The following is a 135130-nucleotide window of genomic DNA, read 5'->3' on the forward strand; positions in this document are numbered from 1 at the left end:
GACAGACGCGCGTTTCAACTCCATAAGACTCACCAGTGACGCTCATATTAAGATATTTATCAAGCCAAACAAGTACAAAGTTGAAGAGCATTGAGAACCCAAATTTCCAAAAAGTTATGCCAAATACGGCTAAGGTAATCTATGCCTGGGATAAGCAAAATCCTAAGTTTTCCTAAACATTTTAAGTTTTGTAATCAGGAATTTTAGAAAAATTACCAAATGTAGATATTCATGTCAACACCGAAGTGTTGACTACTAGGCTGGTGATTCCCTCGGGGACGAAACATTCACCAGCAGTGGCATCGACACAGTGGTGTAAATAGTTATCAAAGGTACCAGGATTATATGTTAGTAAGCCAGATGCGCGTTCCGTCTACATAAGACTCATCAGTGACGCTCATATCAAAATATTTATACAGTCAAACAAGTTCAAAGTTGAAGAGCATTGAGGACCCAAATATCCAAAAAGTTGTGCAAAATAGGGCTTAGGTTAAATATGCCTGGGATAAGAAAATCATTAGTTATCCGAAAAAATCAAAGTTTTGTAAACAGGAAATTTATAAAAATTACCACATAATTGATATTCTTGTCAACACCGAAGTGTACACGAACTTCCACTGAATCAATGAAACATATTTTTTATTTTACTTATTAATCATTGCCAATGCCGAAATTGTGACTACTAGGAAAGATATTGAAAATAAAAGATTACATAACTTGAGTACTTTTTATTTGTTTAAGTAATATACATGTATAGTACGTACCTTTTGTAGCGTTCTTCTTGATTGTTTACCTAATAGGATGATGTGTGTGTGTGTGTGTGTGTGTGTGATTGTTTACTTTATAGGATGATGTGTGTGTGTGTGTGTGTGTGTGTGTGTGTGTGTGATTGTTTACTTTATAGGATAATGCGTTTGTGGTTGTGTGAGTCTGATATGAACCATAATTTCATAAATAAGTGACATTTCAGCTTCACAAAATTAACTTATCCTCGTATAAAAAAAATACCCTTTAAACCTACAGAAACCTTTTCGGACAGTACATAAACTCAGTTTATTAAATTTTTTGAACTATTGACTATTGTCTTACTAAAGATTAAATAGTCCTTCCATTACTGCCGTCGTTGTCTACTAAAAAAGGTTTAAGATGCCAAGTTTTTCCTATCTCGAAAGTTAAACTTCCGATTTTGATTAAATTTAGATTGATTTGCTTAATAAACCCATTTGATAAACGTTGAACTGTCTTGAGATGCAAAATATCTTGGCACAGTTAAATAAGATGGAGCGTATATATATGCTTTTAACAAATCGGTTGGCGGTATTATTTCCTTAAAACGGTATGTTTTTGTAGATTGCAAAATTAGTTCAACGAATGTATATAATATACTAATGCTAGTTATGAAAGTGGTATAAAAATACAATTCAATTACAGAAAAAAGCCTTCTTTATTTTTCAAATTTGAAACAATAAAGGAGAAAGCGGAAGTTTCGACCGGTTTTCTGGTTGAAGCAAATAAAAAAAATTTGAGAACTACCTCAAGTGTTGTCATTATACAAGGGTGCATATAACTTTGAAATAAGAATGAATAAGACAGGTTTACAATATTATATTAAAAGAAAATTAAGAAAAAAAATCAGATTATGCAGGTTATACAATAAAATAATCTCAGATAAGCCTAATTTTGACTATTCACATAAATCAACAAATGTAAAGTTTTTATTGTTAGATGCTTAGACTGCTCCATGAAAGTTGTTATTTTTTAAGAGAAATCACAAAATCTTACAAATTTTGATAATTTCATCAATGATGGTTACTCTTCAAATGTAAACAATAATTATACGTCATGTTTTGGCAAGACTGTAAATTTTAACTTTGCACGAAATATTGGTCCAAGTACGTAAATTCTTGTTCCTACATCTTCCTGTGTCATGTCTTTATTCCATTTCCATTGATTTTTCATGTTTGCCTCCAGTTTTTGTACTAAATTGTGTATGTCTTGCGCTAGCTATATGCTTTATTATCTTTGTTGTTGTTTTGGTTGGTGCTTACATAGTATTTTTAAGTTCTGCTGTTTTCACAGCTTGCATTAATGAATTTGATGGTTATAAAATTTCATAATCATTCTTATTTTCTGCAAAAACATAGACAAGACCATTTAATCAATTACATCCCGTATACACGACCTTTGAAGAGTAACAGACTGACTTTACCTAAGGTTGGAACACCTTCGTATGTACTATAATTGATAAGTATTGAAAAAGGACAGGTCAACAACCACCACATATTATTAGGATGTCTGTTAGGCTGTTCAAGATAAAAGGTGGATTAAACATAAAAAATGAGTTAAGAGCCACTATTTCGATACGTACGACATGCAAAGATTAGAATTTTATGCACATTTTTGTCGTTAGAGATGTGGCAAAATCAGACATTTTAGCAGTCAGCAGGGTTTGATTACACTTAGGCGTCCGACCCTCTTGTTACAAATGTGTGTGAAAATCACATCTGCACATTTTCTATCTTATTTGTAATAAGTACTAAGTACATTAAGGGTATTTTCAAAGTTGCGGCAAACAATTTGTTACTAATAAGAAACCATATTTTATATCTCTGGACAGATAAAACTGACAATTCCAAAGGGTTATCAAGAACTAGATTATGGTCTTTTGTCTTGGGTTCCCTTGGAACTGTTTCACACATGATCATGAGCTGAGAACTCGAAAGCGATCGAAACTTTTGGTATTTAAATACGAAAGACTTAGTTTAAAAAGGAAATAGAATATTTTATTTGCCAAGACTATATCCATAAACCGAAATATTATTCAGATTAACATAGCTTTTTAAAAAGAGTCATTTCTAAACAATATTGTAATATTACCATCGAACGACTTTCTGTTAACAATGAGTTCGTTGTAGCCAACAGACAAAAGCTCTACTGCAGAAAGAATAATGTTTTGGTTACGATCTCCTTTTTATTCAGTTTGGATAAATCCCATAAGTTTGGCATAAGTCATCAACATTGTTATTCTTATCCATTTGTAGACATTGCTTATATGTTTTAGAATTGCCAATGTGACATCTATCCACTAGAATCCAAAAATGACGTAAATGTAAGATACTGTAGGCCTTCAATACTGATTCAAATCCATTTCCTTGTAATCACTTTTTTTTATAAACACTTTAAAAAACATTTAAAAAGTTTGCCTTGGTGTGGATTATTTTAAGAGGAAATGTACCATTTGTCTTTAGCAAGTATGTGTTGTAAACCCTTCAAGCGTTTCTCTGTGTCTGTTCATTTTGTTTTCCCATTACGAGTAGGAACTATTTACTCGTCATTATCAACAACAACATTATTATAAAAAGAGACGGAAGATAAAAAGAGCATCATAAAATGGAAATAAATAACGGTGTTTGAATCCTCTAAATAATTAGAGCAATATCTGTTAAAATTGCCTGTAATCAGTTTTATTTCACATAAACTAAACATAGATTCCTAATTATATAACTAATACAAGATATCCTACTTCGGAGTGGTTTAATGTGTAAATTGGGACTACAGAAAAGCAAAATAAAATTAAATAAATCTATAGAGTCACATTTATATATCAGAGTGCGACATGGTATAGTACTTTATATGAAGCGTAACGTTAGTTGTACTCGTATTATCTCGTATAACAGCATCGGCAGCTCTGTGAAGACGTCCAAAGGGATCAATCCATCACCGAAGACAACGCTAATTTATCCCAGACATCGAGATGCATCAGATTATACAATTCTCTGACAGCTTTCAGGTTTTACGATCAAAGTGCAAACAATGTGAAACATTTGTAAGAGTATTTCCAGTTAACTTTTAACTAACTTTCTTCTCATCAATTACCACGGTTATCATCGAATATCTCTCCTGATTAATTTCATTTTCTAACTCTAGTAAAACTGTTAATTTTCTTGATTGTATTTTTACTTTCGTATTTACCCAGCCGACAATATCGACAGAGCAATGAACTATTAAAATACATGTTAATTAAACGAAAAAACAAATGAAACCCTCCATGATAATGGAAACATCATCTAGATTGTCAAACGTGCAGCACCAAATTAAAACTGACTTGTAATTTTAACGGTCACAGTAATTCATCGTGTTCAATATTTGAACGAAACTAATTGTGTCAACAAATATCTATATCCCATCTTGTTTCCGGATTAAGTCGAAGTATATGAAACAACTTAAATGCTATTTGGCAATCCTTGGAAATAAATGATAACTATCCGATTCTTGTCGACATCTGTTTTAGATATAACATCTTTTTAAAAAAGAGAGGTATTTTATGATTGCCAATAAGACAACTATCCACCACAAACTAAATTATATAGATGTAAGCAACTACAGGTCATCGTACGGCATCCAACAATGTGTGGTTTGCATAACGCTCATTCCACTATACACCGAAGCCCATTCATACAAACATTTATGACAGTTGTCCATTCGTTTGATATGTTTTATCATTTGATTTTGCCAATTGATTAGGAACTTTCCGTTTTGAATTTACCTCGGAGTTCTATGTTGGTGACTTTACCTTTTCATTTGAACATTTTCCGTGAATATTAGAAGTTCTTATAGTTTCACAATATCACTATGCTTAAATATTATGCCGACTGATTTCACCTCTTACAAACTGGAATACATATGGTAGGACATTCCTTAATTCGAAGGTTGTTAATATGAAACTGGTGTAGTACTAGAAAAAATGTTTAACCGCCTAATTCCAAAATGCAAAAGCTTGTAAATATACAGGAAAAGATAACTCGCGTTCGGTTACAAGGGTTTTGGTTTTGTTATAAACACATTGGAGATTTGTCTGTTTTGCACTCATATCACATCTTCTTATATCTATCTACAAACTAGAAACTACCTACCAAATTAAACGGTTTTCGGCAAAGAATTAAAGTGTTGGGAAATACAAGTCAGTTAATTAGTTCGTCAAAACAAGTATCTTGACACAATTAAAAAGACGTTAATTGAAAACAGAGGACGACGACTTTAATGATGAAGGCACTTATATTACACCGAAGTGATATATACTGCGTTTACGTGATCTTCTGTACATTGATTGATAGCTAATAATGGAAAATAAATAGCAAGAGAGAGGGAAAATTACGACAAAACCTGTGCTACACTTAGTCATGATGATTTCTATACCAATTATACCCTTTTCCTCACATCCTCGCGTTATTTAGATAATAAGGAAATCATTTTATGCTATTAAAAAGCGGCTACATAATTCTGTAAATTGAACAGAAGATACTAGTAAGTGCAGTTTTTCTTTTCGGTGTACTAATGTTATTTCGAAACAAGGTACATTCAAATTGTATAATAATCATCGTTCAATAAAGAAAAAAGAACTCCAATCAGTGAACTATTTCAAATTAAAAGTTCAAGCCAAATAAAAGTCAAAGACAATTTTTACCGATGGAAGTAGGTTCTTTATACCAACGATATTGGAGACTTGATCACCAGTTTGATAGACAAATATTCGATATACCAAATGTTAGATAGTCGGTAAGATAAATTTGTTACACTTCGATCTCACCCTATATGGAATTTTCTGACCCCATGTATATTGTAATAGGTCATTAGCGCACTATGTTCCTATAACATTGTAGTTTAAATGTATTCTCATATATTATAGTTTACAGATAAAGTATTGTTTCTAAATTATGAACGGAAAAAAGATTTTCAAAGAAGCAAATTCTTTCTTTTAATCATCAAATCATTTTTTGCTAATAAGCTGGTCAGTTCCAGTCAGAAGGTTCTTAATAAAAACAAAATAATTGTCAAACATACAGCAACTCAATTTGTCCAATACTGCCACTGTCAATATTCCAATGTTACAATCTAACGTTTGTTGACATTGCACGCATATACCTAGTTAAAATATGTAAACATAACGTGCTAAGTGACGGATTCATTTCGATATGAAACCCGGAAACAATTGTATGCTAAAAAAATCCAATTTTTAATAGTAATCAATAATCTTGTATTCGTTACTTATCCTCAAACTCTGTAACCAAAATTCACCGTTCGTTCAGTATATTCGATGTTCTGGGTCTGTTTTGGTAGTGTTGTCCTTCTATTTCAATTCCCTTTAGCAATTTTTACCTCAGATGGATTTGGCTATCATTTTATGTCATTTATGTTCCCCTATTCTAATCCAGAAAAAAACTTCTTACACGTGGAATTTGTAAAGTATTTTCCTTATTTACAACACTTGGTCGATACCGCTGCTGGTGGCGATGTCATCCGCTAATAGTCCGTACTTCGGTACTGACATGAGTTTTACAAACATTTCTAAAGAAAATAAGCTTCAACTCCGTCAGGGAAAAAAGAAAGGATTTGACTATTAGTTTACGTTCTCTATGTTAATGTAGCTCTTCAACTTTTGCGCTGGGTTCTTATACATCATTGGATTTCATATATTCGGTTTTGAAAGTTGTTGATGAAGTTTAAAGGTGCTTAGAAAGCTTGCCATTCTTTAATTTGTCTTTATGAAAATATCTTTTACTGTTAAGTCTGTGCTAAATGCCTTTCTGTGTTTCTTTGTTACATATGACGTGGCTCTGTACATCTAGTCATTGTGTTTTTCTTCTATGGTAATTTTTGCATTCTTGTCTTTTCTTTTTTCTCATATACTTTGTCAATATGCCTTTTTGTGTTTTTTTTTTACATATAATGTGGTGCTATACATATACATTCCGTTATTATGCTATTGCTCTATGGTGATTTGTGTATCATTTCTGTTAATAAACATCATCTGTATGCTTTTAAGTGTTTCTTTAATACATATGAAGTGGTTCTGTACTTTAACATCCCGTCATTGTTTTACTGTGGTATTTGTTTGTTTTCATATTTGTTTGTTTTATGGTTATTAAGATAAAACCACAATATTGACTGCTGTGCCCCTATTTTGACATTTTCGCCTGTCTGTTTTGTTCTCACATCGTTGTCAATAGAGTGAATCGTTATCCTGCTGTCAAACAAGTGAAATGTTTAGCTATTTATTAAACCAGGATTAATCCACTGTTTTCCACTTAGAAATAGCCTGTACCAAGTTAGGAATATGACAGTTGTTGTCCACTTGTTTGATGTTTGATCTATTGATTATGCCATTTGATATGGGATTTTTCTCTTTTGTTTTTTTCTTTGAGTTCAGTATTTTTGTGATTTTTCTTTTCTTTCCTCTCATTTTCTGCAATTACTGTCATTTTACTCATTCCTTACTTACTGCATAAGAGTTATCCACCAATTTTTTTCATGTTAAAGTGATAATACAATTCTCATATTAAATTTTAAAGAAACACATTACTAGTATATTGTTCATGACGTAATCCAAATGTTAATTTTGTGAAGACTAGACTTTTAAAACCACGCGGACAAGTCGATGCATTTATGAAATAAATAACAAATAAAAAAGAATTACGTATACACAATCGACAAAAATAATAAATCTTCTCTCACATTAAATACACCAAAGGTTGACATTTAAGTATAAATCGCCAATGGTCCCATCTGAAATGTTAAACACAATAAAGTGACAAGGATTACATTAATAAGTACAAAAAGATAACTTTAAAATTACTAATTTATTTTTGTCATTTTTTATTTACCTTTTTTTTTATTCACAATCAGATAACATGATTTCATTTTTGCTATGGTAGGCAGTTGATTCAAAATTATAGATAAGCAGATAAAAGTTATGAAAGGTACCAGGATTATAATTTAGTACGCCAGACAAATATTTATAAAGCCAAACAAGTACAAAGTTGAAGAGCATTGAGGATTCAAAATTTCGAAACAAATGTGACAAATACGGCTGAGGTAATTTATGCCTGGGATAAGGAAATCCTTAGTTTTTCGATACATTCAAAGTTTTGTAAACAGGAAATTTATAAAAATGACCACATTATTGATATTCATGTCAACACAGAAGTATTGACTACTTGGCTTGTGATACCCTGTGGGACGAAACGTCCACCAGCAGGGGACCCAATGATGTAAATTGTTATCAAAGATACCAGGATTATAATTTAGTACGCCATACCTGCGTTTCGTCTGCATAAGACTCACCAGTGACGCTCATATCAAAGATAAAACTTACAAAACTGTATTAGAATAACGGCAATGTATTGACCTGATTTAGTGAAACAAATTCATGGTACTATTGGTGCCACCTTTTTGGATCAAACAATGGAAGCAGCATGTGGAAATAAAAAAAAACCAGTAACGATACTAACTTTACAACACTAGATGCATGTTTTGAAAAAACTGTATTTTTCGGTAATGCTTGAGGCCAAATTATTTGAAACATTAAAGGGGCACTAGCTACGAGATATATAAAAAAAAATAGTAAGATTTTTTTGTTTAATCAATGAGAAAAGTGAAATAGTATAATAATAATTCGCTTTTAGCAACCAAAATGGTTCAATTTTGTCAAATTAAGCGAAGAAACATTGATAATTACTCATTCGCTTGCAAGTGAAATAGCCGACCTCTTAAAATCCGTATTCATTTGAACTTCAATTTAACCCCTACCTAGAGATTGACAACGCATGCATTATACGTGTACAGGTTTTTTTTTTAAAGAAAAAGAATGTCAACAATGAAAGTGAAACTCTGGTAAATCATTTGATTACTGATTCGTTCTATATAAAATCATTCTTATACGGTTAAAAACAATAATAAACATACATTTTTATTCTATAAGATAAAATCAAACATACCTATTATATCTTATTGCACGTGTTGGTTTAATCTATTCATATCGTTATTTATGTTTACATCGCTTATATGGTCATCTGAGGTCAAATTAATAGTTAATAAGATGGCGTCTGGGCTAACATACACACGAAACGAATCTACATATTATCTACACCATCCTGTGTATACTGTTTATTTTAGACTTTTTGGTACTTTGGATAAATGTTTTACATTGTTAAAATCAAATATGAGAATTTGAGTCAAATCGGTGACCATGAATTTGACAGCTAGTGCGCCTTTAAAACTAAAAAGATAATTGTAAGATTTAAATGTGCATGCTTAAGCCATAAAGGACCTTTTAAAAGTATAAATCAAAATAAAACGCGGAAAGAACTTCAAGATATGCATAAAAAGTAAAATCACAAAAATACTGAACCCAGAGGAAAATTTAATCGGAAAGTCCATAAACACATGGCAAAATCAAATGACAAAACACATCAAACAGGCATTTTCAAATGTAGAAAAAGGTTGATTAAACCTGGATTTAAAGCGCTAAACCTCCCACAATTTGATGACAGTCTCATTAAATTTCGTTATATTTACAATGATGCGTAAACTAAACAGACATAGTAAATAAAATAGACAAAATATGGGTACAGCAGTCGTCATCGTGTAACAATTTTAAAAGGAACAATTTAACAGAACACAAAAACATCTATCTTCAAACACATTCATTGATTCGCGCGTCAGAAAATTTGCATGCTACAGAGCCTGAGGGATACATTATTCATTGGAAATTAGAACAAAATTTATAACAAAAGACAATACAGTATCTGAGTACCACTACCAACTACTGACCTACGGGCAGGTGATACCCATAGAGTTAAGTAGTATATATAAAAAGGTATCGACACAGCAATAGTTGATACATCTTATTGTGTCAATTTTTTGATATTCTCCAGTGATAAGTAATTACGAAGAAAAAAGGTTGAAATGGCCTTAAGTAAGGTTTGCCGTAGGTAGATTTGTTAATCATTTAAGATTCCCTTTTGTCACATAGATCCATTTATGTAAACATCAATGGCGTACAATGGTGTCCAATATGCTTTCTCGTTCTAGTCAGCTGGTCTTAATTTGAGCCTATTTAAACCATTACTGTTCTTTATTTCCAACCTGCATTGGTTAATCTTATGAGCGGTAAAGCAAGCTTTAATCCACAGTTTTCCATACAAGAAAATGCCTGTACAAAGTCAGGAATATGAAAGTTGTTATTCATATGTTTGAGCTTTTGATTTTGCTAATGGACTTTTCGTTTAGATTTTTTTTGTTACTATGTATTAAACTATTTCAATTTTCCAATATAACTTTTGTTGACATTGCACTCATGTTCCATGTTTGAGTTTCTTATTGTTGCGTGTAAGTCACAGATGTATTTCGATCTGAAACCCAGAAACATTTCAATTCTTATTTTCCATTGATGTTTTGCTACTTAGCATTGTAATTTTAAAGTTAAAAGGTGTTTGACTACGTCGTTTGCTATAAATGTTTTACTTTACCGAACTGATTGAAATCGAACATATATCATTATATTGGTTATGTATATATCGGTTGGGTCATATTATGTTTGTAAAAGAAAGAGGAAAGATACCAGAGGGACAGTCAAACTCATAAATAATAAATAAATTGACAACGCAATGGCTAAAAATGAAAAAGACAAACAGACAAACAATAGTACAAATGACACAACATAGAAAACTTAGAAATAAGCAACACGAACCCCAAAGTAACATTGGAAATCATATGCGAAGTTCTTTTTTGTGCAAACATGTATTTCTTTTTGTCGTTAAATACATATCCTTATCGCATACGAGTTATCCACTGAAAAGTCTTGTTTCATTCTAAAGTGACAATACTAGTATCGTACTAAATTTCAAAAAAATCTATTATATTTCTCATTACGTAATCCAAAGTGTACATTTTTCTTCATTCTTGACATTTAAACCCCAAATGGACTAGTTTATGCAATTATGAAAAGGATAACAAATGGCGTTTCTTCAAAAGATATAGAATTACACAATTGAGAATAAAATGGAATATTGGTACGCTCCTTTTAAATAATATGTCATAGGTTGACATTTTTTTTTACTCCCTCAATTGTCCTTATTCCTGTTGATAGGTTTTTATCATTTCTAACGTTTCTACATTGTGTTAGATGACACTAATTTTATCAAGTATATTTATTTTACAAGATAAGTTTACCATTCCATTACGAAAGTAAAAAAAAAGGAGTTACCATAATGAGCGATTTATCATTTCATTGCCATAAACGTGTGGGTGGTGTTACCTAAACAAAAAGCATGAACAACACTATACTGAAAAATACAATGGACAACACACATCTGTTTTGTTATGTATAGTGATAAGGACCAATATTAACACAATGAAAAACCGTTTTACCACACACACACATAGACACGCACACACGACGACAACTAGTTTCGTGAGTACCAAATTTCAAATAGATTAAATCTGTTTTCGTGAAATTTTATTTTAGCCAAATAGATATAGGAAGATGTGGTGTGAGTGCCAATGAGACAACTCTCCATCCAAATAACAATTTAAAAAGTAAACCATTATAGGTTAAAGTACGGCCTTCAACACGGAGCCTTGGCTCACACCGAACAACAAGCTATAAAGGGCCCCAAAATTACTAGTGTAAAACCATTTTAACGGGAAAACCAACGGTCTAATCTATATAAAGCCCACTTTGAGAAGAGTTTTAACAGAAACCAATTGAAAAGTAAGTATACAAGAAATTAGTGAGTAGAAATAATTGATAAATTTAGAAATTATTCAGAAACAAATTTCCAACTCCCTCAGGCAATGTCGTCCTCAGTCCTATTTGCCAGCTCTGTGTAGGTACTCTTTTGTCATAAGCATTTCATATATTCAACAGAAGTTATACATCACTGGCTTTCATATCTTTTGATATGAGAATTATTAAAAACTCTTGTATTTAATGCGTTTCCCTCAGTTTCAGTTTGTAACCTGGATTTGTTTTTTTCTGTCGATTAATGAGTTTCTAACAGCGATATACTACTGTTACTGCCTTTATTTGGCAAATGAAAGCTTAAAAGCGATGACGAACATTATTGTATCTATTTTAAGTAGCTTTCAAAAGGCAAAGAAATTACGTGTATTCGAATAGGTCAAGTAATTCAGGGAAATTCGTTAAAATACGTTCTCTTCTTGTGATACTTGTTAAGAATTAATGATGGTAAATGATGTATAAGTGTATAATTGAAATGTTATGAAGTCCACAAAATGACCCGGTCACAGGAAACATATTTATATTCTCATACATTTATAGCAATTAGTTTAATATTTACAAATGGAAAGATCTGAAATAAAATCACCAGAAATAATAAACTTTGTGTTAAGATATTTGAAAAATGTCACGGATTTTCAAAGATCTTATACTCGTCCATAATTCTCGTATCACGATATATCATCACTATGTCTGTCTCAGGACAAGATATAACTGACGTCAAAATGTGTGAGAAACATAATCAAGTTTACTTTCGTCAAGCGTTAAAATGTCTACGACCTGTACGGTAGGCGGAAAAGGCCAATAATAGAGAATTGTACATAATATCGAGTTTTCTACGATCAGATATAAATACAATGTACAGCTATTTTAAACCAGGTTTATAAAAAAAGAAGATATGGTATAATTGCCAATGAGACAACTCCCCACAAGAGACCATATGACACAGACATAATTAAATATAGGTCTGCGTATGGCCTTCAACAATTCAAACGAAAAAAAGAATGGACTAATTTATGTAAAAAGTGAACGAAAAACAAATACTGTAAACCAACTTATTTTTGCGAGCGATTCATTTTCGCGACTTTCGTTTATAGAAAAAAATCGTCGCGAATATGTAAAACTTGGATTTTTGTTTACTTAATAACATTAAGTCGCCGCGAAATGGGTTGAAAGGGCTAAATGCGAAATAAGTATCCGCGAAAATAAGTTGGTTTACAGTATGTAACACACCAACAAATGACAACAGGAAAACGAACGATAAAAATCAGTTGTAAAAGGCATAATTTAATTCATCAGATGGATACAAATAGAAATACTACACAACGTGGACGTGGCCAGGTACTTGTATATTCCAAAAACAAAAAGATATTACGTACCGATATGAGAGTACTCGCAGTTACTGACAGCTGGTTCAAGCCACTAAAAATGATAAAAACATGCATCTAAGACTCCATCAATTTCTACCTAAGAAAATGCCTGTACCAAGTCAGGAATAAAACGGTTTCGATTCAACCGTTTGATGTGCCTGAACTTTTGATTGTGGTAATTTAATTGCGGATTTCTGATCTGAGTTGTCCTTTATTTTTATTATTTTACTTTATTTAGCCAAACAGAACGATCAAAAGTATCCTCTTAAATGTGTTTGCTTTTGTAACAAATACCATAAAAATGGGTTTTTATAATATTTCAAAATTATTTATTGATTTTTTTTACCAGTTTACGAAATTGTTCTTCCAACTACTTTGGGCCATCATTCATAAGATGGAATTGTAACATCAGTTCCGTGTCCTAACATCGATGTATATGTTCTTTATTTTTTCATCTTCTAAACAAGGTTGTCAGTGTATAACTTTAAAGAAATTGTATTCCTGAACCATTCTTCGTAGTTCCATAATAAGTAAATTGAAAATTAGAAAATGAATTACCAGTTTGAATTATGGTATTCAGAGAAAGATAATTCTAGTCTTTTATAGTTTAAAAACTGTCCAGCACAATGGAAGATTTACCGACTTAATGCACCCGTATAGTAAGAATTCAGATGTTTAAAAAAAACCACCTGAAATTTGGAAAGCAATAATTTGATTTTCCTTTTTAGATACGTTTATCATTGGATAGTTATCATATTCCCTCGCTGAAAATGTGAATTAGATCTGATCTTTAGACGAATATGAAAAGGGAATTATTTTCTATGACATGCAACTGCTTGACTTTCAGTAAACACGTTTACAAAAATAATTGTTTTCGTCAAAATGCAATCATTATATAATACATGCAGATAGTAGGATTTAAAACTGTCTGAAAACTTAAGTGTCCCTTACAATGACTCGGGAAATATATTTTTTTAAATCCTCAAGGATTTACCTGTAAATGGCTGTTTTAAAAAAGCATGCTCACTGTTATCAGTGTCATTTATTTGCATTAAATGTAATGTCTGACATGACATATTTGCTACAGAAACAATTTACCAAATTACCACAAAAAATTGTATAATTATTTGTTGCATTTATAGCAGGTGATTGCATAGTGTGCTAGTCTTTTTGGTGAGATATGCATGATAAATTGACACTGAAAATAAATTTCACCGATTATATCTAATGTGAAACGCTCTCGTTTCTCAAACTTAAAAAAGGATTGAAAGCCAAGTTAGATTAAGGGTGATTGATTATACACAAACGATGATATTTATGAAATTTATAGAATGTGTAAATGTCAAGATTGGAAACGTCAGTGGAATTTTCATACAGCGACACATTGCAATAAAAGACACTATGAGATCAAGATACAACCTTGAAGAATAAACCAGAGTAAATGCAATGTATTAAGTTAGTAACAGTCTCCCGTATAGACGAGAAGAGAATATATTCACAATAGAGAAGAACTTTTTTCTTAAACTGGAAGATGTAAAACTATGAATGCTCATATTTTGTGTGTTTCTGTTATATTTCCGATATTTGTTTCAAATAAGGAAACACGAAAAATTTGTTCTAAAGATCTAAAACCTTAAAGAATAAAAATACTCGTAGGTCAAATAGAATTCAGTGTGACTAACAATCAATTTTAATCGTAAGATTGTTTGTGAAACGAGTCCCACGTATTTAATATAGGAAAACAAATGCCTGGTTCAGAAACGTCTTTCTCGTTTTCACAAGACCTTAGAAAACACATTTTGTCAGGACACAACTTTTTTTAAAAATACAAAGAAAGGAAACAATCTAATATGCATTGTTTGCACTCTCAAAAGCCTTGTATATATAGGTTCTAAAATTGTCTGGTAGTCAAGACGCGAATGTTCGTTAAATCCTTTTATTGTCGTCTGAAGAAACATGTCCGTTACAGACACAATTTACCAAATTACATTCTGTATTAGATGTTTGTTGCGTGTCAAAACAAGTATCTCTAATGTCTGCTAGTTAAATAAAGTAAAGTAAGGGATCTTCTGGGAGTAAATATTGAGAATTCTTTCAAGCATCAAGATTAAACGACCCTGGAACTAAATTACACCTATTATTTGAAATGAATTCTGGTCTGGATGTTGACGCTAAAATTCGATTGAAAATAAGATTAAAGATTTAAGATAATGATGTAAACATTCAGAAACACACCAATAAATACCTCTAAATGGGAGATTGTCATCATGGGAAATTAGCTGGGTCATATACCTTAATACTAAAAATACGTAAGAAAATAAATATAATATTCTTTCTTTCAATACGGAGATATATTATATAACATCTTACATCATTGTCACAAAAAGAGGGCGAAATATACCAGAGGCACATTCAACTATAACTAAAAGGGATTAAGACAGATAGACATACAGAAGTACACAACACACAACATAGAAAACAAACTAACGACTAAGCAACACGAACCCCACCAAAACTCATGCAAGGAAGGAAGATCCTGCTCTTAATGTGGTACCCGTCAACTAGGCATGTGTGTCACATTTCCCTTTCTGTTAAAAAAAAAATATTTAAGCGTTGACCAAGTTAATTAACATGTCAAGAATTCATTTTTTTTTATTATATTGAAGCAGCGTGATAAAAACAATGCTTATGTTTGATGGTTTCAAGTATGTGTTGAAACCCAAAATTGTTTTGTTGTCTGATCATTGCGACTGGAATCATATACTTGTGAAGAACTGCTTGCCTTCCGGAGCATAATAAGTTCGCCTAAGTGTGTCTAGTGTTTATGTTGCACAATCTAAGTTTTCTGTACAATGGGTTGTTATTTTGGTTTGTTTGTCGTTTTTTCCTTTAGTCATGATGTCTGTTGTATTAGACCTATTGATTTTGGTTGTCAATTGACCTCTTCTATTTCAAAGCTTCTATTTGAATCATACAATTTAACAGACCTGTTGAAAAAAATCAAGAATATAATTGCACAGTTATACAACATTTCGTATATAATTAGAAGGTCTATTTTCTCATCACATGTTTTTCAAATATCAACCGTGATTTACGCTATCTGATAGATACTTTACGGATTGATAAGTAAAATCCAAACTATTTTCCCATTGTGCGTGTGTACTTTATACTCTTATGGAAATTAAAAAAGTGAAAATTTATATAATACTTATTTATACCATTATCACACTGTAAATGTACTTTTAGAATCTGTAAAATAATGTATATTATATAACTTTAGAAAGATGAGATGAGTGCAAATGATATATAAACTTAGCTATTGGTAAAACATTGCAAAAAGTCTTTTGTCCAAGTGATAATAAACCATCATCTGACTAACATATATATAGTACAACATGATGCTAATTTGCTTCCTTATTTCTTATTATGAAGAGAACCAAACAGACAAGGAACTTGTTGGATATCTATTATAGGCTGTTATTAAACCAAGTGTTGCACTGGTGGTCACACACGTCTGAATTTTAGTACGAAAAGGAATCATTTGGTTTAAGACTTTCATTTGATATATGATCAACATATTTATGAATATGAAAATTCTGACGTGCTTAATAGCAGCCTTTATAAATGTGGATACATTTATTACAAACGGTATCCGTATCTTATTATAATTTATGAGTTTGACTGTCCCTCTGCTATCGTTCGTCCCTCTTTTACATCGGTCGGATCAAGTCAAGAGAGCAATTTCCATCTTCTCAATCTACAATTTAGGTCCTAAAATTCACTCATCCATACATAGCAAAGCTAGAAAATAAAACACACTCAAAAGTCGCTTGAAAAATATTATATGCATGACCACGCATTAAATTTAGAAATAGGTTGTGTAAACGATTTATATGAGAGAACACATTATGATTTACACTACTGACAAGTATGATAAACTTACTTTACAAATAACTGTTCGGTGTCTTCTGGCGATAATTATGTGTGATTATATTTCACGACTTTGCAATTTAAAGAAAAAAAATCATATGAAGATTATAATTTAAAAAAAACCAACAACCAGAAAGCAATTTGATATAAGTAAAGATTTATATTATATGTGGCTTGAAAGTTATAGATATATATTTTCAGTTGTCTGTCCTCGATCATAAAAGTATAATTATAGAGTGGATATTCACTAGTCGAATAAATGTAGGTTCATCAAATTTTTAACTGCTATGAAAGAAGGACATATTATGTATACGCCTCTGAAATATCAACATCACAACAGAAAATTAGATCCAATAACAGCAATATAGGAATCAACGTACAATCTACATCAATACAAACGTGTCTTCTTCAAATGAAACACTCTTAATCGTCTAAAGTCTAGACAATTTGTGAATTCTTTCTAACTGGGACATATATTGGTTCAGTTTATTTTGCAAAATCAGTATTTTTATATGGTAAACCGGCATTGTTTGGAATTTGTAATTCCAGAAAATGTAATTATTAAAATGAGAAAAGTTTCCAAACAAAGATTGAAGCCATTTTTATCAATATTGCCCAGTTCTTTTCGCACCTGAACTTGGTCGCGGCAATCATAAAAATGCAAGCCAGACGTACCTACGTTTGCAGTAAGTTGGACATATGAAATGCCTGTTCTTGGTCTAGAACACAAAAATCGTTTTCTATTCGTCTGAAGTCTAGAGCATTTGATGTTGCCATTTGATAAAGGACTTTTTGTTTTGAATATTGAGTTTTTTATTTTTGATATTTTAGTTTTTGTATGTATAGTTGTGCAAAGTTATTGCCTTTATGAAGTAGTTTTATTTAGGCATATCCCTAAAACGTCTGGAGTTTACTATAAAATCAGCAGCGACATTTGTTTTTCAAATTACCCAATACAGATCAATATTTGGAAATGTGTTTCTAGAAGCGAAGTTATAGAGGTCAAAATGATGAGGTACCATTATTAATTTACAATTTATTTATTTTCAATAATTTTTGGGCAGATACCAACGATGAACAATGATGAATAAGGGACATAGATATTGTGCTCAGGTCCTGTTTTAATTCTCGTCTTTCATTTTTGCTGACGTGCTTTGTCTATAGAGTGTCTACATGCCATTTCATATTTTCTTTTATAGTGATTAAGATTATAAAATAATGCTGAGAGCTATTTTTCAATTTTTGACTTGTTTGCCTTTTGTATCTGTTTGTTTTGCTAAATATTGTTGTCAATATAACTTAATTATATACGACTGTCAGAAAAGTGAGATGCTTATATAGCTATAAAACCAGGTTAAATGAACTAAGTTCACACAAGAAAACAAACCTGCACTAAATCAAGAATATCCTTAAATACATTTAGAAAAAAACAAAGTTAAAATTACTTCATGAAACTGAGAGAATCACATTAACTCAAAAGAGACAGGATACGTCGACAGGATAATTATGTCATGTTATGCAAATCCACTGCGTCAAAATGTCACAACTGGGAACAGAGCAGAGTCTGTAAGCAGATTGGACAAATTTTGTGGTACATAAAGATCTAAGACTGCATTTATGAGTCGACAGTGAGTTTGAAACAGTCGCATCCTTTCAGGGATCCAATTTGTTAAGATGAACGTTACACTTGTGTTCATCTTGTAACTATGTAAGAATAGTTGTTGTTTCAGGAGAACATCACGTTATTGAGGTAAAGCGTATAATGTAATGCTGATCGACCGTATTCAAAGATCATCTTGTGCTGAAACTGTAAAAAATATTTCTCTTGTAATTCACAGCAAAAAAATAAAACAACATATAAGGGCTGTACAAGAATTATTTAAAACATAAATCGACAAATGTTAGTTAATACTTTTATTAGGCTTAAATATTAAAATTTTGTGCCATTAAGTTGTCTTTCAAAACTTAAAATAGATACTGATAATAAATAAAATTTAAACAGCATTTTAGATCTAAATTATCAAGACGAGGTAATTTCCGGTATTACGTAGTAATCGAAAAAAAAGATTAAGATGAGCAGTTGTCAATTAGTCTTTTTATTTCTATTATTTCAAAACAGTTATAACAGTAGGATATATCAAACTGTTTCCTTTGCACTTTGTCTATTCGATCATTTGACATTTATAAGTTTACATTGACTGGCAAAAGACAGAAAAGGCGCGTACTTAATGAACTTCAGCTGGTTCAGTACATGCACTCTTCTATCAGTAGATTTATTTTGCATTCATTGGAGACACAAAGAATGCGTCAATTATTTATAGTTTTATATAGTGTCGCTTCCTTCCTTATCTGTACACTGTAATGCCTCGTTTTTGTATTAATATACATTATATTCACATTAAGACGCCAGGTTAACCTGTCTAGAATACAAACCAATCTGTCATAGGTTAAATGCAAGCAAACCAAGACTGTCTCCTTATATAGCTATACATTGACCTATAATGGTTTACTTTTTTTAAAATTGTTATTTGGATAGAGAGTTGTCTCATTGGCACTCACACCACATCTTCCTATAGCTATAATACATACAGAATAGAAATATTTCAATACTGCGAATTTGAATTGAAGAATTTCAAGCCTGTAAACCATAACTCATAACTTTTTCTTTTCTTCAAATATATTGGCCCCGAGCATTATCAAGATACTTTTATTATCAAAACTCGCATTTGGTTACGTAAAATGAGTACTGTTAAAGTTATAACAGTGCGAAAGTTCAAAAGAAATATATTCAACTTCGGTTTACGTGTTGCAAAAATTAATATGTCATGCGCCAAATCTGTAACTGAGTGAACTATTGGTAAAAGCCTTTAAAATATGGGAAAATTAATATTTTCTGTCCAATTCCGACATGTCGGCAATCTCTTCATTGACATCAAATTTTCATTAAATCAATAAGTTGACTTTTAATGAAAATATCCCAAAATTTGCAATAAGTTTAACGTCGGTTTCTGTAAAGCCATCAACAACCTTTGTCATCGATTTTCCCTACGAACACATCAGTATGATTGACAATACTTAAATTCAAAACCGTTATACTTATGATTATTAATTAAGATCTGTAAATTGCGATATGGAGACTTTAAATACTTATGATAATGTGCGTTCCTTTGATTATCATCTATTCTGTACAAATTTCATAAAAATATTTTAAGATAAAATTGTTACATATTTTCATCCATCATATTTTCGTAGTTTGAAAGGTCGGTGAGTTACAGATAACGCAGAATGTTTTTCGTGTCGTAGAACACACCGAGGGGGTGTCAGGATTATAATTTATTACGCCAGACGCGCGTTTCGTCTACATAAGACTCATCAGTGACGCTCATATCAAATATTTATAAAGCCAAAACAAGTACCTAGTTGAAGAGCATAGAGGATCCAAAAAGTTGTGCCAAATACGGCTAAGGTAATCTATGCCTGTGAAAATACATATGTAATGGTCAATTAACTTTTATTTAACCTTCATTCGGCTATCGTTGCTGCCATAAACATGCAATACACTAGGGACCTAAATAACATGCTCATTTGATGTGATTGACGGGTTTTATATCTTAACCGATTCCAATTTTATTGCACCAGATTTGCATTTCAACTTCCTACTGTTACCTGTTACGTATGATTTAAATGTAGAAAGATGGAACTTTGCATTAACTCAGAAAATCTCTTTACTAAATCAACGATAAAGAAAAGTCGTGCTGAATGTAATGGAAAACTATATGCATAATACAACTATTCATGCAAATTAAGTATAGAACATAAACAGTTTTAATTCAAAAAGGGTTTATAGTGTAAGAATACATAAACCTGTTGCTATGATCAGTCAAATATCCTTTTTGTTTAATTTCTTTTGCTTTCTAAAAAAAACCCACATATTTTGTTATAACTTCCTCTTGCACATGTACATGATGTCTCAAAATAAAATTATTGAAAGACATAGGATATAATGTTTGAAACCTTTATTGATTTTTTTCTATAGTACATAGAATGATAGAAAAAATACAACTCTTTTTAGAAATGGACAACATTAGTACGCGATTTACAAATCCAGAATTGTGAATATTTAGCATTTTTAATCGATGTTGCATGTTTCATCTTACTAAGATATTTTTTTTGTTTATAAAATAGATGCTTTGTAATGTCGTCAAATTAGTTTCAATATCAGACTATCCGATTGTATACCAATGTACTTGTTAACACGCATTGTTTACTTTGACTTAAAAGCTGCTTCTCGATTTAGATTTAAAAAGGCCTAATACTACTAATGTTTAAATATAAATTCCAATTAACTATCAGACATGACGAATTCAAATAGCTAATATATTTCTATCCGTTCTAAACATAAATGTTAAATGTAATATGACTTAAATTGAATTCAAATCATACAAGGTGATATATTATTCTCTGTCATGAAGATAATAAAAACTTATCAAAGATCAAATAAACGTCAATGCGTATAACCCATGTTTCGGATATCTGGAGCCCTAATCTGAGGGAGAATATACTCCACATGATGTTTCAGATTTTCAGGCATAAAAGCGCATCTCATGCCCAACTTTCATGATAACCAAACCATCAATTAATATCCAAAACAATAAAAAAAAAAGTCCTTATAAAAATGCTGCAGACCTCTACATGTAAACAGAACAGTGCTATCATAGAGATAATTCAAATTTAAATTCAGAATTGAAAAGTTTACCACTATGCAGTTATTTTCTTTTTTGTGTGTGATTGCCCTGCATTACAACAAGAGAGCAAGTGTCATTGATGAAAAAGGAAGCTGAACTGCTAACTATATGTATTTAGGAGCTATATAGGTTACTCCAGTTGTTGTTTTTGTGTGGGGAATGTACAGTTTTAAAGACTGTTGTTTGAAATTTTTCTCTTTGGTCAGGGTGTGTTATCTGATTACTATTGGTATATTTCTCTATTTTGTTTTGTTCGTAGTTAAAACATAATATAGTAAAACATATTTGTTGGTATGTCTTAGATATAAATGAAAGAATCCAGGGTTCGAAAGAAATACTCTGACATGAATGTTATCGACATTATTGATTTTTGTTTAAAAGCATTTATCCAAAAAGTATATTTGCAACATATTTTTAATATCATTTTAACATTAAACAGTCTATCGAGAGTCAGCTTTTGCTTGCTACCTTAATTTGTTTGAACAGTGGTAAACTACTATCGCCTTTATTAACTTGACGTTGTTATACAGATTCATAAACTTGCTTACAATCAACTTGTCATTTTTCGCTTCGCTTTTGGAGAGCCAACACATTAAAACTTATTCAAATTGCAATGAAGCAACATACATAGATAGAAGAAATATTTCACTATTTTCTTAGCCTTTTGAAGAACATTGTCACGCATTATATAACTTTATCTTGAATCCAATTAAAATCAAGTTGATGTATTACTGATTACCATTAAGAGCATTTATGATGAATGACTCACCTGACCTTTTCATTTCTAGATTGCAATATACATAGATTTGTATAACCCAAGAACATACACACTTTTGGTATTTCAGGTTCTACGTAATGCAGTACTTTTATAAATATCTTCTTGGGTATACACCAAAAGGAAATTTTATTAAAATCTTGTTTTGGAAAGTGATTCATTGGTTTTATCCTAATTAAATTTATTTTTATTTTAAATCAGACAATTTTGTTTATATAGATTAGACCGTTGGTTTTCCCGTTTGAATGGTTTTACACTAGTTATTTTGGGGCCCTTTATAGCTTGTTGTTCGGTGTGAGCCAAGGCTCCGTGTTGAAGGCCGTACTTTAACCTATAATGGTTTAATTTTTGAATTGTTGTTTGGATGGAGAGTTGTCTCATTGGCACTCACACCACATCTTCCTATATCTAAATAATGCAAACAAATGTAACAACAGTGTATAATGTCAGTCATATTGCTCACTTAATTTGGGTTTTTCGGTGATCTTATCTCCTCAAAAGCATTTAAATATGGATATTTATATTTCCTTATAAGTACTTAACAAAATCACAAAAACATCCTTAAACAAAATCGGCTGCATATATGCATTAAACAATGGAATTTAAAGACAAAGCAAATGTAGCAGTACTATTCACTTGATAGGCCTTCATATTGGGACTGTCTTAGAAGAATGTAACGGACCAGTCTGAGTACTTAAATGTCGCCTTTTAAATCGTGATCGATGAACATTTGGTTGTAGCTGATAACTGAAAATGACGGCGTTACATTTCTCAGTTAATATATTACATTCGTCTAAGGTCTTTTACCTAAGTGTAAATTTTTGACAGTTTAAATTCGTATGCGAAGTTAACGTTCCTTTTAAAGTCTAAATCAGTTATTTTCTTTACCTTGATTTGTCTCTTTTTGTAATCAATGCACGAGATTTGAACACCGGTAAACTGCTATTGTGTCATGAGCACCCCGACGAGTACTACTATATAAAGACGGAACTGTGTTTGATGTAACCCTGGTTATAATATTGAATTGGTTTGAGTTACGTTACTTAAGTTTTAGTAAATTTGATGTGAACTTTGCTTATCTTCTTGTCCTTGGTTTAGGATATGCTGCTGTCTGCTGTTGATATATATGTTTTTCCTTTTATTAAAGTTATGTTAAGCTGGCCATATGTTTATATAAGACATAACAGATTATCGAATAGAAACCATCACAAAAACATACATTAAAACATGAAAGTTGAATATATAAATTACCATGGCACGTCGTATAGAAATGCAAATTCACACTCGGTATAACAGCCATGTTCGGGAACATGCCAATGATAATATTAAAAGGCAATTTTATAATCATTTAAACATAATAATCCCGCCACACTTTGTAAGTGCTTGTTATAAGTCAGGAGCCTGTCATGGTACAAAACCCAGGTCGTCAAGTTTTACATTTGTCAGGTTTTTTTGTAAAGTTTAATATATGGAGAATGGGGTTTGCTCATTGATGAATGCCATCCGGTGACATACACATTGTCGCTGGTGGTGAGTTGCATCATTGGCAATAATACCACATCTTATTTTTTACGAAGTGCACTGATACTATTTGTTTGCAATTCTTGTATAGAAACGGATTACACAGATTACCACGTGTAAATGACCTCTAAGAACTATTTTCAACTTGTTATAGAGTCAGAATTTTGTTAAGTCACAATGACACTTTTTAAAACTAACAGACCATCTGCCTGTTTCATAACATTTATCTCAATGTTTTCTAAGTAGTACCATTAATTGCTCAATATCGATTGCTGTTTACAATTTCATTATAAAGTTTCAATCTTTTTCTACATTAAGCATATTAACAGCAATGATTTACGGAAGTGTGTGACTACTTGAGCGCTTTTATCTATATTGATAGACTGCTGTTCTACCACTGATACTTTACTCTACCAGTCAATTACTGACGACTAATTAGTTTTATATCGCTGTAGGCTACGTGGGTTTGAATTGTAACAAACCACTTAAACAAAACTTCAAATAGCTGCAGATTGCACAAATTTCTTGTAAGTTTATCTAACCATACCGTATCTGATCATAATTCCAGCATTATTAATGGACATTTCATATCGCATTTTATTCATCGGTACCTACTCACAATTTGATAAATTAAGATTAAACTTTGTGTTGTACATGATATTCAAGATATATAACGATAGAAAAAATTATTAATGAAATTGAATAGATTTTGACTAGTCATTATTGAAATAAGATAATAGTCTATATGGTCAAAATATTCAGCAAATATAAAACATCGGTCTTTTTTTTTATATAACAATACTATTGAAATAATGGATACATAATAATATATTGTGTAGTTTAAGAATGAATATGAATAACAAGTACAAATTAATTATATTCAATCATATATTTCTAATGCTTAACAAAGACGGAGTACGGTCATGGTATTTATGGTAAAACAAAGATTAATCATCAAGCAACGAATTTGGGACAAAATTTTTGAAAAGTGGTTACAATAGACTTTATACCAAACTCTTGGCACGTTATTGTGGAAGCTTGGGTCATTATGAATGTTAACCAATCAAATGAATGTAATATAATAAAACATGCATGTAATGTAATGTAATTATTTAATAATGATTAGTCGATATAAAGATTTGTTATTACTAGTATTTTTCCTGGGAATAAAATAACAAAATCGAATGAATACACAATTTAAATCCTTTGTGAGTATTTTAGTTTGAGTGCAATGTGAACTAAGTCTAAGGTCTTAAAAAAAATTGGGTTGCTAGTTAACTAGGTGAGATGAATTAAATATTTTCCTCTTGTCGCTCTTGTGATCTTAAACACAGACACCATAACGACGATAATTATCTAAAGCAACATAAGAAAAAAAACGAAAATATGTATGATAACAGAGAAGAAATCAGTGAAAAGGAACTCAAACCAAAACTGTATATCTAATACAGAATTTGCACCAACAAGATGTGTTTTGTATGAAATGACCGTAAGCGCCCATGACCACATTAATTTAGGTTAAGTATGTATCACATCATGATTGCAAATGATCATGAATATAAATGAGAATATTTGATATAATTTTCTCAGTTATCAGATTCAATTGTATGAATATAATACAGACACATAATCTTTCAGTGTTCTTCGTTTCTTCTTTTTGTCTGTGATGGCGTACTTCATTTGTATACATTCATCCTTCATTTTTATCTGCTGCTTAAATTATAAACGTTACTTACGTTACTTACATGGATAGTCACCATGTACGACATAATTTTCGTATTTCAAAATGTCATCCCAATAGAAACCAAAAAGAACTTATTAAAGATGAGGACGTTTTAAACTGAGTTTAACTATTTTTATATATTAGAACGTCAATGGTAGATTACAAATATTATCATGGTTTTATTATAACTTTATTTCTATACACTGATTTGATGCAAGGATTGGTAGTTGTGTGTCGTTTTTACTGTTTATATTAATAATTGACAACTTGGCACTAATTTGCTGAAATAATTATAATTTTATACGCCAGACGCGCGTTTCGTCTACATAAGACTCATCAGTGACGCTCAGATTAAAATAGTTAAAAAGCCAAATAAATACAAAGGTGAAGAGCATTCAGCATCCAAAATTCCAAAAAATTTGTGCCAAATACGGCTAAGGAAATCTACTCCTGGGGTAAGAAAATCCTTAGTTTTTCGAAAAATTCAAAGTTTTGTAAACAGAAAATTTATAAAAATGACCATATAATTGAGATTCATGTCAACACCGAAGTGCAGACTACTGGGCTGGTGATACTCCGGGGACGAAACGTCCACCAGCAGTGGCATCGACCCAGTGGTGTAAATAGTTATCAAAAGTACCAGGATTATAATTTTGTACGCCAGACGCGCGTTTCGTCTACATAAGACTCATCAGTGACGCTCAGATCAAAATAGTTAAAAAAAACAAATAAATACAAAGGTGAAGAGCATTCAGGATCCAAAATTCCAAAAAAGTTGTGCCAAATACGGCTAAGGTAATCTACTCCTGGGGTAAGAGAATCCTTAGTTTTTCGAAAAATTCACTTTTGTAAACAGAAAATTTATAAAAATCACCATATAACTGAGATTCATGTTAACATCGAAGTGCTGAATACTGGGCTAAAAGTTTGCATCTATATTTTCTCGCTCAACAGTACTCAAGACATTGTAACATATAGCGCCTATTAAAATCATTTAAACATTACAAAAAACTTACAGCAAAGAAACATAATGTACATTTTGTCATACTTAGTATCCCTCACTCTTATTTCAAAGGATCAAAAACAAAGTAGTAAGTGTCTGAAAAATCCGACGAGGGCACAAACGTTACAACGCGACAATGGTTAGCCTTTGTGATCAAATAGAAAATTGTACGGTTTAAGACAAAAATAGTATACTCATTCTACATATCAAAAAATAAAAAGTATCGGAAGTAAGAAGTAGGAATCATACATTACCAGTCATTGCTATTAAACTGCCGATCTAATATGAAGTAATTAAATCAAGAAATTTCTGAGAAAATATTTCTTGAACGGACGAACAGACAAGGTGATTGCAATAAAGACCCCACCTCTAGACTTGGATATAATTATTACTTGACCCTTTCATTTAAGGCAATACCATCCCATTATCAATTATACTAAATATCCACATTCAAAATAATTAAAGACGTCTGGTTATACAATGTTAGTATAATTGCCGTATTGTTAGATCGTGACAGGGCATCTTTTTCTTTCTCGTAATTACAGAGGGTGTAAAATTGGGTTTGTTTACTTTATTTCACTAGATGTTTGTCTATTATCGCCTTTGAATTATTGTCTTCGTAAACCCTTGGAATAATCCTGAAGATGTCTGTGTCTAACAATAAAAAAATAACTATACAGAATCCCGCAAAATAAGACAAGACAAGGAATTATCTTTGGTATATATAATTATCACCCAGGAAAATAAATTACAAGCGATAGTTAATCAATATTCATATTAGTTGTATAAAGCAAAGGAAGAATTGGACACACACTAAACGTTGATATATTCAGTTTGCTAGTTTGTGGGGATGTTGGTTTCTAGATATAGGAAGATGTGGTGTGAGTGCCAATGAGACAACTCTCCATCCAAATAACAATTTAAAAAAAAAATCATTATAGGTTAAAGTTCGGCCTTCAACACGGAGCCTTGGCTCACACCGAACAACAAGCTATAAAGTTCTGTTTATTTTTGATTTGATGATTGATTTTTCAACCCTGTAAACCACTATTCCTCATGTGAAATTGAGAAATTATCCACAGTGCCTTTTAACATAAAAATGGTAGCATACGCTATCAATTTATTACTTTGGGATATCAAATTTAAAAGGCATCTTTTGTTAAAAGTGTACAAAAGGGTAAAACATGCCATACAGAAGAACAAGTGATCAGGGGCCTGTTTATCGAAGTTCTCTTTGAATTAGGACGTGTCCTAAGACCAACTTAGGACATATCTTAGTCCTAAGTGGGTTTATCGAACATGTCGTAACTTAGGAAAATCCTAGCGTTTGTCCTAACTTTAGGATATCAATTTAGGTATTTTAAGATGTTCTTCGGATGGTTCTAACTGTAGGATATATTTAGAACAGTTTTTCTTTAAACAAATATGGCGTGTACATGTATCACCAGCCCAGTAGCCAGTACTTCGGTACTTGTGTTATTAAAATTTGCTGTTATAAAATACTAGAAATTATTATAAATTAAGGAATGTATCTCCCTCATGCAAAGCTCTGATTCCTTTTATGGATTTGGCTATACTTTTTGGACCTTTTGGATTATAGCTCTTCATCTTTTATATAAGCTTTGGATTTCAAATATTTTGGCCGCGAGCATCACTGAAGAGACATGTATTGTCGAAATGCGCATCTGGTGCAAGAAAATTGGTACCGTTAATTTTATTTCATTTCATTTTTATTGACAGATAGGATAGGATAAAAAATATTGCCATGCTTTCTTTTGAATGTAGTATTTGTCCTTCCTGTTAATTTTATACCCTAACCCTATTCGGTCCTGCCTTTTTTATTAGTTTATCCTGACTGTTTTGACATAAATTGTCATCCGCCTAATGGTTTAGCAAAGTTGCTTTTCTTGTTTTTTTTTTATTTCAAACTGTTGTCCTGCCTTTTTCCAAATTTCATCCTAGCCCCCCCTCCCCAAACACACACACACACACACACACTAAAAAATCAAATAGTAGCTCCTTTACATGATGCATATTAGATCCACCCTTCCCTATTCAGCATCATTGGTTGCATTATTTGACAATTTGACAAAAAGGCAAAGATTGACTCTTTTTCCACGTCATCCAGAAGAGTCATCGGTTAAATTCGAATGTCGTCTCTTGCTCATATACACACGTAATTAAATAGTTGAAGTTCTCAATATTTATGTGAGAGATGCACGAGATTTACCTTTGAACTTTTAAGTGTGAAACCGCGACACTTCGAATTCAGCTCTCTATATGCATATAGTGATGACATAACCAATTAAATATTTAGTTGTAACTATTTACAATTATTTTGTTGAATTCTTATATAATATGTTATTACATTTTTTTGTTATATGTCTTGCTTCATAGATTTCTAATGTACAATTATAATATAAAAACTATTTATTACCTTTTATTTTAAACAAAAATCATAGTAATTGGTTTTATTTGATATAAAATTTAAATGTTATTTTTTTATTTGCTATTTTCTTTTACGCCAATACTCAGGACAGCGGTTAGAACATCATAGCTAAGATAATCCTAAGATAGCTTCGATGTGCATGCTGAGACGTGTCTTAAGTCGGTCTTTTAAACTATATCCTAACTACTGCCCTAAGAAATTCTTAGGACCGATCTTAGGACAGTTTCAATTAAAAAAACCAGTATGTTGAAGTTTCTTATCGACCACATATTTGTTTAATTTGGAGGAGGACTTTTTTAACAAATTGTCGGCATTCCAATTGGAATGAACTGTGCGTCTTTCATTGCCGACTGCTTTTTATTTTCATATGAATTCCTTCAGACACTTGTCAAAAACACGAAGATCAAATAAACCAGATTATTTAATTTCACTTTCAAGTATATGGATGATGTTTTTTTCCATTAGCAATCCGAACTTTTCTGATTGGGTTCCATTAATATATCCCAAAGAACTAGAAATTAAAGAAACAACAGACACGACTTCCTCCGTCTCATTTTAGACTTATATCTCGAATTTGACATACGCAGTCATCTCAGTACCAGAATCTATGACAAACGAGACGATTTTAATTTAGAAATTAGAAATTTCCCCGAACCTTAGTAGTGATATACCAACTTTACCTGCATATGGGATATACATTTCCCAACTTATTCGATAATCAAGAGCTTGCATCTCCTACTCAGACTTTGTAAAACGTCACCAGTGTCTGAAGTAGAAAGTTTATGAACCAGGGGTATGTCAAAGAACGTCTCGTCCTTTTCGTATAAAAGTTCAACGGAAGGTACAAAGACTTCCCAAATAATACATGGTGGTCTTGATGTACAAAATCGGCATACTGACATTGTTTATCATCTAAACAACGTGTTATATTGATCTTTCATTTGTCATTGTTCTATTATTAATATTACTTTTACTGTTTGGTTTGTTTTCGTATTATCTTTCACTTTTGCACGTGTGTTGTGTATATGAGACTTTTTGTGTTTTTTTGTTTCTCATAACGTGATTCCGTCATTATGTAATTGTTCTATTATATGTCATTATATCAGTAAATGATTGTTTGTTTTAAGATTGTAACACAGTGATGACTGTTGTAACCATATTTTGACAATTCTATTTATAATGTCTGTTTTGTTCACGTATCGTTGTAAATATAACGGAATTTGATGAGTCTGCCGTACAAGTGAGAGGTTAATCGCTATCACACCAGGTTCAATCCACCATGTTCTACATGAGAAACTGCCTGTACCAAGTCAGAAATCTGACAGCTGTTATTCATTCATTTGATGTGTTTTAGCTTATGATTTTGACTTATGTCTAGATATTTACTAAGAGGGTCGGTCGAAAACAAAACATTATGACAAAAGAGAATTTACGGATGTCTTCACAAGTTGGTTGACCATTGTGAAATATCCTGTATACAGATGATATCGGCTAATATCCTTATGTAGCAGCTACAATCCCATTCTCTCTTAACGATTATGACCTACCGAATTATACTATTTATCGACTTTGTACTAACAAGAGCAACACGACGGATGCCAAATGTGGAGCAGCATTTGAAATCCCCCCCTCCCCCCCAAAGTTTTTGATGGGGTTCGTGTTGTTGTTGTGCCTCTATATGTGACATATTGTGCACGCATGTTTGTCAATATAATGGAATTTGAAGCTACTGTCGTACAAGTGAGAGGTTTGGCGTTATAAAACCATTTTCAATCCACTATTTTCCATATTTTAAAATGACTGTACAAATTCGTCTATTCGTTTGATGTGTTTTGTCATTTTATTTTGCCACGTGATTATGGACTTTCCGATTGAATTTTCCTCGGAGTTCAGTACTTTGTGATTTGACTTTTTTCTTGTTGATTAATCATTTTTCTTGTGTTTTTTTTTTTTATCAAAAGGGGAATCGGGTTATCTATCCACAACTCATCATAAAAGTAAAAACACAAAAATACTGAACTCCGAGGAAAATTCAAAAAGGAAAATCCAAAATCAAAAGGCAAAATCAAAAGTCCAAACACATCAAACGAACGGATAACAACTGTCATATTCCTGACTTGGTACATGTATATTTTCTTATGTAGAAAATGGTGGATTGAATCTGGTTATCCTACTGATTGGATTTCACCGAAATTTTCATATTTTCTATCCTTCATGTCAGAATTCTTCTGTTGAACTTTTTTATTCGAAAATTTTATTTGTTGTTAAGTATATTTTACAAAAAGGCTATACAAATCAAGTAAGTCTTTGTCGTCAACATTTATTTACTGAATGTTATTATTCTAAAACAAATAAATTTTGTTTTTATATAATTGAATAAAAATATCACTATGCCGAATAGATAAATATTCCTATAATTCTATTTTAATTTTTCTCTTGTTGGGGATAGTGTGTTCAAATTTCGGGGTGACAAAATTAGTTGTATTTGTTTACGCTAAGAATTACGAAGTATAGTTAAACAAGCGAAACTAAAAATGCAATGCAACCGTTCCAGAATTTTTCTCTACCACATGGTCCACTTTATTGGAAATATGATTTTACAGTAAACTTATTGCTTTTTCTACTTTATTCATTGATTTGTTACTACTTTTACGAAAATGGTAATCCAGGGCAAACAGAAATTCAATGTGAAATGTGAAATGGATTTTTGATATAACAAAAAAAATCAGACTTTATTATACCATGCATTATGCTGTCCGCTAATTCAATTAATGCTAAAAGTCCGACTATTCAACGTTATGTGAAGGAATAATATATAACAAACGAACTGCAAGGTAAATTCAAAAAGGAAGGAAGTTCACAAAAACGGACAAAATCAAATGTGAGACTTAATAAACTAACGGAACGAATGTAAAAAACATCATATTCGTTTTTTGTTACAGGCATTTTTCACGAAAATAGTCGGTGAAACCTTATTTCATAGCTAAAAAAAATAAAATCCCCAAAAAACTGAACTCCGATGAAAATTTCAATCGGAAAATCCCTAATCTAATGGTAAAATCAAATGATAAATCGCACCAAACGAAGGTTCAACAAATGTCATATTCCTAACTTGGTACAGACATTTTAAAATGTAGAAAATGGTGGGTTGAACCTGGTTTTATAGCAAAAACTCACACTTATATACGATTGATAGACAGAAATGTCAATCTTTCTAAAAACATAACACGTAATTAAATATACAATCAGTCAAATGACTCATGGCAGCCGAGTAAAATGTAGCAATTTAAAAATCTGTGGTCGAACCGATATATATTGTAAAAACTGATCTACAATGAATGAATTTGTGACAAAGTGAAACTGGTAGTTTTCAAAACTAAGGTTCAAACCTCCTCAAGCATAGATGATCTAAGATTGATTTGGCTATCCTTTCCCCCACACACTTATTCATATAGCACTTAGTGTATTCAATTACCTATATACCTTTGGCGTGATTTTTGTCGGGTGGAGTCTTTGCTCTCTTTCAGTTCAGAAAAAAGGGCTTTTGTAACAGAACTTCATATTATATTTCTTTTTTAGGGGAGGGAATGAAAAAAAAAAACCCCAACTATTCAACATATTGCACCATCACTGAAGATTGTATCAAGTTATATGTAATGTTATTTCTGATGAGAATTATGTAGACAAAACGGGCGTCTGACGTCTTAAATCATCAGCCCGGTACCTTTCGATGGCTGTTTACATCTGGGTCGATAGGTTACTGCTGGTGAAAGTTTCGTCCCTGAGGGTATCACCAGCCCAGTAGTCAGCGCTTCTATGTTTGTTCGTCAATGCTCTTCAACTTTATACCTGTTTTGCTGTTTTGATCTGATCGTCATTGGTGAGTCTGATGTAGACATAACGCGCGTCTGGCGTATAAAATTATATGCTGATACATTTGATAATTATTCTGTATCGATTTCTAAGGTAAATGCTATCAAAGCTTTTTATTCCTTGTTCGTCTCACCCACCCTCACTTGATATTTAACCGATTTTTTGACAACATATTTTTAGTATAAATTGATATATGTTCCGATTTTTTTACAATATATGTTAAGTACAGATTGATATATGTTCCGTTTATGGTTGATGACATAATAATTATTTCCTTAATTAGGGCTGTTAACGCATGCATTCACTGCAAGTGGTAGGAGATGCCAGAATATTCGTTGTTTGTTTTAACAATTAACTTTCGTTAGTTAAAGGGCTCATCCCAGACTACGGTTTCTAGTTAACCGTACTCTCCTCTTCCGTTGTAACTGATATCTCAAATATGGTGCTATTGTTATGATGATATGATCTACATTGGAAGATATTTACTTGTAAAATCATCCTGAAATCGAGGCTCTAACAATGTATAGTTAAACGTTTCGTGTCAATGATTTGTTGCTTGATCGCATTGCTGACATGTTATAATAACAAAGAATTTCTATTTTGATCGTTTTACTTTCTTATCAAATGATTTCAAACCTGTTAAAGCAACAAAAACATTGAAGAAATAAGTAGAATATTTTCCCGATAAATTAGTTCTAGTTTGGCATTATCAACCCTGAATAGTTTGTCATGCCATGAACATGTAATCATATCATGGAATAATCAGACATGTACTGAATTCATAATATACAACAACAAAATGATATTCATATTTCATGTTTCTTTTTGTGAAAAAATACACTTGCACAACGTACTTAAATATTTCTAAATTGTACTCATAGCAGTTATGGACTTATGATACAGTCCCATTAAATATATCAATACATATAAAGCTCGAATGTGATCTAAATACAAACGGTCAAGATACGTTATTGTAGAGTCTTCGGAAGAAGTTTGCTGAATTATTCTGAAGGCTCATCTTTAAAACCAAATGTAGTGATTGTTGATGAATACCAACAGCCAGCAACTGTTGTTATATATAAGAGCTACACAATTGTCAGTTTTTTCTCTAGTAATATGAACTGTTTTCTTATTTAGTTATCGTTTTTAAAAATGATGTACACATTTCTGGATTTAGGATGTATTTTGTTTTAGAATAAAGAGTTTATACATTCTTTAATATTATTAGGTTCCAAAACGTGTTATATTTGACTTTTAAGGATATGTCAACAATAAACTACATGTAGCTGTAGACGTAGACAGATAAAGACCAGATTTTGTAACATAAACATGAAATTGTATTTATACCATATTCTATCCTTACAATTCTACATGCAATGCCTACACTGACGTTGGTCCTCCATTGCCGTTAAGGTACACCAAAGGAACGTTAGCAGTGTCTTTTGTATCACCGGAAGAACAATGATTAAAATTATACGAGTCAAATTGAGACTTCATTTTTAACAGTCTTTTAAAAGCTTGCCTAAATTCTCGATTATAATAAGCATATATAATTGGATTCAAGCAAGAATTAGAATATCCTATCCAAAAAAGAATTTTTCCAAGTATTGGTGGGTATGGACAAAAGTCTTTACACATACTTGTAATTAAATACCATGAGAAAAACGGGAAAAAGCATAAAATGAAAACGCCCATTATTATTCCAAGCGTTTTTGCAGCTTTATGCTCCCTTTTCATAGTCTTCCGGTCAGAAATATCACGAGAGTTTCTACCTGGATATAAGGCATTTGATTTGTTTGAGCAAACACTAGCTGACCGGATATGTTTCTCTTGCTTCCTCGCTTCGATAAAAATCCTTATGTAAACAAACACCATTATAGTACATGGTATCCAAAATGAAACACTGGACGATATTATAGCATATAAACGATTCACAACAAAAGTGCAAGCATTTGGGTTATTTTTCAACACAAGCGCATTCTCGTGTGTTGTATAGAGTTGCGAATGAATTGGTATATATGAAATCAAGAGTGAAGCTATCCATGTAATGGCAATCATTGACAAAGCTCGGAATTTTGTCATTTTTCTTTCATATTTTAAAGGTTTCATGATAGCTATATACCGATCCATACTTATACAACATATATGTAAAATAGAACTTGTGCTGAATAAAACATCATTCGAATTAAATATGTCACACATGAATGAACCAAATATCCATTTCTCACTTATTTCCATACTAGCATTGAATGGCATCACTAGCACGGCAACTAAAATATCAGCAAAGGCCAAAGATACGATGAAGTAATTTGTCACACGTGACCTAAGACGTTCGAATTTAACAACACTTCCAATTACTAAAAGGTTCCCTGCTACAGCAGTGCACATGATAAGTGTCATCACTGTTGATTTTAGCACCAATAAAAACACATGTAAAGATGTATGTGTTGTTTCGTGTACAACAAAACTGTTATTTGTTGCGTTGTCATGTAATCTTAGCATCATCTCTGGCGATTGCAGTGACATCTGTGATTTTAACATCGTTCATTTCCAAATATCATGAAATCATAAAAGACAAACCAAGAAAGGTTAATTCAAAACGTCATACTTTTACAGTTCTCCACGTTTTTTCCTCAATAATCTGCTTACATAATCTGAAATTAGAAAAAGGTAAAATAAAAATCATTTGTCAGAAGTAGTTTCGAATGGATTGATAAATCTGAAGAATAACTTTGCGTATGCTATTTAAAAAGCAATAGGTTGAAAATCAAAATCAGACCAACCAAAAAAGATAAACAATTGTTATATAGCGATATACCTCTTTGCTGAGCTGTTAAATCCTGAGTTTTTAGCAGAATTATTAAAGATGTCTTGTTTAGTCAAGGATTCCTATTTAGATAATAAATGTCCAGCATGAAGTCAAATTGTTAAATATATGAGGACTAGCAATAAACACAATATACAAAAACAAAACTCAAGAAATTTGACTTCGCTTAAGAACGATGATCTACTAAGATCCAAAAATAGAAACTTTTAGAAAGCATGATCATTATCAGTTAAACAAACAAAAACCATCGAATGACGAACGATACACTACTCCTACACTGTTTGTCAATGCATGTGTTATTGTAAACATGTCTGTCATATTAACTCTTAAGCAGGAGGATAACACCAACCAATTAGTTCTAACAATAACTGATTAATATAATGTAATCCAATTAAGTTATAAAATTGTATCTCCTCATACGTCATATATAAATTACTCTACCTAAATTGCATCTCCATGTTGCTTTTGACTAAAAATAGATTTTTTTTTGAAAAAAGGGAGAAAACAATTTGCAGCAAGTTTTTGAGTACAATATTGTATCTTGCATTTTTCGAAATAAATAAAATGATTAGGTACTTATCTCTTAAGCTTATAAAACAATATATCAGATGTATCAATTGAATATTTAAAATGATTCATTTTATGATGTTATAACTTATGTCTTTTTCAGATTTCGATTCCATTATCTGACCTGCAATTATGTATATGTAAATATAAAAGGACATATTGGGTCTACTGACAGACATGCAAAGTGTTTGTACATGGAGTAGTTAGGTCAAATTATAAACAAATTAATAGTTACCATTTGCTTATTAATTTTGATCTAAAACGGTCATTTAAATCTGAACAAATCTAAATGGACAAAACAATAAATTGTTATGCAATTTTCAGTCAATCAGTCAATTGTCAAATTTCAACTTTTTAAATTTAATTTGTCAACTCGTTATTATTTACCTGTAAAATATAAATAGCATACTGACTTGTCTGAAAAGGTATTGAACAGTGCTAAATTTACTGCAAGCAAATTGTCCGAACAGGACTGAATTTACCACAGTGGATACGTCTGAAAATTGACTGAAAAACTGAACATTACTTCAAATAATTGTTATGACTTTACAGATAATGTTATGATAAACATGACCTTTTTCAGACTAATATTCTTTCACAGTATTTGAAATGTGATTAAGAGTAGTTGATGAATAAGGACTGACAAAATTAACACAACCATTATTGTTATACTTGAACTTCGTACAAAGTATTCTGAACCACATTAGTTTCGTTTCCAAGTGGTACTTGTATCAATGTGCATCCATAATACTTACTATATTACTTGAAAATATATTTTTACAAAATATTCATTCTGTGTGTTGTTAATATCAAAAGCATTCCGTAAATTAATACAGACCTTAAGATTACAAATGTGTCAAGAAAGACACTTTGAAATCAAAATAATGTTACACTTTACAAGAACAAATATTTCTTTTCACTTGTTTAGTTTACTTTGTGTGCATCTAAATATTTTTAACAATAGGAAACTTAGCAATGTTATGGTTAACAAATTTCATATCTTAATGTTTTTAAAGTTGACAAAATCTTGAAGGAATGCACAGATATTTTTGTTTTCATTCCCAAACTCTCAGCTTCTATATATATTTTGAATCTGTTCAAAACATCTACAAAAAGAAGTGTGTACGCTGTACCGACGAGATAAAGTAAGAATCTAAAACAAGATAATGATCCTGATATCTCTATTGAATTTTATTCGTTTGACACAAAATTTTGTGTGTTGGTTTTTTATTGCATCAGTTAACCAGCAAAAACAAACAGATTCTATTATGCAACTTATGTACGGAACTGTGAAATGTGATCTGTCAAGAATATGAACATGATCAATTGTTTGTGTTTTTTTCTATGTCAAAACCTGGAAGCTCTGTCTTCTATAAATGCAATTATTACTCTTTTGATAAGGTTATCTCAATTAAGGCATCTGTATATCATTATTTTCAATTTAATCATACTTAAAATGAAATAACAAGTATAATAAACAGTCAATAGATAAAAGAGATCACTACACGATGTTAGTCTTTGAAATTCTCTGCAAGTGATGCCGTTATTTTCAAAATGATAAAATATCGGTAAATCAGTCTAATATCCATTACAATCAAATGAAATAATAAAACATATTTTGTAGTTCATAGAAGAGGAGGAATTCAAAGCACCTAACGTTATGCAGTTTATTAGTTTTTTGTTGATCAATCACATACAATAGCACGTGTTTCTCGGGAGATCTGCGATATCAAAATATTTCTGTAGAAAAGTAAACAATAAAATATGAAACAGAACTGATTTCTTTAAATAGTGTTAAGGAACAAAAAAAAGAAAATGCATTATATTGTAAATTTTTTAATTAAAAATAAACTAAACTCGTCATCGTTCTTAGGCCTAATTTTTTTTATTATTATTTATGTTTTCATCGATGGCTAAGCTGACTGCATATCAATGAAAAAAAATTGTTACAAAATACATATAGAACAACTGTAATTTTTCCATTAATAAAATTACGAATAAGTGGAATAAAAGATATTCATTCACAAACGTTTTGGCATGTTTAATTGTTTTCCTTAGGGAATGTGGGAGGAGAGTGTCAACTTACAGTCAATGGATTGTGTCACAGATTTTTGTAGGATTGTGAAATCAACTTGTGCATTAAAATAACATCAAATAAATAAGGCGCGCCCAAAGCACGTTTCTGTCGAATGCTCAAACCCGAAAAATAAAACCTAGGATGTATAAATACATAGATAAATAGATAGCTATACGACCAAGAGGATCTAAAAGGAAAACTAGAAGTCAGTTTTATTTAAGAATAAAATAAATCGACATTTGAAGCCAAATAATTTCTAAAATCAAAGGAGAATTGTTTACATGTTTTGGACTTGTTGAATAATGACTTAAAATTTAAGTAATTCTCAAAAATAGATATGCTGTTGATAGATAAATTTCAATGTTTTTGATGTAAGTTTTCACATTATGTTCACTGTTCTGTTTGTATATGGTATTTATCAGTCAAACTAATGGTCTTTATTACGAAATACCACAAAAAGTCTAAATAAGTGAAAAATATTTTTTCGTTTCTTTTTTTTTTTGCAACTACTAGTAACAAAGTAAGAGATTGTTCAGTACGTGTGGGTGACCCTAAATTGATTTTGAATGATAAAATACGTGTTTACCGATTTTACGAATGCACATGTATCTTTTTTAATATTATCATACTTCAGAAAATGTTAACATGAAGAAGTTGTATGCAAACCTAATATAAATCTGTTAAGTTACGCTTATCTTACATAGAAAAACATAATCAGAAGTCAATTTGAAAATGCCATATATTCTTTTTTGCAAATCTTTTAACATATGATTTGGTGGAAGCTTAAGAAAAACGCGTCGGACATTTGATGAGATAACAACTCGATTTGCATGGCAAAAGCAATAGATCGCCTGTGCTTTTGTTTTTAATGTTTCGAGACAGTATCACAAAGTCTAAAATTACATGACATATGTACAATAAGCATGAGAGATAGACAAATGTAATTTTTAACCGGAGTTTTGTGACAAAAATGTCAGTTATTGATTTGGGGATGCTCGGTGGCGGCCGGGCGGTCGGTCGGGCGGGCGGGCAGCAATCAAATGTTGTCCGTGCATTAACTCATGAACCGTTCAACCAAAGCTTTTAAAATTTTAATATGTTGTTACTGACAACTAAATGAAAGTCAAGTTTAATAATGGCGATTTTGACTTTTACCGTTCAGGAGTTATGGTTCTTTAAAGATTGAAAAATGGAGTTTCCAGTTGTGTCCGTGCATTTACGCATGAACTGTTCCACCAAAGCTTCCTGAATTTTAATATGTTGTAACTGGTGACAAAATGTAGGTCAAGTTCATTAATGACGATTTTGACTTTTACCGTTCAGGAGTTATGGTTCTTGAAAGATTGAAAAATGGTGTTTCTAGTCGTGTCCGTGCATTTTCTTATGAACCATTCAACCAAAGCTTTTCAAATTCTAATATGTTGTTACTGATGACAAACTAGAGGTCAAGTTCAATAATGACGATTTTGACTTTTACCGTTCAGAAGTTATGGTTCTTGAAAGATCGTAAAATGGCGTTTCCAGTCGTGTCCATGCATTCACGCATGAACTGTTCTACCAAAGCTTCCCAAATTTTAATATGTTGTTACTTATGACAAAATAGAGGTCAAGTTCATTAATGACGATTTTGACTTTTATCGTTCAGTAGTTATGGTTCTTGAAAGATCGTAAAATGGCGTTTCCAGTCGTGTCCATGCATTCACGCATGAACTGTTCTACCAAAGCTTCCCAAATTCTAATATGTTGTTACTGATGACAAATAGAGGTCAAGTTCAATAATGACGATTTTGACTTTTACCGTTCAGGAGTTATGGTTCTTGAAAGATCGTAAAATGGTGTTTCCATTCACGTTGTTGCATTTACTCACAAACCATTCAATCTAAGCTTTTCAAATTTTAATATGTTGATACTGATGACAAAATGGAGGTCAAATTTGATATTGACGATTTTCACTTTCACCAATCATCAGTAATGGTTGTTGTGATATTGCCAGGACACAAAAAAATGTTAATAAATCCGGTTTGCTGTCATTGTTACAGCCTCTTGTTAATCTTTAAATGTAGTATGCTCGGTAAGAAATGTCATTGTGACAGCCTCTTGTTAATCTTTTAAATGTAGTATGCTCGGTAAGAAAAGGTGAGTTTTTAATATTATACCGATTCTAATCGTTGCATAACCACAATCAATTTATAAAGTCGGATAACAGATTACATCTATTTATAAATGAATTGTACAGAGAAATATGTCTTTGGTACTAAAATACCACAGTCAAGAATAAAGGTGTTTTGATTAAGATATAATGGTTTAAGAATATAAAAAAATCTTTAATTATTGTTCCAGGGGCTCTTTTATGTCAAACTATAACTCTGAATTGATAATTTCCTGTAAATAGACAACTTAATTGTTTGAATTAAATCCAACATAATAATCCCGCAGACTACATAATCTTAATCAAATGTACATGTCGTTATTTTGTCAAATATCCCTGTATATTTATGATTTACAAAACAATTTATGACGGTTGAAATTAATTTTACATTGGCTTCAATTATAGCTAAAATTGTAATGGAATTTCATAACCTACAAGCGCTTTAAGATAAGACGATACATTGAATTCCCACTTATAACGCTTTGATCGTGCGATGATGTAGTTATATCGTTTATGTGTTTCTCTCATTTCCTCAAAATTTAACAAGAGATTTTAATCAACAAATAAAACATTATATATTATCAGATGTCTATCATAATTTTCAAATAAACATTACGCCAAAAAAAATAGACAAATGATAATTTTAGAGTAAGTATTATGTCTTACTCTTCATCTGTTCTGTCTAAGCTTACATAGATTTGAAAGCTATCGTTTTCGTTCTTACCCTGTCAGACTACATCAAAATAATTGCACTGTTCTTTCTTATGCCTGGTTGTCACCATCAAAGTTTACTTGGTCAAAGTTTCCTTTGATACATAGTGACATCGGACCTATGTATCAAAGAAAAATCGGACCTTTACGTCATCATGAACGATATCATCTAATTACCAAATAGTACATTATATAAGGCATGTTTTCTAAGATAGACCGATTCATATAACTGCATATCAGTGTAAACACTGGGCCTCTTAATCAATCGGAATTCCTTGATTTTGATTGCTCTTTCTTCAAATTAAATTATGATTGTCACTTTTTAATAAAATGTTGAAGCTTTAACGCGTCTGACGTATCAAATTATAAGCCTCGTACCTTTGAAAACTATGAACACCACTATGTCAATACCACTGCTTGTGGACGTCTCGTCCCCAAGGCTATCACCAGCCAAGTAGTGAGCACTTTGGTGTTGGCATGATTGTCAACTATATGGCCATTTGTATACATTTATTGTTTTCAAAAATATTAATTCTTCGAATTACTGAAAGTAAAATCACAAAAATACTGAACTCCGAGGTTAATTCAATCGGAAAGTCCCTAATCACATGGCATAATCAAATGACAAAACACATCAAAGAACAAATGGACAACAACTCTCATATTCCTGACTTGGTACAGCCATTTTCAAATGTAGAAAGTTGTAGATTGAAACTTTTTTAAAAGCGCTAAGGATTTTCTTATCGCTGGCACAGTTTACCTTAGACATATTTGGCCAAACTTTTTTGTGAATTTTAGGTCCTCAGTGCTGTTCAACTATGGAATTTTTTAGCTTTCTATTTATTTTTATCTGATTGTCACTGATGAATCTCATTAAGTCGAAACGTGCGTCTGGCTTATTAAATTATAAGCCTAGTACTTTTTTTCATAAAATGATGTGTTTAAGAAACACAAAATAACGTTGTTACCTTTTAAATATGAGTAGTATACTTTGATTACCGCAGTTGCGATCCCATATCAGAACTGGTTCAATACGGTTCAGATAAAATATGACTGATTATGATTTAATTTTATGAAAGCTGAAGGCACGGGAAAAAAAGTTGCATTATTTTTTTCGTGCTGAAACATTGTAATTACCAGACTGAGACTGTCTTATTGCAGTATTTTGCAATATTATAATAGATAACCAAAAATTTTAAAACATATTCTTATACTTAATTTCTGACATTATAAATTTTCTTTTTTTTGAGATAAGGAAATTACTTAAATGATATACACATTGAGGTCTCTGAATTTATATTTTACTGATTTCTGTTCTCCTTTCTATAATTTATGTATATCAGCTATGTAAACCAGAAATTGACAGCCTGTCAATGAATTTATGTATATCAACTATGTAAACCAGAAATTGACAGCCTGTTATTGAATTTATGATAAAGATACAATCTACTTGATATTATTCTTGTATTTTGCTCTTATCAATATTAGTATCATTGTTCCGTCATTATTATCGACTTAAGTATGACCCATTTCTTTTTACCAATTCCATTATATTATAAAGTGGATCTTCGCTGATATAGAATATATTTAATTGGTTTTAAGTCTATCCGACGTTTCTTTAAATCGCTCCGGAAATTATTATGACATAGTTTGTCACTACTGTCCTATTTATTGTTTTATGCAACAAGAATTTTTTGTTTGATGAAATATCGTGATAACAGGAAATCACAAGCGTAGTTTTTACTCGAGAGATGACACATATATTCGTGCGGTGTTTTATACTACGGCAACCTAGAATCGATGATGAAATTCAATGTGACAAACCGGTAGTGCTACAAATACAGTATATCAGCCACGACATTTTCTTTAATAATGCTTGGACGTTTAAGTTGAAATACACAAGCTGTTTTTATTGTTTGTAATTTAAGTTTTCTAGATTGTTCAATTGTCTTGAATTCTGTATTATCATTTATCCTAAATATAGAAACAAACTTGGGTCAAATTGATTTTGCATGCATCTTTTCGTTACATGTTTCCGGATTTGTTTAGCTGTAATGATAACAACAGCTCTTTTAACAGATGGTAAACAAACATAATTGATATTCATGATCAACTAGAAAACAATGACACTGAACTTCATTGTTCTTTTTACGCACATTAACATGGAGTGTAGACGTACTGAAGCAAGTTCAAATTATATTGTATCTTATTGCAATGTGATCAGTTGATGATTGCTACTTGCTTAAGTAAAGTGGCAAATATTTCACGCAGATTCGGGAAAAAAACCAAATGCAACAAATACTACGTGATATATCTGTTCTGAAAGGTATTTAGACCGGGATGAAATGTGTAAAACGAGGACAAGACGGTTACGGACGTCATTTGTGCTTTTCAAACGGCCACTTTTGGACCTCTCACAAAGTTGCAAGTGTTCTTAAACGAACAAATAGAGTGTCACACACCTTACAATAAGCATTGGATATAACGTTATGTATCTACCGGAGGAGGCTGTATGTTCATACACATCGCACAGCCGTTCGGTCGACATCGTTTAACAGGTGTTGTTTTTTTGCCTGACAATGGTTACTCCAGGGACGACCATGTTTCCATGTCCCAGTGGAAACACGACACTAAACATATTCATATCAATAGCATGTGTTTTTGCTTGATATAAATCAAGGAAAACAATTGTAAGCAAACACCAACAAGATATACTCGTATATAACTTGTTTCTGTGTCTTCAAAGTTGACACAACATCATCTTTTTAACACATTATTCTATTATACCCTTACTTCTGATTTTGCAAGTAGCAGTCATTAAAAATCATTACAGCCAGTTGCTACGTAGAAAAATGCCAAAAATGCTTTAAATTTAAATTTCGATTCATTTTCAAATTGAACTTTATTGTAGCGGTCGAATTTTAAAAACTCACTAAGTTAAGTAATACCTGTTTTTTAATCAACTATTTTCATGAAAATACAAATAATATAAAGAATTTGCTGTTTTTCAAAATTCAAAATTTAACACAAGAAATAGAGCTTTGTGGTATGGGTTGAAAAATAAACTTCATTATGTATTATTTTGTATTGCAATGGCAAAACATATTGTACGGTAACAATTTGTCTACACCAAATGTGCATCTCGAAAGTAAAAGTCTTTTAAGTAATATCCGAGGATAATAAAAAATATTTTAAGTTTAAAACTGCGCAATAGGGATAGTAAAATGTCCAGATTGTTAATCATTTCCATCGGAAATTTCACTCCATTTATGCTATTGGATCGGTACTCAGTATATAAAATTAATCATGATCTCAGTTGAACTACATGTCCTCATCACAATATATAAGGAAACACGGATTTGTTGTTTATTGGTGATTTATGTATGATCAAAGGTTTCTAAGTATCTTATGTATTTATTAGAAGCATGCTTCCAGCTAGGAATTATAAAGAAGACAGTGAGAGTTAATTGTGAAAATTCAAATGTCAAGGGTCTATAAAAAGCCTAGGTTTAAAACCACGCCAAATATCTACAGAGTAAATACCAGAGAAACCCAGGATCTTAGATATTCTGATATTACCAGTTTTAAATCCAATACATTCATATTGCCAATTTCTTAGTGCAGATATGTAAGTATTCTCGTCATGTAATGTTGTAATTTTAGCGGTATACTTAACATTGCCATGAAGCGCGGAGGTTTGGATAGACACAAAACCTGGTTCAACCCTCCATTTTTTCTTAAAGTGTACAGTACCAAGTCAGGAATATGGCAGTTGTATCTCATAGGTCGTTCCCATGTATTTTGCATTGTTGTCTGTTTTTTGTTCCACTTCTGTGTTTTGTTATTTTGTTGTTGTCCCATTAAAGTTGATGTATTTCCATCGGTTTTAGATTGTATCTCCGACTTGTTTTCTCTTAATCGAGTTCTTTATTTTGAACAGTGGTATACTACTGGTGCCTTGCAAATGACATTTGAAACAAAAATATTTGTCTAACAAAAACATTAACGGTACCAATTAGTCTACACATCGCGACAGTAATACTAGTAGTCTCTTCAGTGATATTAGAGGTAAAAACATATATAAAATTCAAATCTTTTTTAAACACAAAGAGCTTATAAATAAAAAAAAGACAAAAGGTATAGCCATAGCCGTGCAAATTATCATAGCTTTAATTTCCGATAATTTGTAAAACATCATTATGCAAATGTCAACACTGATTTGAGTATGATTAGTATACCTTACCGTGACCTTCATTGTTTATGGATATCGCAATCAACAAAAACATTATTAGAGAAAGAGTGAACTGTCACTCTGTTTATAAGTGGTTCCTATCTGGTTATAACAACGATATCATCTAGATATATTGCCTGGAATAAATAGCATCACAATCGGCAAAATATATAAAAGTAATGAGAGATGTGGTATGATCGACATGCAACATCTATCTGCCAGTGTCTTAAAGGCCGAGGACAAAAATTATTATTGTTCTTCACGAGTCGAGTGCGTCATGTTTTATAACATAATTTGAACACGGATGAATGGATGGAATAATTAGTGTACGACGTTCAGTGGCACCTATTACATGTACATTAGATAGAGAAAATGTTAATATAAGATGAAAATGAACCTTAATCTGTACTAAAGAGACATACTGTGCAGGATTATTTAATTGTCTTCTTTAATGCAGTCAATGTGCTTATTTGTTTCAGGTAACAATTTACGGAAAGACATGACAAACTACCAGACTATTATTCTGATATTTCGAGCAGATCAGTCATTGCTTTTATTAAAAAAAATGGCAATAATTATTGGAGAAGCAGCAGATACCAATTTGAAATTCTATGATGTAACTCGACATTGTATCGACCACAAAACCGTCCACATTCAAGGAGCCTTTTCAAAAAGAATATCCTCTTTAAAATTCAATAACCACCAAAATATATGTTTATAATGTTTTGTCTAAATATAGCTACCTTTCAAGTAATGATTGCCCCTTTTATCAATTTTTGGTCTAAACTTGAATAAGATTTAACAAGTTTACCGTGACAGATATGCACAATATTGCTTGACATCTCTAGTTCAAATATATATAACCGTCTTCATCAAGTGAATTAATTAAGGATTTAACATAAATGTAAATTAGGCTAATCCTCTTTAGTATGACAGATCGACAGGCGTAAACGAGCAATAATTAATGTATGGTTTCACCATTTCCTATTTCTTAAATAAATTCTCTGTTGCAATTAAAATAAACCTGAAATCAACCACTTATTGAATAAATAGAGCGATAAATTATATAAATCTCGCAGTGGTAATATTTTCATCTCGCTAATCAAATGAAAATTATGCAATTCCTGAAGATCTCGTGCATAGGAATCGGCAATTAATCAAATTACAAGTTATAAATGATTTTTCAGATAACCAGAGATCACACATTGGGATACTATGACGTATGAACAAAAATGCAATTTGAAGTATTTTGAAAAAAAGCCTGAAAGCCACATTATATGAAATAAATGATTAAACACAGAAGTTTCCTTGTTTTTTAGCATTTCAAGTGTTTATACGAACGTAAAATTTTGTCATGACGGGGCCTTTTAAAGATTCCTATAAAGTACATTGAGGTTTTTTTTTTAAGGTTAAAAAATAATTTGTTTGATGTGTTTGGACTTTTGATTTTGCTCTTTTAATTTTCCTCGGAGTTTAGTATTTTTGTGTTTTTACTTTTGTTTATCATATTATTTTACATCTCGTTCTTTGGTCCCATGTAGATACTTATCTTATTACCTATTCACACGATATCCTCATTCTATTGAATATCAATTAAATTGACATCATCTCTTCGTCGATTTTCTGTATTTGACATTCCGTTTTATACTTTAAAAGCAATGTCATCAGCTCTCTTACATATTTGTAATTACCACACTTTTACAGTTTATTATAGGAGTTTATAATTATTTTAAGAAGTTGGACCAGTTGTGAATACAATCAAATAAAAAATTATGATTTCGGCTTAATTCCACTTTGTGCGGTACATTTGGGATATATTTAAAGAATATCAGTACTGTATTTGACGAGCTCCTACTGCAAAACTCACAATTGACGGTTGCAATTCTTTGAATATAGTACTGTTATTTTCATCAATATGAAATATGCTTAAAATGATCAAAATAAAGCATTTGAAGGATCCTAGAAACGTTGACTGTGAGTACGCTACGTAATACCGTCAACCTTAGAATTATCGGCAGTCGTCATCCAATCATAGATAGCGTTACATATTCTATATATTATTACGTCTAATGTAGATACAACATACTGAAAACAAATGGTAAGTATTCAAATACCGGAAAAATATCTAATATAAAGGATAGCTGTGACCACAAAAAGCAATAGTATATAAACTGTTGGTGTCGTGATTTGCAGAAACAAGTAAACAAATAATTTTGTTTTATATGAATATATGCCTATCGGCATGCACAGTTTTTCCGACCCGTTTCATTGACGATGTTTACATTAACTGCAGTAGTGTGACATTAAGGTCTGACAATAATGTTGTAATGAGAAACATCAATCGTTAATCTCTGATTTGTATTCATTAATTGTGTGTAATAATGGAGGTCTTCCATTTGTTTCAAAACAGAAAAACGTCAATAATCTATAAAATATAACCATAAAAAAGAACAATTTATTAATATTCATTATGCCAAAGTTATTAAAAAATTAAAAAAGAAACACAACAGTTCTGAATGATAATGACCGTGTGATATATTAGAAAATTCGATGTATTCATTTGTCTTTTAATGTGTTGTTAGGTAGGAACCTCGACAATGATTACCCTGTATACTCTTATCTTTTCGTTCATCCATTTTCAAGTATGCGTTTTGAATCTAAACCCAACTTATGATGGCTCACCATTACAACGAGTGTTCAATTGGTAAAAAAGTAACTGTTGCAGTAACTCTTTATATATAGTTATCAAAGGTAACAGGATGTTAATTTAGTCTTCATAAGACTCATCAGTGACGCTCATATCAAAATATTTATAAAGCCAACCAAGTACGAAGTTGTAAAGTATTGAGGATTCAAAATTCCAAAAGGTTGTGCCAAATACGACTAAGGTAATCTATTCCTGGAATAAGAAAATCCTAAGTTTTTCGAAAATTCAAAGTTTTTTATTCAGGAAATTTATAAAAAATGACCACATAATTGATATTCATGTCAACACCGAAGTGCTGACTTCTGGGCTAGTGATATATAGCTACGAATTAAGCCATAATGTGATGCAATTTATTCAAAGAGAATGTGAACAGGGTGGATGAAAATATGAAAGCTTCTTACCTCCGTTTCTGTTTATTGTATCACAATTATGAATTACTTATTCGTGAATTCGTTTGCTGTATATATAATAACAGGTCTATGTGTGTTTATCTATTTTTAAAACTGTCCAAACCGTAAAGTTATTCGTAAACTCAAAATTATTGTTCGCAAACACGCACTGAACATCCTGACATAATTGAGACTTGAAAAAATGTGCTATCCCCTAATTTTTCAATGAAAAATCAAAATTGAAACTAAACTTAAAAAGAATTTTACTTAAATCCACTAGAATAAATTAATTTTGTGATTTCTTTATTGCCTTTAACATTAGCAAACTCTACAAAATTTTCAAGCTGCAATATTTGTGTTACTGGCAAATCAAATCAATTGTCTACTATGACTTACTCGACCAGTCGTTATATATATGTAATTTCTCAATAGCAGGATTCAATCTGGAAATAGAATGATGGAAAAGAAGTTACTATAATCATGACTGAATGAAGTAGATCCTCAACTTTAATGTTTAAGTATTAATTATTAAGAAATTAAAGTGTATCCGCATACCATTTTTAGCATTTCAATATCCTGTTGGTTTACATTTGGAACATTATTATGTGAATAACGACAAATTTATTCTGTCAGGTGCTTTAGTGTCTGTTTTGAAAAACGGAAATGAAATTTTCGAATGATAATTTGACAAGAATAGATACAGACGATACACGTTATATTAGGGACTATGGGTTGATTTAAACATTATAGTGAAAATAACTCGATATGATACCTATTCAAAGATGCCAAGCTTATAATTTGAAACACCAGACTTTCGTTTTGTCTACATAATCCTTATCGTATGGATCGTATTCACTTGATACTTCCGATGCGCTTTTATTAATTTACTTTAGGCAATAACGTTCAACCCCAATGGTGACTCAGTATTACTAGACTCCCAAAGATACAGTATTAGAAATTTTGGTAAGAAATAATTCTTTTAGAATTGCACACCATTTTTTAAAACACCCAATCAAACAAAGATAAAAAAAAATATGATAATAATGATGATAAATAAAAAATGATGATATAAGTCAGCAATTCTGTGCTGACACGACTTATCATTGGTCATAATCATAAAAGTGTTTACATAACTCTGAATTTTGATTTTACCCGAGGAATTGACTACCTTGTGTAAAAACTTTCGGAATTTTCTTCACCGTTCTATAACTCCGTATTTCATCTGGTTTATTATCGTTACCCTAGTTGATATAATCAGTTGATATAAAAGGAATGAACCCTTTTGATTAAATAAAGGGATCAATATTCATAATAACTCATATCTACGTTTTTGTAATATATTGTCTCTAAGAAGGAAATAAAAACTGAAGTACATCTAAATTTAGAAGACTCTGGCAACGTATGATGACAGGATATTGTGATGCAACACGATTGTGTGGTAAATCTATACATTGTGTGACAAGATGGTGTGGTAAATCATCCTATTATGTGACAATATCAAATTAAGATGGTGTGGTAGATGTGCTGCCAATAAAAGTTCAAAGGATCAAAGATTTGAAGCCATAATTAGTTCCTTGTTTTGATATATTTAGAATTCCAATAATGTGTGACCATTAAAATTGATTGACAGATTGTTGTTTTTCTAAAACGTGCAGTGACAACTTTTTCAGGCTCATTTATCAATATAAATTATATTAAATTTGTTTTTTCAATTAGAAAAAGAGGATATGATTAAAAATGACTAATATTAAGGTTTACAAAAAGACCCTAGATTTCTGAACCAAAAGAAAAAATAAATATTGGACATGATCATTTGATGCTTCAAACAATTTAGATAACATATTCATTCAATTTTTATAATCTTGGACTGTATCGTATTTCTTCGGGCAAAATGCCAAACAGTTGAAATATAAGAAAAGAAAAAATTGCAAAAAATTCTTTTGTGTATTCAAGGCTATGTTTTTATGCTATGAAGGATACGACATTAAGCAGTCGAGATGACGATATTCTTGTCATTTCAGTGACAATCAGCAAGAGTTTTTTGTACTGCGACACGTATATAAGACGTAACGTTTCTACACGAGATCAGAGCATACAGAGGACACGTGCATACGAACTGACGTGCATAGACCAATTGTAACTGTGTATTTTATATACATCGTATTTGGTTCAAAATATGCAATTTAGTGCAGTAGATAGATAAGGGTATAGAAAATAGCAACTTCATGGACACGTTCAAGTCAGATTCAAAATCTCTGCGAAAGAGAGGTTTCCGTTTCGATACTGTGGCTGGAAGTTAAACCGCAACATCCAGTCAGAGACTCTAAATTTGATGCATCTGCACGGAGAGTACAACGATCTTAACTTGTGGATGAATTCTTAAGACAATTATTTTACGCGTCCATAGGTTGTATTGTTCAATGTAAAGTATAAATCAATTTCTACCATACCGTCTCTGCTAGTGGCTATTTATCTATCAAACACTTCATCTCGGTCTTTGAAGGTATATTTGACCTTGTCCTATGTAAACATGAAAATATTATCAGCTGCATGATATAAATTCAACAATCGAAATATGTGTGAATAGCAAATTTATTCCATAGTTAAGGAACTCCAAAAGCTGGATTCAAACCCTTATGAAAAGACCCATTGCATTTTAATATTGTTGAACAATCCATCCAATAGAAAGAAAAAGCCAACTCAATACCAGTTTATAGATTGAATTGTTTTACTTTGTCATATCAGGGCCTTTTATCACACACTATGCTGTATGATTGTAGCTCATTGCATTTGTTAAAGGCCTTTATGTGACATTTAGTTGATTACTTTGACGTCATTGAGTCTCTAGAAGAAAATTGTCTCATTGGGAACAATACCTACTGGGAACAATACCAATATTCTTATTTTCATCAGACTTAAAAAAAAAAGCAAGCGTACAATATATTTTCAAATTTTTATAAAGAATAGAAAAAACAAAATGCAGAACCCCATTACACAAAAATATCACTTCAAAATATCTAAAATATTCTTTGATTGTAATGTCAACATAGAATGTAAATCATGTACGATTACATGAATACTTCCAGGAAGTCAACTACATGCAGTATATTATATTATATCTTGTAACATTATATGTTTCACTGAACACCTGTATACTTTTAAAGTGTCTGCATTCTTTTGAGATATATTAAAAACATATAGGTATAATTTTTATATATACGGAAACTGTGTTGATTAATGAATTGATTTACAACGATTTTATAGTTTATGAATGAAGTGATATTTAGGCTAGTTTTCATTTTTAGTAATTTATGTTTATTTTATGTAAATAATTAATAACAATCAATTAAAGTGTAATAGTTATGATTGCAAGTGCCCTTATAATGCAGGCATGCATATATATGCCTGCAATTTTATTTTATATATATGTATAAAATATTATCCCCTGAGAGTAATTTCAAGTACCAAGTCTTGAATATATCCATTCGTTTGATGTGTTTGAACTATGATTTTGCCATTTGATTAGATACTTTCCGGTTTGAATTTTCCTCGGAGTTCATTATTTTTGTTATTTTAATTTTTCCCATGTCAAACAACTCCACTACTGGGTTATTCAAAGTACAAAGTAACGATATTCGTTCTGATTTCACGCACAAATGAATTTGGACTTATATGAATAAACATCATGCATTTAATACCGTATAAATTTCAAACGGCTACTTGCCGAGCATATCACTCATTCATAGCTACATATATGCATTGCTTCTTTAAACAGTTTTGAAACACTTTTTCAAATGATTTGTAGAATTTAACACGAAAGGACACTTTTACCAAAATGAGTTAAGTTGTATCCCAAGGAAGATATTTCTTATCCAATAAATTTAGAGAAACTTGGTCTTACCTCTTTGAATTCTGAATGATATGTAAATCACCAAAATCAAAATCAGATAATGAAATGATTAACACACAATTATCACATGCTGTACATTTCACCGTTATCATTGAATAAGAAACTCTAGGCACAGCCTTTTAAATATCATGTTGTTGTTCCCACAAAACTTGCAATAATTGAGTATTATTTTTTTTCTCGATTTACAAAATCAGTATTTTCTTGTCATTATTTATACTACCTGCTCTTTTAAAATGTTTTTGTTTGTAAGGAAATAGAAATGACACTAACATGAATTTAACAGTTAGTCTTTTTCTTTAAACATGATTTAATAATATGGTGTTGTACATAATTTATTATTTATATTTGGTGTAAAGCTGTCATATGCACTTAGATTTAACAATAAATATCGCATATGGTTCTTCTTTACATTTCAGGCCTTCAGAGTTTTGTTTCAAATTCTAAATAAATACGGAAATTCTAACATTTAATTTTTTCACCTACATGGGTTAACCTTTGGCTTTTTTGCATAATAAGTACATGCGGTATCAATAATATTCACTCAAATGACGACAAATTACAAAAGTGTAATTTTCTTTTAATTCTCTCCTTGTATGAGGTAAGATGGTATGAACGAGAAATATAATACCAAAAACACAACACACAATTAGAACAGTATTTTGTGTATTTATTGTTCTGTATCGTTTGGTTACTCACAGGGCTTCAAATCCAAGATAAAGAATGCATTTTATAGCAAGATCAATAAAAACTTACTAATGTCGACGTCAACAATAATTGTTAAGATAACACTCGTAATACCATTAACGGTACAAATTATACTGCACTAGATGCACAGTTCAACAACTGATGTCTCTTCAGTGATGCTCGAGGCCAAAATATTTAACAATCGAAAACTCAAAGTGTCGATAAATAAAAAAGCTAAAAAGTATAGTAAAAATGGACGATTTATCAGAGCTTTGAATTAGGGAGATATATTCCTAAATTCATAATAATTTCCAAAATTTTGTAACAACTAATTTCAATAAAACTATATTTGTATTTTCAAGCAAGTACTGCAGTTCTGAGTACTGGGATAGTGATGCCAATGACGACCAACAGTCCTTCACTAAAAGGTATTGACCCAGTGGAAGTCATAACATTGGCTGTACTAATTTTAAAGCACCAGATTCGCATCTTGACATTCATTGTTCGTTAGTAACGCTTGAGGCCAAAATATTGGAAAATATTTGGGATCAATATTTAAAGAGTTGATAAAACCCTTAGGGACGACACTTTAGCCAAAGTCAGGCAAGAAATCAAAGCTTGACACGAGGGAGATATATTCAAATATTTAAAAATGATTTCCACAATTCTTCAACATGAAGTTTCAATAACATAATATCCGTATTTCTATGCCAGTACCAAAGTACTAGCGACAGGTCTGGTGATAGCATCAGGAAAAGCAAGGTTCCTAAAGGAACACAGACAGAGTTTCAGTTAAAATTGAAAAAAACTGCCCGGTTAGTACATATCAAAAAAATATATCTTATAAAAGGATTGAAAATTTAGTTATTGAAATATGGGATTTTATTGAAATTTTTATCAGTTGAATAAATGCCTTTAAATTATTTGGAAAAAAATGTCTTCTTTAAATGAATTCTGATGAAGCAATAAAATCAGGACTCTAACTCATCACACGAACTGTCAATCATTTTAAAATATATAAACTTTAATATCAATAACTATTTTACAGTAACAATTTATATAAAAAATTACTCCAATACTGTGTCTCTAGGGATTTGTAAATTAGACCCTCAGTAGTGTTTAATAACGGAATTTGAATCACAGACCTGATTTCACTGTCATATGCGTTAACTGCTTCACCAATTAGCCGTATCATGGACAAATGGTCATATAAAGAAATTCCTTAATTAAGATGCATCCGATGGTGATTGGGAATCCAGTATTAGCGAACATTAACCTTAATGAAGAATAGTTAATCGATTCTGGACATTAGATAAAGAACTTGGTTCAAGATTATCTTTGCATCGTATAGTTTAAAAAAACAAGATTCAGATCACTTCCGGATTAAAATACTTACCCAAACGTTTCATATTTACAATAGATACATCAAATGTAATTCAATTGTTAAATAACTCTAGAAATTCGTTGAATATTTGTAACGTAAGATAGCTGTAATTTTAGCGTGTGCTTCCCATCTTTCATTAATCGTAGTTTTGAAATCCGGTTTCACTCAAACAGATTTAAATACAACTGTTATTTTTCAATTTAGTTTAAATTTTCGTATTATAAATTACTCCTTATAACAATATTTTAAAACCAATTTAAAAAAAAACATGTAAACATATGCATTTAACAATTCGTTGTGTTTAAAATAAATTCAATGCCTCCTTTATGACACTCAACAATATTTTGTCAAAAAGTGTAAAAACAGAACTTTTTCTCAATTTACTTCAAATAATTACCTTAATTACTGGAAAACAAATAATAACAATGTTAAATAGTCTTACCTATTAATTATTGGTTCCATTAATGAATTTAGACAACAGTATTGACATCCGACTTCTATGTTCTTAATCAGCACTTTAACGTAAAGCCAATCTACAACACTGCAATATAGCCAAGTCGATTTCACAAAGCTTATCAAGTCATTCGTTTACTGCTGCAAAATTATAGTTGCTAATTGATTCTGTTTTAATTTCAAAACGAAATATTTTACGAATTAAAAAAACATAAGATTAAAGAGACCACTTCGAATCAATGTTATATCATGAATATATAATATCTGAAATTATTGTCCAAGTAAATGATCTCGTAATTTCCAGATGAAGTAAAGACTGAATGAATGCGAATATATTTGACGTAAATGATTGAATGAAATGGACCGTGCGAGATACAGATTTACATCTGTGACAACTTGTCAATTTCTTGTCTTATATCTGAAGAAACTCGATCGAAAGAATTATTCTTTTATTGGAATAAAACTGATGATCGTTATGAAATTGGTTATCTGCACTCTGTTGCAGCATCTATCGTAAAATTCTCCACGTGGAATTCACACTCCAATATTTTCACTTTGATCAGTAAGATAACCAAACGTTGAGATATGTCAAGATTTGATAATTTTTAAGATAATTCTTCGCTTTCTTATGACATCGCAACTGGATATTATTTTCATTACAAAGGATCTTACTGTGTGATGAAAAGTAAAAAAGGCGAAACAGTTGTACGGAATCTATAGGCGGGTATGGCAAACTATATAAAAAAATGTTGTGATGTGTGAAATTAACAAGTAATATATAGAGCAATTAATTATGCACTGAGTAAAATTTGACGTGTTATACACAGATTTAGTAATAACAATTTATTACCCTTCAAATGATCCATAAAAAATAAGGAAGGCCATTTTACTTTGATATACTTATTTAACCATTAAAATGGCATTCACCTTTTATCAAGACTAGTACTAAAATATCCAATCTTCGACTATTAAAACACAAATATAGATTTTTATTTCTGTATTTTCATTTAACAAATAAATATTTGTATAAATATTTGATCAAGACATTTATATAAAACTTTGCTAGTAAATATCTAGAATATTTGTCCGGTTTCATCGGAACGAATCCTTGAGTTACAGTCAAAACAGGAACTAAATGACTTAAGAAGGAAAAACATTTTGATTTGTGGTACCTTCGGAAGTCGAGGTACGTTATCCTTTATAGCAATTGACTTATAATTACAGACACTTTGAAAAGGAATTTTATCTAAGTACATTAAGTTGCTTTTTTTCGCTGGATGATGTAACTGTACGTTTTAAATCTTTCAGAATGATTCAAAACTGAATATTTAAGACAAAAATAATTATCCATATTGACGAGAATATTCTGACTATAAGAGTGTATATAAATGAGTGTTAGTCATAAGCAAAAGTACTTAACCGGGGTTCAAATCTCATCAATTCGTTAAGAAGTTTAACTCAGTGCAATTTTAAACCTGTAGTAACCAAAATTCGAGAGAAAATGGCATTAATTCCAAACGGAGCGAGTGCTGGTGCATCTACAAGGAACCCATGGTATTATACATGCATCAACTTCTATGCGAATTCACACTCGGACAAATAAAATTAACGGTACTAATTTTTCAGCATTAAATGCGCATTTCGGCAATTAATGAAAATAAGGGATGCCCGAGGCCAACCTATTCTAATAATAAAGCTTTCAGGACATAATTGGTAAATGTTTATATCGGATGCATATTCTCGTATCAAAATATTTAAGACGGTATGAAAAAGGCACACTTGTGAGTTGGGACACATCGTATCTTCAATCAAATTGTAATGGTGAACGTTAGAATTAAAAGATCATAATTAAAAAAAAATCTTTATTTTGAAAATCACAACGATAGGAACATGTATGAAAGATTTCAAAAGAACCTTCAAAAGTCAAAAAATAAAATGACAATGTAATGCCAAAAAAATGGTAAACAACAAAAGACAAACAACAACATACAAAACAGATCATAGAAAACTAAAGACTTTATGGTAACAATCTTGTCTTTCTTATGTCATGACAAATGCAATTATCACGTTTATTCAAATTCAAATTTCAAGGGAAAGAAAATTTAGTTGAGCGAGGGTTTATCAATTTGGTGATGTCTAAGGGTTAGATAAAAGTTTTTACCGAACGGATATGATGTGATGCCTAATTACTTATCAACTCATTAACGTTTTCTTATAGAAGTTACAAACGGATGTCCCATGTTGATCAAGATTTGCTTACTCTCTGCTCCATCGGAGACAATGTCCTGTTTTTAATGGTTTCCCGTTACCTTCTAAAAAAATTGTTGCCAAACATAAATATGGACTTGACATTTTGGTGTTTGAGTAAAACCTATCTATGATACGTGAAATAAAATGTAGTACGACAGCGGCGCGTTTCGTTCGCATATGACTCATGAGTGAGGTGTGTTATTGTTTTTTTTTTCTATGTTGCTATTGATCATGGATTATTTCCTAAATCCTTTTGATTTGACAGCATCATACTGTATATAACCATATTCAAATTCATATTGTAACATAAAATGTGTCAAGGCAGTTTATTTTACCACCGTAATTCGTATGTCAAAGATTTATAAGAGGGTAGGTGTAGTCCCTATGGTTAAAATGTACACACAAGAGAGAGAGGTAGAGTTCATTTACTATAAAACAAAATAGAATATGTTCTTTGTTACAACTGGTACAAATGACTTGCATTATCATTCGTGTTAGAATTTGTAAACGGTGTCGTAGTTTTTGTTTGTTTTGCATTATATCCATGCTCAAAATAGTTTGCTCTCATTAATAATTCATTAAATTGGATACGTCTTAAATGTTCAATACTGGGATGACAATGTTTACACAATTGTATTCTTAAACACAAATTAAATTATCAATCCGGATGTACTTTTGTCCTGAATATCTAATATTTTAATGTTCATGACGTTCATTTGTAAATATTGATAACATTTTGAGTTAGTTTCCCTCTAAGCTAACGTGCTGTTAACTAGATATAGATTTGTTTTAGCAAATACTATACTTACGATGAAAACAAGATTTAAAAATCGGTGTAAATTATATATATTCCTATAAAACAACTTTTGGTGAACATAGTTTGTTGCTTTTTATACTATTGTGGCATAAATCAATTATATGAATGAGTCCGATGATACAATAGGGACAATACAAAATCACGAAAACCACAATACCATATGGCAAAAGCAAAAATCGACAAAATGATTAATAACAATATTCAACCGATATCTGAAAACATCAAGCAACGCGTACCGTTGACCCCATAAGGATGTTTTTGGAAGTGATAAATTCGTTATACATTCGGTTACAAAGGGTTTAATAAAAATATACTTCAAGCTTTTTTTAAATCAAAATCACCAGTAAAACAGTTTGATTCATTCACTTTGTTCACAATCTTGACCCAACTACCAATATGTTCACTTTCAGTCGAAAGTTCAGTATGGGTTTTCATTCATTTTACATGTAAAGAACATTTAGTGACCTAAAGTTGCTTGCATTCGTGTCATTTTGATATTTGTAGCTTTAACAACTACAAGACAGTGATCTCTTTATATAAACCAACTATGTATATTCATAACATTTATGTCTTCTACAACAGCACTGAATTCGAAAAGCATCACATTAACAGAAAGTACAATGATTGATAGACACATTTAATCTTCACATACAAAAACGTTTGATGTGACATTAGTTTCATGCTGAACGAACTTTTTGGTCACTATATCCATCGTTAAGGGAGTTATTCAGTCTGCAATCATGCTAACTTATACATGATATTAATCCGTAAAAATCTCTGATGTATTAGATAATAACACAACTTGCTCATGAGTGTTATGATTAAAAGAGAATATGAGATTCAGTGCTATTTTAATACTGTATTATTGAATTTGTATTGATTTTGGCAGTCTACTTATTACAATTGTCACACAATCACAATTTCAGTAGGGTACCAGGATATGATAGAGTTCCTACGGTATGTCAACTACTTCAGAAATCGTTTAAGGGCATACAGTACAGTTACAGGAGAGGTAATGGCGTTTCAAACAGGTAAAACATCGCCTATATGTGAATGTTCATCCAAATTTCATCATTGGATAGAAGGCCCCTAATTTAACAGATGAAGCATCGCCGTTGTATCTTAAAAAGGAACAGTGTCCATTTGAGCGCATCATAAGTAAACTTTGGGTGACTTTAGGAAAACTATGCTGATAATTGTTGATTTAAAGTCCTATAGATTAAGGCAACATAAGTATAAACCTGTTCAAAAGCCAAAAGATTGATTGAGGGAAAACAATTACTGGTTACACACTAAAACAGAGGGGAACACATTAACCTTTAAAGACAAACAACACGAAAAAACAAATATTTCATCTTGAATTTACGTACCAATATATTGATGATAGGATGATTAAAAAGAATGCATTGGTGAATTCAAATGCAGAGAACAAACGCAATGAATTATTAAAACGGCTAACTTAACTCTTTCAGAACAAAGAGTAAAAAAGAGTTAAAACAAGTATTTTAACCAGCTTCAACTGCAACATGCACAACATAAATTTAGGTGAAAGTAGATTGTTCAAGTCTAAAGTAGAAGATGTTGTATTTTCATTTCATGGACTCACAAAAATTACAATATAAGACATTGTTTTGTCGTCATTTTACTCATAAAATAGCACACGAAGGTATATTCTATATTTTTGATTTTTGATTTTAGGTCTAAAGTAGGAGATATTTTGTTTTCATTTAATGGGCTCACAGAAAATATATTATAATATAAGACATTATTTAAACAACACCAATAATCAAGTTTACGTACATGGTCAATGTATGTATATTAGAAAAAAAAGAAAAGAAATCGACTTATTTTGTTTTCCTGTGACATCATTCTATCGATTCACCATATGGATGAAGTATATGTAGTAAGGATCAGGGCCGATATGTTTAAAACCAACTTAGTTAATAGATATACAATCGTAATACTAATTTATCATAGGACATTTAGAAAATCTTTCTGTTTGAAATAAATCTTAACTTAAGTAGTTTTATGCATATCAGCCTACGTTCCTGAAGTGTTGATATAATTTGATCTTACATTCCAATTGTTTTATATCAATATATACAGGTCATTGTATATTCTCTGAACAAACTAACGTTTTTTTCTTCTAAATAAAAAAAATTCTAAAAGTAAGGCAAGCAAAATATACAAGAAAATTGAAGCATAACAATTTGAAAGCGCTCATAATTTGGGAAAGATAATGCATAGATGACAAATGAGGAATTCTATTATTTTGTAACTATGTTTCTTTAAATAACTAAAATAACATTTCCGTAATGATGAATTGCAAAAATGCTGAATTTTAATGTACCTTGTAATTATGCTACTAATGAGTTGTCATATGTTCATGTTTTTACTCTACATTGATTGATATCCATTGGCTAATGTGTTTGAAGGACTGTAAATTACATACACGTACTATACATATTTACATCTTATCGTACCTGATATACATGTACTATTTACCTCTGAACATTAAGCAGACGAAAATCAGGCAATCAATCAGATTGCAAAACTAAAAACACTTGTAAGGGAGCTACCAATTGATTTTTAGGGGGGGGGGGTAGGATGAAACATTTTGTCCTGCATTTTTTTTTAGTTGTAATCTCTGTCCTGCCTTTTTATTTTTCACTCTGTTCGGTCCGGCATTTTTTTTTAGTTTATCCTGACTTTTTTTTTTACCTAAATTGTCGTCCTGACTTTTTTTTTGGAAAGTGTCTCATCCTGCCTTTTTATTACTCAAAACTCCTGTCCTGCATATTTTTTTCAAATTTCATCCTAGCCCCATAAAAATCAAATGGTAGCTCCCTAAGGTCAAATCTAGATTGTGTCGACAAAATTATCCTCTTATGATCTTTACTACAAACAACATTTCGATGCAATAATTTGTGATGATTAACCTTCTGATAAAAAGTCTCAGATCTGTTAAACACATCAATTTCATGCATCAACAATTTTAATCAAAATTTCATTCTTAGTTCAAATTCTCGTTTGTAAATGTTTAGATAATAAAGTTAAATGTAATCCAGGAAGTAATTTAGTAAGACTGACATACTATCATTAATTGAGAATTTACCGAGGTATATCCACTAAGCTTACGTCAAGAATTGACAGAATTAATACTAAAACTAACCGAGAAGGAATAGTTCAGTAGTGTTTTATTTCGAAACCGTGATTATATTAGTAGGAACACTGCTATTGTTCGCATGTGAATACTTGACTATACAATAACATTTTTGGTTAAAAAATCAAAGATTAAATACGACAAATTCTATTTGAGTTGATAACAGTACTTTACAAATATACCCTTAAAAACTTGAATTTGAGGGTAGAGTATGTTTTGCCATTTGATTACGGACATTCCGTTTTGAATTTTCCTCGGAGTTTGGAATTTTTGTGATATTAATTTTTAAATGAAGGTAGTTTTGAGGGGAGAATTTGGTCAGATAAATATATGCAACAACCTGATATGCTACAATAAAATTGTTCGCCTTGTCTAACTGTTTCATCGTGTATTGATTTTGTTAACCATCTGGATTTAGCCAACTATGCATTTTCTAGTAGAAGTATATTACAATAGTCAAATCTTCTTTGATAGTATTACAATTATAAAATCGGTCAGCCTTTTTTCCTAAAACATAACGTACAACAAATCCACCTACAATTTTTCAGGCCAAAATACAATATATGTAAGCTACTGTTATTAACCTGCAAATTATGTACAATATTTAAAAACAAATAATCACTGAACAACTTTTTTGGACGAAAATGTTAAATATATATTACCTTCATTATACTAAACAGTCCATTAAAATGTGTCAAACAATTTTAAAAAGCCGGTCCTCATTTATCATCAAGAAAATACACATCTTATACAACAATCAAGGGCCACAACTCGGAAATGGCAAAAGTTAAAACGAAAATTAGACGTTTTCTAAATGTGGTCTAAAATACTTCTTTCAAAACCATTACATTTTATAAAGAGATTCTCCATGAATAATTCAAAAACCCCAGTTTTCCTAAATTACCAAGTACCATAACTTTGGAACAATTGAATAAAAACAAAGAAAATCAAATGTATCCTGTGTTTATTGGTCCAAAATATTCTATTTACAATAAAAAATTTCAATAAATTTCAGAGAGGGGCTCTCCATTTATTATCTGGAAACCACGAAATATTTAAATCTAATAAATTAAGTGTTAACAAAGCTTTGAATTCTTCAAATACTAAGGTTTTTTCTACCTCAGGAATAGATGACATTACTTGTATTTGGCAACGCTACTGGAAATGTTCGGTCCTCAATGCTTTTTAACTTCGTTCTGTTCTTTAATTGGTCCTTTAATATTGTTTGACTCAAGTGTCCCCGATGAGTCTCGTGTACACGTAACGCGAGTTTGGCGCAAATATAAAATTTCAATCCTGGTATATATGATGAGTTTATGTATTGCTAACATGTAAGTACCCCTACTGCAATGATAAAAGTGCAAAATACCTTATTAACTATTTTATTCGTAATTTTTATGAAAAGATATTTAACCGTCATTACATAAAGTCATGTTGATCAGACAGTTTAAAAATAGTTTGAAAAGGCATTGGATCATACCTTAATATTAATGACAAGATATCGCAAAGACATCTTAAGAAGAAGTGATTTAAATGCCAATTAGACATCTCTTCATCCAAGTCACAATTTGTAAAGGTAAACCATTATAGGTCAAAGTACGGCCTTCAACACAGAGCTTTGGTTCTTACTGAACTGCAAGCTATTACGGATACCAAAAATGAGTAGTTTTAAATCATTCGAACAGGAAAAACAATGGCCAAAGACTTGTTTTTTTAAGGGTTTTGAAGCTCTAGAAAATAGATGTCTTACAAAATAATATGTGTTCCTAGCTAATTTTGAAATAGGAAGACAGTATGTGGCAAATCCTAGTACCGTAGCATTGACTAATGCGTTGACGAAACCAGTTTTGACTGACAGTCCACCAGCAATAACATCTACAGTACTATTAAATAATAATAACTATTTGGATGTGCGTAAGTTACGTTTTCCTATTACAATGACAATTCACATGTCACCATCGGTCTTCAACAACAGTTTGTTGCTAAAATTATTTTTTTAAATCAAATATCACAACGCCCTTGCTTTTGCTGCAGATATGGAATTGATAGACTACAATTTGGAGCCAGCTTTCACAAGGTTGATTAATCGATAGCTGCTTAACCAACTTTCACATGGAAACCAGCTGACCGATTAATGGAGTATCCAACGCATTGTGATTTTAAAGTATTAAACGATTTATATACTGATCTATCAATTAAAATTCACGGTAATTCCAATCACTAGTTTTTACGTGGTGTAATATTTCAAGAATTGTCAACCTTATTGCTGTGTCAGGAAACATGTCTGATTTTTAACTTTAAGTAAAGCATTTTTAAGATCAATAAGAAGCGTCAGTGAGACTGGATTTGTTTTCTTATTGGGAGTTGAAGTTCGTTTTATAGTCTTGTTTACTTTCATCATGGAACATTAGGCAATTATACGAGTGTAATGACATTACATTGAACTGTACATCAGATATATAGACAAGGATTGTTTATCTTATTTTTGTGTGTTTTCTATAAAACAGAAGTTTATGCGACCAGATACCAGATACCAGGTCATAAGGAAGAATAATGAGATCAGTTTACAGATCATATAACTACTAATGATCATATCTAGCGATGTCCTAAATGTTGGATATGAATATAAAATGAGATTTGTTCATAACACTGCACCCATAGTTTGATAGATATTGTGGTGTATTAGGGTTGCGTTGCTAAAACTGGTATGGATAATTTCGTTTTTTCCATTCATTTCCAAACAATAAAAAGTATTGCTACGTACGAAAGCCTATTAGGGTAACACAGCAAAAATATTTTTTCGCGTAATTATTGTATTCACGAGAAAAATATCTCGCAGAGAAACTATAACTTAATTACGAGAAAATTATCGCGTAATTACGAGATACTTATCGCGGAATAACGAGAAAACTATCGCGTAATTACGAGATTATAATTTTTTTATCTCGTAATTACGACATAATCATTGCGTAATTATGAGAAAACTATAGCAAAATTACAAGAAAATATTCATGTCATTACATTCTCGTAAGTACGCGAAAATTGTCTCGTAAATACGAGAAAAAATATTTGGTGACCCTAATAGGCTTTCGTAGCTTTCAAAGTGTGAATCGATGATTCCTGCTTCATTTAATTCTTCAATTCCAAATGCAAAACAAAAATTATTTCTCATTCAATAATTCGCACTTATAGATGGGTCGCTAACGCTGCTGATAGACTATTAGTCAACTAGGGTATAATCATCTTAGTATATTAGCTTTGGTACTATCATGATTTACAATAAACCTGTCTCAAAATGTCTGTTAAGAAGTTTATGAATTATAAAAAAGTTAAACTCAAACTCCCTCACGTAAATTGATTAAAGATTAATTTGTTTGTAATTTACAGGTTCCGAATAGCATGCCTTGCGTTGCAACGTTTACCAAACAAACATCAAAACTATGACATAATGAACACTTGTAACAAGACAAAAATATCTTTTCCATCATTAAAAAAATAATTCTGTATTTTTAAGTTAAGAACATTTTTTCGCCTACAAACAACCGATGCAGTAATTCAAACATAGAATAAAACCAATTTGATCGAAAAAATAATCCACGCCCAATCCATCTGTCATACACTTAACAGAAAGAACCAAAAAAAGTATAATGTATCAAAAGCATATAACTCAAAAAGTGTACGTACATAACAAATGACAAAATTGAACATTATCACCCAACAAAACGAGCGAAAAACCACTGTCATATTTCTGTCTTGAAACATGCATTTTCCCGAAGAAAATGGGATCTTAAAACCTGGTTTTATACCTACCTACTACCCCCTTCCCCATCACACATTGTATGACAGTTGTCGATTGTTGTTTTATCCCTAATTATTCATAATGTATCAGTGTTTTAATGGGGTTGCTATAACCTGATCAATGTTTAAACTTTTCCGATAAGAGTTATTGTTTACAAAATACACATCCCATAGATCTTTTGTGTGGATAGAATTTTTATATGAATTAGAGTAAGTTGCAAGATATTTATTTAGAATAACAATATACAAACGCCTTTCTAAATACAAATAGAAGTAAAAAGATACAAACATATTGATTAAAACTTAACATAGAAGATTGAAGAACCAAAGAAACATTCAAATAGAAACCGGAGAAAAAAGGAAACACGCGAATCAAATATAAAACTCATAAGATGTGGAAGGTTTTCCAATTTATGCTCCACAAGAAGATATCGTGTTAGTGATCACGTGGTAAGTAATGAACGAGGAAGTGAACTCAGAAGAGTATTCTGATAACAACGACAAGCGGAACATACAATTCGCAATATTTTGACAGGTTTTTCTGAAAAATCAACCAGTACAATAGACATGATCGTCAAGGTTGTATAATAGAGGTACCTTGGGATTATTGAAAGTACGTAAGCACTTTGTGTTACATCACTAGAGAGACATTAATCTCTTTCGTCCAAGTGGAAACAATAGATAAGTTCTCTTAAAGGTCTAAAGTGATTTGATGATTTTCTTCCCTGATGAAAGATTCATTTTTATTTTTTGCATGCGTAATGTAAATGTATTTTTAAAAGTGCCGATACCTCCTGTTATGAATGATTACTTTTACATTTATTAAATTGAATACTTTAGAAACCAGGGGTCGCAGGCGGAATGTAAGACTGTAACAAATGTTATTAAATGAAAGCGATTCAAAATTATATATAAATTTACCTCTAAATCGTAAAAATAATACCGAACTCCAAGGAAAACTCGAAACGGAAAGTTCTTTACCAAATGGCAAAATCATAAGCTCAAGCACAACACAGCTGTAAGTTAACATGATTTAAAAAAAAAAGAGGGTGGGACTTATCCATGTGACATTACTCAAAACAAATAATCAAATTTTGTATTTATTTGTCCCATCATTTGCTAACGAAAACAGTATGCATCTGATGATTGTCTTTTGTTTATGTTGTTCAGTTTTGATTTCCTTAGATATCTATTACTCTGCAGAGGATATTCCAAAGCAAAGAAAATCTTGAATATATGCATGCATCAAATTTAAAAGTAAGCTTATTAATAACATGTGTTTTGTTAACTTACAAATGCATAAAATGCTGCCGAATGCAATTGAGGTAAAACTCAGATGAATTGACTATTTTTAACAAATATATTAATATGGTAACTGTCTTTTGCTCCATTTGTTTTAAGTCACAATCATGTCAATTTGCGTGGTTTTGAAATAAAAAAAACACATTATATAACATTCTGTGTATTCTTAGCGCTTTTCTGTATTTACCATCACCAATAAAAATATTATTCAAAACTTTGAAACCAAGACTAAAAGCTTGAATATATGAGGGGCTGTTTTGATAATGTAATTTGGTATTTGTTATTGTAGAATTTGTGAATTTAACGTTAGTATCCTTATATATGAGCTAAGTGTATCGGAATGTACTCACCGTTCCGGAACACGTTAATATACACCTCCTGAAGTGGGTCTATGTTACTCAGCTTTCAATGAACAGTTTTGTAGATAAGTGCTTCCATTTTTTGTTATAATCGTATTTTAAGTGTACACGTCCGGATTATGGTCCATTGATATCTTTGCTTATATGTAAGATCTATCAGTTATTTTTCATTTAGACGAAATTCTAAAAAAATGTATTTAGTACTATATTAATAAATTAAAGAGAGCTTTATTTAACCATAAACTGACATCGTAAATAATTTACCATGACCGTAAGCTATAATGTTTTATTTATTGAAAACTTTATACATTATTTATCAAACCTCAGACAATCTTGATATGTCTTTTATTTTTTTCTTAATTCATAAAAATCATATCGTAAAATCTAAGACTGTAAAATAAGCAGTTTTATTGCATACTATGTCAGAATGGATTACACTTTCTGCATGAAATGAAACATCCTTTAATGTAATAAAAGTAAAGATTAATTCTTAGAGGACGTTGACACTATCGTCCCGTCAAAAGCTCATTTTGTTGGACCCTTACTAAGTGATGAAACTGACAACAGCGAAATGTCATAGTCTTTGTAACAAATTAAGCATTTGTAGCTACCCCATTGTGTGTATACAAAATATAGCATAGATGATAAATGTTCTAATCTAAAACCAACACTGTCATAATGGTTATTTATCTAAATAATAATTTTGACGATTTCTGCAATAAGAATCTCTTAAAAAAAACTTGGCGCCTGTATTTTAATATGTTACTGTACATTAACAAAAATACCGAACTCCAAACACTCAACACGGTAGGTCCGTAATCAGAAGTTAAAATCAAAAGCTAATACATATCAAATTAATGAATACTAAATTTAATATTCCTGACTTGGTACAGACATTTTTCTCATGTAAAAAATGGTGGATTAAACCTGGTTTTAAAGCTAGATAAACCTCTCACTTGTATGACAGGCGCTTTGAATTCCATTGTACTGACAACGATATGTGAACAATGCAAACAGAAATAATAGCCAAAAATGTCAAAATATGGGTACAGCAGTCAATATAGTGGTATTATCTTAACCACTATAAAAAGAAAAAAATGTGTAACAAAAAAACACAATATATACAAAGCACATTGGCAAAAAAGGAAGAAAGGGATACAAAAACTCACCACAGCACAATAACACAAAGACGGGATGTGCAAGTACAGAACAAAGTAAGATCACAAAATTACTGAACTCCGAGGAAAAATAAAATCGGAAAGTCCCTAATCACATGGCAACATCAAATGACAATACACATCAAAACCGAATGGACAACAACTGTCGTATTCGTGATTTGGTACAGATCCACGTCATGTGGAAAAAAATGTTTGATAAAAGAAACGTTTTAAAAACAGGATGTTACTACATATTAGTTGGACTCATTACAATTCCCTTTTCATTCATCAAAAAAGACTAGCAAAGAAAATTCATTAAAGTTATTACTTTGTTCTTGGTATTAATGTTCGTCTTGTAGATAAAAGTTTATACCAACAGCTGATTAGTATCCGAGGGGAACTAATTATGCCCCTTTTATTGCATTTGTATTCTGTACAATTAAGTAAAAAAGTAATTCATATCATATTTTAATAACAAATTTGTCTTTGTAATCGAACGTTCATTCAGAGAATAAGAAATCATATACAAAATGTATTGTATTGAGGCACCTGACATTAGGAATTATTTTCCTAGCGTTTCAAAGTTTCAACTATGTGTTGAATTTAACAAAATATTGCATACATTAGTCAGAAACGTTTAAGATCATTTTAAAATGAGAGGAAAAGTTATATTGCAATACTCAATAGTCACTTTCTAAAAATATCTAGTCAAGCTGCTTGTGAACATTGATTTCTTAATATAAATAAAAACACGAGTGGCATAATTTAATACATATTGCCCTGGAAATATTGGGATCAATGATAAATTCACATTTATGAGAAGTTGCATGACAATATAGAAAACAATTAAATGTTAACAACTAAAATACTGTATGCTCTTTTTATAATGAGATATCAACTCATCTATACGTCTAATATTCGTAATATTAAATCTATTCATTTTTTGGCAATTTACACGTTTAGGTATTTCTACAAGTTGGATCATGCTGTTTAATTTCTAAATGTTACGAAACCTGATTTTCAGTTTACCCCAATCTTTATATATAAATATAATGATACAAAAGACATGACTTGATTTCGTGGTAAAGTGTAAAACAATTAATCCTAACATTTTCTCTGTGTTCTATGGTTTATCATAACTAAAAATTACATTATGTGTGTGTTACAGCCTCACAGGTTGTCATGCTAACCACCACATCAAATAACGTATTAGAATTCCAATATGATTTGTGAATATTTTTATCGCCCCGAATCCTTTACATATAGTGATATTCAGTTCTTCAATTGTGATATTTAAAAAGACCTGCTTTTGGTAGGATTAAGTTATGATTTTCTATGTGTTGTATGATTGGTTACTGTTGCTTTTCATTTCATCTTTACGCTTTTTAGCATGACGGTTTCTCTTTCACTAAAGATTTTGATTGTTCCGTTAATGTTGTCAAGTCTCTTTTTTAAATATTGGTTTTACAGTTTGAAAAAAAAGCATTATGGCAATATAAATATTCAACACTAGACTTATTTACAGCTTGATTTATAACTGAAAGAGGGACGACGGTTACCAAAGGGACAATCAAACTCATATTATTTTAATAGAAAATAAAACGGACAACGCCATGGCTAAATCTTAAAAAGACAAACAGACAAACAATAGTACACATGACACAACATAGAAAACTAAAAAATAAACAACACGAACCCCACCAAAAACTAGGGGTGATTTCAGGTGCTCCGGAAGGGTAAGAAGATCCTAATCGATACGTGGCACCTGTCGTGTTGTTTATGTGATAAAAAATCCGGTAAATAGTATTATTCTGTAGGTCACATTCAGGAAAGGGAACGGGATTGTAATTACGACGCAAGAAACATATCCGATATCATTTGTGAAACGGTTACTAGTATTCCATTACGGTCAATCGTTTTGATCATAAGATACAATTTTTTGGTGTCGTTTTGTTGCTATGTCATTAACCTATATCCCTCTATAATACTTTATATTCATATATTTCAGTTTCTAAATTAAAAATAAAATCTAGATTTCGTCACAGCAGTATTAAATTTATTTAAATCTAATGATATCTTTGACTGATCATTTCCCCTTCGTAATTCTGTTACCGACTACGTGTCGGCAATAAACTATGATCTGTTTCTGATCTGGTTGATTGATAATTGTTTTAGTTGGTTAGTTGTTTTATTTGATTTTAGGAGTGCTGCTTGCCAGATGACATGGAAATAGAAATGACTGTCAATATTGTTGAGCAACGCAAACAATCCTCTTTTTTTATTCAATGAAACTTCAACCAAACGACAAAAGTAACCATAGGACATCTTGCAGACAACATTCATACTTGAAAAAAAGAAAAGTGAAAATACAATTTTAATCACAAACTAGTCCCGCAACTATAAGAATTAGGAATAAATTCAATGAAAAACAAAGATCCACCACCAACGCCCATTTCTTTAAATAACATAACATTAGAATACGACAACGAATGCAGATGTGCTGACATACGAAAACTAACAGTTCTTGTCCATTTGTTTTTGATGCGTTATGTTTTTTGATTTTGCCATGTGATTATGGACTTTCCAAATTGATTTTCCTCTGAGTTCAGTATTTTTGTGATTTTACTTTTTTCGTATATTATCAGAATTATGAAAACTTATGCTAATATTGTACGTTATGTAAAACTATGTGAATTTAAGATGCGTTCGTGTAAAAAGTAAAATCACAAAAATACTGAACTCAGAGGAAAATCAATTAGGAAAGTCCATAATCACATGGCAAAATCAAATAACAAAACGCATCAAAAACGAATGGACAAGAACTGTCATATTCCTGACTTGGTACAGGCATTTTCAAATGTAGAAAATGGTGGATTAAACCTGGTTCTATAGCGCTAACCCTCTCACTTTAATAACAGTCTCATCAAATTCCGTTATATTTACATGATGCGTTAAATAAACAGTCGCAATTAATTAAATAGTCAAAATATGGGTACATCAGTCATCATCGTATAACAATTTTAAAAGGGGACAATTTAACCGAACACAAAAACATCTTCTATCTACGAACACATTAATTGATTTGAGTGTCTGACGTCAGAAAATTTTATACGTCACATAAATTTGTCGTTCAATGTGCATACAAACAGTTTTAACATTTACATAGGCAATGTAAGCATACAGGGTTAAAAAATCAAAAGTATGTAAGAATAAATTACAGAAATAGACCGATATTAAAACTAGTCCAAAAGTTATAGGTAGAATTTATGAGAATCCAAAAATAGTTAATACCACTACGCGATTGAATGATTTTGACGTTTGTGGTTCAACGTATATAGTAATTCATAATAGAAATATATTATAATGACATATAATAGACCAATATAATACTGACGGGATCTTTTAAATTACAGTCACGTAGAAGAAACGAAATACAAAAAGTCGCATATACAAAACAAATCACAAAAAAATGAAAGCCAATACAAACACATTGACGAGATGTATAAGTACCGAGCCACGTCAAACTGATATCACATAAAACCATTCGACAGTAAAAGTAATATTAATACTAGAACAAAGACAAATGAAAGAAAAATAAAACATGTTGTTAAGATGATAAACAACATCAGTACGCAGAATCTATACATCAAGACCATCGTGTATTATTTGAGAAGTTGATACGGAATATTTATCAACAAGGTCTTGATACCTTCCGATGAACTTTTTAAGAAAAAGGACGAGACGTTCTTTGACATATCCCTGGTTCATCAACTTTCTACTCAGACACTGATGACGTTTTACAAAGTCTGAGTAAGAGCTGCAAGCTCTTGAATAACGAATAAGTTGGGAAATATATATCCCATATGCAGGTGAAGTTGGTATATTGCTACTAAGGTGGGGGAAATTTATAATTTCAAAATTAAAATCGTCTCGTTTGTCATAGATTCTGGTACTGAGATGACTGTGTAAGTCAAATTCGAGATATAAGTCTAAAAATGAGGCGGAGGAAGCTGTGTCTGTTGTTTCTTTAATCTATAGTTCTGGGGGATATATCAATGGAACCCAATCAGAAAAGTTCGGATTGTTTATGGAAAGAACATCATCAATATATCTGAAAGTGAAATTAAATAATCTGGCTTCTTTGTTTTTGACAAGTGTCTGGAGGAACTCCGATTCATATGAGAATAAGAAAAGGTCGGCAAGAAGAGGCGCACAGTTTGTTCCCATAGGAATGCCGACAATTTGTTGGAAAAGTCTACCTCCAAACTCCACAAATATGTTGTCGATAAGAAACTCCAGCATACTGACAACTTGTTCTTCTGTGTAGCATGTTTTACCTTTTTGTTTGTTACTATTAACGAAATATGCCTTATGAAATCCCAAAGTAACAAATTTATAGGGTATGCTACCATTTTTATGTTGAAAGGCATTGTGGATAATTTCTTTTAGGCGATTTTTCAATTTTACATGGGGAATGGTGGTATACAGGGTTGAAAAATCAAAAGTTTTGATGGAACTAATTTCAGAAAAAGACCGAGATTTAAAATTGTCTAGAAGTTCTTTATAATTTTTAAGAATCCACATATGGTTAATAGCACTACGCGAGTAAACAGTTTCACAGTATTACTGAAGACCTTCTTTCACTGCGGACAGAATTTTAGTCAATCTAATGGACAATTCTTTAGTTGAACATGAAGATGAGCCAGCAATATACCGTTGCTTGTACGGAATTTTATGAAGCTTTGGTATCCAATACAAACAAGGTAAGTCCTCCGATTTGGTGTTCAATGTAATGTTTATTGAAGCCATGAAGGACTTATGATTTGCTAAAATCTCATCCTTGTCAAATGATATGTCTTTGTATGTGGGATTATCTGAGTGCTCCGTTATACCCAATTCTTTTACAAGACATTCGTAGTAATATGATTTACATACAAAGACAATATTATTTGAAGCTTTGTCCGCAGGAACAACAACATACTTGTCATGAAGAGTTGATAGATCTATATTACAAAAGATGAAATTTTCAAAGCAATTAAATTAATGAAAAGGGATAAATCACCAGGGGAAGATGGCATAACTGCAGAATTTTATCAGGAATATTGGTTTTTGATACAGGATGAGCTTACGCAAATATTAAAAGAAACCTTTTTTGATAAAACACTTTCCGAATCGCAGAGACTTGGAATGATAAGCCTATTATATAAAAGTGGGGAGAGGGAGGATATTAAAAACTGGCGACCTATAACATTATTAAATGTAGACTATAAAAAGTAAAATCACAAAAATACTGAACTAAATTTGCTCTAAAATTCTGGCTGAACGTTTGAAAATAGTTCTACCATCAATTATAGAAACAGATCAAAAAGGGTTTGTTAAGGGCAGAAATATTTTTGATTCTAATAGAATGCTGCAAGATATTTTCGATTTTATAGATATGGAAGACGAAGAAGGATCAATCCTTTTTCTTGATCAAACAAAAGCTTTTGACTATGCAGAATGGGAATGGTTAGATGCATGTTTAGAAAAATTTCAATTTGGGGAAAATTTTCGGGAATGGGTTAAAATGTTAACTAGAGGCTCTAAAGAGCCTGTGTCGCTCACCTTGGTCTATGTGAATATTAAACAAAGGAAGCAGATTGAAAATTGACTACAAAGGTCAATAACTCCTACAGGGGTCAATTGACCATTTCGTTCATGTTGACTTATTTGTAGATCTTACTTCGCTGAAAATTATTGCTGTTTATAGTTTACCTATATCTATAATAATATTCAATATAATAACCAAAAACAGCAAAATGTCCTCAAAATTACCAATTCAGGGGCCGCAACCCAAAAACAGGTTGTCCAATTCATCTGAAAATTTCAGGGCAGATAGATCTTGACCTGATTAACAATTTTACTTTATGTCAGATTTTCTCTAAATTATTTGGTTTTTGAGTTATAAGCCAAAAACTGCATTTTACCCCTATGTTCTATTTTTAGCCGTGGCGGCCATCTTGGTTAGTTGGCGGGGTCACTGGACACAATCTTTAAACTAGATACCCCAATGATGATTGTGGCCAAGTTTCAAATAATTTGGCCCAGCAGTTTCAGAGGAGAAGATTTTTCTAAAAGATTACTAAGATTTACGAAAAATGGTTAAAAATTGACTATAAAGGGCAATAACTCCTAAAGTGGTCAACTGATCATTTTGGTCATGTTGACTTATTTGAAGATCTTACTTTGCTGAACATTATTGCTTTTTACAGTTTATCTCTATCTAAAATAATATTCAAGATAATAACCAAAAATAACAAAATTTCCTTAAAATTACCAATTCAGGGGCAGCAACCTAACAACGGAATGTCAGATTCATCTGAAAATTTCAAAGCAGATAGATCTTAACCTGATTAACAATATTATCCCATGTCAGATTTGCTCTAAATGCTTTGGTTTTTGAGTTATAAGCCAAAAACTGCATTTTACCCCTATGTTCTATTTATAGCCATGGCGGCCATCTTGGTTAGTTGGCGGGGTCACCGGACACAATTTTTAAACTAGATACCCCAATGATGATTGTGGCCAAGTTTGGTTAAATTTGGTCTAGTAGTTTCAGAGGAGAAGATTTTTGTAAAAGTTAACGCCGGACGTAGGACGACGACGGACGACGACGACGGACGACGACGGACGCCTGACGCCAAGTGATGAGAAAAGCTCACTTGGCCCTTTGGGCCAGGTGAGCTAATAAAAAATGCTTAAACTTGTTAAATGACTAACGGTTTTCAATCAAGATACGTCCCAATTTCTAGATCAATCCGTCAGGGCTGTCCAATATCGCCGATGCTATACATTTTACAAGCAGAGCCGATTGCAGCCACAATTAGGGCTAATCCGAAAATTCGAGGAATAAATTTACCCCACCCTGACATAGAAAATGAAAAGAAAGAGGTAAAGAGTAACATGTTTGCAGACGATACACAATTTTTTAAAAGAACAGAGGAATCAATAGAGGAAACATTCAAGGTTTTAGAAATATATGAGAAAGCATCGGGTGCTTAGATAAATTATGAAAAGACTGTAGGGGTATATTTGGGTCGTTGGAAAAATAAAACACCAAAATATAAAAAAAAAATAGGTGGTCTAGCGAACCAATTAAAGCATTGGGAGTCATGCATGGATATAGTGTTGATATAGAAGCTATATGGTTAGAAAAAATAAAGAAGATTAAGGCGTGTCTTGAGGTTTGGAAATCTCGTGACCTAACATTGAAGGGCAGAGTCTTAATATTAAAATCATTGATCATTTCTAAAATAGGGTTCGAAATCGAAATGCGAGGTATACCTGAAAAATATAAAAAAAAGAAATAAACAATGTCATGTGGAATTTTATATGGGAGGGGAAAGTAAATTTAATTAAAAGGGACGTGTGTTGCTTACCGTTAGAAGAAGGGGGGATTGGTATGATCAATATAGACTCGTTCATTATCTTAGCCGTATTTGGCACAACTTTTTGGAATTTTGGGTCCTCAATGCTCTTCAACTTTGTATTTGTTTGGCTTTTTAACTATTTTGATCTGAGCGTCACTGATGAGTCTTATGTAGACGAAACGCGCGTCTGGCGTATAAAATTATAATCCTGGTACTTTTGATAACTATCATTAAATCCAAACAAATCAAAAGTATGCAAAAGATTTTAAGATCAAAAACCGATAGCTGGAACACAATAGCCAAATGGTGGCTACAGAAGTTTGATATCAAATATAATTGTAAAATTTTTTTAGCAAAGTGTTCGGACTTACGAGGATTGCAAATGGAAAATTTTCCAAAATACTTTCTTGAGTTAATTAAAACGTGGTCAAAATTTTTAAGTATACAAAGTCCAATAAATAAAAACGATATCCTAAACCAACAACTTTTTGGAAACATAAAAATTCAATACAATAAAAAACCTATTTTTTCGCTAACTTCGGAAAAGTGGAATTCATACAATAAAAGATATTTGGGATGAAGAAACGAAAAACATCAAAAGCGACAACTTTATATACAATACTCTTAAAGATAAGAGAAACTGGATCTCGGAATGGGCAAGGCTGTAATTAGCTATTCCTAAATTGTTCAAGGACAGACTAAAAAACGTCCACGTTGATCCAGAACCCCCCCAAAAATGGTTATTATATTAAAAATACATTTGAATTGTACGATAAACAGAATAAAGTAGTAATCCCAAGTGAGATATCTTTGAAATTAATCCAATATTCGTTAAATTTAGATATAGTTCCAAACTGTCAAATAAAATGGAATATTCAGTATAATTCGGAATTACCGTGGAAAAAGATCTGGATAAATTTAAATTAAAGTATGTCCTCTGGGAAAGCAAATCAAATTAGCTGGAAAATTTTTCATAACATTATCTATACGGAGCAAAAACTATTTAGAATGGGCAAATCAAATAATGGCAAATGCCATTTTTGTAAAACAGAAAACGAAACTTTCACACACCTTTTTCACAGCTGTAACATTATTATGGTTGTTTGGGAACACATTTTTGATGCGCTTAAAACATATAATGTACTAAATAACACAGTATATATTCCATTGAGCGAAGAACTTATCATGCTAGGAATGTACGATTACAACAAAAAGTACAATGTCATAACTAATACGATTATGAATACAGTTAAATGGATTATTTGGAAATGTAGGAATATAATCAAATATCAGTCTAAAAGTTTTACTTCCAGTCAATTGATAGCATATGCAAAACGGGAACTGGGAAGTTTAATTGAATCTATGGACAAATCATTATCATCCAAAAAAGAAAATTTTGCAGCTGAAATAAAACTGAAAAAAAAAATAATAAATCTTATACATTATGTAAGTGACGAAATAATTTGTACTTGCTTTCTTTTCCTTTTTAGAACATAATACATCCAACGATAGAAATATACAATACACGCATTCACAAGGTCGAGCATGTGACCTATAAAACCACTGACCGACACATAACAATGTAATCCAGGTGTTAAAAGTACAAAAAATTAAATGCCAATTATATAAGTAAAGGTAAATTATTGTGTAGATTGTAGTGTGTTTTGGGGGACTTTTAATGTATTTTATTTACTGTAGAATATTGTGAACATTTTATACGCAAACTCAATCTGTGTAATTGATAGTTGATAGACATTTCATGGCCTCTTTGTCTCTGAAAACGGACTTTGGTCGATCGTTCACACAGTTTTTCAACTTGTGAATGCGACGTTTTATCAGAGTCCTGATAGTTTTTACCCATTCTGATAAAGTGTCCAGTTCAACTTCTTCTCGCTTAGCCCATGCCCTGGCGTAGTCCTCAATAGAATCCATAATTATATTTACTAGTTTCTTGTTCTTATGGGTGTAATTATAAAAAAAACTTATGTTGAATTAAACAGTAATTCATATCTATAATCGAATTTCTATTAATGCCACTATAATCCACTAATATAAACCGTTTAAGATTTGGAATTGGAAACCGTTTATTTTTCATTTTGTTCAGCAGCCGTTATTCTGAAGGTTACGAATATTATTATATTTTGGGAAATATTTAGTCAGAAATGCCTACATTATAATAATTTCCATGAGATGAAATTCCAAAATTGCAATACGGCTGCTGGGCCTGTATTACATTGTGTTGATTAAGTAAATAGCATGTACATTTTTAATGAGCAATTTGAAAGTCGTAGAGATATGACAGACTTACCAACAAATCCTTTTTTATAAGACGAAAGAATATGCAAACACTTCAAAATTTCAATAAAAAATAACTAACAGTAAATTATGTAATCAAAAGAATGTTTGACAATTTGTTTGTTTTTCTTTTGAGAAAAAAAAAATGCCAAAACGAACAATAAAAAAATTTTTTTTTCTATGAATGTCTTATTTGTGAGTAACAGCAGACACATATCCTCTGCTTCATCGTTAGGCGTTTACATATCTCAGTCAATACATTGCGTGGGTGATAATATACGGACTTTGCTGTAAACATGGGTGTGCTCCTTACACAAAACAGTTCAAACAGAGTTATGAGAAAGTACGAATAAATCAACTTTTCAAATTTTCATGGAGTATCAACTCATTAAGAACCCAGTTTTCTCCTTATGGAAATAAATTTGCATTGAGATTGAAAAGGTAGCGGAAGGATCAAGTGTATTACTGCGTCATGTGTATGTATTCTTGAAATTTTCAAAACTCTTGAACATTTTATCTTTTGTGGAGATATCAACAGTTATTTTTCTATAACGACAGTCGAAATATAACAAGGGGACATTTAAATTCAAAAATCGAAAATAAACAGACAAACGCCAGTGGCTATATAGAGCTAGGAAAAGAAGGTCAACACAAGATAGCTTAATGCCTATATAATACCTTCACCTGACCATGTTTTGTATTTGCAACAACCAAGTGTTTCCTTTAGAACAAATCTAAAATTGGAAAAGGTAGTCAACTTGTGTTAAATTTTCTGAGTACACAATCAAATTGGTAACTTGCAAAGAGACTATTATGACATAATCATCCGTTAAATGTCAATAAACATACATCTTTTAAAAAATATTCTTTTTAGTTTCAGAGGAGAAGATTTTTGTAAAAGTTAACGCCGGACGTAGGACGACGACGGACGACGACGACGGACGACGACGGACGCCTGACGCCAAGTGATGAGAAAAGCTCACTTGGCCCTTTGGGCCAGGTGAGCTAATAAAAAATGCTTAAACTTGTTAAATGACTAACGGTTTTCAATCAAGATACGTCCCAATTTCTAGATCAATCCGTCAGGGCTGTCCAATATCGCCGATGCTATACATTTTACAAGCAGAGCCGATTGCAGCCACAATTAGGGCTAATCCGAAAATTCAAGGAATAAATTTACCCCACCCTGACATAGAAAATGAAAAGAAAGAGGTAAAGAGTAACATGTTTGCAGACGATACACAATTTTTTAAAAGAACAGAGGAATCAATAGAGGAAACATTCAAGGTTTTAGAAATATATGAGAAAGCATCGGGTGCTTAGATAAATTATGAAAAGACTGTAGGGGTATATTTGGGTCGTTGGAAAAATAAAACACCAAAATATAAAAAAAAAATAGGTGGTCTAGCGAACCAATTAAAGCATTGGGAGTCATGCATGGATATAGTGTTGATATAGAAGCTATATGGTTAGAAAAAATAAAGAAGATTAAGGCGTGTCTTGAGGTTTGGAAATCTCGTGACCTAACATTGAAGGGCAGAGTCTTAATATTAAAATCATTGATCATTTCTAAAATAGGGTTCGAAATCGAAATGCGAGGTATACCTGAAAAATATAAAAAAAAGAAATAAACAATGTCATGTGGAATTTTATATGGGAGGGGAAAGTAAATTTAATTAAAAGGGACGTGTGTTGCTTACCGTTAGAAGAAGGGGGGATTGGTATGATCAATATAGACTCGTTCATTATCTTAGCCGTATTTGGCACAACTTTTTGGAATTTTGGGTCCTCAATGCTCTTCAACTTTGTATTTGTTTGGCTTTTTAACTATTTTGATCTGAGCGTCACTGATGAGTCTTATGTAGACGAAACGCGCGTCTGGCGTATAAAATTATAATCCTGGTACTTTTGATAACTATCATTAAATCCAAACAAATCAAAAGTATGCAAAAGATTTTAAGATCAAAAACCGATAGCTGGAACACAATAGCCAAATGGTGGCTACAGAAGTTTGATATCAAATATAATTGTAAAATTTTTTTAGCAAAGTGTTCGGACTTACGAGGATTGCAAATGGAAAATTTTCCAAAATACTTTCTTGAGTTAATTAAAACGTGGTCAAAATTTTTAAGTATACAAAGTCCAATAAATAAAAACGATATCCTAAACCAACAACTTTTTGGAAACATAAAAATTCAATACAATAAAAAACCTATTTTTTCGCTAACTTCGGAAAAGTGGAATTCATACAATAAAAGATATTTGGGATGAAGAAACGAAAAACATCAAAAGCGACAACTTTATATACAATACTCTTAAAGATAAGAGAAACTGGATCTCGGAATGGGCAAGGCTGTAATTAGCTATTCCTAAATTGTTCAAGGACAGACTAAAAAACGTCCACGTTGATCCAGAACCCCCCCAAAAATGGTTATTATATTAAAAATACATTTGAATTGTACGATAAACAGAATAAAGTAGTAATCCCAAGTGAGATATCTTTGAAATTAATCCAATATTCGTTAAATTTAGATATAGTTCCAAACTGTCAAATAAAATGGAATATTCAGTATAATTCGGAATTACCGTGGAAAAAGATCTGGATAAATTTAAATTAAAGTATGTCCTCTGGGAAAGCAAATCAAATTAGCTGGAAAATTTTTCATAACATTATCTATACGGAGCAAAAACTATTTAGAATGGGCAAATCAAATAATGGCAAATGCCATTTTTGTAAAACAGAAAACGAAACTTTCACACACCTTTTTCACAGCTGTAACATTATTATGGTTGTTTGGGAACACATTTTTGATGCGCTTAAAACATATAATGTACTAAATAACACAGTATATATTCCATTGAGCGAAGAACTTATCATGCTAGGAATGTACGATTACAACAAAAAGTACAATGTCATAACTAATACGATTATGAATACAGTTAAATGGATTATTTGGAAATGTAGGAATATAATCAAATATCAGTCTAAAAGTTTTACTTCCAGTCAATTGATAGCATATGCAAAACGGGAACTGGGAAGTTTAATTGAATCTATGGACAAATCATTATCATCCAAAAAAGAAAATTTTGCAGCTGAAATAAAACTGAAAAAAAAAATAATAAATCTTATACATTATGTAAGTGACGAAATAATTTGTACTTGCTTTCTTTTCCTTTTTAGAACATAATACATCCAACGATAGAAATATACAATACACGCATTCACAAGGTCGAGCATGTGACCTATAAAACCACTGACCGACACATAACAATGTAATCCAGGTGTTAAAAGTACAAAAAATTAAATGCCAATTATATAAGTAAAGGTAAATTATTGTGTAGATTGTAGTGTGTTTTGGGGGACTTTTAATGTATTTTATTTACTGTAGAATATTGTGAACATTTTATACGCAAACTCAATCTGTGTAATTGATAGTTGATAGACATTTCATGGCCTCTTTGTCTCTGAAAACGGACTTTGGTCGATCGTTCACACAGTTTTTCAACTTGTGAATGCGACGTTTTATCAGAGTCCTGATAGTTTTTACCCATTCTGATAAAGTGTCCAGTTCAACTTCTTCTCGCTTAGCCCATGCCCTGGCGTAGTCCTCAATAGAATCCATAATTATATTTACTAGTTTCTTGTTCTTATGGGTGTAATTATAAAAAAAACTTATGTTGAATTAAACAGTAATTCATATCTATAATCGAATTTCTATTAATGCCACTATAATCCACTAATATAAACCGTTTAAGATTTGGAATTGGAAACCGTTTATTTTTCATTTTGTTCAGCAGCCGTTATTCTGAAGGTTACGAATATTATTATATTTTGGGAAATATTTAGTCAGAAATGCCTACATTATAATAATTTCCATGAGATGAAATTCCAAAATTGCAATACGGCTGCTGGGCCTGTATTACATTGTGTTGATTAAGTAAATAGCATGTACATTTTTAATGAGCAATTTGAAAGTCGTAGAGATATGACAGACTTACCAACAAATCCTTTTTTATAAGACGAAAGAATATGCAAACACTTCAAAATTTCAATAAAAAATAACTAACAGTAAATTATGTAATCAAAAGAATGTTTGACAATTTGTTTGTTTTTCTTTTGAGAAAAAAAAAATGCCAAAACGAACAATAAAAAAATTTTTTTTTCTATGAATGTCTTATTTGTGAGTAACAGCAGACACATATCCTCTGCTTCATCGTTAGGCGTTTACATATCTCAGTCAATACATTGCGTGGGTGATAATATACGGACTTTGCTGTAAACATGGGTGTGCTCCTTACACAAAACAGTTCAAACAGAGTTATGAGAAAGTACGAATAAATCAACTTTTCAAATTTTCATGGAGTATCAACTCATTAAGAACCCAGTTTTCTCCTTATGGAAATAAATTTGCATTGAGATTGAAAAGGTAGCGGAAGGATCAAGTGTATTACTGCGTCATGTGTATGTATTCTTGAAATTTTCAAAACTCTTGAACATTTTATCTTTTGTGGAGATATCAACAGTTATTTTTCTATAACGACAGTCGAAATATAACAAGGGGACATTTAAATTCAAAAATCGAAAATAAACAGACAAACGCCAGTGGCTATATAGAGCTAGGAAAAGAAGGTCAACACAAGATAGCTTAATGCCTATATAATACCTTCACCTGACCATGTTTTGTATTTGCAACAACCAAGTGTTTCCTTTAGAACAAATCTAAAATTGGAAAAGGTAGTCAACTTGTGTTAAATTTTCTGAGTACACAATCAAATTGGTAACTTGCAAAGAGACTATTATGACATAATCATCCGTTAAATGTCAATAAACATACATCTTTTAAAAAATATTCTTTTTAGAAAATCTGATATTAAACATGTGTACAAATTATTCTTACTATCAGCAAATGATTATCAAAGCTCGAAATTGAATCTTAGCTTGAATATGCTGTTACAATGAGAATTCACAGTGTACAAAAAGTTTTGCGATTACAATAAAAAATTGGTTGAAATTTGCAATGCCAAAGTCGTTATCCGGGTCCTACGTATATAATCACCTTGGGTTGAAGAGATTCCACACTAAATGTGACATCGGTATTGGATAAAGGGTGGTGCGTACAAAGTAGGAGTTTTTAAATATTTTATTGTCGAGTTATCAATGAGTCAACAATAGGTTTAAACAACCATTTTTTATTAAATTTCTAAATTAATCTGACACCTTATTAACAATTATAAATAAGTTAATAATTACCTTTTCCCATATTAAACGATTATATGTTTTTTCAAGATGACATCTCATTTTTTTTTCAAGATGACACACGTTTTACTTGTCAAAATAAATTAAAAATGTCTTCTCCCTAAACTACCTACTGAGTATCAACATTTACCCCAATTCCTTATTCGTGACTCACAATTGAAAATAATGATATAATGTTTACAATAAGGGTCTGACCTGTTTCCGTCAGAGCACCACAGTGTTGATAAAAAAAATTGCCCAATCGTATGTCGTCTTTCGTTGTTCGGAGTGCATCGCCGCCTATTATATTCTTAGCAATTCTTTCAATAAAAAACTATTACTAGAACAAAATATGATCTTTAAAAAAAAGCATTTACATTTTTGTTTGCGAAGGGATATTAATTAATATTTTTTATGCGTGATTTCTTGAAACTGATTTATTTACACTAACAAATTTCATGTTTTTATCTTAATTTATATTTTTTGTTTTTCAAAAGAATGCATTCAGAATGTGAACAAAACACTTTTTTGTTTACGAAATACAATGTGCTTTAGTGTGCTTTAGTGTGCTTTAGTGCATCATGTGGATTTGATTCACAATGGAAAAACAAAAAATGTATAACAAGATGTTATTGTAAAGTACCATCAAATCTGGATATGTAACAACATTACTTGTAGATCGCTTAATGCGAACTTATAGTGTTCATTGCATACGATTCTTACAAATATCAATGGTATCAGATGTTACAACAAGTTAGACAAGTCTTTGTGTATTCCTAAATGCACTGGAAAAAAACACTTGACCTTTGTAAACAGATAATTTTCTTTATGGAAGAAAATTTGCAATTTGAATGAAAAATTCACTAACAAAGATTTGTTCGTATATGCTAGGAATTGACTATTATATATTTGAAACGCTTATACGTGTCTTTTGTAAAGAAATAAACACCGGACAAATGCAAAGATACGGACCATTTTTCTACTTTAGATTCCTTCTGTTCAAATCGATCTCAAATAAAATATGATGGCTGTTATTGCAGATGGCGACTCACAAGAGAGTGGCAATTTAAAAAGGTTGACACAGTAAAGGTTACTAAAATGAGACCCGTCTGGAACAGTTTTCGAAAAACATCATGGTACATATTTCCTTTGACTTATTTTCCCGTTATTAAACAATTATGTATACTAAGCAACCTTATTTCTCTTTATGAATGATCTTCGTATTTTTCCATTAGAAATGTCATTGACCCTCAAGCACTTGCACTCAGTTAATTGAACGATAGTCTCATTTTGGACCGTTCATATTACCTTATATTCCGACAATTTCCATTTGCAAGACGATTCATGCCAAAGATATATTGATATACAGTAATATGAGTCATAGAATCTACTTTTAAATGGTGAGGAGAATGGACAAACTTATTGCAGTCGTCGGGAAACTGATTTTCAGACAATTTTCTCGATTACAGGATTGATATTTTCATAAGGATTATTACACATTATTATGCATATCAATTAGATGACAACGTTAGTACATCATGTTCTATCTCGTGAATCCATTTGAATTATACAAACGAGATGAAAACCAAACATCAACAAAATCGCATGAACAGAGCGAGATTCAGTTCGCCGGCAGAGTAAGTGTTTCCTGCTACGCATGCTTCACCAGCAATGTAAACTCACACTCAGCCAACATGTCACAATAGAGAATAGGTCATCATTGGTATAAAAAAATACTCCGTAGAAAATTAAAAACGAAAAGTCTCATATCAAATGGCAAAACCAAAAGCTTAAACACATCCAACGAATGGATAACAACTGTCATATTCCTGACTTGGTACAGGCATGTTCTATGTAGAAACTGGTGGATAGAACCTTTTTTTATAGCTAGTTTAATCTCTCACATAGTAAATGTAAATATCAAACTATTTTGGTATCTACAAAAATCTTAATGTGTAAATATGTGTGTTGAAAGAAAAAAAAATCAACCATTCCGTAATGGTGACCGTAAAACTTATATATTTTAATTCTATTAAAACAATTTTGCATCATGACCACACCCCAAGTTGTCATAATGTTGATGATAATGATAAAGTTATGTTTCTTTCGTAACCCAAAACAAACCCAGTATTTGATCTTCGATCCCTATTTTGTAGAAAAAATCTGTTTTATGGGAAAATGTCGATCTTAAAATTGAGAATATGCAATAGTATGATATATGATAAAAAAACATCAAAGGTTTTGATACGTTCATATAAATGAGAACTTCCATATCAACGCTAAATACGTGACGAATAAAATTTAAAAGGTTTTAAAAAAGCTGAATAATATTTTTTGTAATCAAATGTTGATATATGTTTTTAATCGTTTTATGATTCTAAAACTTAAAACTAACATAATTATAAAGACAAATTTTAGGAGTTTGCATGAATAAAGGTAACAATAGTATACCGCTGTTCAATATATATTAAACTAAAATCAAGGCAACACATCAACTATGAGAGGAAAAGGGAACAACATTTAAACTTAATTGCAACGAAATAAAACGCTAACATGCATCGAAACGGACAGTTTGATACCAACTATCTTTGACGTATTCTACATGATGTCATACAATTCATACAATACTTGGATATTATATGATGTTCATTCAGAAAAAAAAAAGATTTTTTGTTTGAAATACTTATGTTAGTACAATACTTCAAGCACAACATTAAAATGTTGAAAAATTCAGCTGTTTTTGTAAAAGGTAATTCATATCTATATATTAACAGACAACGATTTTTGTCACATTTCAGTACTCATGTCTTTTATGTTATTCAGATTGTCGCCTTAATAAGTCGTAGTCAGCGTTTCCAATAATGATAATAACAACCTAATTAAATAAATAACCCTACAAGATCCAGGTTAAAATCTGTGAAAAACTATGTATGACTGAATTCGCCAATTATGGTTATCAGCATTAAAAGTAAACTTTATGTATATACAAATCTTTTTAAAAGAGGTTACAGCCAGTCAAGTGCTAAAATGCTTTCAAGTTTAAAGTTTATCCAACATAAAATACAGATTACAAAAAAAAAACAATAAAGATACCGAACACATACAACAAAACAAGAACTTCTATGAATGAATGTCGCATTCCCGGCTTTGAATCTTCCTTGTGTTGACTGGTGGGAGAAAATAGATCAAATCGGTGATATCGTTCTCGCAGTATTTAAATTTTCACTCTCACCCCATATGGAATTTACTGACCCTGTATAGATCATATTAGGTCACTAACACACTATGTAACTAATAATATGTAATGAAACGTATTTACCACATTTAAAGATTAACATTTTCTATTTGAGACATTGAATGTTATTCAATTTAAATTACCATGAGCTTCATTGCTTCTATTCAGCTACTGTAAATTCAGAAATTAATGCGAGGTTTTTATTATTGCGAAAAACGCGAAGGAGTTGTAAACGCAATAATTTAAACTTGCATTTTGAAATATTTTATATAAATTTAACAGGATTTTTCTCAAAATCGTAAAAATTAAAATCGCATTTAAGTCTAAAATGACAAAATCGCAATAATAAATGCACGCAATAATTTCTGAATTTACAGTACTTGGTAATACTACTTGATTTTTTATTTTGATTTTAAACGAAAACTTTAATTGCAGTATAAACGGTGTAAAAATGTTTCTAATTTTGGCGTACTAAATCATAATCCTGGTACCTTTGATAGCTATTTACACCACTAGGTCGATGCCACTGCTGGTGGACGTTTCGTCCCCGAGGGTATCACCATCCAAATAGTCAACACTTCGGTGTTGACATGAATATCAATAATGAAGTCATTGTTTATGAATTTATTGTTTACATCAATTTGTGTTTTTTTTGAAAAACTAAGGATTTTCTCATCCCAGGCATAGATTACCTTAGCCGTATTTGACACAACTTTTTTGGATTGATCCTCAATGCTCTTCAACTTTGTACTTGTTTGACTTAATAAATAATATGAGCGTCACTGGTGAGTCTTATATAGACGGAACGCTCTTGCGTACTAAAATATAATCGTGATACTTTTGATAACTAATTATATAGAAAAAAAGTTTTTTTTATATTTTTTTGGTTTTGGTTTTTATTTTTTTAATTATATAATAAGAATCGATATATTATGTTTTTCACCTCGATCTTTTCGGTTCTGTCATTTAGTTTCTTTAACTAATTTTTGTTATTCTATTTTGTCTAAATATGACCTTGTTTGTAATCAATTTTCATTTAAAGACTTAATTGAGCTCCTCATTGTTATCAATTGGTATTTTTCTTTGGGAGGAGTCTATTTGATACGTCTATGACATATTATAAGAAAACAAAACTGAACAGTTTTCTTTAGAATTAAGATTCGCTTCAAATTTGTGCTTTTAATAACCATTTAATTAAAGAATCAAGTTTAAGGCAAAGCATAACAAACAAACAATTTATGTGGAATTAATGGCCACAGTTCACTTTGAATGACGAGGTCTGACATGATAACAGAATGACGACATGATTGTTTTAACTGACAAATCTGTGCACCATTGGTAGCAATGGATGCTCAAGTTCCTCCAGGTTAAATTCTAAAGAGAACGAGGGCCATGATCCCCAAATACGTCGGGTCTTATTCGCATCACCCCCTGGTTTCAGGGGAGTAAAGATTAACAATTTAACAATTTCTAGATCATAACACAGTTAAGCTCGAACTGGTACCAATTCAGAACCGGCCACTCATGGTATACATGAGATGGTCTCAACAGAACTTCCTGCGGTAGCGCAGGAAAGTAAAAAACTAATATGATCCGACGTACAATACAGGAACGAATCATGACCCCTCAATCTTGCCACTTGAGTGTGTCTATACGCACTCATTAAATACCCCCCTTTTATTTCCTCTTAATCCCTTAAAAACCATAAAATGCTATTCCAAATTAGACCTCCGGGAAACGGCGAATTTTTGGAGATGACAGGAAAGTTTCAATACCCCCCTGTATGTTGTTCAAGTATATATTATAACCAATATCGGATAAGTGAGTTCCGTCATATCTATACAAGTTCAACTCTTGAGCTCGGATATTGGGATGCTGAATAACACAGTGCCCATCATTCAAGACATAATTGTTAATGGCCGAGTTTACTCGTTTGCGAGATCTTTCAATAGCTTTTCCATATGTAGCACCGTGCCAATACCTTCGCATTAGCATTTCGCTCCATACGATGCGAGTGTTAGGTAGAAGTAAATGTAGACGCAAAATATCCCTTTCAATATTTTGGATAAGTTCAAAGGTTTTAACTTTTACCAGATCATTGGAACCAAGCTGAATGACTATCATGGCGGGAGGAGAAAATTTTTCAACTGCGTGTAATACTTTGGCATTAAAATCATTCCACAACATACCCCTTTTTCCAAACCAGCGTATGTACACCCCTCTGCTTTGAAGACCAATGTTTGGGCCCCCGTGTCTCGTTTTTGCATTTGTCTGTGCCCAATATACAATTGAAGATCCGACGAACCAAATAGCTTTTGAACCTAAAAGGATGTATATAATATGTATTATAATATTAAAACACTTCGTGAGCTGTAATGAAATTTAAAGACTCAGATACGAATATAGCGTAAATATGCAACGGAAGACCATCGGCCGCACTGCTTTATAATGTCGTCTTTAACACCATTTTTTGCCATATCAGTTGCTCGTCCTATCCGAAAAGAATGAGAACGAATGTGAAACGGTAGTTCACAGAAACCCAAACATTTTTGAAGCAGAGAACAAAATTGGTATTTAGTTAAGGCCAAACCATTAAAATGTGTATATAATTTATTTGACCCATTAACACCGGAGAAGCGAACCTGCAAGTAAGATTGTAATAGCCTAATAGGACAGATATTCGAATCGGCATGGCTCTGAATGATCAGAGTTATGGAATTGTGCTTTTGATCGGTTTTTGAGCTGCATAATTTTACATGTAATTCGGTTTGGCCATTACTCTTATCAAAAGTGATATCTTCACATTTTAAAGCATGTCCGCTTTCGTCAGTACGACTGTTTATAGCCAACTCACTTACTCGAAGCATGGCAAAATACGCAAGAGAAAAAGCGGAAGAAAACAATAAAGTTTCATATTGAGAATTGCAAACGCTGCGTAAACTGTGAAATGCAATGTTTCAGAAATGGCATGAAATTTGATATTCACATTTTTCAGTGTGTTTTAGTTTGTAAGTTGTGTATTGAACAAAAACTAATGGTATAACTCCATTGGTTGAGTTGGTTTTTAACAACTTTAACCCCTTTACTATATGGCTGCTGCAAAATTGTTAGTTCCTGCAGGGACTTTCTATACTAACGGGACTGGTCACTTGTAAAGATGTCTATACAAATGATCAGACTGGTCTCGGCCGTAGCTGATGTCACGTGATTTTGTAGCAAATCATTTTACCTTTACGAAGTGTTCTTCATAACAGTATGTTCAGTTTAATAAAAAATATTTTTTTATGAAATATTTTACATTTTGTCATTGCAAAATACTGTTTTTCAAAAGATTTCTGGGATCGTGTTTTAAATACTGATCTTTGAACTTTGAGGTATTTGTACCTTAAATTTTCAGTGGCCGCCATCTTGTTTGATATGTAAACCAACTTACACAACTGGGGTGTTCTTTAAAACGATACTTCTTTCAATATCTTATATTTTTTGTCATAAAAAAATGGTAATTAATCATATTTTGGTTCTCAATGCTCTTCAACTTCGTAATTTATTTGGCCTTTTTTTTAACTTTTTCGGATTCGAGCGTCACTGATGAGTTTTTTGTAGACGAAACGCGCGTCTGGCGTATATACTAAATTTAGTCTTGGTAACTATGATGAATTTAATTATATTAACAACTAATAATAATTATATTATCACAATGTACTGTGAAAGACGCAAATAAATTCTAGCATCGTATATCAGAGATACGAAACTAAACTTATTGTTGGGTGGTAGCTTTAAACAGGCGGCTAAGTAATCAGTTAAATTCAATAGAGACGAGTCCCGTTAGTATAGAAAGTCCCTGGTTCCTGCAAGAATAGCATGCGAGCAGCAGTCAATAATCCGGAAAATTATTCTCATGCTGTTTCTTTAGGGGAACCTGTCTTTATTTGCTGTTCTCAAATACGAGGAATGGAATATACATTAATAATGATACTATGATTTTAAAATATTAGTATTACGTATGAAACGTTTACAGGTCGGATAACTTCTTTTAGATATATGATAACAGCGTTAAAATAATTTCCCAAAGTTTGTAACATCAAAACACAATATTTAAATATTCCTGGCAGTAACTTTACTCATTAAAACAGAGAGTATACCATACGCATCATATGTAGTTTTTTTGTACGTGTAGTTTATAAATCTTGCAATTATATCTTAAATTTCGCTTCTTCAACTGTTTTGTTTTGTCAGTTGATATTTTACTTCAAAAAGTCTTGTTTTAAAATTGACCTAACGACTGTGTTTTCGAACAGATATAAAGTGCATTTATTAATATGTATTAATTAAAAATCATATATAACCTGAGTGTTCGCTAATGGTTCCAATGGAAAAACCTGAGATGGCGCTCTCTACTTTTTTTTTTAATGACAGTGTACTATTAAAGCATCTTCTGTTTCAAGGACAATTCTAAATCCAGTTAACCACTTTAAACACTAGAAACACTACTTATAATACAAAACATACAAGGAAATTAATGATTGCATTGATGATTAAGATTATGTAACATTGAAAGACAATAACTGAATGAATCAATCATTTATAAATGAATTTAAAACAAAGGATTCGAATGCCCTGGACTCTTAATTCATATTAAGAATTCCCATCACTCGGACTCTTAAATTAATTATTATCAAGAGTAATGGAAGAAACTAGCTGCTAATCCATCGCTTTTTTTGTTATCTAGCGGGAAACCAAAATTCTGTCCTTCCCAAAGGTCTTATGCATTATTATACTGCAGCATTGGCAAATGATCAGCACATTAGTTACATGATTTTACCAGTCTTATAAAATGTGAACACCGCATACGTCGGTTTGAACATTAATGCACTTTATATCTTCCATTCCGGAACATTGTATGCGAAGAAGTTTTAGATATGTATAAAGTAAAAAAGAGCACAACTTTCGCTATCCAACCCCAGCCCCTCAAAAAAATATTTGCCCGTGAATAAATAAACCAAAAAAAAAAAGTATTGGGTGAATAAATAGGCTGCGATAGAAATGGAAAAGATAATTATAATACTGTATGCAGTGTGTGAGTGTTACGCTAAAAAAAACACACGAAACAAATCGGTGGCAGATCTGCAAAACATGTCTGTCCTTGTCCAGTAAACCCTCATAATCCAGGTTCAGTCAAAATTCCCGCCCTTTTCCATCGATCAAATTATCAGACCATACCTTGGTTTATTGTTAATTTTTCCTGAACATGTGTGACACCAAGCAGCCACAAATCAAGCTGTCGTCTACATGAGGCAGATAAAAGTATTTTGAAATTATGACCTCAATGGAAATTTATTAGTCACAAAAGACTGATGACAGAAATATTCCATTGCTTTGTTTGTGTTTTTTTTTGTGTGTAATGGATGAACACCCCATAATCATTCTTTATATACTACATGTACATGAAAACGCAACGAATAAAATATTAATTAAACAGTAAAAATAAAATCCATTAATTAGTGTAAATATGTTAAAAATCCTCGACGACTTTCACTGTGTTTACCTCCTTTCAATGTTTATAAATTTTACTTAAAAATGTCGAGGACTGAATTTATAGTCGCGTATTACCAGCCCAGTAGTCAGCACTTCGGTGTTGACATGAATATCAATTATATGGTCATTTTTATAAATTTTCTGTTTTCAAAACTTTGAATTTTTCGAAAAACTAAGGATTTTCTTACCCCAGGAGTAGATTACCTTAGCCGTATTTGGCACAATTTTTTGGAATTTTGGATCCTCAATGCTCTTCAACTTCGTATTTATTTGGCTTTTTAACTATTTTGATCTGAGCGTCACTGATGAGTCTTATGTAGACGAAACGCGCGTCTGGCGTATTAAATTATAATCCTGGTACTTTTGATAACTATTAAGGATGTTTGCTCCTCTTAATTTGCCTGATTTTAGGAATCCTCTGTTTTTACCCATGTATTAACATTTAAAAAATTTGCTCACTTACAACTACTGTTCTTTTAATATTTTATTAAATATTATTTAAAAAGCCATATTTCAAAATCTTATGAAATACTTGTTTTTTCACAGTTTTTTAAACAAAAGAAAGTGCCAATGTTAAGTGGAAAAAAATTGTAGATAGAATTATTTCCCGCCAAATTTTCAACGGCTTGTATCTCCAAAACGAGCACACTTTTTTCTGGGTTTTTTTATTTTCTTTATTTATAAACTTTCAATTTATAACAGTCTTTTAAAAAGCTTGTTATTTTTAAACAGAGTAGCGAACATCCTTAAAATAAACCCATTGTTCTTTGGAATGGAATTTTAGTCGTGTACCTTGTACTTTTTTCCGATTTCTGCAATTTCAGTTTGATTAACACAGTTGTCTATAAAGCTGTGGTAGATAGTACATTTCGATTGTTCGTTTTCATTCTTGTGTAAATATTCAATAATTGAAACTCTGTCGACAAAAACATGTTTACTACTATCTAAATGTTGTTTGACCATTTTGTTATTATTTAATCTTCCCAGTCCTTTAACCCAATAGTGATAATTTTAATCAATGTATTTTATACCACTATGCTAAACTTTAAAAGTGAATAAAGGAAGGAAATAATCTCATTTCCCCCCGTTTTGTTGACGAAACAAACAATTGTGCTTTACAAGGACACGAATTAATTACAGCAAAGCCTTACGAATGTAAAATCAAATTAATTCTTCCAAATACATTAAATTTTGCTAACTTGATAGAAGGTCCATATTTTCTATCAAGTTAGCAAAATTTAATGCATGAATGCAGATTTTTAATGTGAATTTTCATTTAAAAGAACCAATTTATAAGAATATAACTTATAAATATTAATATTTTTACAAGTGTAGATTATTTTTAGTTGTTTTTTTAATATTTTCAAATTTGCAATTTAAGGGGAGGTAACTCTAAAACAGTGCATTTTCTGAAGGACTCTTCATGAAATTTCCTATTTTGTCTTTTAGCCGGAAAAAACGTACGGTGACCCTATCTTTTCTTTTGATATTCTCAAAGCATTGTATGAAAGCAATATTTTCCTAATTTATTTTACAATTCTATCATTTTGTTTAGTTTCTATTCACAAAATGTTGTTTTTTCCTGTATAATCCATACAAAATTTGTCATTTTGTCACAACCTGTAGCTTGAGAAAATGCACGGTGACCTATCATTTTTATTATATTTTTGAACATGTATTAATAGATACTACATTTTGATAAAGTATGAACAAATTCTATCATTTTTAGTTTAGACTCCCATACCACCTTAAAACAGAATTGTCCTCTTGTTCAGCAATATATCCGCTACTTTTAAATTTGCAGCAAGGCATAAAACCGGGACAGGCAGATTAGAGATAACTCGATGCAACATTAAGACGATAAAAATACCGTTATTATAAATTTGTTCATTTCTTTTGTTAAAAACAACTTTTTAATTTGATTTCTTTTGGTATTTTTACTGTTTAGCAAAACTTTTCCAACCAGTTTTTTTTGCTTCTTGTTAAAGGCAGTAAGCGTTGATTGGGGTATAGAAAATAGTAAAATAACAAAAATACCGAACTCCGAAGAAAATTCAAACATGAAAGCCTCTAATCAAATGGTAAAAGAAAAAGCTCAAAGACATCATACAAATGGATTACAACTGTCATTATCCTGACTTGGTATAGGCATTTTCTCATGTAGAAAATATAAATCTGGTTTAAATAGTTATCAAAGGTACCAGGATTATAATTAAGTACGCAAGACAAGCTGTTCGTCTACATAAGAATCAAATCAAAATATTTATAAAGCCAAACAAGTTCAAAGTTGAAGAGAAATGAGGATCCAAAATTCCAAACAGGTTGTGCCAAATACAGCTAAGGTTTAAAGTCTGGAAATATGGGCATCTCTCAACATTTTGCTTTTGGTAGATAAACAATGATGCTAATGGGGTGTTCTATTGGGCTGTGTGATGTGTAAATATACGCTGTCAAGTCATGTGACCATTGAAAAGTCAATGATGATGCCTTGTTAAAAAGAAATGGGACGCTCTTTCCAACAAATCGTTGATGGATCCGTTAGAATGTCTGTCCCCTATCCGATATACACTCATAATTCAGTGGCAAACAAAACTTCTGGCTATTTCCGTTCGATCAAATTCGTAGAACTCTTACTATTTGGTTTATTGTTAACGTGTCCTGAATATGGATGGCATCGGTAAACAAGCAGTAGTAAATCGATCAGTCGTGTATATAAAATCGGTGGTATGCATACGGACAACCAGAAAATCTTTTGCAATGATGATATTCATGGAAATTTGTAAATAACACAAGGATAATGAAAGGCTCACCATGTATACACAAAGATACAGAAAGTAAAGGTTAAACGGCAAGGAAGGTAGTTTTACAAAACTAGGAAAAGTCTGCGATAATTTAAAAAACCTAGGAATTTATAGATACGTAAACACGTTTATTGCTATACGATACAAGGGGAAGATACATTTAATTTTCCACAATGACAGCGACGTATATATAAAGAAATCTCCTTTCACTGGGGTAATGTCGTTTTACTAGATCAGTACGGGATCGATCAGATAAAGCCGTCTAGATTTGTAATTTATGTGTTCCGATCAAAAATAAACAAAAATAAACCACGATTTTAACAGTCAAGTTCATTTTTTTCAAAGTTCTGCAAAAATAACATGATGAAATTACATAAGTATGATAGTTGTCGCCTGAAAAACGTCAATCAATAATACTTACTAGAACTGCATTGCAATATGAATATTCATTAATTTAAATCTTGTCCAGAAAGAAACAAGTTTACTTTTTATTAACTTGTTTGACCATTTTGTTATAATTTAATTTGTCCAGTCTTTTAACAGAAAAGAGATAAATCTAATTGCATTTTAACCCTAAATTCTTAGCTTTAAAAGTGAATAAAAGGGGGACATATCGTTTTATCCGTTTATCCGAAACGAACAATTGTACAGTATAAGAACACGACTTCATTATGTAAAAGCCATACGAATATCAAATTTCTAATTAATGCAAATGAATTATTTTAAAGTAGATTTGTACTTTTATCCATCGACATATCCGCTACTTTTAAAATGCGCGGCAAAAGATGAGATCTAGACTGGTAGATTAGAAAAAAACTCGATGTAACATTAAGAGAAAAAAACCAAGATCAAATGGAAACAAAATGAATGCATATGATACGATTGGTATTAATTACTATTACTTAGTGTTTTAGACTGATAAGGACGTAATCTCGGTTCAAATGAATGCAAAAGGAGTTAAGATGGTTTTGAAAACAAATTATCTTCTATATCTTTATCTTTCAACTGAACGGAGGCCAAATACCTAATGATTTTCTTAAGACAGATGAAACATTTTTTAAAACTTTGTTAAGCCTGTATTATGAATCCACTGACCTGGCTAGGTAGACACGGAAACAATATGCATTGCGCTGTAAGAATACCATAACAGCAAGTATGCATGCACTTAACTGAAATCAGTCCAGACGAAACGTAATACTTATGTATATGTTAAGTAACCAAAACAACAAATCATGATAGAAAATTGTCAGACGCCAAATATTAAATGCAAACATTGACGTATTAAGGAAGACAAATAGACAGATAAGGATGAAAGTCGTATGAAAACTCTAATGTGTATTTTTAGAGATAATATTTCAACTGAAAGTAATCTCCTCTTTATATGATAAGACGGCATAAACAGACTTTTAGCTGATATTTTCCTTAATAGTTTAAGGTGTCATACCACCAATTACTCCCTCAAATTTAGAACGTATGTGAAAGTAGGCCTACTCGGACAAAAAATAGTGCATTTGATGTCATTGTTCACCTAAACTAACCAATAAATTTTCAGAAATGAAACTTTTGTTGAAAGAGAAATATATCAAGACCATTTTGAGCCAAATTTTATCTGTCTTGGAGTTTGCATTTAAAATTGAGGATTAATACACTCCATGGTATACTAATTTAAGATTTTCAGAAAACCAGGGGTTATTTTTAGTGGTACCTCCTTTCAGAAGCTCTCTTCTTTCTTATATGATTTAGAATGTATATTGAAAATTGGCATGCAGAAAGGTGACACCTGTACAATTCAGGATATACCTAGTTTCTATGAAGTTAAACTTAAGGTAAAATATTTAGAAAGCTGTGAAAATTGCAAAATTTGGTTGAACAGATAGGGACTTTTAATTGGTGGTATGACACCTTTAAGCGAAATGCAGTGAAACATCAAATTCAGAAAACAATTGTTTTTTTTTGTCTTAACTGATCTTATGAAATAATACTAGGCACATTTCAATCTTTTTGGGGGCAAAATGTCACATATTGCATATTTAGAGCCTAAAACTTGAGTTTGTGCTATTTTTAGCTTTTCTCACCCTGACAATATGCTTTAATATAAAAAAATGTCCTAAATTGTTATAAATGCACAGAAAGTTGTATCTGTGGTGTTAAACATTAAAACATAGGTTATTTTCTACCCCAAAAAAAATTTTGTCATGCAGATTTAATGAAATTATTTGATTTTTACCCCTTATATCATTGCGTCATACTATTTACTTGGAAGATAGCATAGCCTAATGCAAACACTGCAGAAACTCACAAAAATACCATTTATTATTCCAAATGAAATTTTTTATATCTTAAATTTTATTAACTGATGTAAATAAAAACAGTTTAATGACCATGACTGCACTTTTGATCAATTTGTAGTACTTTACTGACACCAGATGAAAAAAAGGGGGGTCAATATTCCTTGACACTTCAATACCTTGGATTTTTTACTAAATTCATTGCAAAAACTGTTGAAAGTCTTTAAAGTAGTAGAACAAACAAGGAAAAATAAGCAAAAACTGATCTTGATATTGAAAGTTTATGTTCCTGTAGCCCAAAATGAAATTTTCAAGTATTTTCTATCAAAGTCATACATTACAGTCAGTTTAAATTGAGCTGTGAAATTTTTAATATAAGTTGCATTATGCTCAGAAAGGCTGTTTTTAACTTCAAATTGACTAAGGATTAAGAATAAAGCAAAACAAAAGATTTCTAATCAACTTTTTTGTCTCTTTAGGTGTCATACCACCAATTACTCCCTCAAATTTAGAACGTATGTGAAAGTAGGCCTACTCGGACAAAAAATAGTGCATTTGATGTCATTGTTCACCTAAACTAACCAATAAATTTTCAGAAATGAAACTTTTGTTGAAAGAGAAATATATCAAGACCATTTTGAGCCAAATTTTATCTGTCTTGGAGTTTGCATTTAAAATTGAGGATTAATACACTCCATGGTATACTAATTTAAGATTTTCAGAAAACCAGGGGTTATTTTTAGTGGTACCTCCTTTCAGAAGCTCTCTTCTTTCTTATATGATTTAGAATGTATATTGAAAATTGGCATGCAGAAAGGTGACACCTGTACAATTCAGGATATACCTAGTTTCTATGAAGTTAAACTTAAGGTAAAATATTTAGAAAGCTGTGAAAATTGCAAAATTTGGTTGAACAGATAGGGACTTTTAATTGGTGGTATGACACCTTTAAGCGAAATGCAGTGAAACATCAAATTCAGAAAACAATTGTTTTTTTTTGTCTTAACTGATCTTATGAAATAATACTAGGCACATTTCAATCTTTTTGGGGGCAAAATGTCACATATTGCATATTTAGAGCCTAAAACTTGAGTTTGTGCTATTTTTAGCTTTTCTCACCCTGACAATATGCTTTAATATAAAAAAATGTCCTAAATTGTTATAAATGCACAGAAAGTTGTATCTGTGGTGTTAAACATTAAAACATAGGTTATTTTCTACCCCAAAAAAAATTTTGTCATGCAGATTTAATGAAATTATTTGATTTTTACCCCTTATATCATTGCGTCATACTATTTACTTGGAAGATAGCATAGCCTAATGCAAACACTGCAGAAACTCACAAAAATACCATTTATTATTCCAAATGAAATTTTTTATATCTTAAATTTTATTAACTGATGTAAATAAAAACAGTTTAATGACCATGACTGCACTTTTGATCAATTTGTAGTACTTTACTGACACCAGATGAAAAAAAGGGGGGTCAATATTCCTTGACACTTCAATACCTTGGATTTTTTACTAAATTCATTGCAAAAACTGTTGAAAGTCTTTAAAGTAGTAGAACAAACAAGGAAAAATAAGCAAAAACTGATCTTGATATTGAAAGTTTATGTTCCTGTAGCCCAAAATGAAATTTTCAAGTATTTTCTATCAAAGTCATACATTACAGTCAGTTTAAATTGAGCTGTGAAATTTTTAATATAAGTTGCATTATGCTCAGAAAGGCTGTTTTTAACTTCAAATTGACTAAGGATTAAGAATAAAGCAAAACAAAAGATTTCTAATCAACTTTTTTGTCTCTTTAGGTGTCATACCACCAATTACTCCCTCAAATTTAGAACGTATGTGAAAGTAGGCCTACTCGGACAAAAAATAGTGCATTTGATGTCATTGTTCACCTAAACTAACCAATAAATTTTCAGAAATGAAACTTTTGTTGAAAGAGAAATATATCAAGACCATTTTGAGCCAAATTTTATCTGTCTTGGAGTTTGCATTTAAAATTGAGGATTAATACACTCCATGGTATACTAATTTAAGATTTTCAGAAAACCAGGGGTTATTTTTAGTGGTACCTCCTTTCAGAAGCTCTCTTCTTTCTTATATGATTTAGAATGTATATTGAAAATTGGCATGCAGAAAGGTGACACCTGTACAATTCAGGATATACCTAGTTTCTATGAAGTTAAACTTAAGGTAAAATATTTAGAAAGCTGTGAAAATTGCAAAATTTGGTTGAACAGATAGGGACTTTTAATTGGTGGTATGACACCTTTAAGCGAAATGCAGTGAAACATCAAATTCAGAAAACAATTGTTTTTTTTTGTCTTAACTGATCTTATGAAATAATACTAGGCACATTTCAATCTTTTTGGGGGCAAAATGTCACATATTGCATATTTAGAGCCTAAAACTTGAGTTTGTGCTATTTTTAGCTTTTCTCACCCTGACAATATGCTTTAATATAAAAAAATGTCCTAAATTGTTATAAATGCACAGAAAGTTGTATCTGTGGTGTTAAACATTAAAACATAGGTTATTTTCTACCCCAAAAAAAATTTTGTCATGCAGATTTAATGAAATTATTTGATTTTTACCCCTTATATCATTGCGTCATACTATTTACTTGGAAGATAGCATAGCCTAATGCAAACACTGCAGAAACTCACAAAAATACCATTTATTATTCCAAATGAAATTTTTTATATCTTAAATTTTATTAACTGATGTAAATAAAAACAGTTTAATGACCATGACTGCACTTTTGATCAATTTGTAGTACTTTACTGACACCAGATGAAAAAAAGGGGGGTCAATATTCCTTGACACTTCAATACCTTGGATTTTTTACTAAATTCATTGCAAAAACTGTTGAAAGTCTTTAAAGTAGTAGAACAAACAAGGAAAAATAAGCAAAAACTGATCTTGATATTGAAAGTTTATGTTCCTGTAGCCCAAAATGAAATTTTCAAGTATTTTCTATCAAAGTCATACATTACAGTCAGTTTAAATTGAGCTGTGAAATTTTTAATATAAGTTGCATTATGCTCAGAAAGGCTGTTTTTAACTTCAAATTGACTAAGGATTAAGAATAAAGCAAAACAAAAGATTTCTAATCAACTTTTTTGTCTCTTTAGGTGTCATACCACCAATTACTCCCTCAAATTTAGAACGTATGTGAAAGTAGGCCTACTCGGACAAAAAATAGTGCATTTGATGTCATTGTTCACCTAAACTAACCAATAAATTTTCAGAAATGAAACTTTTGTTGAAAGAGAAATATATCAAGACCATTTTGAGCCAAATTTTATCTGTCTTGGAGTTTGCATTTAAAATTGAGGATTAATACACTCCATGGTATACTAATTTAAGATTTTCAGAAAACCAGGGGTTATTTTTAGTGGTACCTCCTTTCAGAAGCTCTCTTCTTTCTTATATGATTTAGAATGTATATTGAAAATTGGCATGCAGAAAGGTGACACCTGTACAATTCAGGATATACCTAGTTTCTATGAAGTTAAACTTAAGGTAAAATATTTAGAAAGCTGTGAAAATTGCAAAATTTGGTTGAACAGATAGGGACTTTTAATTGGTGGTATGACACCTTTAAGCGAAATGCAGTGAAACATCAAATTCAGAAAACAATTGTTTTTTTTTGTCTTAACTGATCTTATGAAATAATACTAGGCACATTTCAATCTTTTTGGGGGCAAAATGTCACATATTGCATATTTAGAGCCTAAAACTTGAGTTTGTGCTATTTTTAGCTTTTCTCACCCTGACAATATGCTTTAATATAAAAAAATGTCCTAAATTGTTATAAATGCACAGAAAGTTGTATCTGTGGTGTTAAACATTAAAACATAGGTTATTTTCTACCCCAAAAAAAATTTTGTCATGCAGATTTAATGAAATTATTTGATTTTTACCCCTTATATCATTGCGTCATACTATTTACTTGGAAGATAGCATAGCCTAATGCAAACACTGCAGAAACTCACAAAAATACCATTTATTATTCCAAATGAAATTTTTTATATCTTAAATTTTATTAACTGATGTAAATAAAAACAGTTTAATGACCATGACTGCACTTTTGATCAATTTGTAGTACTTTACTGACACCAGATGAAAAAAAGGGGGGTCAATATTCCTTGACACTTCAATACCTTGGATTTTTTACTAAATTCATTGCAAAAACTGTTGAAAGTCTTTAAAGTAGTAGAACAAACAAGGAAAAATAAGCAAAAACTGATCTTGATATTGAAAGTTTATGTTCCTGTAGCCCAAAATGAAATTTTCAAGTATTTTCTATCAAAGTCATACATTACAGTCAGTTTAAATTGAGCTGTGAAATTTTTAATATAAGTTGCATTATGCTCAGAAAGGCTGTTTTTAACTTCAAATTGACTAAGGATTAAGAATAAAGCAAAACAAAAGATTTCTAATCAACTTTTTTGTCTCTTTAGGTGTCATACCACCAATTACTCCCTCAAATTTAGAACGTATGTGAAAGTAGGCCTACTCGGACAAAAAATAGTGCATTTGATGTCATTGTTCACCTAAACTAACCAATAAATTTTCAGAAATGAAACTTTTGTTGAAAGAGAAATATATCAAGACCATTTTGAGCCAAATTTTATCTGTCTTGGAGTTTGCATTTAAAATTGAGGATTAATACACTCCATGGTATACTAATTTAAGATTTTCAGAAAACCAGGGGTTATTTTTAGTGGTACCTCCTTTCAGAAGCTCTCTTCTTTCTTATATGATTTAGAATGTATATTGAAAATTGGCATGCAGAAAGGTGACACCTGTACAATTCAGGATATACCTAGTTTCTATGAAGTTAAACTTAAGGTAAAATATTTAGAAAGCTGTGAAAATTGCAAAATTTGGTTGAACAGATAGGGACTTTTAATTGGTGGTATGACACCTTTAAGCGAAATGCAGTGAAACATCAAATTCAGAAAACAATTGTTTTTTTTTGTCTTAACTGATCTTATGAAATAATACTAGGCACATTTCAATCTTTTTGGGGGCAAAATGTCACATATTGCATATTTAGAGCCTAAAACTTGAGTTTGTGCTATTTTTAGCTTTTCTCACCCTGACAATATGCTTTAATATAAAAAAATGTCCTAAATTGTTATAAATGCACAGAAAGTTGTATCTGTGGTGTTAAACATTAAAACATAGGTTATTTTCTACCCCAAAAAAAATTTTGTCATGCAGATTTAATGAAATTATTTGATTTTTACCCCTTATATCATTGCGTCATACTATTTACTTGGAAGATAGCATAGCCTAATGCAAACACTGCAGAAACTCACAAAAATACCATTTATTATTCCAAATGAAATTTTTTATATCTTAAATTTTATTAACTGATGTAAATAAAAACAGTTTAATGACCATGACTGCACTTTTGATCAATTTGTAGTACTTTACTGACACCAGATGAAAAAAAGGGGGGTCAATATTCCTTGACACTTCAATACCTTGGATTTTTTACTAAATTCATTGCAAAAACTGTTGAAAGTCTTTAAAGTAGTAGAACAAACAAGGAAAAATAAGCAAAAACTGATCTTGATATTGAAAGTTTATGTTCCTGTAGCCCAAAATGAAATTTTCAAGTATTTTCTATCAAAGTCATACATTACAGTCAGTTTAAATTGAGCTGTGAAATTTTTAATATAAGTTGCATTATGCTCAGAAAGGCTGTTTTTAACTTCAAATTGACTAAGGATTAAGAATAAAGCAAAACAAAAGATTTCTAATCAACTTTTTTGTCTCTTTAGGTGTCATACCACCAATTACTCAATTCAGAAAACAATTGTTTTTTTTTGTCTTAACTGATCTTATGAAATAATACTAGGCACATTTCAATCTTTTTGGGGGCAAAATGTCACATATTGCATATTTAGAGCCTAAAACTTGAGTTTGTGCTATTTTTAGCTTTTCTCACCCTGACAATATGCTTTAATATAAAAAAATGTCCTAAATTGTTATAAATGCACAGAAAGTTGTATCTGTGGTGTTAAACATTAAAACATAGGTTATTTTCTACCCCAAAAAAAATTTTGTCATGCAGATTTAATGAAATTATTTGATTTTTACCCCTTATATCATTGCGTCATACTATTTACTTGGAAGATAGCATAGCCTAATGCAAACACTGCAGAAACTCACAAAAATACCATTTATTATTCCAAATGAAATTTTTTATATCTTAAATTTTATTAACTGATGTAAATAAAAACAGTTTAATGACCATGACTGCACTTTTGATCAATTTGTAGTACTTTACTGACACCAGATGAAAAAAAGGGGGGTCAATATTCCTTGACACTTCAATACCTTGGATTTTTTACTAAATTCATTGCAAAAACTGTTGAAAGTCTTTAAAGTAGTAGAACAAACAAGGAAAAATAAGCAAAAACTGATCTTGATATTGAAAGTTTATGTTCCTGTAGCCCAAAATGAAATTTTCAAGTATTTTCTATCAAAGTCATACATTACAGTCAGTTTAAATTGAGCTGTGAAATTTTTAATATAAGTTGCATTATGCTCAGAAAGGCTGTTTTTAACTTCAAATTGACTAAGGATTAAGAATAAAGCAAAACAAAAGATTTCTAATCAACTTTTTTGTCTCTTTAGGTGTCATACCACCAATTACTCCCTCAAATTTAGAACGTATGTGAAAGTAGGCCTACTCGGACAAAAAATAGTGCATTTGATGTCATTGTTCACCTAAACTAACCAATAAATTTTCAGAAATGAAACTTTTGTTGAAAGAGAAATATATCAAGACCATTTTGAGCCAAATTTTATCTGTCTTGGAGTTTGCATTTAAAATTGAGGATTAATACACTCCATGGTATACTAATTTAAGATTTTCAGAAAACCAGGGGTTATTTTTAGTGGTACCTCCTTTCAGAAGCTCTCTTCTTTCTTATATGATTTAGAATGTATATTGAAAATTGGCATGCAGAAAGGTGACACCTGTACAATTCAGGATATACCTAGTTTCTATGAAGTTAAACTTAAGGTAAAATATTTAGAAAGCTGTGAAAATTGCAAAATTTGGTTGAACAGATAGGGACTTTTAATTGGTGGTATGACACCTTTAAGCGAAATGCAGTGAAACATCAAATTCAGAAAACAATTGTTTTTTTTTGTCTTAACTGATCTTATGAAATAATACTAGGCACATTTCAATCTTTTTGGGGGCAAAATGTCACATATTGCATATTTAGAGCCTAAAACTTGAGTTTGTGCTATTTTTAGCTTTTCTCACCCTGACAATATGCTTTAATATAAAAAAATGTCCTAAATTGTTATAAATGCACAGAAAGTTGTATCTGTGGTGTTAAACATTAAAACATAGGTTATTTTCTACCCCAAAAAAAATTTTGTCATGCAGATTTAATGAAATTATTTGATTTTTACCCCTTATATCATTGCGTCATACTATTTACTTGGAAGATAGCATAGCCTAATGCAAACACTGCAGAAACTCACAAAAATACCATTTATTATTCCAAATGAAATTTTTTATATCTTAAATTTTATTAACTGATGTAAATAAAAACAGTTTAATGACCATGACTGCACTTTTGATCAATTTGTAGTACTTTACTGACACCAGATGAAAAAAAGGGGGGTCAATATTCCTTGACACTTCAATACCTTGGATTTTTTACTAAATTCATTGCAAAAACTGTTGAAAGTCTTTAAAGTAGTAGAACAAACAAGGAAAAATAAGCAAAAACTGATCTTGATATTGAAAGTTTATGTTCCTGTAGCCCAAAATGAAATTTTCAAGTATTTTCTATCAAAGTCATACATTACAGTCAGTTTAAATTGAGCTGTGAAATTTTTAATATAAGTTGCATTATGCTCAGAAAGGCTGTTTTTAACTTCAAATTGACTAAGGATTAAGAATAAAGCAAAACAAAAGATTTCTAATCAACTTTTTTGTCTCTTTAAGCGAAATGCAGTGAAACATCAAATTCAGAAAACAATTGTTTTTTTTTGTCTTAACTGATCTTATGAAATAATACTAGGCACATTTCAATCTTTTTGGGGGCAAAATGTCACATATTGCATATTTAGAGCCTAAAACTTGAGTTTGTGCTATTTTTAGCTTTTCTCACCCTGACAATATGCTTTAATATAAAAAAATGTCCTAAATTGTTATAAATGCACAGAAAGTTGTATCTGTGGTGTTAAACATTAAAACATAGGTTATTTTCTACCCCAAAAAAAATTTTGTCATGCAGATTTAATGAAATTATTTGATTTTTACCCCTTATATCATTGCGTCATACTATTTACTTGGAAGATAGCATAGCCTAATGCAAACACTGCAGAAACTCACAAAAATACCATTTATTATTCCAAATGAAATTTTTTATATCTTAAATTTTATTAACTGATGTAAATAAAAACAGTTTAATGACCATGACTGCACTTTTGATCAATTTGTAGTACTTTACTGACACCAGATGAAAAAAAGGGGGGTCAATATTCCTTGACACTTCAATACCTTGGATTTTTTACTAAATTCATTGCAAAAACTGTTGAAAGTCTTTAAAGTAGTAGAACAAACAAGGAAAAATAAGCAAAAACTGATCTTGATATTGAAAGTTTATGTTCCTGTAGCCCAAAATGAAATTTTCAAGTATTTTCTATCAAAGTCATACATTACAGTCAGTTTAAATTGAGCTGTGAAATTTTTAATATAAGTTGCATTATGCTCAGAAAGGCTGTTTTTAACTTCAAATTGACTAAGGATTAAGAATAAAGCAAAACAAAAGATTTCTAATCAACTTTTTTGTCTCTTTAAGCGAAATGCAGTGAAACATCAAATTCAGAAAACAATTGTTTTTTTTTGTCTTAACTGATCTTATGAAATAATACTAGGCACATTTCAATCTTTTTGGGGGCAAAATGTCACATATTGCATATTTAGAGCCTAAAACTTGAGTTTGTGCTATTTTTAGCTTTTCTCACCCTGACAATATGCTTTAATATAAAAAAATGTCCTAAATTGTTATAAATGCACAGAAAGTTGTATCTGTGGTGTTAAACATTAAAACATAGGTTATTTTCTACCCCAAAAAAAATTTTGTCATGCAGATTTAATGAAATTATTTGATTTTTACCCCTTATATCATTGCGTCATACTATTTACTTGGAAGATAGCATAGCCTAATGCAAACACTGCAGAAACTCACAAAAATACCATTTATTATTCCAAATGAAATTTTTTATATCTTAAATTTTATTAACTGATGTAAATAAAAACAGTTTAATGACCATGACTGCACTTTTGATCAATTTGTAGTACTTTACTGACACCAGATGAAAAAAAGGGGGGTCAATATTCCTTGACACTTCAATACCTTGGATTTTTTACTAAATTCATTGCAAAAACTGTTGAAAGTCTTTAAAGTAGTAGAACAAACAAGGAAAAATAAGCAAAAACTGATCTTGATATTGAAAGTTTATGTTCCTGTAGCCCAAAATGAAATTTTCAAGTATTTTCTATCAAAGTCATACATTACAGTCAGTTTAAATTGAGCTGTGAAATTTTTAATATAAGTTGCATTATGCTCAGAAAGGCTGTTTTTAACTTCAAATTGACTAAGGATTAAGAATAAAGCAAAACAAAAGATTTCTAATCAACTTTTTTGTCTCTTTAAGCGAAATGCAGTGAAACATCAAATTCAGAAAACAATTGTTTTTTTTTGTCTTAACTGATCTTATGAAATAATACTAGGCACATTTCAATCTTTTTGGGGGCAAAATGTCACATATTGCATATTTAGAGCCTAAAACTTGAGTTTGTGCTATTTTTAGCTTTTCTCACCCTGACAATATGCTTTAATATAAAAAAATGTCCTAAATTGTTATAAATGCACAGAAAGTTGTATCTGTGGTGTTAAACATTAAAACATAGGTTATTTTCTACCCCAAAAAAAATTTTGTCATGCAGATTTAATGAAATTATTTGATTTTTACCCCTTATATCATTGCGTCATACTATTTACTTGGAAGATAGCATAGCCTAATGCAAACACTGCAGAAACTCACAAAAATACCATTTATTATTCCAAATGAAATTTTTTATATCTTAAATTTTATTAACTGATGTAAATAAAAACAGTTTAATGACCATGACTGCACTTTTGATCAATTTGTAGTACTTTACTGACACCAGATGAAAAAAAGGGGGGTCAATATTCCTTGACACTTCAATACCTTGGATTTTTTACTAAATTCATTGCAAAAACTGTTGAAAGTCTTTAAAGTAGTAGAACAAACAAGGAAAAATAAGCAAAAACTGATCTTGATATTGAAAGTTTATGTTCCTGTAGCCCAAAATGAAATTTTCAAGTATTTTCTATCAAAGTCATACATTACAGTCAGTTTAAATTGAGCTGTGAAATTTTTAATATAAGTTGCATTATGCTCAGAAAGGCTGTTTTTAACTTCAAATTGACTAAGGATTAAGAATAAAGCAAAACAAAAGATTTCTAATCAACTTTTTTGTCTCTTTAAGCGAAATGCAGTGAAACATCAAATTCAGAAAACAATTGTTTTTTTTTGTCTTAACTGATCTTATGAAATAATACTAGGCACATTTCAATCTTTTTGGGGGCAAAATGTCACATATTGCATATTTAGAGCCTAAAACTTGAGTTTGTGCTATTTTTAGCTTTTCTCACCCTGACAATATGCTTTAATATAAAAAAATGTCCTAAATTGTTATAAATGCACAGAAAGTTGTATCTGTGGTGTTAAACATTAAAACATAGGTTATTTTCTACCCCAAAAAAAATTTTGTCATGCAGATTTAATGAAATTATTTGATTTTTACCCCTTATATCATTGCGTCATACTATTTACTTGGAAGATAGCATAGCCTAATGCAAACACTGCAGAAACTCACAAAAATACCATTTATTATTCCAAATGAAATTTTTTATATCTTAAATTTTATTAACTGATGTAAATAAAAACAGTTTAATGACCATGACTGCACTTTTGATCAATTTGTAGTACTTTACTGACACCAGATGAAAAAAAGGGGGGTCAATATTCCTTGACACTTCAATACCTTGGATTTTTTACTAAATTCATTGCAAAAACTGTTGAAAGTCTTTAAAGTAGTAGAACAAACAAGGAAAAATAAGCAAAAACTGATCTTGATATTGAAAGTTTATGTTCCTGTAGCCCAAAATGAAATTTTCAAGTATTTTCTATCAAAGTCATACATTACAGTCAGTTTAAATTGAGCTGTGAAATTTTTAATATAAGTTGCATTATGCTCAGAAAGGCTGTTTTTAACTTCAAATTGACTAAGGATTAAGAATAAAGCAAAACAAAAGATTTCTAATCAACTTTTTTGTCTCTTTAGGTGTCATACCACCAATTACTCCCTCAAATTTAGAACGTATGTGAAAGTAGGCCTACTCGGACAAAAAATAGTGCATTTGATGTCATTGTTCACCTAAACTAACCAATAAATTTTCAGAAATGAAACTTTTGTTGAAAGAGAAATATATCAAGACCATTTTGAGCCAAATTTTATCTGTCTTGGAGTTTGCATTTAAAATTGAGGATTAATACACTCCATGGTATACTAATTTAAGATTTTCAGAAAACCAGGGGTTATTTTTAGTGGTACCTCCTTTCAGAAGCTCTCTTCTTTCTTATATGATTTAGAATGTATATTGAAAATTGGCATGCAGAAAGGTGACACCTGTACAATTCAGGATATACCTAGTTTCTATGAAGTTAAACTTAAGGTAAAATATTTAGAAAGCTGTGAAAATTGCAAAATTTGGTTGAACAGATAGGGACTTTTAATTGGTGGTATGACACCTTTAAGCGAAATGCAGTGAAACATCAAATTCAGAAAACAATTGTTTTTTTTTGTCTTAACTGATCTTATGAAATAATACTAGGCACATTTCAATCTTTTTGGGGGCAAAATGTCACATATTGCATATTTAGAGCCTAAAACTTGAGTTTGTGCTATTTTTAGCTTTTCTCACCCTGACAATATGCTTTAATATAAAAAAATGTCCTAAATTGTTATAAATGCACAGAAAGTTGTATCTGTGGTGTTAAACATTAAAACATAGGTTATTTTCTACCCCAAAAAAAATTTTGTCATGCAGATTTAATGAAATTATTTGATTTTTACCCCTTATATCATTGCGTCATACTATTTACTTGGAAGATAGCATAGCCTAATGCAAACACTGCAGAAACTCACAAAAATACCATTTATTATTCCAAATGAAATTTTTTATATCTTAAATTTTATTAACTGATGTAAATAAAAACAGTTTAATGACCATGACTGCACTTTTGATCAATTTGTAGTACTTTACTGACACCAGATGAAAAAAAGGGGGGTCAATATTCCTTGACACTTCAATACCTTGGATTTTTTACTAAATTCATTGCAAAAACTGTTGAAAGTCTTTAAAGTAGTAGAACAAACAAGGAAAAATAAGCAAAAACTGATCTTGATATTGAAAGTTTATGTTCCTGTAGCCCAAAATGAAATTTTCAAGTATTTTCTATCAAAGTCATACATTACAGTCAGTTTAAATTGAGCTGTGAAATTTTTAATATAAGTTGCATTATGCTCAGAAAGGCTGTTTTTAACTTCAAATTGACTAAGGATTAAGAATAAAGCAAAACAAAAGATTTCTAATCAACTTTTTTGTCTCTTTAGGTGTCATACCACCAATTACTCCCTCAAATTTAGAACGTATGTGAAAGTAGGCCTACTCGGACAAAAAATAGTGCATTTGATGTCATTGTTCACCTAAACTAACCAATAAATTTTCAGAAATGAAACTTTTGTTGAAAGAGAAATATATCAAGACCATTTTGAGCCAAATTTTATCTGTCTTGGAGTTTGCATTTAAAATTGAGGATTAATACACTCCATGGTATACTAATTTAAGATTTTCAGAAAACCAGGGGTTATTTTTAGTGGTACCTCCTTTCAGAAGCTCTCTTCTTTCTTATATGATTTAGAATGTATATTGAAAATTGGCATGCAGAAAGGTGACACCTGTACAATTCAGGATATACCTAGTTTCTATGAAGTTAAACTTAAGGTAAAATATTTAGAAAGCTGTGAAAATTGCAAAATTTGGTTGAACAGATAGGGACTTTTAATTGGTGGTATGACACCTTTAAGCGAAATGCAGTGAAACATCAAATTCAGAAAACAATTGTTTTTTTTTGTCTTAACTGATCTTATGAAATAATACTAGGCACATTTCAATCTTTTTGGGGGCAAAATGTCACATATTGCATATTTAGAGCCTAAAACTTGAGTTTGTGCTATTTTTAGCTTTTCTCACCCTGACAATATGCTTTAATATAAAAAAATGTCCTAAATTGTTATAAATGCACAGAAAGTTGTATCTGTGGTGTTAAACATTAAAACATAGGTTATTTTCTACCCCAAAAAAAATTTTGTCATGCAGATTTAATGAAATTATTTGATTTTTACCCCTTATATCATTGCGTCATACTATTTACTTGGAAGATAGCATAGCCTAATGCAAACACTGCAGAAACTCACAAAAATACCATTTATTATTCCAAATGAAATTTTTTATATCTTAAATTTTATTAACTGATGTAAATAAAAACAGTTTAATGACCATGACTGCACTTTTGATCAATTTGTAGTACTTTACTGACACCAGATGAAAAAAAGGGGGGTCAATATTCCTTGACACTTCAATACCTTGGATTTTTTACTAAATTCATTGCAAAAACTGTTGAAAGTCTTTAAAGTAGTAGAACAAACAAGGAAAAATAAGCAAAAACTGATCTTGATATTGAAAGTTTATGTTCCTGTAGCCCAAAATGAAATTTTCAAGTATTTTCTATCAAAGTCATACATTACAGTCAGTTTAAATTGAGCTGTGAAATTTTTAATATAAGTTGCATTATGCTCAGAAAGGCTGTTTTTAACTTCAAATTGACTAAGGATTAAGAATAAAGCAAAACAAAAGATTTCTAATCAACTTTTTTGTCTCTTTAGGTGTCATACCACCAATTACTCCCTCAAATTTAGAACGTATGTGAAAGTAGGCCTACTCGGACAAAAAATAGTGCATTTGATGTCATTGTTCACCTAAACTAACCAATAAATTTTCAGAAATGAAACTTTTGTTGAAAGAGAAATATATCAAGACCATTTTGAGCCAAATTTTATCTGTCTTGGAGTTTGCATTTAAAATTGAGGATTAATACACTCCATGGTATACTAATTTAAGATTTTCAGAAAACCAGGGGTTATTTTTAGTGGTACCTCCTTTCAGAAGCTCTCTTCTTTCTTATATGATTTAGAATGTATATTGAAAATTGGCATGCAGAAAGGTGACACCTGTACAATTCAGGATATACCTAGTTTCTATGAAGTTAAACTTAAGGTAAAATATTTAGAAAGCTGTGAAAATTGCAAAATTTGGTTGAACAGATAGGGACTTTTAATTGGTGGTATGACACCTTTAAGCGAAATGCAGTGAAACATCAAATTCAGAAAACAATTGTTTTTTTTTGTCTTAACTGATCTTATGAAATAATACTAGGCACATTTCAATCTTTTTGGGGGCAAAATGTCACATATTGCATATTTAGAGCCTAAAACTTGAGTTTGTGCTATTTTTAGCTTTTCTCACCCTGACAATATGCTTTAATATAAAAAAATGTCCTAAATTGTTATAAATGCACAGAAAGTTGTATCTGTGGTGTTAAACATTAAAACATAGGTTATTTTCTACCCCAAAAAAAATTTTGTCATGCAGATTTAATGAAATTATTTGATTTTTACCCCTTATATCATTGCGTCATACTATTTACTTGGAAGATAGCATAGCCTAATGCAAACACTGCAGAAACTCACAAAAATACCATTTATTATTCCAAATGAAATTTTTTATATCTTAAATTTTATTAACTGATGTAAATAAAAACAGTTTAATGACCATGACTGCACTTTTGATCAATTTGTAGTACTTTACTGACACCAGATGAAAAAAAGGGGGGTCAATATTCCTTGACACTTCAATACCTTGGATTTTTTACTAAATTCATTGCAAAAACTGTTGAAAGTCTTTAAAGTAGTAGAACAAACAAGGAAAAATAAGCAAAAACTGATCTTGATATTGAAAGTTTATGTTCCTGTAGCCCAAAATGAAATTTTCAAGTATTTTCTATCAAAGTCATACATTACAGTCAGTTTAAATTGAGCTGTGAAATTTTTAATATAAGTTGCATTATGCTCAGAAAGGCTGTTTTTAACTTCAAATTGACTAAGGATTAAGAATAAAGCAAAACAAAAGATTTCTAATCAACTTTTTTGTCTCTTTAGGTGTCATACCACCAATTACTCCCTCAAATTTAGAACGTATGTGAAAGTAGGCCTACTCGGACAAAAAATAGTGCATTTGATGTCATTGTTCACCTAAACTAACCAATAAATTTTCAGAAATGAAACTTTTGTTGAAAGAGAAATATATCAAGACCATTTTGAGCCAAATTTTATCTGTCTTGGAGTTTGCATTTAAAATTGAGGATTAATACACTCCATGGTATACTAATTTAAGATTTTCAGAAAACCAGGGGTTATTTTTAGTGGTACCTCCTTTCAGAAGCTCTCTTCTTTCTTATATGATTTAGAATGTATATTGAAAATTGGCATGCAGAAAGGTGACACCTGTACAATTCAGGATATACCTAGTTTCTATGAAGTTAAACTTAAGGTAAAATATTTAGAAAGCTGTGAAAATTGCAAAATTTGGTTGAACAGATAGGGACTTTTAATTGGTGGTATGACACCTTAAGTGAGCAACAAAATATTGCGCTTTACTTCTATGTTCTATTCTTTATTGAATTGAATGACTTAGCAGAGCAGAATCTTGCTTTGCTTTTCGTGTTAATATGAGCAAAATATAATTTTAAGTAAGGCTGATGTTCTTTTTACATTTTAAACGTTAAAAGTTAAACTTTAAGTGCATGCTTGGGATGTTACGAATAACAACATTTGAATAGTATGATTTTTGAATAATGCAAGTATACATATATTTTCAAAAATCAAGACTTTAAAAGTAAATAATTCACAATATGAAATTCAATCAAAACTTGAGGTAAAATCAGGTAGTCCAGAAGAGTATATAGAATCATATTCAAAACAGTGTGGTCCTGGCCATTGATTGACGACCTAAATTATCCGATTGACTGGGACAGATTAGGTGAACGTTTGTCTGTAACGACCATTGCTCACTTCTTACTTATTTCATAGAATTTAAACTGTGCTGTCACCAAAGGTTCTTAACCCCTTTAATAATAAAATAATTCGAAAAATTATTCAGGAATAACCTTTATGTTATGATTTATATTATTAATATAAATCAACACATCGTATTATTCCGGATTCGTTTTTCGAATTGCTTTATTTAGGTATTGAGAACCTTTGGTGACCCCACAGATTCAGTGTCTTTAACAAGTACATAGTGAGCAGTGGTTGTTACCGACAAACGTTCTCCTAATCTGTCCCAGTCAATGGGATAATTTCGGTCGTCAATAAATGGCCAGGACCACACTGTTTTGAATATGATTCTATATCTTGTTCCACCAGCAATCTTGTAATGATTCATAAAGAGAAGTTACAAAAATGCAAAACAGTTTATATTTATCATGTGAAATATTTCTTTTTCATACCAAAAGTGCTGGAATAAATGTTTATTCTTTACTTTATGACAAGTTAATCTGTGAGTAGCCTACTTCTGTGCTGACACGCATTTAGACTTGCATAACTTTGAATTTTTAGATTCGAATCTCATTGAGGAAATTAATTTGTAAAGTTTTATCAGCTGTGTGATGTTTTCTGTTACTTGTGTCATAACGGTAAACCAAAATAAACAATATTTATATAAGATTTATTTTTAATCTGTTTATTTTTTTTTCTTATAAACGTTTTCTTTCTTTCTTTTTTTGGGGGGTAAACTTAATTTATCTTTACTTCATTCCGTTTTTATTTTTTCAGAATTACACAATTAAGTTATTAATTGGAAAGATTTCAACTGCTAGACTTTAAGTACTGCTTCATATCTTCTCTAAGAATCATGTGCAAAACAGTGTGGCTGTGGCCATTGATTGACGTCCTAAATTATCCCATTGACTGGGACAGATTATGTGAACTTTTGTCTGTAACGACCACTGCTCACTATGTACTTGTTAAAGACACTTAAACTGCGGGGTAACCAAAGGTTCTCAATACCTAAATAAAGTAATTCGAAAAAATAATCATGAATAACACTATGTTATATGATTTATATCAATAATATAAATCAAAACATAAAGGTTATTCCTGATTAATTTTTCGGATTATTTCATTATTGAAGGCGTTAAGAACCTTTGGTGACCCTACAGTTTAAATTCTATGATAATTAAGTAGTGAGCAGTGTCGTTACAGACAAACGTTCACATAATCTGTCCCATTTATTGGATGAATTAAGGACGTCAATCAATGGCCACAGCCACACTATTTTGAATATGATTCTATGTTGTTGTGTAACAAGCAGTAACACTTATTTGAAAGTTCTTTAATTGAAAATGCAAGATGAACGAAACAACCCATTCTTATCACAGTATGGTACACTAACTTCTTTAAGATAAGTATGACCAATGATATTTTTAAAGTATTTTACTTGAATATAAATACTTGGTATAATATTGAACACAGATAATTTCACGTTAAAGTATTGTAAATTGGACGACTCTTTAACGGAGTTAAAGCCCTTATCTGACACTTGCGTTTTCCCTATTATTTCAGTAAACACTTTAGTGGATAAAGAAAAATTGTAAATGACAAAAATGATGAGCTTGACAAAATATACAATCGGTACACATATTCATGATTTTCAGTCGACAAGTCAAAGTGTAAATAGTCATCTACTGTATAATGCCATTTTGGAAACAAAGTAGACATGTTACCAAATATATATTTCCGCGTGAAATTGACTCGGCTTTAAATAAGCTACAATCCAAACACAAAAATGTGTTGTAGTACAAATAAGTATACATCGTAGTATAGGCTATGACAATGGATTTTTTTGGGGATAAATTAGCAAGAATGAAAGCAGATAATTATAAAAGAGGAACGAAAGATACCAAAGGGAAAGTCAAACTCATAAATCTAAAACAAACTGACAACTCTATGGCTAAAAATGAAAAAGACAAACAGACAAACAATAGTACAAATGACACAACATAGAAAACTAAAGAATAAACAATACGAACCCCAAAGTTAACAAACACCTCCTCAAAAGTTTCTGAACGCCAAATTTAATTCATTTTAGCTTATCTTAACCAAAGTGTTACCCGATCAGGTTCAAGCTATCCTCATCACTTGGCGTCATTTCATCGCTAACTTGCGTTTTCCCTTTTATTTTATTTAACACTTATGGATACAGAAAAGTTGAAAATGACAAAAATGATGAGCTTGTCCAAATATACAATATTCACGATTTTCAGTCGACGAGTCACAGACATAGTTTATAAAATATATTTTCAAAAATTAGTTTTGCTAAATAAAGATCGAGATTTGCAAATTATAATATAGCTACGCAACAAACGTTATATCAATCGAACATTTCGTGTCTAAAATCATGAAAAAAGATTAGTAGTGAAATGCCATGACGACCAATTTGTTTTATACTTTTATCTTTTACTTTCTTTCGTATTTGACGTGCTCAAACGAATGAAAATAATTAAATTTCTTTTATATCATATTAATATTTTTAGAACAGCATATCGAAAATTCACATATACATGAATGTTATTGTATGAAATGAAAGGATTTAATAAGTAAATCGTAATCATAATCATTTTGAAATTGTAATGTTAGACCAAATCTCGCACCGACCTCCCAGAAAATGATATAAAAAGAAATTCTGTGACTTCTTAACAAAATGTTAGTGTCATTTCTTCAATGGTTCATAAATACAAAAAAATAACTGTTCCCTGCACCCTTTTTCCAATATAATTACTCTGCTTGATATTGAGGATAATAAAGATAATATTTTCACATATTTAAATGTAAAAGGGAACCCATTTCGATAGTTTTTAATAATGCAATTATCAGCTTTATGTTTTATTATGCATAATTGACTTTTCATTTAATTTGCTGATAAAATATTGTCAGTGTTTATGTATGTTAAAGATTGCATCTAGATGAAAAATGCTTTCATTCAGACTTCTTTGGGTTTTTCTTTAAGGTTCTTTGTAACGATTGCAGAATTACGAGTGTTTGCATTTTGCTGTTCTTCATAGGCAATAGTGTTTACAAACAAAAACTAACAGTCATCAAAGCTGAATTGTGTTATCTTCCTTGTGATAGTAGTCCAAAATCGGTACGGTTTTCCACCTCTTTGAAAATTACCAAGAAGAGAAGATATCACTCAACATGTTCGTGCTACAAGTATTGTTAAATTATAATTACCTTAATCCATATGTCTGAGAACCAGTACACAAAATCGACTTCCAGTATCAAAAGAATTGAGCACACGACTGTTTTACATAAAATCATTCAATGGTTTGTCTTGAGACATTTTAATTAACATTCATGCAGGTTTTATTATTCCCTCATAACATTTATAACTTAATCCCATCATGTCTATTATATAAATCTCTCAATCTTTTCCTGAGGAAACATATCAATAAAATTAATTGTTTATAGTTCTAAAAACGTCTATCACAAGGGCTTTAAAAATTAGCAACGCCTATTTTTATTTTAATCGGAGTCATGATTTAAATTGGTAAAAACTGTTGTTCAGTGATTGTCGTTGATTCATGTCTGTCATATTTGGTTTTCGTAAAGTGTAATAAATCAGTTCGTTGGTTTTCTCAATAAATATAAAAAAAAAAGAAGATATGGTATGATTGTCAATGAGACAACTGTCCACCAGAGACCACAATGACACAGACATTAACAACTATAGGTTACCGTACGTCCTTCAATAATGTGTAAAGTCCATACCGCATAGTCAGCTATAAAAGGCCCCGATATGACAATGTAAAACAATTCAAACGAGAAAACTAACGGCCTTATTTATTTAAAAAAAATGAACGGAAACCAAATATGTAACACATAAACAAACGACAACCACTGAATTACAGGCTCCTGACTTGGGTCAGGCACATACATAAATAATGTGGTGGGGTTAAACATGTTAGTGGGATCCCAACCCTCCCCTAACCTGGGACCAGTGGTATAATAGAACAAAATAAGAACGAAATATAAAAATCAATTGAAAAAGGCTCAACTCATCAGATGGACAAAAATACAAGTGGACGTGGCCGGGTTTCCTATCTAACGGAGCTTTTATATATATAAAAATATGTGACCTATGATTGCTAATAAGACATCTCTCCACAAGAGAGTAAATGACACAGAAATTAACAACTATAGGTCATCGTACGGCCTTCAACAATGAGCAAATCCAATACCGCATAGTCATCTATATAAGGCACCGAAGTGACAAATGTAACTTTAGTCGACTATAAGGTTACTATTGAGGCTTTAAATGTATGATATGTTTTTATGAATTAACGTAGTTTAAAAAGAGAGTTTGGTTGATTCGAATGATTTGTCACTGTTGTTTCTTTGTTTTCTTCTGTTTGTCTTAGAATATACAAATGTAATTGCTTTTAAAACTTCCATTTTTTTAATTGAAAAAAAAAATTAGTTTGTAGTTCTTAATGTTTATCATATGATACATATATGAAAAAAAAGATCTTTGTGAACTTACAGAACTGTATCAATAGCAAAAGGGTTTGATAGTTATTGAATGAGACAAAGTTTCAACGGTTCTGTTAATTTAATCGAGTTTTAAAGCGTCTCGAAAAGTTTTAATTCCATCAGACAACAGCTGTATCGTTTCTCAATGTTGACTCCTATCTTCAGCTTACAATTAATCGATACTTCAGAAATATAGATAAACTGAACAAAAGGGAGGAATTCGTTTTATAAATAGAAAAAAAGATAAAGCATATTTTAGGAATTTTAAGCTTAATTGTCTTCGAAAATAGAATAAGAATAATAATATAAAAACATAATGTACTTAATCTTTTGTACTTTAGTTAAATCGTTTCGAATTTTTGTCCGGACAATAGCATATACTTTGAAATTCAATACGTCTTTCAATTATAAATTAATCGCCGCGATATAAACTTTTTACCCAAACAATCATACTATAGTATTAAAAATAAAAAAAGAGAGACCATGGTGCTTTTTGTTTCCTTAGTATGTTGACCTGGTTGTTCCTCTTTTGGTTAAATTTTTACCTGTGGTAACATATCAAACCTCTTGAATGAACAACAGCAAATAAACTATGGTTAATTTTTAATCAAGGGCCGGGGAGGATATTTAACCATTGGTAAAAATTAAACCAAGAGATGAACAACCGGGTCCAAGACGGTTTGTATTTTATTTTATTTTATCAGTTCGTGTCTTTCAACAAAGCTTACAATGGAAGTACACGTGTACTGTAAGTTGCAATAACTTGTTTCCCAATCCACTATACATAGATATGTTTAAACTACTGTGATGATAGAACAGTGAAAGCATAATAATTCAATACAATGTTGCTCCAAAATAAGTTACACTACTCAATGTGTTACGCGTACACAGGGTAAGCGTAATTATTTCTATTATAGAACAGGTTCGTTGCCACTTTGACAATGGATCCAAACTGTTCCATTTACAAAATATACGAATTCACCAAATAAGTAATACTAGTATCCATCAAATTGTGTCAATACACTAAAATATATACAACTGCTCTTGCTTTGGCAGTTCAAGTTATCTATACATTAATCATATTTTATACAAATGATACAAATATGTACACATACTAATTTTTCATTGATCAGGGACAAAAGAGGGACGAAATATACGAAAGAGACAGTCAAACTCATAAATCTAAAACAAACCGACAACGCCATTGCTAAAAATGAAAAAGACAAACAGATAAACAAAAGTACACATGACACAACATAAAAAACTAAAGAATGAACAACAGGAACCCCACCAAAATCTTGGGGTGATCTCAGGTGCTCCGGAAGGGTAAGCAGATCCTGTTCCACATGTGGCACCCGTTGTGTTGCTTATGAGATGACAAACTTATCCTAATGGACAATTTAGTACCCTACAAGCTACGACTTTGCCTAATGGTACAAATTGTTACTCTTCAACCTATGACTTGTATTATACGGTATTCAAATTTGACATACTACAAGTTGTACAAGTATCAAAGAACAGATGCCTATCTTTTCTTTTGTTGCATTGCAATCATATTGCAATTCAACATTAGCGAATACTAACAGTCACCAACCTGTTCTTTATTACACTATAGAAGTAGAAGACAAGTATCTTATATAAGACACAACGATCTAAATATTTTAATCTCTAATTATCACGTATCGTATCAAAGAGCTAGGAATTGATCCTGCTAAATGCCACAATGGTAAAGGCAACAGTAGCATACGGCTGCTTAAAAGTCATAAATCGATAGAGAGAAAACAAATCCGGGTTACAAACTTTAACCGAGGAAAACAAAAAAACCAACAGGAACACTAAAGTGCCTTATTCCTCACTTGGTACAGAATATTTGAGAAAAAATGGGTGGTTGAACCTGGTTTTATGGCAAGCCAAACCTACCGCTCATATGTCAATGTTAAAGAATATCGCTCAAATGACAGAACTACGTGTCAGAAATTCAACTTAAACACACTCATCACACAAAAAACACGCCCACACAAACGATAAAGTAGTCAATATACAATGCAAATCGCAGAACAACAACGACAGACAACACAGGACATCAAGAACAGTGACGCACGTATGTGACAAATATGTAATCTTGAAATACATACAATTATTTTGTGTGGTTACTGGTAATGGAGAGAGAACTTCAGATTGTAATTGTCAGACAAGTCTGGCATACCTGATCTGGTTTGTAATTACCAAAAGTATTATTTTGAATAAAAACTACCAGATAATGGGAAGTTGAATATCTGGAACTTGTTTAAGAAATAACTGATGCAAGCTATACTTTATTTGTTGTTTTAACATGGGAAGGCATTATAATCGTGATTATTTTTGCCCTATCGCTCAAGCAAAAATAATCACGATTATAATGCCTACCCATGTTAAAACAACAAATAATGTAATTTCTATGTCAGATGTGTTTAAGGGTGAAGCGATTGTGTAGGCTCTTCCATGAACCTCCCTTTTTGTCTGTAAAAAAGCAAACAGCTGGCACTGTGATTTTTCAGAGGAAGGAGTTTTTGAACAGCCACCATGAACGGATGTCGTATCTAGGTCAATTATGTCAAATTCGGAATGCAACACATAACAGTCAAAGTAAATGAATTAGTAACAACATGTGCATCATTTAGGAGTTCGGAAGTGTTTTATTAAAGTTAATGTAATATATTAAATGCATGTCAATTCGATAAAATTCATTATCCTGTAGTAGTCAATATACATGTGCAGGAAAACAAAATTGGATTTAGAGCATGGGTTTATTCATAAAGCGAAAGAAGCACGTCATATTAGAAATAATATTAACTGCTTTAACCGATTAAAAAGCAACTATTATTTGAACTATCATTCCAGAACAGTTAAGACCAACTTTTCTTCTTTAATATGACTGTGTTTAGTATTACTATACATTTTCACTTCTTCGTACTATGAACATCACAATAATTATTTATTTTTAAAAAAATATTTCCTTTCTCCATTTAAACTATACATGTTAACTTAACAATTATTTTTCCTTTACCTGTGTATTATATTATTGCAAATGACGGATTTTTGTTTATTGGTCAAGCTTGATATTCACGATATTCACCTTTATCGATCAGGAGTTATGGCTCTTGAAAGATTAAAAAAATTGAGTTACGGTTCTTGTAAGAGTGAACACTCGTGAACCATCTTTAATTTGAAACGGATTTCACCATTCGACAAGAAAAGCAGAAGACAAAGATTATATAAATCTGTTAATGTTTGAGATGATGTGACGGATGAACAGACAGACATGCTAACTTTTAAATCCAACTAAGGAGCTTTTTTTTTAATACATTGGAGTACTACATTTTTTTAAACTTTAGAAATCTAACCGTTTTGTGTCTTAATGTTTTGACATTTTGATCATGAATGTTTGTACTTATTAAGACGGGCTGGATAGTATTCATGTGCCAGTCTAAGGCTTTCAGAGACGACATACTTCTCTCTTTTAGAGACAAGATAACAAAAAAAGAGTTATTTTGCATCAATAAACAAAATTAAATACATACGATTTCCATCCATCTTCTTGTTAAATAGATGTCAGTCTCGAAGGTCTGATGAGTGAGATCAAATGAGAAGAGTTCAACCAGTATAAAGCATAATCGCTAATATTCCAATAATTTGTTCCATTGCAATGCATTATATTCTGATTCAAACATTATAATTGTTTCCTATGCCATACTAACTATCATGGGGAAATTAATATCAAAGGTCCATTATCAGTTAAATATATTTTTACTTATACAAAGAGTTAATGTAAATGTCCTTAATCTTTTCCCTTGGTAAGTACACACCTACGTGCAGTAAAAATAATTCATCGAATAAGTTCCCTAGTAATTTTTTTTTTAATTTTTGCTCGAAATACTCAAAACGAGCTTATATTTTGAACAAAAAGTTAAGGACATGAGTAACTATTGGGTAATGACGTGGACACCCTTGTATGTTTCCTGCCTTATGAAACCTAACTAAATATTCGGCAGGCAAAGTGTGGTCTGATATTTTCATCGTTTGTACATGTTATTGACTGCAGAAACATTGCACGATTTCGCTATTCGAAAAAAATAATCATTGCACATATTTTTTTTTGTAACCGTTTGAAATCAATTATTTTACGATATGCAATACCCCCATGTTTATGTATAGAAATAGTAAATACTTGGGCGCAAACTGAAGGACTACTTCGGTTTTATGAGAACCTTGTCCATTGAATTACGTTTGTATGCAGTCACTTATGGCAAACATCCTTTGATCGATTAAGCTTTAAGGGTCATTTGTAGGCCATCAATTGTAATTCGTGTATTTTAGGTGATTCAATCGGTCAAGATAAAAAAAAATATAAACGAACAGAATAGAATTAAATTTTCGGCAAATTTGTTATCAAGCCGTTGTCATTTCTGTCGTTTATTTTTTTTTTTTTTTCGTTTGTACAGATTAAAATGTTTAATTCGTTAATTGTATAGTCCATTATAAATACGTCTGCCCATTCCTTTGTTTCTTCGACCAGGCCTTCTTTTTCCTTCTCATCTCCGTAATATTTTAGAAACGATGAAAATCAATAAAACTGTAAAGAATTAAACTGTCGAGTGTATCCGCACCATAAATACTTTAAAGTTATTGACTAAACTAAACAAGAAGTTAATCCCATAAAATAAACAGAAGGTCACAGAACTAATAAAAGTGGATTTTCATGAATTCCATTATCATACTTTCAAAATATCACCTTAAATCTCTTTATATTCAATTAGTTTAAAAGTTCTATTAACAGTTCTTAATACACGGATATGGTACATACCAACGAGACAGCGATATAGAAGCTAAAATGAAACACAACAGACATCTTAGTGTCACACTTTAGCCTAAAGTAGATATAAGAAGATGAGGTATGAGTGCCAATGAGATAACTCTTCATCCAAGTCACAATTTGTAAAAGAAAAACCATTAAATGTCAAAGTACGGTCTTCAACATGGAGTCGTAACGTGGCTCACACCAAGGAGCCCAAAAATGATTAGTGTAAAACCATTCACACGGGGAAACCAACGGTATAATCTTCATTCAAACGAGTAACGAGATACACTTATGAACCACATCAACAAACGACAACTACTGGATATTTTTAAGAAAGCTGTATATGAATAAAACGAGGACAATCAAATATGTCATCATGGAAGTGTAATTTCTATTAAAACAACATCACTAATTCCATACTACATCATGTACATCTAAATGAGGTTAATGGTGGATAGTTGTCTTATTGACAATCATACCACATCTAATCTTCATATTAATATGTTTTGAATACTACGTAAAATTGAATTTGTCGATTTGAGAAGCTTAATTTAGGATTATTTTAAGTTTGTATATATAAATAAGCTTTAATAAATTACAAAAGCCTTCTTATAAATTTATGACCTAGCAAAACGGGCCACTCAAAAAAATTCTATGTCATACATTAAAAATAGAACATATAAAAAGTAGTAAATATATGTGAAACTGAAGATTAACATATTTTAGAGACTACTTCGTGTAATGCAAGTGCAAAAAAAGTATGAGCAGTAAAGTGAACCGTCGCAAACATTTATTTCTGAATGATACGTGTGCTAATCTATCGTCAAGTCTCTTCAGTTTTTACATTTTGTAACATTATGAACTGCAAAGCTTACTGCTATTAACATATTAAGCAATAGTGACAAAATTACTAAATACAAAAGTCTAATCGTTTAATTTTCAAATAAGGAAAATAAGTAGATAAAAGAATCACATGAACGGAATTAGATATGTAATTAAGGAATTACACTGTCTGCATTACAGACATTAATCCTCGGTAATGGAACAATAACAGTAGTTAAGAGTTTAAAGAGTAGCAGTATTATTTCCATGGCTAGTTTTAGATTAATAGAACATATAGTAATTACGGGTCATGTAGTCCCAAAAACATCCCATTTAAATATTTCTTCAGGATTATGACGAGAAATCAGGGTCAAAACTACATTCTCAATATTTAGCTACTGTTTAAAATATCTACGTCTACACAACTATCTAATGGATTTATTGCATATTATACCGGCATATTTTTTTCACAGGACATTCGGTCCAATTCAGCCAATTCAATTCATTATTTATCTAGAACTGTTGAGTATTCCATAGGTTCCCTGCCCCACGCAATTATGATTGAAATGTTTGTGAATTAAAAAGGTGGAGCTCTGTTATTGGAGTTTTCTTTGACACAAAGTGCACGACATGCGCATTGGACACTTAGTCTTATTTTGTGTCTCGACAAGCAAAAACTGAAATCAGACATAAATTTTTTTTGTATAACATAAATGAGATATTCTTTGTTTTTGAATGGACATTAAAAAAAATAGGCATTGATAAACTGCGCTTGAAGAACCGTCTATAATCATACTCACAAAACGGAAGTACAAATTGATAAATGTACCAAATGAATAAAAACAAATCGGTAAACTACCTTAATATCGGTTAAAATTATAGCAAGGAAATTTTTTATTAATGCAGCTTACACGCATTCGATGAGTGACAATACAAATTTCTAGACGTACAACTTTCAAGTCTCTTTCATTTTTCAGCAATAATTATTTAATATTATTAGGTTGGAAAACTAGTTTTTTCAGCTTTAAACAACATTTATATAGAAAAATATATCATGGATTGAGGCTTCTCTTAACAATCCGATATCACATGGGTGATCGAAGATAGATCATAGGACTCAGTGTCTGTAAATTGTGTCTTTTAAGGATAATTTAGTTTGTATCAAGTAGATACATTGATAGGACTCAGTGTCTGTAAATTGTGTCTTTTAAGGATAATTTAGTTTGTATCAAGTAGATACATTGATAGGACTCAGTGTCTGTAAATTGTGTCTTTTAAGGATAATTTAGTTTGTATCAAGTAGATACATTGATAGGACTCAGTGTCTGTAAATTGTGTCTTTTAAGGATAATTTAGTTTGTATCAAGTAGATACATTGATAGGACTCAGTGTCTGTAAATTGTGTCTTTTAAGGATAATTTAGTTTGTATCAAGTAGATACATTGATAGGACTCAGTGTCTGTAAATTGTGTCTTTTAAGGATAATTTAGTTTGTATCAAGTAGATACATTGATAGGACTCAGTGTCTGTAAATTGTGTCTTTTAAGGATAATTTAGTTTGTATCAAGTAGATACATTGATAGGACTCAGTGTCTGTAAATTGTGTCTTTTAAGGATAATTTAGTTTGTATCAAGTAGATACATTGATAGGACTCAGTGTCTGTAAATTGTGTCTTTTAAGGATAATTTAGTTTGTATCAAGTAGATACATTGATAGGACTCAGTGTCTGTAAATTGTGTCTTTTAAGGATAATTTAGTTTGTATCAAGTAGATACATTGATAGGACTCAGTGTCTGTAAATTGTGTCTTTTAAGGATAATTTAGTTTGTATCAAGTAGATACATTGATAGGACTCAGTGTCTGTAAATTGTGTCTTTTAAGGATAATTTAGTTTGTATCAAGTAGATACATTGATAGGACACAGTGTCTGTAAATTGTGTCTTTTAAGGATAATTTAGTTTGTATCAAGTAGATACATTGATAGGACACAGTGTCTGTAAATTGTGTCTTTTAAGGATAATTTAGTTTGTATCAAGTAGATACATTGATAGGACACAGTGTCTGTAAATTGTGTCTTTTAAGGATAATTTAGTTTGTATCAAGTAGATACATTGATAGGACTCAGTGTCTGTAAATTGTGTCTTTTAAGGATAATTTAGTTTGTATCAAGTAGATACATTGATAGGACACAGTGTCTGTAAATTGTGTCTTTTAAGGATAATTTAGTTTGTATCAAGTAGATACATTGATAGGACTCAGTGTCTGTAAATTGTGTCTTTTAAGGATAATTTAGTTTGTATCAAGTAGATACATTGATAGGACTCAGTGTCTGTAAATTGTGTCTTTTAAGGATAATTTAGTTTGTATCAAGTAGATACATTGATAGGACTCAGTGTCTGTAAATTGTGTCTTTTAAGGATAATTTAGTTTGTATCAAGTAGATACATTGATAGGACTCAGTGTCTGTAAATTGTGTCTTTTAAGGATAATTTAGTTTGTATCAAGTAGATACATTGATAGGACTCAGTGTCTGTAAATTGTGTCTTTTAAGGATAATTTAGTTTGTATCAAGTAGATACATTGATAGGACACAGTGTCTGTAAATTGTGTCTTTTAAGGATAATTTAGTTTGTATCAAGTAGATACATTGATAGGACACAGTGTCTGTAAATTGTGTCTTTTAAGGATAATTTAGTTTGTATCAAGTAGATACATTGATAGGACTCAGTGTCTGTAAATTGTGTCTTTTAAGGATAATTTAGTTTGTATCAAGTAGATACATTGATAGGACTCAGTGTCTGTAAATTGTGTCTTTTAAGGATAATTTAGTTTGTATCAAGTAGATACATTGATAGGACTCAGTGTCTGTAAATTGTGTCTTTTAAGGATAATTTAGTTTGTATCAAGTAGATACATTGATAGGACACAGTGTCTGTAAATTGTGTCTTTTAAGGATAATTTAGTTTGTATCAAGTAGATACATTGATAGGACTCAGTGTCTGTAAATTGTGTCTTTTAAGGATAATTTAGTTTGTATCAAGTAGATACATTGATAGGACACAGTGTCTGTAAATTGTGTCTTTTAAGGATAATTTAGTTTGTATCAAGTAGATACATTGATAGGACACAGTGTCTGTAAATTGTGTCTTTTAAGGATAATTTAGTTTGTATCAAGTAGATACATTGATAGGACACAGTGTCTGTAAATTGTGTCTTTTAAGGATAATTTAGTTTGTATCAAGTAGATACATTGATAGGACTCAGTGTCTGTAAATTGTGTCTTTTAAGGATAATTTAGTTTGTATCAAGTAGATACATTGATAGGACACAGTGTCTGTAAATTGTGTCTTTTAAGGATAATTTAGTTTGTATCAAGTAGATACATTGATAGGACTCAGTGTCTGTAAATTGTGTCTTTTAAGGATAATTTGGTTTGTATCAAGTAGATACATTGATAGGACTCAGTGTCTGTAAATTGTGTCTTTTAAGGATAATTTAGTTTGTATCAAGTAGATACATTGATAGGACTCAGTGTCTGTAAATTGTGTCTTTTAAGGATAATTTAGTTTGTATCAAGTAGATACATTGATAGGACTCAGTGTCTGTAAATTGTGTCTTTTAAGGATAATTTAGTTTGTATCAAGTAGATACATTGATAGGACTCAGTGTCTGTAAATTGTGTCTTTTAAGGATAATTTAGTTTGTATCAAGTAGATACATTGATAGGACTCAGTGTCTGTAAATTGTGTCTTTTAAGGATAATTTAGTTTGTATCAAGTAGATACATTGATAGGACTCAGTGTCTGTAAATTGTGTCTTTTAAGGATAATTTAGTTTGTATCAAGTAGATACATTGATAGGACTCAGTGTCTGTAAATTGTGTCTTTTAAGGATAATTTAGTTTGTATCAAGTAGATACATTGATAGGACTCAGTGTCTGTAAATTGTGTCTTTTAAGGATAATTTAGTTTGTATCAAGTAGATACATTGATAGGACTCAGTGTCTGTAAATTGTGTCTTTTAAGGATAATTTAGTTTGTATCAAGTAGATACATTGATAGGACTCAGTGTCTGTAAATTGTGTCTTTTAAGGATAATTTAGTTTGTATCAAGTAGATACATTGATAGGACTCAGTGTCTGTAAATTGTGTCTTTTAAGGATAATTTAGTTTGTATCAAGTAGATACATTGATAGGACTCAGTGTCTGTAAATTGTGTCTTTTAAGGATAATTTAGTTTGTATCAAGTAGATACATTGATAGGACTCAGTGTCTGTAAATTGTGTCTTTTAAGGATAATTTAGTTTGTATCAAGTAGATACATTGATAGGACTCAGTGTCTGTAAATTGTGTCTTTTAAGGATAATTTAGTTTGTATCAAGTAGATACATTGATAGGACTCAGTGTCTGTAAATTGTGTCTTTTAAGGATAATTTAGTTTGTATCAAGTAGATACACTGATAGGACTCAGTGTCTGTAAATTGTGTCTTTTAAGGATAATTTAGTTTGTATCAAGTAGATACATTGATAGGACACAGTGTCTGTAAATTGTGTCTTTTAAGGATAATTTAGTTTGTATCAAGTAGATACATTGATAGGACACAGTGTCTGTAAATTGTGTCTTTTAAGGATAATTTAGTTTGTATCAAGTAGATACATTGATAGGACACAGTGTCTGTAAATTGTGTCTTTTAAGGATAATTTAGTTTGTATCAAGTAGATACATTGATAGGACTCAGTGTCTGTAAATTGTGTCTTTTAAGGATAATTTAGTTTGTATCAAGTAGATACATTGATAGGACACAGTGTCTGTAAATTGTGTCTTTTAAGGATAATTTAGTTTGTATCAAGTAGATACATTGATAGGACTCAGTGTCTGTAAATTGTGTCTTTTAAGGATAATTTAGTTTGTATCAAGTAGATACATTGATAGGACTCAGTGTCTGTAAATTGTGTCTTTTAAGGATAATTTAGTTTGTATCAAGTAGATACATTGATAGGACTCAGTGTCTGTAAATTGTGTCTTTTAAGGATAATTTAGTTTGTATCAAGTAGATACATTGATAGGACTCAGTGTCTGTAAATTGTGTCTTTTAAGGATAATTTAGTTTGTATCAAGTAGATACATTGATAGGACTCAGTGTCTGTAAATTGTGTCTTTTAAGGATAATTTAGTTTGTATCAAGTAGATACATTGATAGGACACAGTGTCTGTAAATTGTGTCTTTTAAGGATAATTTAGTTTGTATCAAGTAGATACATTGATAGGACACAGTGTCTGTAAATTGTGTCTTTTAAGGATAATTTAGTTTGTATCAAGTAGATACATTGATAGGACACAGTGTCTGTAAATTGTGTCTTTTAAGGATAATTTAGTTTGTATCAAGTAGATACATTGATATGACTCAGTGTCTGTAAATTGTGTCTTTTAAGGATAATTTAGTTTGTATCAAGTAGATACATTGATAGGACTCAGTGTCTGTAAATTGTGTCTTTTAAGGATAATTTAGTTTGTATCAAGTAGATACATTGATAGGACTCAGTGTCTGTAAATTGTGTCTTTTAAGGATAATTTAGTTTGTATCAAGTAGATACATTGATAGGACTCAGTGTCTGTAAATTGTGTCTTTTAAGGATAATTTAGTTTGTATCAAGTAGATACATTGATAGGACTCAGTGTCTGTAAATTGTGTCTTTTAAGGATAATTTAGTTTGTATCAAGTAGATACATTGATAGGACTCAGTGTCTGTAAATTGTGTCTTTTAAGGATAATTTAGTTTGTATCAAGTAGATACATTGATAGGACTCAGTGTCTGTAAATTGTGTCTTTTAAGGATAATTTAGTTTGTATCAAGTAGATACATTGATAGGACTCAGTGTCTGTAAATTGTGTCTTTTAAGGATAATTTAGTTTGTATCAAGTAGATACATTGATAGGACTCAGTGTCTGTAAATTGTGTCTTTTAAGGATAATTTAGTTTGTATCAAGTAGATACATTGATAGGACTCAGTGTCTGTAAATTGTGTCTTTTAAGGATAATTTAGTTTGTATCAAGTAGATACATTGATAGGACTCAGTGTCTGTAAATTGTGTCTTTTAAGGATAATTTAGTTTGTATCAAGTAGATACATTGATAGGACACAGTGTCTGTAAATTGTGTCTTTTAAGGATAATTTAGTTTGTATCAAGTAGATACATTGATAGGACTCAGTGTCTGTAAATTGTGTCTTTTAAGGATAATTTAGTTTGTATCAAGTAGATACATTGATAGGACACAGTGTCTGTAAATTGTGTCTTTTAAGGATAATTTAGTTTGTATCAAGTAGATACATTGATAGGACACAGTGTCTGTAAATTGTGTCTTTTAAGGATAATTTAGTTTGTATCAAGTAGATACATTGATAGGACACAGTGTCTGTAAATTGTGTCTTTTAAGGATAATTTAGTTTGTATCAAGTAGATACATTGATAGGACTCAGTGTCTGTAAATTGTGTCTTTTAAGGATAATTTAGTTTGTATCAAGTAGATACATTGATAGGACACAGTGTCTGTAAATTGTGTCTTTTAAGGATAATTTAGTTTGTATCAAGTAGATACATTGATAGGACTCAGTGTCTGTAAATTGTGTCTTTTAAGGATAATTTAGTTTGTATCAAGTAGATACATTGATAGGACTCAGTGTCTGTAAATTGTGTCTTTTAAGGATAATTTAGTTTGTATCAAGTAGATACATTGATAGGACTCAGTGTCTGTAAATTGTGTCTTTTAAGGATAATTTAGTTTGTATCAAGTAGATACATTGATAGGACTCAGTGTCTGTAAATTGTGTCTTTTAAGGATAATTTAGTTTGTATCAAGTAGATACATTGATAGGACACAGTGTCTGTAAATTGTGTCTTTTAAGGATAATTTAGTTTGTATCAAGTAGATACATTGATAGGACACAGTGTCTGTAAATTGTGTCTTTTAAGGATAATTTAGTTTGTATCAAGTAGATACATTGATAGGACACAGTGTCTGTAAATTGTGTCTTTTAAGGATAATTTAGTTTGTATCAAGTAGATACATTGATAGGACTCAGTGTCTGTAAATTGTGTCTTTTAAGGATAATTTAGTTTGTATCAAGTAGATACATTGATAGGACTCAGTGTCTGTAAATTGTGTCTTTTAAGGATAATTTAGTTTGTATCAAGTAGATACATTGATAGGACTCAGTGTCTGTAAATTGTGTCTTTTAAGGATAATTTAGTTTGTATCAAGTAGATACATTGATAGGACTCAGTGTCTGTAAATTGTGTCTTTTAAGGATAATTTAGTTTGTATCAAGTAGATACATTGATAGGACTCAGTGTCTGTAAATTGTGTCTTTTAAGGATAATTTAGTTTGTATCAAGTAGATACATTGATAGGACTCAGTGTCTGTAAATTGTGTCTTTTAAGGATAATTTAGTTTGTATCAAGTAGATACATTGATAGGACTCAGTGTCTGTAAATTGTGTCTTTTAAGGATAATTTAGTTTGTATCAAGTAGATACATTGATAGGACTCAGTGTCTGTAAATTGTGTCTTTTAAGGATAATTTAGTTTGTATCAAGTAGATACATTGATAGGACTCAGTGTCTGTAAATTGTGTCTTTTAAGGATAATTTAGTTTGTATCAAGTAGATACATTGATAGGACTCAGTGTCTGTAAATTGTGTCTTTTAAGGATAATTTAGTTTGTATCAAGTAGATACATTGATAGGACTCAGTGTCTGTAAATTGTGTCTTTTAAGGATAATTTAGTTTGTATCAAGTAGATACATTGATAGGACTCAGTGTCTGTAAATTGTGTCTTTTAAGGATAATTTAGTTTGTATCAAGTAGATACATTGATAGGACTCAGTGTCTGTAAATTGTGTCTTTTAAGGATAATTTAGTTTGTATCAAGTAGATACATTGATAGGACTCAGTGTCTGTAAATTGTGTCTTTTAAGGATAATTTAGTTTGTATCAAGTAGATACATTGATAGGACTCAGTGTCTGTAAATTGTGTCTTTTAAGGATAATTTAGTTTGTATCAAGTAGATACATTGATAGGACTCAGTGTCTGTAAATTGTGTCTTTTAAGGATAATTTAGTTTGTATCAAGTAGATACATTGATAGGACTCAGTGTCTGTAAATTGTGTCTTTTAAGGATAATTTAGTTTGTATCAAGTAGATACATTGATAGGACTCAGTGTCTGTAAATTGTGTCTTTTAAGGATAATTTAGTTTGTATCAAGTAGATACATTGATAGGACTCAGTGTCTGTAAATTGTGTCTTTTAAGGATAATTTAGTTTGTATCAAGTAGATACATTGATAGGACTCAGTGTCTGTAAATTGTGTCTTTTAAGGATAATTTAGTTTGTATCAAGTAGATACATTGATAGGACTCAGTGTCTGTAAATTGTGTCTTTTAAGGATAATTTAGTTTGTATCAAGTAGATACATTGATAGGACTCAGTGTCTGTAAATTGTGTCTTTTAAGGATAATTTAGTTTGTATCAAGTAGATACATTGATAGGACTCAGTGTCTGTAAATTGTGTCTTTTAAGGATAATTTAGTTTGTATCAAGTAGATACATTGATAGGACTCAGTGTCTGTAAATTGTGTCTTTTAAGGATAATTTAGTTTGTATCAAGTAGATACATTGATAGGACTCAGTGTCTGTAAATTGTGTCTTTTAAGGATAATTTAGTTTGTATCAAGTAGATACATTGATAGGACTCAGTGTCTGTAAATTGTGTCTTTTAAGGATAATTTAGTTTGTATCAAGTAGATACATTGATAGGACTCAGTGTCTGTAAATTGTGTCTTTTAAGGATAATTTAGTTTGTATCAAGTAGATACATTGATAGGACTCAGTGTCTGTAAATTGTGTCTTTTAAGGATAATTTAGTTTGTATCAAGTAGATACATTGATAGGACACAGTGTCTGTAAATTGTGTCTTTTAAGGATAATTTAGTTTGTATCAAGTAGATACATTGATAGGACTCAGTGTCTGTAAATTGTGTCTTTTAAGGATAATTTAGTTTGTATCAAGTAGATACATTGATAGGACTCAGTGTCTGTAAATTGTGTCTTTTAAGGATAATTTAGTTTGTATCAAGTAGATACATTGATAGGACTCAGTGTCTGTAAATTGTGTCTTTTAAGGATAATTTAGTTTGTATCAAGTAGATACATTGATAGGACTCAGTGTCTGTAAATTGTGTCTTTTAAGGATAATTTAGTTTGTATCAAGTAGATACATTGATAGGACTCAGTGTCTGTAAATTGTGTCTTTTAAGGATAATTTAGTTTGTATCAAGTAGATACATTGATAGGACTCAGTGTCTGTAAATTGTGTCTTTTAAGGATAATTTAGTTTGTATCAAGTAGATACATTGATAGGACTCAGTGTCTGTAAATTGTGTCTTTTAAGGATAATTTAGTTTGTATCAAGTAGATACATTGATAGGACTCAGTGTCTGTAAATTGTGTCTTTTAAGGATAATTTAGTTTGTATCAAGTAGATACATTGATAGGACTCAGTGTCTGTAAATTGTGTCTTTTAAGGATAATTTAGTTTGTATCAAGTAGATACATTGATAGGACTCAGTGTCTGTAAATTGTGTCTTTTAAGGATAATTTAGTTTGTATCAAGTAGATACATTGATAGGACTCAGTGTCTGTAAATTGTGTCTTTTAAGGATAATTTAGTTTGTATCAAGTAGATACATTGATAGGACTCAGTGTCTGTAAATTGTGTCTTTTAAGGATAATTTAGTTTGTATCAAGTAGATACATTGATAGGACTCAGTGTCTGTAAATTGTGTCTTTTAAGGATAATTTAGTTTGTATCAAGTAGATACATTGATAGGACTCAGTGTCTGTAAATTGTGTCTTTTAAGGATAATTTAGTTTGTATCAAGTAGATACATTGATAGGACTCAGTGTCTGTAAATTGTGTCTTTTAAGGATAATTTAGTTTGTATCAAGTAGATACATTGATAGGACTCAGTGTCTGTAAATTGTGTCTTTTAAGGATAATTTAGTTTGTATCAAGTAGATACATTGATAGGACTCAGTGTCTGTAAATTGTGTCTTTTAAGGATAATTTAGTTTGTATCAAGTAGATACATTGATAGGACTCAGTGTCTGTAAATTGTGTCTTTTAAGGATAATTTAGTTTGTATCAAGTAGATACATTGATAGGACTCAGTGTCTGTAAATTGTGTCTTTTAAGGATAATTTAGTTTGTATCAAGTAGATACATTGATAGGACTCAGTGTCTGTAAATTGTGTCTTTTAAGGATAATTTAGTTTGTATCAAGTAGATACATTGATAGGACTCAGTGTCTGTAAATTGTGTCTTTTAAGGATAATTTAGTTTGTATCAAGTAGATACATTGATAGGACTCAGTGTCTGTAAATTGTGTCTTTTAAGGATAATTTAGTTTGTATCAAGTAGATACATTGATAGGACTCAGTGTCTGTAAATTGTGTCTTTTAAGGATAATTTAGTTTGTATCAAGTAGATACATTGATAGGACTCAGTGTCTGTAAATTGTGTCTTTTAAGGATAATTTAGTTTGTATCAAGTAGATACATTGATAGGACTCAGTGTCTGTAAATTGTGTCTTTTAAGGATAATTTAGTTTGTATCAAGTAGATACATTGATAGGACTCAGTGTCTGTAAATTGTGTCTTTTAAGGATAATTTAGTTTGTATCAAGTAGATACATTGATAGGACACAGTGTCTGTAAATTGTGTCTTTTAAGGATAATTTAGTTTGTATCAAGTAGATACATTGATAGGACTCAGTGTCTGTAAATTGTGTCTTTTAAGGATAATTTAGTTTGTATCAAGTAGATACATTGATAGGACTCAGTGTCTGTAAATTGTGTCTTTTAAGGATAATTTAGTTTGTATCAAGTAGATACATTGATAGGACTCAGTGTCTGTAAATTGTGTCTTTTAAGGATAATTTAGTTTGTATCAAGTAGATACATTGATAGGACACAGTGTCTGTAAATTGTGTCTTTTAAGGATAATTTAGTTTGTATCAAGTAGATACATTGATAGGACTCAGTGTCTGTAAATTGTGTCTTTTAAGGATAATTTAGTTTGTATCAAGTAGATACATTGATAGGACACAGTGTCTGTAAATTGTGTCTTTAAGGATAATTTAGTTTGTATCAAGTAGATACATTGATAGGACACAGTGTCTGTAAATTGTGTCTTTTAAGGATAATTTAGTTTGTATCAAGTAGATACATTGATAGGACTCAGTGTCTGTAAATTGTGTCTTTTAAGGATAATTTAGTTTGTATCAAGTAGATACATTGATAGGACTCAGTGTCTGTAAATTGTGTCTTTTAAGGATAATTTAGTTTGTATCAAGTAGATACATTGATAGGACTCAGTGTCTGTAAATTGTGTCTTTTAAGGATAATTTAGTTTGTATCAAGTAGATACATTGATAGGACTCAGTGTCTGTAAATTGTGTCTTTTAAGGATAATTTAGTTTGTATCAAGTAGATACATTGATAGGACTCAGTGTCTGTAAATTGTGTCTTTTAAGGATAATTTAGTTTGTATCAAGTAGATACATTGATAGGACTCAGTGTCTGTAAATTGTGTCTTTTAAGGATAATTTAGTTTGTATCAAGTAGATACATTGATAGGACTCAGTGTCTGTAAATTGTGTCTTTTAAGGATAATTTAGTTTGTATCAAGTAGATACATTGATAGGACTCAGTGTCTGTAAATTGTGTCTTTTAAGGATAATTTAGTTTGTATCAAGTAGATACATTGATAGGACTCAGTGTCTGTAAATTGTGTCTTTTAAGGATAATTTAGTTTGTATCAAGTAGATACATTGATAGGACTCAGTGT

General features: G+C 31.0%; 1 protein-coding gene across 2 annotated transcripts; it reads right to left on the minus strand.

The window, feature by feature from the left end:
- Positions 1–33631: 33631 nt before the first annotated feature.
- LOC134714162 (octopamine receptor beta-2R-like) lies at positions 33632–116491 on the minus strand. Of its 2 annotated transcripts, XM_063575402.1 has the most exons (3): positions 116263–116491; positions 66737–66928; positions 33632–35621 (listed from the first exon to the last, which is right to left on the minus strand). In XM_063575402.1, the coding sequence occupies exon 3, from the start codon at positions 35506–35508 to the stop codon at positions 34348–34350; it is 1161 nt and encodes a 386-aa protein (XP_063431472.1). In that variant the 5' UTR covers positions 35509–35621; positions 66737–66928; positions 116263–116491; the 3' UTR covers positions 33632–34347. The 2 variants fall into 2 exon arrangements, with proteins under 2 accessions (XP_063431472.1, XP_063431471.1); XM_063575401.1 differs by lacking the exon at positions 66737–66928.
- Positions 116492–135130: the final 18639 nt, after the last annotated feature.

Source organism: Mytilus trossulus, chromosome 4 (genome assembly GCF_036588685.1).
Source record: "Mytilus trossulus isolate FHL-02 chromosome 4, PNRI_Mtr1.1.1.hap1, whole genome shotgun sequence".
Classification (NCBI taxonomy): domain Eukaryota; kingdom Metazoa; phylum Mollusca; class Bivalvia; order Mytilida; family Mytilidae; genus Mytilus; species Mytilus trossulus.

What these genes read in the sequence shown, in the direction of transcription:
- LOC134714162 (XM_063575401.1), bottom strand. Translation starts at nt 35,508, where the DNA reads ATGTTAAAATCACAGATGTCACTGCAATCGCCAGAGATGATGCTAAGA.